This window comes from Cuculus canorus, chromosome 2 (assembly GCF_017976375.1).
Source record: "Cuculus canorus isolate bCucCan1 chromosome 2, bCucCan1.pri, whole genome shotgun sequence".
NCBI classification, from domain to species: Eukaryota; Metazoa; Chordata; class Aves; order Cuculiformes; family Cuculidae; genus Cuculus; species Cuculus canorus.
In genome coordinates, this window is record NC_071402.1 from 50763964 (window position 1) to 50907240 (window position 143277).

Here is a 143277-nt window from a genome sequence, read left to right on the forward strand (position 1 = left end):
GCAGAGCTGAATTTCCCTTTGTGATTCTCTTCCCTCATTAATGTTCTCCGGCACCTCTGAGACTGCTACTGTTACATATTTTTATCCTGGGCTGCATCAAAAGAAGCGTGGCCAGCAGGGAGAGAGGGGTAATTCTGCCCCTCTGCTCTGCTCTCATGAGACCTCACCTGCAGTGCTGAGTCCAGCTCTGGGGCCCTCAGCACAGGAAGGACATGGGTCTGTTGGAGCAGATCCAGAGGAGGCCACAAAAATGATCTGAGAGCTGGAGCACCTCACTGACGAGGACAGGCTGAGAGAGTTGGGATTGTTCAGCCTGGAGAAGAGAAGGCCTTATAGCAACCTTCCACCTACAGGAGAGCTGGAGAGGGACTTTCTAGCAAGGCTTGTTGTGACAGGACAAGAGGTAATGGTTTTAAACTAAGAGGGTGGATTTAGACTGAATATCAGCCAGAAAATTTTTACAGTGAGGGTGGTGAAACACTGCAACAGGTTGTCCAGGGAGAGAGTGAAGGCCTTATCCCTGGAAACATTTCTGCTTCTGCAGGGAGATTGGACTAGAATACCTGTAAAGGTCCATTCCAACCTGCAGTATTCTATGATTCTATGATACTATGAAAAGTTTACCTTTTCATTTATAACCCAACTCTTTTCAACAATAATAACAAGAGGAAAGCTTTTACTGGAAAAGAACAAAGAGTTAATTTTTTTCTGGCTGGCCCCAAGTGACCCCTTGTTCCCACTGCTTTTGAAATTACTGGAGTTTGCTTAGCCTGAAAAATTACAGCTATAGGAAAAGTTATGCTTCACTGTTCTATTTTAAAAAGGAACAGCAGAATTTTAAAAATAGCATCCCCATTTTTTTTTTCTGACTGTGGCATCTCCAACCCAAGTATGTTGATGCAATTTCCAAAGCACTAAGAAATGTCTTAGGTCACATTTAAATCAGGTCAGCCAAATCCAGGATCAGTGAAAAAATGGATTGTTCATCTGGTCTGGAATGAGATCTTTCTTCCCATCATTCTTAGTTATAAAGATATCTTTTGTGTGGTTGAAGCTAAATTTAAGCCCTGGCTGAGTGTATTTGTGTACTATCTATGCATGTTTTATACATCAGCAGCACACTGCGTTACCAGTGGGCTGCATACACAATTAGGGCTTTATGATCTTTGAAGTCGGTTAATACAAAGATTTATATATTTGCAGCAATAAAAGTCTGGGAAGTTATGGGAATAGACGTTTCTTAGAGCTACAGCTTGATTCTCCATTGGCTTGTGCTGGTTTGGCTCCATTGCTTTCAGTGGAGTTAATCCTCACCCTGTTTTGAGCATCAGAAGAACAGAAGAAGAAACTCCATCTCTTACTGTATGCCTAGGGAGGTTTGCTTCCACAGACTTTATTTTTCTTTCAGACTGCTCAGGGGAAAGCACTGAAAGAGATTGTGCAGTGGGAGTTAAGCTATGTAGCATGTTTCTTCTACAGAAGACTTCACAGCAGCGTCTTCAAAACTAGGACTGAGCCTGGCTCCAGTGACCGATGCTGAAGGGGCGAACCTGGCCGTGATGTGCACCTCCCGGAGGGGCCGGTTTGCTCAGTGTCCGCTCACTGGTGATGCTTCACCTGGCAGGCAGCAGAGAGGTCATGACCGGGTGCAGAAGTGAATGCCACGGTCAGAGGAGTGTGGAATGAATGAATGAATGAAACGGTAAGGTGAAAACACGCTCATTTAATATGTGCATTACTATTTTGTAAAGAACCGTCTTACAGGCAGTTTCTTTCTTTGCCAAAGCATTCAGCTACTGCAACAGGATTTAAAAGTAAAATGAGTTGAACTTTAACAGATCATAGTAGCAGTTAACTAGCAAAGGAAAGTCCATGTCCAGCTATTTCCTGGTGCTATAATGTTTTGATAACAATGGTACACAAAGACTTGTTTTGTTTAGCATGCTCCATATTATTGCATTTCAGACAAAGTCTTGATTCTTTAAGTCCAAGACAAAGTCTCCATTCTCTCCATTTAAGACAAAGCTGCAAGGATGAAAAATATGGATTTAAAATGTTCCAAACTACAGAGGAGTAAGGAATCAGCTTTGCATCAATTTCTGCTTCTAGCTACAATGAAAAAAAAGAGAAGGCAAATATGTGTTTTCTAATTGGAGAGACAAATATAGGAAAGATTTTGTTCCTCATCATGCCCTGTCTAATTATGAAATCAGAAAAATGAAAATATTCTTCCCATTCTCTGCCCACACACCCTACCCCAAGCAGACCTGTCCTTTCTGTGCTGAGTTTTGCTTTCACACAGCAGCAGTCTCCCTTCAAGAGCTCACAGGCATGGAGAGCAGCTTTGTTTACCACCCCCAGGTGCAAATCTCATTAAGTAATGTTTACTTCTTTTGTGTTTTCAGCTTTCAGTAATGAGCTGGGTTAATGGATAGTGAAGATGGTGGTGAGAATGGCAGGGAAAATTCAGGAGCTGGTTTTACATCTTTCAGTTTTACAGGCTCATAGGCAAAATGTCTATCAGCCATTTAGCCATACCTCCCAACAAAAACCCAGCCCTTGGAGATGATGAACCTTCGACATAGGTTTTAGGTTGTTTGTTTTTTTCAGGATGGTAGGAAACAAAGCACAGCCAAACTCCTGACTTTTTTGCAAGTCATAAATACTGTACAAAATTCTACTTCAGACACAGGAAAATGCTTTCTCCTGTTGTTCAAAGTGACTCCAGATGCTGATGTTCTTAGTACACCACACAAATAACCCGACTGTAATGAAAAGACAAGGTAATTGAGTTTACATTCATCTGTCAGTATTCCTAAGGGAAAGGCTGTTCAGCCTGCCAAGTTTGCTCCTCTTATGCACGCACAAACAGAGTGTGAACTTAAACCAACTGGAGATTCCCATAGTAAATTCTCCCTGGTGAACAGGGGATCTCTGCTGCTGTAATCTGGTGGAGGCCATGCGATTGCTCCTATCCTAGTCATTCCCCCATGTCCCACAATATCAGGAGCTGGGCTGAAAATTTGGCAGGAAAAGAAAGAAAAGCTATTCTATGATTCTATTCTATTCATAGCTATTCTATGATTCTGTGATGACATACACATATTTTTTTCTTTCTAATATACTGAAGGATTGTCATCCCTATATGTAAAATAGAACAGGGGGATCAAAGTAAGACATTTCTCTTAACTTTGGGTGAGCAGTCTTGGACAGTTAGGAGCAGACTTCTTCAAAGAACTTGGATATTTTATACCTTAAACAGTTATACATTTGGCTAACTGCCTTCCCTCATCTAAGATAGTTCCATGAAAAGGGATCTCCGTGTAGATAGACTATACAAACAGTAGCAATGTCCATAACAAACACAGGAGCAAGTCAATGCCTATAGCAGAAGACATACATGGCAAGTATAAGAGAAGAAGCAACTGTGGCCTATGTTCAAGTGTATGTTGAAAATAAAGGAAAACAAAAAAGATGGGAGAATCTGTGAGATGAAGCAACAAGGGAATTTTTGATCCTGTGCTCTGGTAGAAAACCAGAGAATGTGCTCTGAGAAAAACTGAAAGAAAGGGCCTCTTCAGGTGAGTTCTGTGTGAGAGAAGCTGGTGGGGACGAGCAAAGGAACTGCCTGCTGCTGTTTGGCTTCTCCTGTGTCTGAGGAAAGAGTCTCATAACAAACTCAGGGGAAAAGTGGCTCCACCACAAATTTCTTCTTGCAGTAGAAACAACCCTCAGCACACGGACTCCGGTGCCACAAGTCCTTAGACATAGGCATCCAGCTCCTAGCTGGAAAGGCAAGCCCCAACAGCAGCTGCCAGTGCACAGCAGGTCTGATTGCTAGGTGGGTTGTGTATGGGCTGTGAAGCTGGCATAGACAGGTCCAGCAAAACTTATACATCAGATTTAAACCTGGGACATGTCAGAAACATGAGTATGGGGGATTGAAATCTTTTGTGCACGCAGGTCAGAGTCACCTTCATTCATGCGCACCCTGCCCAGGGGTGCTTAGCTGGGCTTTCCTTCCTGAGCATTTGTGCTCTTGCTGGTATCAAGCTTCTCACTGAGGAATCTGGCCTGGCTGGTGGCAAGCTGTAGTTTCCCTTATGGTCCACTGTGAAGAGCTGGGGTTTCACCATCGGGGGTGGTGTCTGTGATGAGTAAGGAACCTTGCAGATATGCAGAAACTAGTCCTGATGAACCAAGCCCAAGCCACTTCACCCAGTGTAAGCAGGACTAGTTGGCCCATGCCTCCTGGTCTCCCCTGCAAAGACAGGCAAGACTGAAAAAGACCTGTGGGCAAGCAAGAGGCGTCCAGAGAAAAGCAGGTCTGAGTGCCAGCAGTTGAGGCCCTGAGACTTTCGGGGTACAGGCAGCTACAGGTCTAACTGCTGAACTTCTTTCTTCTCCACTTCCCATGAATGAAGGACATTCCAGCACAGCTAGAACCAGAAACCTCACTTAGACACCTCCATCTGCAGGTGTCCATCAATCTTCTGCTCCTATCTCAAAGCAATGACGTGGTGGCAAGAAGGGGATCAGCTCTGGCTATGCAGAAGTGTGCTATGCAGCAGCACCTAGAAGTAAATGGCAGAGTACCATAGTCAGGGTGGGATATGTGTATGAAGAAGGTCAGACCATGTAGTGGCACCTCCCTGTGTGTAAGGGGCTTTGGGTAGGAGTATTTTGGGCAAAGTAACAGGACCATGTAGCAAAAGGAGCAGATTTCCAAGGGTCCTGGGGTGTGTGGTGGCTGCTCTGTAGGGCTCAGTGTGCCCTTCCCAGTCCAACAGCCATAGCAGCTGCAGGATCTGCTGATACTCCCATGCCTCAGGCAGCCATTGCCTCCAGTGAGAAACAGGGAAATGGGAGAGGTGAACGAGTGAGAAAGGGGTAAACAGTATTTTGCTCAAACTTAAGTGGTGATTGTTCTTGCTCAGCATTTGTTTTCATCTGGCCCTGTGTTCCAGATAAGCTCCATCCAGGAAAAGCTTATATACACAGAAACTGGCCCAAGCCAACATCTTCTGTGAGAGAGAGCAAAGAGGCAGCCAGGATAGAAGAGCAGGCAAATTCACCCCTTTTCAGGCTGTGTTCCCCAGATTTTGTTGCTCATCCTTAGTTCAGTCCAAGGGAGTAATAACCAATGGCCTTTTCCTCACTCTCTACAGCGCAGGAGGACAGTATTTGGGTCTCAAGCCTTTGGTGATACCTCTGAGTGGGGATATATACTTTCCCAAAACAAGGATTTTTCCTCCCTAGGAAAACAAAGCCAGCAGTCCAAATGGGAGTTAGAGAATCAAATATATTCACATAAACTACATAACACTTTATAATAATAAAATAAATAATGAATGCCACTTATGATTGGGTAAATTATAATGATAAAATACGAACTATGTATGCAAACCAAAATTCTTCACCTCTCAGAGGCAAGTATTCAGAGCACGGAGAAACTCTTTCGAGGTGCACAGTGTGGCTGCCAGCAAGCAGCAGCTCCACACCTTTACCCAGGAGGGTGTAAGAGGGGGACAGGCCAGCAAACCTGGAAGCACATCAAGTAGTTTTTCCAGCTGCTAGTGCAGGTTACCATGCCCTAGCTATTATCCCTGGCTCCCGGCAGAGTTGCTGGTCGCCATGCCCCACTATGCAGGTTATTGTTTCCAGTTTCTGTTGAGCATTGCCATGCTTTGGTGCTGCAGTCGCTTCTTCCCCTTCCCACATGAATTGCTGCAGAGTAAGGAGAAAGGCAGCAGCCCAGAAGTGGGCAAAATAAAAGGTAGCAAGGAGCCTTGTGGCCTACCTGCTTTCTTTTTCTCTCTCCAATCCAGAATGTTCCTCAGCATGAACAAGCCAAAATGTATCTTGGCACCAGTACCAAAGATAAATGTCAGTATTTTCCCTGGCAGTTAGTTATAAAATGCTTTTGAGTGTCCAAGATGATTCTTCTTTTAGAGGATGGCCTCCTCACTGTGTAGGTTCTTCACCAATCATCCTTTCTGCCAGCGCCTGGCGTGTGGGTGAGTGGGGGTTTCCTCCCCTGCTCTTGCAGCAGGGGAGCCCCAAGAGCTGTCCTGGTGCCGGGGGTAAAGTTGCTTCCTGGTCTGTGCTCCCCAAGGGGTGTCACAAACGGGACTGTGAGTGCATGTGGGGAAGGGCAGATGCAGCAACGTCACCTGCCCGATAAAGCCACCCCACGCTCCTTGGTCACTATGGGGTACTCCTGCACAAAATACAGCAGGCGAGTGCGATTCAGAGAAGACAATTTATGGTTCTTCCTCTTTGGAATGCCACAGAAAGAAAGAAAAGCCTTATGGCAAGTTGGAGCTGCCTGGGAAGTGTAGCAGGATAAATACCTCCTTGCAAGCAGCAGCTGAAACAAAACCAGGATCAGACACTGCTCTCTCCACCTTGCAACTAATCCAGCCAACTCCCGATTGAGCTCCAGGCTGCTGCCAGGTTCTCTTGCTTTGAAGTAAATTGCTTAATAGTTTGATCAACTGAGAGCACTAGACATCATCCTTTGGAGATACACAAGGATTTCAGGGACGGGTAGCAGTTAAGGAAGGGCCATGCCATGACTGTTACTGCTCATCATCTATACAGATGAACAGAGCTATGAAGAACACTCTATTTTTAGGCATCTGAATGTATTCCTGATGAAGTTTCAGCTTTCAACTCCTTCAGTTCAGTAATTCTTCTGTTTTGATATCTTTATTTTTTCTGATCATTATTTATTGTTATTTGATTTTTATATTTGTTTCCAAGAAGTCTGTCTAGGAATATCACAGCAAAGGAAACAATGTCATCAGCAAAGAAAGTAATTCATGTATCATCCTGGATAATTTTTTTCTTAGTTTTATACAGAGAGGAAACTGAAACAAACACAGATATAGACTGTGGATGGACATTAGCTACCAGTTTTTCTTTCAGAAGAATATTGGTAGGAAATTAGGATTATCACAGGAAAAGGACTTGACGTTTTACTGATGCTTGTAGGAAATGCTGATCACTTCCATGCTTTGGTAATCGTAATCCTGCATGTTCCCTCTGCTGTCTAACCTTCTTCACCCAAACGCAGAATCCTAGCCCACGTGTACAATTTCCACAATAAAATATACAACAAATCAGATATTTTAGCATATGGTTTTTTGTCTGGTGGAAAGGAGACATATTGGAGAGAAAGGCTGTATCATTAACCAACTGGAAAATATTTATTTGGCTACTATGAGGCTATTGCTCCCTCCGTGAGCAGCAGATAGCAGTTAGTGTGGTCAGTTTTCTTAATATCTGGGATGAATTCCTAGCTAAGAAAGTAAGGAATTTTTCTGTCCTATGTGGACAAATACTTCTTCTCTTCATGTATGCTGCGTAACACCACGGTGATGAATAGCAGCCTCGCTTAGCACAAGTCAGATTAGAAGAGTCTTCTGTGCTTAGGAATATTTCATTCACCATAGGTCTTTTCAATGGAGTGTTTACTGACCTCTTTGCTTCAGAAAACAGTAAACAAAGTAGCCTCTCTATTTGTTGGCTCTTATGTCTGGAGATGAGAGGGGATAAATGGCATCTTGCAGCTTGCAAGATGCAAAGTTTGCAACTTGCAAACTTCCATGCAAAGGCTATGAAATGCAGCTTTGAGCAGTTTAACACAGCAAGAACGTCACTGTGCTGTGTGAGGCTGTCTCTAAGATACAACCTGACATTTTCAAAAGTGGAAAAAGCTATGGAAATTTACATGCTCCTCTAGAGTCTGAGTTAATTTGAAGCCACAGAGCTAACCTCCGAGACTTGTATTGACTCCACATACTGAAGCTATGAAGTTACACTTCCTGCCTCTGCAGCAACCCTGCAGAAACCCACCAGTAGCTACTATTTGCAAGCATAGATTTTCATTTAAGATCAAATTTTCTCTCAACTCTACTCACTATTGCACATTCAACCAAGGCAAGCAGTCTTTGCAGCTGTCATAACTTTCATTCCGCAACGAAACTGAGGAGATGTTTGTTAAGCATTGAACTTGAGTCCTTGGGACAATTAACATCTTGGCCAGTCTCCTACAGCGGTATCTGGTGGACAGTCATTAGTACATCAAATTATGCATGCTTGCAATTTGATCTCGACCAACGCAATTTCCTTCCCTTCTTTAGGAATTCTTTTACTGCCTTTATCCCCAAGGGACAGATGGAGAAGATAGCTGTACACGAACCGCTTCAGCTGTGAAGCTGATACTGAAAAGATATTCTACTTCTGTTTATAGCAATATCCTGCTCTACAAAGCCTATCGTAACAATCTGTGAAATTCAGCATAAAAAAAAGCTCAAAGGAAAATATATTTCCATTTATCCAAAGTGTTTATAATTTATTAAGGTCACAGGTTTGGCCCATATGAGAGACAATGGATTATCTGTGGCAGAGAGGCAAAATGACACACAGAGAGCTGTCTTTTGGTAGGATTTGCGACAAATTAGTACTATTTCAGCATTTAAGAAAGCAGATTTGAATTAGCTGGCTGTGGAAATAATCTTAACTGTAGATGCAATGTCCAAGGGCATGAGAACACATGGACAGGTTTGCCCTTGTCCCAAGTTACAGAGCACTTCACAGTTCAGATCATACAGGACAGGGTGATTTTATTAAATCAAAAAAGGAAACTTGTAAGGAAGCAAATAGAGCTTTATGTTCAATAAAAACCATTCTGGTTTAGATTATTATTCATTCTTGTATGATATCTAAAGTCTTCTTTTAAAATATTTGGGAAGTTTAATATCTTCTGGGAAGCATAACATTTTTATTGCTTTCAGCAGGCCTTTGGAAGTCAAACTCATTCATCTCAGAGACAAAAAATTTTCCTGTGTTCTGTGAATTTCTGTGTGAGATTCATTGAAATGGCAACTGTTGGGAACTATCACCACTTTTCTCTTGTTGATTCCCCCAGGAAAGGTCAAGGCAGTCTGCCCGTAGAGTAACTGGACAACGTCACCACCGTTTCAAAGACCTGAGTCCTCACTGACACTAAAACAGCAATAGGAGGTGAAGCATTAGGAGGAACTGTATTTCAAGATGAAATTTCTGGACTGGATTTAAAAGAGAAGAGAGTTAGGAAGGTTTATTTAGGTGGAGGAAACAAAACTCGACGTCTACTAACTGGTCTTTCAGCGCCAGGATCTGGACCAAATGACTCCTACTTCAACTTTCAAAGCTGACAAAATAAATGCCTGAAATAACAGCTTGTGTTACTGAATAAGTGGCAAGAATCCGTGTTTCTCCATCTGTGTTGCAAGGGGCTGCCCTCCTCTAGTATTTTTCTCCCTAAAAACCAAGCTAGGACATCCGATTCGCCATGCTCCAGTCATTAAATAGTGTTATTTAAGCTACAGCATCAGTTCCTGATACATTAGAAAATGGCAGATTTAAGACTCCCTGTAATCTTTTCTGTCCCTCCCCATGTCCATATGTTTTCTTACAAACCATTCCATGACACAGTCATATTTTAGACTTTCCCACAGGATGCATGCCTCATTCTGTACAACACAGGATAATCACACCCAGTGGCAGAAATAAATTAGCATAGCAATCTTAATCTGGTATTTCCTAATTTTCCTAATTTCCTTAGCCATCAATGTTCAGCTGCACTAATCTAAACAATATTCTTTTAACATAATTTGTTAATGTTATCATTTAAATGTATGTATGCGCGTTTGTGTATCTCTCCATCTATCTGGATCTGTTAATGTATTGGTAAACACAAAAGAAAAAGATAAAAGTTGTTTGTTTTTAATTCTTTCTGAACCGTTTGATCTCTCCTCGCTTGTTTTAGCAGCTGCCTGACTGTTTTTCCTCGTATGTAAACTTCAAAGTCAATTGGAGGTCAAAACTCTGGACGAAGACAGAATAATTAAAACAATGGTGACTGGCGTATGTGATGGGGAGAAGCAGAGGAGCTGGGTTGTAGAATATTGCTTGTTTCTCAGCACAGCAGGGGGGGGAATTATCTACCTCTTGGACATAAGCTTTCTTGCTCTGCACATCTGATATGGTTGTTGAGGCCTGTATACTTGCCTGGAAATGTATCTCACAGAGAAATGAAGGGTGCAGCCACGTACTAGAGGACTTGACATTCTCTGGCTATTCTTGGTTCAAGCAATCCAGAAATAGCTTAACAGATGAGCGCAAAAATGCTGGAGGAAAACAGCCTTTTACCGGTATCTGTTCAATGCAGAGGGCTTCAGGGGTGGGTACAGGTTTTGATTCCCAATTTGCTATTTGCTTTTTCTGGTTTTAGGAAAATCAAAGGAAAAAGCAAGCCCTGGAGAGGCAGCTTCTATAGCAGAGTAACATGGAACATTTTCTGTAGGCATGTGTAGTCATGGTACAGGATGTGTCTCGAGTTCACACTTCAGTTTTTTTTTTCCTTTGGGAGAACATCTGCCTTTCTCTCCTCCATCCCTCTGAGGAATCAGGCCCCTGCTCGTGCAGAGCCCAGCAGAGGGCCACAAGCAAGAGCAAGTCCCCGAGGCAGGGGGAAGCAGCAGTGCAACTTGCCTGGCAGCCTACGGAACATGGGAACACCTTAGTGATTCACATGTCCTTGCAGCAGCTCCTGCCAGTGGAGCAGCTGGAGAGGCCCCATCAGAGCCTGGGGTGGATTCCACCCTACATATATATAAAATAACATCTATAAAATATAATAAAATGTAACTATTTTATCTATTTTTTGCATATATGTAGGGCCACATCAACTCTTCAGATTCTGCGCAGAGATTGTGGGAATTTGTGTAACTTACATACAAGCATAATCTGTTCTGAAAAATATAGTCTTTTCCCATTTAAGCAGCAGGGAGGATGGAAATAGGACCAGTGCCAACCTATCTGTGTAGCGCATCTGCCCCCGTCTTCCTCGCTTTCCTAAATTGCAGACACCTTCTGCTTTCCCTATAGAAGATTTCAAAATATGTGATTTTTGCTGTATGGGCCAGACCAGGCATCCCAGAAGTCACAAACGTAGGAGGCCCTTTGGCAGCGTAAAATTGTGAGCAATATTACAGGGGTTCTGAAAATGCCACAGCAAGCGCGATGATCCTCTGCAGGATATTGGTGGAAAAAACATCGGTTACAATAAAATTTAAATTATTTCAAGTATTTCCCTCATGTACATGAGCTTGTTTTGTTGCTTCTTCCACTCCCACAAGAAATTAAAAAGAGAAAAAAATGCCCAGGTTCTAGTTAAGCTAAAAGCCAGGCTGTGAATGCCTGGGCTGAAACCAGTACCGAGAAACATTTCTCTAGAAGACACAAGAAACACTCTTTTTTTTTTTATTCAGGGAAGCAGACAAACCTTCCCCAGCTGCAGGAATAGCAGGGAGAGGCGTAGCCTGCTGCTGTGTGGGAAAGAAGCTGTGATGGGGCTTCCTTGCAGCTTATGGGAAGGTAAATTACGAAGAGAATAAGAGGAGGAAATGTCACGGGCCTGGCCAGCCAGTGCAATAGGAAGAACACACCTTTCTCCTACTGTGGGCCTCCCTGCTAGGGTTAAGAGGAATTTCAGACTTGAAACTGCTCCTAATTTCAGGAAAGTATTTAATGTGTAGCTTGCTGTCCATTGTTCACATGACCAGAACCAACATTATTCACTGTAGCTTCCTATTCAGTGACCCTTTTCCGCACAGGTCAAGGCCAATGAACATCATATAATCATAGTATAGTAAGGGTTGGAAGGGACCTTAAATATCATCTAGTTCCAATGCCCCTGCCATGGGCAGGGATATCCCACTAAATCAGGCTGCCCAACGCCCCATCCAACCTGGCCTTGAACACCTTAAGGGATGGGGAATCCACAACCTCCCTGGGCAACCTGTGCCAGTGCTTCCCTCTTAATTGGCTTTCCACCAGTTGTTGTTTTAGCTGAAATCACATTTTCAAATGTGATTAAATGAGTTTTGCAAGAATTAGAATTTCACTCACTTTTTCTTTAGTGCCTAGTCATCATAAATCTACCTCATCTCTGCCCTTAACACCAGAATGAAGAAGTAAAAAACCCAGCAATAAGTCGGTCTGAGAAAAGAAAGAAAAAGCATCAAGTGTCTCTGCAAACAGCCATGCAGGAAAGGGATATAAGTGGTGTAAAGAGGGCTAACGGGATGCAGGAGAGAGCAGCTGGGAAACAACAGCAGAGAGGTTGCTGGAGGAGAAGAGGCTGTGGGTGGTCCTGCTGGGAGGAAGGGGAAGCAGGAGCAGAAAAAGGAGTGGGAAGATTATGTTTGGTCTTTAAGCAGAGGGTGAGGAGCCTAAAGTGAGGAGTTCAGAGACAGGAAGGAAGCCAGTGAAGGCAAATAAAGAGTGGACGGTGACATAGTTTATGTATAGAGAAGAAAATTACTTGAGCAGTAGTGTTGGGCATCATGTGCTGGTGGACTGCATAGTGTTTAACCTGCTTGAAGCTGGGGCTGTGATTCTTCAGGAGGTGACCAAGAAGCGAATACTGTGGCTTAATTTGAATTCTTTTTTAACCCCGGGTCTCTTCATATAAAGGATGAGCATTGTGCTGTTCAGGGCGAAGTGGAGTGTGTTGTGTTTTATGCATTGTCATTGATTCTAAATGCCTTTTGTGTTTCAGGGCTCTGAAAACAAAGGTCAAGTACTAGCGAATTCTGTTTTCTGTGAGAGGTTTAATTAAATCCTAAGGACAAAGGCAGAGTACTAGAAACAGCTACTGAATGGCAAAGATGTGTAAATTTGCATTACCTTTTCTCCATATCAGTTTGTACATAGCTTTGTACAAAGCTATTTTGAGAAATGACAGGAGAATAAACATTTTAAAACATCAAGATAAGTCTTATAGATGTTATTTCCTGTGTGCAAGGTAGTTGTCCAATAAAGGCTTGGAAAGAGATGCTAGGAAACAGAATGAGGAAGCATATGGAGTAGAATGGAGCAATTTCTGAATGTAGATTTGCTCCTAGAAATTTCGTGAGTGTAAATTGTAGGGCTTGAAATGGGCTGGGATGCCCAGGATTTTTTTATCCTTTATGGAGAACATCAACAAAAGGTTTTAGCAATTAACAGCATACTGCTAATCATAACTTCATGAATCACCTGTGTAAATTGCCCAGTTAACTGTGCTGTGGAAGGCTCAGGAGTCATTAAGTGGAAAACATTTTTCATTTGTTTGATATTGAGACATTACTGTGTTACCTACAATGCTTTAGTGGGCTTGAATTTTGATATACTATCCTCCCTTCTTTCCCTCCTTTGTTTCAAAAACAAGAAGTCAAATAACATATTAAAGAAAAACCAAGTTATTGAAACTGAATGCAGTTACTTTACTGACAGGTAAAAACCAAGAGATACCACACAGCCGCTCCACTTCAACACACACTGATCCTTCCACTTAACAGGTGATAAGGAAAGAACTCTAGTTCAGCTGGTGATAAGGCAGCATGGGTCTGCCTCTAAAGCAAAGAGGATCATCTTATAAATCTAGCTGTGCTAGCTCATGAAGTTGGGAAGATAGAAAGGATGAAGTCATGCGTCTGTGGGGGCAAGAAACCATCCAGTTTTGAAAACCCACAGTTTTGAAACTATGTATGAGTAATGCAGCTCCTTCTCCCACTGTAGGATTCAATGTACAAGAAAAGACTTACAGACAGCAGTTCTAAACCCAGACAAATCAGAATATGAAAGTTAGGGATGTGGAAGTGCGGAGCAGATCATGTTCCAGCACCCCAAGTCCCGCTGGCGGATTACCGTTCCAGAGCACAGCTTCAAACTCTCTGCAGATGCAAGGGTGGATGCATTTCACATGGCGAGGGCACTCCTTATGGCTGCCAGGCTGGCATGTAAGGCTTTGGGGTCCCAATGAGCCCCCAAACGTTTTATCTGGAAGCTAACTGACAGCTGGTGCAGACCTCCTAGCTCCTCTCTGTTCCACTAAGGCGCTCTCTCTAACAAATAAGCTGTCGTCATCTGCCAGAGTGGTCTTATCCCACGCTTCCCACACAGCTCTGCATCTCTGTGCAGAGAGAGGCGGCTTGTAGACATCCACCCTGTCAGACATGACTCATTTTGGGAAGCCTGCATACAGGCTTTTGCAATAGTCTGATCAGGACATGACAAAGACAGAAGCAAAGCGTGTGCTCAGGAGTACAAAGCACCCCACCACGTTCACACAGATGCTATAAAGGTATCTGCCGTGAAGTGATCTGCCAGCTGCCAGGTATGGAGGAATTAAAACCTCCACCCAGCTGAGAAGACCAGTGGGTCATAGCTGATCATCTCCCCCACTGCACAAGGCTGATGTTTCTTTCCTTGTTTTCCTGTGGTGTGGCGTTACCTCCAGTGCAGATGGCTCTCCTCAGAATGGGTCCAGTTCCTGAATGAAAGGCTGGACTGCATGGCTCATGTCAAAAGAAGGGAGGCAACTGCAAGTTCACAAGATGCAGAGCGCAGACCCTTCTGGTAGGAGATGCTCTGGATGTGGGTTTGCAAAACTGATATAAAAATGGTTGCAGTAACTGCTGTCTGAGTGATAAAACTATGATGTTTCAGTGCCTTTACGAATGAGTCAAAAAGGAAACAGTAACAGCTAACCAAAAATAATCATGTGGTCATCAAATAGTAGAAATATTGGCCACAAGACATTCTTGTCATATTTACCCATACTGCAGATAAAATCAATGACCACTGACTGTTATAACTGCATGATCTCTTTATAATTGGGTGGATTTCTATTTGCAGTTCCTAGTACTGAAACTACAAGTACCATGTCCAAACTCATAGAGTCCGGGTGTGTTTCAGTGAAAGAAATCTTGTGTTTATCCAATCTGAAGTAGTTCCCAGCACTCCTTTGCAGTGGCCATGCCATCATTTGATACAAATAGAAAGGCAGCAGCATTACGCTGCCTGCACTGTAAAACGCCCACAGCAATTCAGACAACTTCCACACTGCGCTCAGCAGATGTCATGGTGTAATCCAGCTGGCTAAAGAACAGCTGCATGAAACTGTGGCAACACGGGCTTCGGGGCCTGGGCAAGTAACACACAAACACAATGGCTTGTGCAGGTCAGTTTGGCCACTGTGGGTACCTCAGCTGGTTGGCTAGAAACAAGTTCAGGTTAAGCCTGGAGGTGCGGAGTTGTAAGTCCCTTTTCTGCAAACGCATTTGCAGGCAAAAGGACAAACTTCTGGTCTTAGAGCCTGGAGTTAGCAAGCAACTCAGGCTTGGAGTGAGAGGACTTCAACAGCAACATAAAATTAGGTAAACAAAAGACATTTTAATTAATACAAAGCCCAAATCCATAATGATGGAGATAGTATTTATAGTTCCAGTAACTTGTTTAAAAGCACTTAAATTCTGAACTATTCTTACTCCACCATTTCACCAAAGTCTGGCAAACAAAGAGGGGTAAGTGACTGCAGAGGCATGATAATGTAACTTTTTACAAGCACCCTTTTGCATATCTATTTTCACAGCTATATTTTCATTTTATTAAACTCTTGAGGGACAACTTTACTTGCCATTTTACTTTTGTTTCTATGATAAAGGTGCTGAAACATCAACTAGAAGCAATTTTGCAAACATTCGTACTGCCACAGGCCATGAATGAGTCAATCACCTTGTATTTTTTCTCATCCAGTGCTTTACAGAGCAGCCTCATCTATTCTTATGGCACACTATGGTATGTTAGGAGTGTCATTATAAATCCACTGTGAAGAAAAAGGCAAAAAGGAATTTTTAGGAAATTGCAGTGCAGGGTTTGCATTTTAAATGTAATCTGCTCTTTAAAAAAAAGAAATCTCTCAGAAAGGAGAAGTAACAGATTACATTTACAGATTAAATGTAAGACACACAAGAACAAGCTTGTATAGATATTTTAGAGGGTTTCTATGCAATTTTTTTTCTTTCTACTTGTTTCCTTCATATTTCCAAGCTCATAATAATGCCTTTTATCCACACACTCATCCACCTCACATGCTCGACTCACAGTGGGGAAATACCACAATTCATCATCAGGTCTAGTAACAACCCTAGCAGAGTTTGTAGTGGATTTTGCATTATTTGCAGACTGCGCTGGCTTTGCAGGGCCAGATTCTCGGCTGGGCTGAAATCCTGCTTGATCCTGTAGAAAGAGTTTCTGACATCGTCAGCTAGGCTGGAAGCTCCCCTAACCTGTGCCAGGCACCAGGGCTTGCTCTGAGCCAGTTTAGAATGATCCTGCCTTTCTCCAGTCCTGGTGGATGGGGTATATTTGACTGTGGGTCAGTAGGCTGAGTTGGCTCTTTATTCTCCTCCGTCTAAAAGCTCACATTCGAGAAGGTATACTTTTGGGTCTAGCACACTTTTGAAATGGATTTCAGCAAAAGGCCTGCTCCTGGCCTTTAATTTGTCCCTTTTATGGGTTATTTTTGCTCCCATCAAATTAAGAGTCTATGGGCTTTCTTCTCCATTTCAAACCAGTACCACTGACTTGAAGTAATCAGCAGAATAGCAAGGCAATACAGATATAAAATTGCCACCTTCGGAGTACTAAGAGTTTAATTACCCAACAGACCCGCATGACATTTTGCAAGAAGAACTAGGAAGTTTGGTGGCTTTTATCTTTGAAGAGGGGAGAGAAGAAGAAAGAGATTAACCCTTTGATTCTAGAGCTGAGAAAGAGCTTGCTCACACTTTCTTTCTATGATCACACCTGTAAAACCTCCATTTGTGCATTTTGGGTTGTTGTGGCTCAATGAAAACAGAAATATAATAGAAATCAAATTTAAATCCTCTCTCTCCTCTAAAAACAGATTCTCTCAAAGCATACAGGTATGCTCTAAGCATGGTAGAGTTCTACAAACATAACAACAGTGATAGCATTGGTGCAAAATAACTGTTGGTCGGTTGTCTACTGGCATGAGATTAATAGAAGAATTTGAAAATATCCTGAATGTGAACAAAATCAGTAATTCAGCTTCTGTGACTTAGTTATTAAAAGCCACCAAAAATTACTGAGTTGAGTCACTTATAACTCCTGCCATTGCAATGAACTTGAATTTTTTGTTGGTGATGAAACTTTTTAAAATATTTTTTTAAAATATCTGGAAGATAGTCATATGAAACACACAGGTTTTTAAAAACTGTATATTTAGTGCCATTTGAGTGCTGTAAATTTAAGACACAAGCCATGTAGTTTCATGAAGCTTCATGAAGCTGTCTATTAACTTGCATTGCAAAACTTTACACTGTGTCAAGAACTGCAACTTCCGCTGTTCTGTCCCAAGAAGGATCATATGAAGCCGGCTCTGTTTATTCTAGGAAAGTTATGAAATGTGTCATTTAAATTTAATTATCCATTAAAGTCTGAAAGTCTTAAATATTTCCCAAGCTCAAGATAAAACCATGGCTTTTTATGGATTTGACATAGTCTTCAGCAAAGCAAAGCATTTACAATGAGAGTAGACATTTAGGACAACGTACATAAAACCAAATCCAGGAGAATCAAAACCAGTTTACTTTTAAACTCAGCCCTGTTTACTTTTAACTTTTGTCTTCAGAAGAGCAACTATTTGAGTAAGGATTGCGAAACTAATCCAACCATAGGAAAAGTGATAGGTGTATGTGGGGAAGTAGGAGCAAGGTGGAGTGGGAGAAATTTGTTCTGGGAGAGAGTGCTTAGGGTTAAGAACTGGTGAAATAAGAAAAAATAAACTGGCTCTTGTAGATGAGTCACAGCTAACAAATTAGTAGCATAGCAGAAAGTCAGATGCAAAGAGGTCTATAATAATGATAATCACTCTACTTATAAAAGAAGTAAAAAGACACAAATAATATATTGTAAATGTTTTATATCCTGATGGATGATACCACCAGGAGATTAATTTTTAGCCCGTTTTAATATGCTCCTAATTTTCTGAAACCTTCATTTTTTCAGGCTAATTTTTTTCCATGGGTTTTCTTTGACTTAGGACTTGAGTTTGTTTGGGTTTTTGAGGATTTTAAGCAAGAAGTACTTCACTCATTTTTAATTGCTGGGATAGTGAAAATAAAAAGCTTTTTCCCAGGGTAAAGGAAGAATTTCTGGCATCTTAACGTTTTCTGTACCCACCAAGTGGCTTCAGTGGGAAAATACTATTTGCCACGGAAATTGTCCTTACTGAGGTATGAAGCTTTCAGCATTCCAGGGGAATTTTCATTTCATTTGATTTAAAGTGACTTCGTGAGCTTTTGCCATACTTTAGTCACAGGCTTTTTTTTCTGCACTTTTAAAGCATTAAAGCAAAGGGAGCCTGCACTGTGTATGCAGTCGTGGTTGCTACTGGCCTGAGCCATATGGTGACTGTGTACTGCTATCTACCTCTGGGCTCACAGCTCCCCTCCTTTGCAGATACAGCGAAAATTTCATTGGGAGTGCCTATACTGCCCTGTTTATATAACTATGCCCTTGTCTGCTGGCAGCAAATGCACCTGTGTTTGCACTGAAGCAGACAATCCCATCCCATTTACTTACTTGCAACAGTTTGTTTCCAGACCTGACCCTCTCCAACAAATTGGGCCATTACAGAAGTTAAAAAAAGTGATTATTTTGCCTGTTTCTAGCTCTTCCAAGAAAATGAAACAAAGATCCGAGTGTCTCATTTATTATTCATCACTCACCACAAATGCAGGCAGTGGGAAGAGTTTCTCCCGAGGCTTCCGTCACTACATGCAAAAAAAGTACCACAGTGCCTGAAAACGTGCTGCTCTGTAAGAGGAAACAGCAACTGCCCTTTGTCAAGAAGCTACGATACACTGCAATATGCAAGTTCAAGTGCCAGGAGCCTCACATCTTCATTAAAGCTAGTGACAAGCAGGAGAACCAGATATATTTGTACATATATATGTATATGTTGTGCTGTTTCAGCATCTACAGATGTTTGAAAGATACTTTCGTTGAGTGTATCCATGCCAAACAATCAAAATTTTCTTTTGATTGATTATATCCAAATTTATCTTCTCATGCTAGCAATTATTTATTGCCTAGATAATTCCTGTTCTATCCTAGTTCCTACATTTTGCCTCATCCTGGAAGAACCAACATGCCTTTTCTTGGTGTACTAAACGATATGACCAATATCTGTTACATTTCTCTGCTTCCTCTCTCCTGTTGGTAGAGCAATTTAATGTGTTCACTACTCAAGCACCTTGCACCTCGAGCTTACAGTCTGTAAGACCTCGGGGAGTTTTGTCAGTGAGCAGCTGAGTCCTCAAGGGAGGTGAGGGGGCTGCACTGCAGTCAACACTGTTGCTGCAGCTTTAAATCAGCGACTAGCAACCACCACCTAATGCAGCCTTTCTTTTTCAGATTTCAAAAGCACATCGAGATTGGTGTTGGTGTGACTTTATCACTATCTAAAGTCAGGTCGGAAATGTCTGCGTGAGCAGACATCATTCCTTGCTTAAAGAAGGGAGCTCCTGCAAAAGGCCCTTCTGCGGCACAGATGAGCTTTAGCAATGGTAAAATGTTCTGCCCAAGCACTGGATTTGTTGACCACAGCTCTTCATCTGGGCGCTTCGAGTATTACTCGCCTGGGCTATTAAGTGTTTGGAGGACTAGAACTGAGGCATACTGAGCCAGTTCTGTACAGCAAACAAGAGGGTGGTAGACCAAAGGCAAGCTTAGCGTAATGTGATTTAACTGCTGTAGGTTTCATGTTGACTAAATAGGAAGTTGAATGTGAAGGCAGATCATGCATTACTAACTTGGCCAAATATGGTGAGCAGGATATAGTTTCATTTCTGTCTTGTGTAACTCTTCTGAAGTCAGTAGTTACATCAGAAACTCCTGTATCATAGGCTTTTCATTCTGAGGATACACGCCTTTGAAAGACACACGTGCAGTGACCAAAAAAATCTAGATGGTTCCTGACTTTATTACAAGCTCTTTCACTTAATCATTCTTAGCTTTTCCATGTGAAGATGGGGGCAACAGCACACAGAGGGCCCAGCTCCGACTTACCAAGTATTCCACTGCTCCTGTGTTCTTGCTGTTTCCTCATTTCCTGAGATGGGAACTACTGAAACCCCTTGAAGTGCATGGTCTTATTACTCTAATTTACAAGGACATTATTTACATGATAAACATACTACATGTAGTTTTTATAGGTATGGTATAATATTTAAGAGGAAATCAGTATAGTGATTCACTGATTTCTGTATTTAATAGGGAATTGCAATCTCTGCCAAGAGTCAGCTTTTAAGTCAGTGTCAACTTGATGTACTTGTATCACACTAAAAAGCAAGAGCATTTAAATATTTTATACAACAGGCAAGACAAGATGGAGATGAGGATTAACAGTTTGCTTGTTTGCTAAGAATGGACAGGAGCTTACATAGAGACACTGTCAAGAATTACAGACCATAGGCTTTTGAAGAGAGAAAAAAACAACTTTCAGGCTTGCATGCTTCATCAGCTCAGTGTTAGCCAGGTCACACATATGCTGAGTAATTCCCATTTCACTCAACAAAAGCTAGCTCGATTCCAAAATATGTCACAGAACAAATGCAGGAAGAAGTTACCTATTTTTAGTTTACTTGCTATCAGAAAAACAAAACAAACTAAAACAGAGTGTTCAATGCACTATGACTGGTTAGGTAGGATGGAACTTCATACAATTTCTAAGTGGCCAATGCAAGAAACATGCAGGTTGCTATTAATACACATAGAAATAGTTTGACTAAAGCTCATGAAAATGTTCTTTAAGATCCAAGCACGTGAATGAGCATTCACTGGGTTGGAAACTATTACATTACACTCTCAAGTTACAACATGAGCACTCTTTCACATCAGACATTTAACCCATACCTGCTTTTAAAATTAGAATTTATTTTCCTTTTTGCTCTTCATAGCCAAAGTCTCTCTTTCACATTTTTAAAGCAGCGCTCAGAGTTTCCTAGAGAGCTGCTGGGTGAAATACCTCCCACACAAATTCTACTCAATTTGAGACAGACAGACAAACACTTTTACTCCACTGTAATTGTGAGAAAAGCTTGGTCTGACAAAAGTGTTTGAAACACACTGGGTTTGCACGAAGCTGAACACAAACACAGAAGCTTCCCTCATCACACACACTGGAAGCAGTACTTGGGTGTACGGTTTCAGTGGTAAAATCCTTCACTAGCAAATAAATGTGTGAATCTGGGCCTGTCTGATGCCCAGCTCTCATCTCTCTATGACTTCTCCAAGCTTAAAGGATGCTGTTTCTCTCCACTTAGTTGTGTTGAAGCTGGGCCATTGTCAAAAACGAGTAATGCAAAGATGCAAAAGGCAAGTGAGAGTAAAACTTTGTTGCAGGGAGGCACAGAGAAGATGGAAGAAGTTTTGCATTTCCAAGGCTACCTATATATTTTCCCATAGACGTTGGATAAAAAACGTAAGTAGCATCTGGAGCATGGACGGCTCAGGATGGTGTCACTTCAGGCTTACTCTTCCTTCCTCTATTACAGGCCTCATGAATTTTACATTCTTTACTGCTAGGTGCTTCCTATTACCCTGCTGAGGCCTGGCATCATCCCTGTATGTGTTTTAATGCCTAAGAGCGCTGCAAATTAGGCTCTGCATCTCTAACAATGATTTTCATCTTGTTTAATACAAGGACTGTAAGAAGTATTTTCTTTGTATTCTAAGAATTACTTGCCGCGTCACATATGAAATGATCTCAGGCCTACACCCTGTAGGTTGCAGAGTACACAAGATGTTCTCTTTGGACTGTGGTTGTTGAAATGGAACATCTGCATTTCCAAGAGCGATCAAACCCTTCAAATCAAAGGACTGTGGTAATAGCCAGCACAAAACGAGTGAAAGTAAACATGAGCATAACGTTGTTGTAGCACGTATTTTTGCTTTAACTGTGCATAGTTCTCATTAAAAAAAAAAACAAACCCAAACCAAAGATGCAGGCAGCTGTGGACAAGAAAAACCAAAATGTAGAATCATATTTATTTTTTTCCCTGAATAAAGCAAGATAGAAAGTAGTGAACATCCAAGGCTGAGAAGCTCAAATTGCCCTAGTACTTGGCTACAGATTGTTTTTAATCATGACTTTGAAAATAACTCATAGCGCCAGTGATTCAGGTTTGCTACTGGCAACTGTTCCATGACCATGGATTAATAATAAATTGGCATTCCCTACATAATTTTTAGTGATCACTGTAAAAATGCCATTGATATTTCTGGAATTGTGGTGGAAGTCAAAGAACTGAACCAATACAGCGACATCTGTCTGATATTATTCAAAATCCTTAACTTTACTGGAGTTTTGTCATTTGAAGAAACAGTCCCTGCTGGAGTCCAAGATTAAGCTTTAAACTGGAAACACCAAGACATGCTGCTGTTACATATTTAATCCTCTGTCTCTCTATTCTTTCCAACGTAGGTGTGCCACCTTCCACACAACTCTTCAGGACATAAACTTGAATGCTCTGGACTTCTGGTGTTGGAGAAGGTGGCCTCTCCTACTCCAGGCACACAGGACACCAACATTGCTGTGGCTGGAAGGGACCTCAGGTCAACTTCTCCAGCCCCTCCTACTCAAGCAGAGCCACCTATAGCTGGCTGCTCAGGGCTGTGTCCAGCCGGCTTCTGAAGATCATAAAATCATAGAATGGTTTGGGTTGGAAGGGACCTTAAAGATGATCCAGTTCCCAGCTCCCTGCCATCGGCAGGGACACCTCCCACCAGACCAGGCTGCCCGGCCCCATCCAACCTGGCCTTGAACACTTTCAGGGATGCAGCAGCCACAAATTCTCTGAGTAACCTGTGCCAGTGACTCCCTGCCCTCATTGTGAAGAATTTCTTCCTAATGTCTGATCTAAATCTTTCCCCTTCCAATTTAAAGCTATTTCCCCTTGCCTTATCCCTCCATATCCTTGTAAAGAGTCCCTTCCCAGCTTTTCTGTAGACCCCTCAAGTACTGGAAGGCTGCTCTAAGGTCTCCCCGGAGCCTTCGCTTCTCCAAGCTGAACAATCCCTACTCTCCCAGGCTGTCCTCACATGAGAGGCGCGCCTGGCCCTGGGCTGTCAAACCCGTCTCGATGCACTTGCGAGCGCCCCCCCTCCCCCCCCCCCCCGCTCCCCCTTTTCCTCCCGGGGTCTCTCGCTCGCGCGCGCCCTGGAACAACTGAGCGGCGGGGCGGGAGGGGGCGGCGACCGCGCGCCCTTTAGGAGCATCGAGTCACAGAATGACCAGCTTGGGAAAGACCTCTTGGATCATCGAGTCCAGCCATTTCTATCTGCCACTAAACCATGTCCCTGAGCTCGTCTACCCGTCTTTTAAACACCTCCAGGGAAGGTGACTCAGCCCCCTCCCTGGGCAGCCTCTGCCAATGCCCGATGACCCTTCCTGTGAAAATTCTTTCCTGATGTCCAGCCTGAACCTCCCCTGGCAGAGCTTGAGGCCATTCCACCTTGTCCTGTCCCCTGTCACTTGGGAGAAGAGGCCAGCTCCCTCCTCTCCACAACCTCCTTTCAGGTAGTTGTAGAGAGCAATAAGGTCTCCCCTCAGCCTCCTCTTCTCCAGGCTAAACAACCCCAGCTCTCTCAGCCGCTCCTCATAAGACTTGTTCTCCAGCCCCTTCACCAGCTTCGTTGCTCTTCTCTGGACACGCTCCAGAGCCTCAAAATCCTTCTTGCGGCGAAGGGCCCTCGCGCCGCTCCCACGCGCCCCGCCTCGCCGCTCGCCGGGGGAAGCAGAGCGATGGCGGCAGCGCGCGCTCTCCCCTTGTGACCACCGAGGGGGGGGCGGGAGGGAGCGGCCCCTGGAGCGGAGCGGCCCGGCGGGGCGGGGCGCCTGAGAGGGCAGCGAGGCAGCAGCGCGCGCCCCCTGCGAGCGCCGAATGGGAGGGGAGCGCGCGCTCCCTGCGACCGTTGAATGGGAGGGCAGCAGCGGCGCGCGCCCCCTGCCACCGATGGAGTGGTAGGGGAGCGAGCGCGCGCGGCCCCCGCGAGCGTTGAGTGGGAAGGGAGCGCGCGCTCCCTGTGACCGTTGAGTGGGCGGGGAGAGGAGCAGCAGCGCGCGCCCCCTGCGACCGTTGAGTCGGCGGGGAGCGCGCGCCCCGTACGAGCATGGCGCGGCGGGCGCGCGTCATGACCCCCCGCCCCCTCGCCGTTTCACGCCGCGCATGCGTCCTTCGCGCCTCCGTCCCGGCCGCCTTCTCTCCCCCCCCACCGAGGTGTTCAAACAGGAAGGCGGACATGTTGGTGCCTCTCGCAGGTTCCCTCGCAGCCGGACCTTGCGCTCTGCCCTCCCCTTGAGCCGCCCCCTCCCGCCGCTGCGGCCTCGGGCCGGTCCCGAAGCGCGTTCCGGGCTGCCGGGTCCCGAGCGGGGGACAGGGAAGGGAGAGCGGCACCGGCAGCGGCGGGAGGCAGCAAGGAGGAGAGAGGAAGAAAGGAAGAAAGGAAGATGCTGCGGCCGTCGCTCGGCCGGTGAAGCCGCTTTCAGCCCGTATCCTTCTCCCAGAGGAGCCGCAGCCGCTCCCCCCGGAGCCCTTTTGCAGAGCCTCAGCCTCTACCCCAGGATCCTTCGCCCGGCAGAAGCGCAGCCACTCCCCCGGGGATCCCTCTTCCAGAGCAGCCGCTCCCCTGGATCCCTCTTGCAGCCGGAGTTCAGCCTCTCCTCCTGGGATCCCTTTTCCAGAGCTGCAGCCGCTCCCCCAGGATCCCTCACCCTCTGCCCATGGAAGCACCAACCCCACTTCATTGAGACACGAGTTTCCTACCGTTTATTTTTTTTCCCTCTTTCATTTTTTGGTGTGCCTGCAGACCAGGTGGTTGTTTTTTATTTTTTTTATTTTCTGTTGGGTTCTTGCTTTTTTCTCTCCCGATTTCCCCTTCGGAACCTGTCGCCGACCCGCTCCGTGCGGGGCGAGGAGGAGGAACCGCTACTCTGGCTCCCAGGGCGGCTTCCCTGGCCGGGAAAATGAGGTTGCTGAGACGCTGTGGCCCGAGCCGAGGAGGGAGGGAGAGCAAACCTGCAGCTGCGGCGCTGTGAGAGCCCGGGAGGTGCCTGCGAGGAGCAGGGGGAGAAGCAGCAGCCTCTGTCCCCGCGGGGGCAGCGCGGGGGGAGCCTCGGCCGCCTGGGATCGCAGGGATTTTGCAGGAAGCGCTCCCCAACCCAGTGCGGGCTCTGCGGTTGCCCTTTTGTGCTCGCTCGTTCCCGTCTGTTTGGGCTTCCCCCCCGCCCCAGCCCATTATTTTTAACCTTGCTTTGCTCTGGAATAAGGGAAACTCTCTTGAATCTCCTGGAAACATGTCGACGGGAGAAAGTTTTGAGTCTCGGTTTGAAAAAATTGACGTGACTTTAAAGGACCCCAAATCCGAAGTGAACGTGGACTGTTTGCTGGTGAGTAGGGAGCCCGGTCCCATCTCCCGAATTCCTTACCCTGTGGGACCGAATCTTGCACTCCCGGCTGAGTCACCCGGCGCTCGGCTCCGCGCTGGCGTTTGTTTACTCAGTGCTGTGAGCGAGGAGAGCCCGCCCGGTCCTGCCCGGGCTCGGCAGCATCGCTCCCTGCCTGCGCCGGCTGTCAGAGGGGCCAATTCCTCAGTGCTAGCCCCGGCTCTGAATAGCTCTGATGAGCCGATGCCCTCTTCAGCAGCTTGGGGGCTTTTAAGAGTGGGGTTCTCTATGCTGTGGTTAGGCGCTGCAGCACTCACTTCAGCCTATTTAGTGAAGAGGTTTGCAGATCATAAAATCAAAGGATGGTTTGGGTTGGAAGAGACCTTAAAGATCATCCAGTTCCAACCCCCCTGCCATGGGCAGGGCCACCTCCCACCAGACCAGGATGCTCAAAGCCCCATCCAGCCTGGCCTTGGACACCTCCAGGGATGAGGCATCCACAGCTTCCCTGGGCAACCTGTGCCAGTGGCTCCCCGCCCTCATTGTGAAGAATTTCTTCCTAATGTCTGATCTAAATCTTCCCCCTTCCAGTTTAAAGTCATTCCCCCTCATCGTATCACTCTGTGCCCTTGTAAAAAGTCCCTCCTCTGCTTTCCTGAAGCCCCTTCAGGTACTGGAAGGCTGCTCTGAGGTCTCCCCAGCCTTCTCCTCTCTCCCAGCCTGTCCTCATAGCAGAGGTACTCCAGCTCTCTGATCATCTTCGTGGTCTTTCTCTGGGACCGTTCCAAGAATTCCATGTCCTTCTTACGTTGGGGATTGACATGTAAAACACAAGTCTAAGATTAATATGCCTGTACTGGTGGGGAAGGGGCCGTGGCAGGGGCTTAAATGCATTTTCAAGTAATTGGTGTGCCAGTAATCAGCCTGGGATAGAGGGCTGCTTGCTTGTTTCCCTACTTGATCGTACCTGGCGGTTCAATGGATCTCTCCAGTGCTGTCAGTGTTACAATCGCGTCGTAAGAAAGCAAACCATAACACTTCCTGACGCCAACCCAACGTCATTTGGTAGTTGCTTGATAAAACGGTTGATATTTTAGTTCTGATTATAAAAGGTACCCCAACAAAGCATATGCCAAACGCAGCCAATTTGTTTGGGGTGTAGCAGGGTGCTTAGATATGCCTAGAAATGCTCTTAAAATAGCAGCAAATTGTAATCTGTGCTTTCATGCTGAAGTAGAGAATTTCTTTTCTTTGTGGCAGGAGATAAAAGTTCTTTAGTGTAATTGTTTTCTGTTGTCAGAGAAGAACACAAGTAAATTGAATTTGTTCGTAGTATGAACTCTGACATTTGGGTTTGGGGGGAAAGGGAGGTGTGGGGGTGGAGATAGCTCTTAATAGTCATTCTTCATCTTCTGCATGGCTCTTAAGAAGAAGGTTCACTTGAGCATAAGGTGGTGGAGAGGTGAAAAGAATCTAATGAAAGAATCTGTAAGAGTTCATGATATTGTGTACCTGTTTAGCTTATTACTGATTTGTGAGCTTCTGAAACATTGACAGGTCGCAGCTACATCCCTGGGTAAAAGCTGAGCCCTGTAGATGTTGCTGCCACAAGGGAAAATAACACTGTGTCTTCCAGCTAACTTGCTTCTTTTGATTTAGTTTATGCATTTTGTCATCTTGGAACCACTCCTAATAAGAAGAGCTCTGATGCTTAGGATATACTGTGTCAGTTTTGATAACTCAAGACTGCTGTCAAATCTGACGCTTTTACACTTAGCTTCTGTTGCTAGATGTCAAGAGTATAGATCCAAGTGGGAGCTCAGACTTTCCATTAACCATGACTCAGTTTGCCGGTACATGCTTTAATGCTGGCCATACTGTAGGAACCTTCTTACAGTGATACTTGAGGAGGTTATATGTTTTCCTTCACCTTTTAATCAGTTTAAAGATTTGTCTCTTGTCAGTTATTTTGACTGCGATTTGGAGCTAAGCTGTAGTCAGTTTGGGAATGAACTTGTTGGGATGCTTCCCGTTATATGCAGTTTTAGAACGTGTTTGCATTTTGGATCTTAAAAGTGCCCTTTAAAGTGACAGGTTGTTAGAAGTCTTATGGTTTTTTTGGGCAGACCTGGGTGTATTCTTTTAAAGGCAGTTTCTTCTGCTATGTGCATATATTATGTTGGAGGGTTTTTTGTTAGTTTTGGTTTTTGTTTTTGGGTTTTTAGTTACAACTAGTTTCAGATGCTGTTCTTCTAAGCTACCGTTAATTAAAAAAGAAAGTGTTGTTTCTGAAGTAATCAACTGGCAGTTTAACTTTTTATGTTTGGTCACTGTTATCAATCTATCTGCTGGCTGGACTTGACTTTGTTTCACATATCTCACTCTGAGTTGGTTCCTGGGCTCTTTTCTGTATCATTTAAATATCCTAACTCTTTTATCTAAAGAGTTTAAATATTTTATACCAGTTCTTAGTGTGATGGTTCACACTGCAAGCATGATTCTTTCCTCGAGGTACTCTTACGTATCAAATCCTTTGTAATTTATATGGATGTGTTTTTAAGGAAGAGATGCTTAGGAGTATGTCTAATTGATCTGTACTTAAAATATCTTCTAAGATGAATGACCCATTCCTCTCCCTTCAGGCCCTGGTTAAAGAGGGAGACTAGTCAGGCTCTAGGCCAGAAACACTTAAATAATGTTTTCATGATCAGACTACATTTTAAAAAGTCATTTTTTTTATAAAACCTTCACATCTAAAAACCTTTTTTGCTTTGATTGATGTTGTGAATTGATGTTATTTATAGCTAGTTTTGCTGTTCTTTAATGAAGATGTGAACTAACTCTGTATCGGAGTGGTAATATATAAATAACTGATGCACAGATGCTTTAAATTCGGGATCTGATATTCTATGCACGTTTAAAGTACTGGAGTTCCTTTAGATTTGGGAAACACGTTTTATTTGGTTGTGTGAAGAGAAGTCTCAGCCATGCCCCTGGCTTCTCTTGGGATTAATTAATCCTCTCTAGCTTTACATTACTTTGCTTTTATTCTTGCTTTTCTTTCTCATCAGTTTGTAGGCCTTGTAGTCTAAAAGGCATGGAATAACCTTTGTAAACGTCGTAAGGTTCTGTATGATTCTAAATTTATGAGAAGTAGTACAATCAACGGTAAGGAAAGAAGTTAGGGGGAAGGGCTGATACAAAGGAAGGCGTGTTACCATTTCAGGAAGGTGTGGGAGAAGAGTGCTGACAACAGAGCAGGCGGAAAAGTTACACTGAGGACTATATAATTTTGGTTTACATGCTGCAGGAAGGAAATTCTTGGAGCTGAGGTGCAGGAGAGAGATGTTTATTTTTCCTGTTTTCTCTAATGCAAGTATAATAAAATTAGACTAAGAAAATGGACTAAGTTGCAAATGTCTATAAAGTTGTTTGTTTCTTTGGTGCTTCCATGCATTTGATTTAGTACTAGCCTGGGAAATCATAAATGGGCTGTCTTTATTGGTGAACTATGAGAATGACAAAGCCTAAGTTCTGCATTTAGAATGTGCCATGGCATCATGTACTGCTTTTTATTCCTTCATAATATTGGGTACTGGGAATCCTACATTTCTAAAAAGATCTAATAACGCTATGAAGGCTGTGGTAGTTAGATCGTCACACTCTAGGGTGTGCAGTGGTCAGATACTGGTGAATACCATAGGTGTGCTAAGTAGAGCCAAAGGCAATGTAAGTAACTGGCTATTAACTTGAGCTTAGTGTCTCATTAGTGATATTAAGCACTGGAAAGTAGTATTCAATGAGGAACAGTTTTGGAATAAAAACAGATTTGTCATTCCTCTGTGTTTCTTACTAAATCCTTGAGGTTTATGAGGTTCCAATTTTTGGAGAGTGTGGAAAGAGGAGTGTAACAGGTGAATGGATGGGGGACATCTTGACCTGAAGCTGCCTATGCTTTTGATTCAAAAATAATTAGTAATTTTTTGTGAAAATACTCTTCAGTGTTCTCTCCGCTCTGATAACAACTTACAAAGAGTCTTTTTGTATTTTATGTGGATGCTTGAGTAACTCAATTGTTCAAGAACTTAGTAAATTACTTGAGTAGTTGATTTTTGAAACTTCAGACTTTTGATGGCCTTTGTTTTCAAAGATGTGAAATGTTTTACTTGTTCAGCAGCTTGGCTTCAAATTAACTGACAACAGTAAACACCACATATGACAAACCTGTTTTATCTAGTCTCAAGACTAGGTTTTTTTTGGTTTGTTGCACTAAAAATACACAGGTACAGTGCGTGATTCACCTGTTTTCCCCAGGTCTGTTTCATGTTCATCTGTCATGCATTGGAAAAGCACGAGATGATCTCATCATCTTTGGGATTGAGTTCTAAATCTGTATTGTCACCAGGCCCTTTTTTACCCCCTTTGTGCTTAACTTGTTGTAAAGCACTTCTGAAGATGTTATAGTTAGGGATTTGATAAATAAATAAAATAAATAAAGAGTAAAGAATATAATTTTAAGTAGCTTTACCTCAGGAGTTCCTGTCTATAAAAATAACGGTCAAAAATTGTCGTCACTGAAACCACAATAACTGTGCTGTTGGAATCTGAATGATAATATGCTAGAGAAACTTGGTATCTGAGAAGATTACTTATTTGCTAATGAAGCTCGTGCATAGAAAAGGTAGAGCCTGAACATTTGCAGATTGTCGTCTTCAGAATGCTGTAAGTTGTCTAGAGTTAGTTCAAAGTAAGGAGAAATGTTGTGATTGACCTGAATCTCCTTGGACTCAGTTCTATCATTCTTTTGAACCAAGTACAAGGTCATGTGCTTTGGGTTGGGGCAATCGCCAGTGTCATTACAGACCAAGTATTGAATGGATTGAGAGCGGGCCTACAGAGAAGGACTTGAGTATCTTCGGAGACAATATCTGAATATCTCTCTCTTCTGACAGAGAAGGACTTTTTACTAGGGCCTGTAGTGACAGGCCAAGGGACAATGGTTTTAAATTGAAAGAGGGTAGATGTAGGTTGGACATGAGGAGTTTTTTTTGCTATGAAGGTGATGAGACACTGTAACAGGTTGCCCAGAGAAGTTTGAATGCTCCACCCCTGTAGGTGTTCAAGGTCAGGTTGGATGGGGCTTTGAGCAACCTGGTCAATGAAAGATGCCCTTGCCTGTGGCCACAGGGATTGGAACTATATTATCTTTGGAGGTCCCTTCCAACCCAAATGATTCTGTGGTTAGATCTAAAATGAGACTTCTCAGTGACCTGAAAATACAATTCTGTGTCTTCCAGGTGACCGTATCCAAGCTTTATATGCAAAAATATAATTGCAGATTAGTATTACCTGTTCATCACTAAGAATTATGAAGTATATAGGTTGATGAAACATTTAATGTGCTATGTTAATCAAAGGTAAAATGCAACTGTAAGGTGGCATTGGCAATGCGGTGACTTGGTGGACTCTCAGGTTGCATCTCTTGGAAGACTTTTAATATTATGTAAGCCTTTAGAAAGTTAAAAGTAGAGATGGTGGTACTGTCAAAATATTAGTATTTGATTCACAGTGTGTGGTAGGTTTTATACAGGAATAACAGTTCACTTAGCCAATTCTACTGCTCATAAAACTAGAGGCTGTAGGAACATAGTTATTTTTCCTATAAAAAGTTTTAATCAAGAGCAGTGATAGAAAGTTGATGTTAAGACGTGTTTCAGCAAGAGGAATTAAAAAAACCCCAACCAAAACCCTGTAGTAGATAATAAATGCTCTTATCAAGTAAAAATATTTGTAAACAATGGCCTTGTCCGTGGCAACCGTGGAATGTTTTAGTTTTCTGATGGTGGTGGGAAGGAAGTGGGAAACACCTGGAATTTGTTTGTTGGGCAAATTGAAAATCAACCTGTTTGTCTGTAGATATTTGACTTTGAGGACAACGATGGTTTCAGGAGCCACTTATGGAGAACTTAATAAATATTTAGAAGCTCTGTGAGCGGATGATATTGGTAGCCTCACAATTACTGTTAGCAAAATTCCCTAGGATGTACTTTAATACATCCTAGGGATGTATTATTTAATACATAAAAATAAAAAGCTTTTGTAGCTCTCTTACCAAGGAATATTGAAAAGTTTGTCTCCTTACAGGATGTTTATCTTGAATTTGAGAGGTCCCAAAACATTTAGTTAAAAACTTTATTTTTTTTTTGGTGGATGCTGCTTGATGTTATTTATTGAAACTCATTTGTCATAAAGAAATGGCAGTTAGGAGATACTGAAAAACTGAACTTCCTTCTTTGAGAACAAAGTTAGAGAATGGTTGAAAACTATTCTGTCTTTGCCTTAATTTGTCCAGTCATTCAAGAAGCAATAAAGCCAGGATGATGAGACAGTATTGGTAAAACTGTTATGCAGACAACACCCATTCATAGCTCATTTAAAAGAAATGCAAATAATGCCATCTTTTAGCTTTCTCAGTAGTCTGCCAAAATAAACACCCTGATTAACAGTCGTTGAGGAAGGGCTGAAACTTGATGTTTGTGAAGAAGAAAATGTTTTGGAGCACTTTTTGTGTCCATAGTGGTTTTCTCTGCTGAGATGATTGGATCTCCTGTAGTGTAATCTCTAGTCAGGTTTCTTCTTGGGCTTTTCAGTATTGATGGATATCCAAACGACATCAGCAGGGTATAATGTGCTGTGGTGCATCTTTAGTTACAGCAGTCTAGAGACTGTCTAGACAAGCAGCGGTTGCTTGGTGTGGTCAGCTACCCGTGTTGCTAGGGAGAACCGGCACAGGGTCAGTACCAGCTTCTGACTGGAGCACAGGTCAAAGTCTATTCTGATCCTCAAAATCTTGTGAAGGTTTGGCTTTAACTAACTGAAAGATTGCCACTCCCTGTCAATATTTATACAATACAGACTGTCAGGGGGACAGTACTAATTTAAATCCAACTGCTGATTTCTTTTTTGCAGCTTTCCATGTTAAATTTCTTATGTGCATTCCTGTTTCTGTTTCTTTTATAGAGTTGAGAATTCTGTGGAAGTTTTCTTGGTTATTTTTTTTCAGTTGCATGGTCTGAGATCGTGCAAAGACCTGATGCTTGGAAAGCTCTGTAGAAAATACTACACAGACTTAGGCTTTCTTTAGACTGTAGGTTGGAACTACCTAAATGTATTTCTAGCTTGTGTGTATGTGAGCTACAGAACTTATAATTGGTCTGAATATGTACTTGTTTTTTTTCATACACGAGTCACAATATTCACTTTAAAAAATACCGCTCAGAGATCTTTGAATTCTAATAGTTATGAAAATACTGAGTAATTATACCTTTATCTTTTTTCTCTTAAAACCTACATAATATTCAGATAGTGCGGTGTTATATTCAGGTGTATTAAATCCTAAGGAGTATATTCAGAGGAAAACTGACACTTCTTGATAAAGTCTATTGATGTTAGATATCCACATGTAAATGCATTAATAGAAGATGACTGTTTTCCTGTGTAGTCTCTGAGTGCTATGAAAATATTGTTTCTATGGAGGCTGGATTTCTTTTTTAGCAAATAAAAGATGGCCAAAAAAAATGCCCTGACTACACAAAACTAGCTATGTCATCTGGAATGCACTTTCCAAAGAAGAGGCCAGAAGTGTCTTCTGACATCTGGAGATTTCAATTAGGAAATTTGCCCTTTTTGTGGTTGGGCAAGTTATATTTTTCAGAAGGCAGTTAGTAGGACTCGTATTATAGTTATAATGGTTATTTCAAATGGGAAAATGTGAATAAAGGATGGTCAGAGCATTCATCTCATCCTGACCACTGACAGATGGTACTGTGCTTACTGTTACAAGAAAATGGAGATCTTGAGATAAAACCAGCTTATTTATGTTATGTTCATATTTTAGGTAGAAGCTTCTAAAGAAAAGTCAAGTTTTTTCTTCTCTTTAAATAAGGTAGTTTGGAAGATGATTTGGGAGTCTGCTGCCTTAATATATAATACCATGTGCACAGTGAAAATAGTATTTCGTTGAGTACAAGTGTTCATCATATCACAGAATGATTGAGGCTGGAAGGGACCTCTGGATGTCATCTTGTCTACCCCCCATGCTCTGGCAAGGCCCTTAGAGCAGTTTGCCCAGGATGGCTTTTGGATATTTCAGAGAAGGTAGACTCCCCAGCCTTTTTGGGCTACCCATAGTTTTCACTTCTCAGCAGTACATTTGCTTGGTTGATGCTTCATAGTGGAGAATAACATTCAACGAAACTAAGCAGAAGTTGCCTGTACTCATTTTGCATTTATTTGCAGAGTTTGCTAAGTGTTTTAGCCTTCTTAACTTGATCAGGAAACCTTTTTGTAGCTCAAATAATTTTCTTCTGAAAGGCATCTGCCACAGAAGACCATAAGTAACTTTCTGCATGGAGGCAGTTGAAGATCTGTAGATCTGAAGTGTAAGGGTTTGTCTCTGAGTGAAAAGTTGCTGTGAATTGGTAAACTCATTAAATGTAATTTGTGACTGCAGTTGAAACGTATTAGACATAGAATTTTTCTGTTGGAGGGAAAGAGTTAAATATGCCTTCCTTTGTCCAGTTTAAACTCTCCTGGTGCCACTTCAGTTTTTCATGATTCTGAACCTTAGTAGCATTGTGTTTTCTATAACTGTGTGTACTTCACTCTCCTTCTGACAAGCAGTGAGGGAGGCTGGGTAGGACTTGGGAATATGGAAGACTTCAATACTGACAGGACAGGAAGCTGTTCCTGGGGAACAGCAGGAGAGGAAAAGAGAGGAAAGACTGACTGTGGTAGAAGCTGGAGTGCAAGCCGTCAGTACAACAGGCACCATCTTCCTAGAGTGTGGATGACAGTCCAGCATGTTACTTCCACCACTGAGCTCTGTGAGCCCCTTTGACCACAAGTATGGAGTGACTTTATGTTAGGTACTTAGGAGAGGAGAAAGCCTTTCCAGCCAGGAGCTGGATAGAGTAGGAGCATGTGCGGAAGAACCTTTAGGAAGGAGTGAGACTGAAGGTAGGACAATGAGTTTGTGCTGGTTATACTTGCACCGTGCCTTTTTGCAGATGCCAGGTTAAGCAGAACGATACCAGACACAACATGACACTGTAGTTGAAAAAACTAGGTAATACCGGTGCTTTACAACTTTGCATTGATATTATACACTGCTGTCTTACGGAGGTGGAATTACAGAATTTCCTCATGAGCCCTTTTATGTTATAAAGTCTTTTATGCCAATATATTATTATAATAATCTCCTCCTATAAAGTAGCTCAATTGTAGGTGTGCAAAGAATCCTGTATTAAGCTGAGAGAATTTATTCTCCCCTTGTGAAGAGGAAAGGTTCTTCTGCAACTTCCATCTACCAAACAGTTTGTTTATTGCTCTAATACATCTTCTGTGAGCTGCTGTCCTCCTCCTTAAACTGTATTTACTACTAAATTCACTGGCAAACGAACTATTGCCAACATACCAATGATATGGTTTATGGTGGTCTTGGAACCATTCAAACCTGCTGTTAGATGCTATATATCCTCTTTTGTAGGAATATAAGGCCAAAAATGATGCCAGCCAAATGTTGGGCTTATTAGAACTTCGAAGTTTTTGCTTTACTCACGTTAGCAATGATTGTCACGACTTTTGAAACGGGCTATTGTCACCAGCACTAGCAGAGCAAAGATGGTGACAGAAATAACAAAATGCCTTGTAAGGGCTGTGGAGTAAAACCTGAACTGTTGATGTGTTGTGTTTTTTGGGGGTTGGTTTTCTGGTTGATTTGGGTTTTTTATAAAGTACACAGAATTAGGGATATGATTTAGTAGTGGACAGGTACGGTAGGACTTGATGGTCTCAAAGGTCTTTTCCAAACTAGTGGTTCTGTGATTCTATGAATTTGGAATTGGAGATGTCATTAAGAAGCTAGGCACTCTCTGTGGAGAATAGATGAGCATACTTCCTGGAAGAGCTTTTTTGCGTCCATTTCCAACCTTTCTTGTACCCCACAAACTACTTTGTGCATATGGTTTTTGGATGTAGCGTGACCTTGAAAAGTTTAGCTCGTAAAATCAGGCGGTTGGAGAAATCTTCAGAACTAGTCACACTGCAGTTCGGAAACAAGCTGTGTAGGCTCTTGCTAGGAAGACCATATTCAGGAGAATTCTGAGTTCTTTTTCTAAAGAATAGAGTTGTAACATAAAGGTCTGGAATCAGGTAACTTGCACACTGGGAGCTGTTCACTGTCTCCACTTGGCAGATTGGATTGGAGTAAGGAAAGGACTAAAAGTCTCTCTTACTTCTAATTCTGATGAGTGTTAGCTCAGGGAAGTCTTTGAAGCTTTCTCCTGTTATTTATTTTCTGTCCTGAAATGCCTCCAAGCTCTCATAAAAAACCTTTTTATAGTTTTTGATGAAATTTATACATAATACTATTTTCATCAGTAGTTTGGACTTGAGAGGTAATCAAAGATGCTGTTTAAAGGAAAAAATGGAGTGTTTCTGTGCCCTGTTATGCTTTCTTCTTCTACTACTTAATAAATGAAATATCAACAAATAGGAAGCATCAGTGTGGTATCAAACTGTTGTGTTGTCCTTTGGTACTTCTGAATATTCATTACTGCAGAGCACGGAACATTTTTTGCGTATGAGGTGGTGGTAAAGTGCAAGAATGAAAACAAAAAAAAAAAAAGCTCTTTGTGTAGAAGGGAGTCTTGTCTGTCCGTAAGATATAAATATGAATATGAGGTTTGGAAAGCAGGCACAGAAATTAGGAAGGTGATAATTAAAGATGATTTTGGGATTGGAATTGTTTGTTTGGCTTGTGGTGGCTTAAGTCAGGGCTTCCTGATTTCTTCAGGCGTTTTCGTGAGAGTGTTGTGAATTTCTGTTTCCTGCATCTAGAATAAGGAAGTGCTGTCCTCCTGCCCCCCCTTCTTTGCGGGTTTGATGGTGTGGAGGCAAGCTACTGTTGCTACTCTTTTTTAAGAGTCAGGGAAATTTCACTGGTAGTAACGTGATGTATTTGAAAAACAGACATCAGGCTTCAAGCATACATGTGGCAAATTCAGTGACCAAAAAAATCTCTGTAAGAAGACTTTTTAAACTAAGGTTTTTTTCCATTGCTTTCAGATTCTCAAGTATTTTGAGCTACAGTTTTATTTTCTTTATTTACAGATGTTCCCACAGAGAAATAGGGGAACCTAATTTATCTGAACATAAATTTAGGACTGCAAAATACTGTGTTTAAGTATAGAAAATTAGTTTGCGTATTAGTGCATACTAGTATGTGATCTTAAAAATTCCTTTGCTTTCAATATAGTAAGTAAATTTTTACAGTGCCGTGACTTTTAGCATGAAAACTTTAACGTTCATGATGTTCATTGGTCTCTATCTTTGCATAGGCTATGTGGTAGAGGTTTTATTTTCTACGGAGAAAATTAGAGACAAGAAGAGCTTAATGAATTTTGATGCTTTTTAAGGAGAATTTCAGTACTGCTTGACTGTTTGAACTCTGATGTACATATATATGAAGCTCTTAAAATGAAGATGTAAGTATTTTAATCTGCAGTTAAACTTATAAGCTACAGCATTCAGTGCTCTGCAGATAATGTGCAGTAGTGTAACATGAGGCTGTTCCTGTTTGCAGTAGTTTCCAGTAGCGCAGTCACTTGAGTAAAGGGGGAAAGATCACCAAAATGTTTCATTGACCTAAATAATTTGAAATCTTTTACAGATAAAGTTCGTTAGTTCTCTGAAATAATTCTCTTTGTTAGCCCACATAATGAGTAGGTAGTTTTTTTCTGTTCCATGTGGAATAGAAATACGTGTGCAACTGATGCTTGCCTTTTACTTCTGGAGTGCTTCATAGATGTCTCAGAAAGCCTGTCTGTGAAAAGCTTCATTAATCACTTGAGATCATCGTGAAATGAATTGGTTAGAAATAAGATTTCTGTTCGGTCCGTTCATGATAATTTTACACACAGACACAGGCGTGCGCGCGCATGTGTATATATATCTATATGAGATGAAAAACATGAAGTCCTGACATGCATTTTCCTTTAAAATAAAAACCCATTGAATACAAACTATAAGCTTCAGAATTATTGATAGGAGTTTTTGTTTTCCATACTGTGAAATTACAGTTTCCCACTTAAGATTTTGTTAGAAGCAACTACAACGAGAATATTTCTGTATCATGTGTGATGACATCAAAATGGCACAAGGAATTATCTGTATAAAGTTTGCTAATAAGTAGTTGAATTAAAGTTAACTTTGAGACATTAGAAATTTTTAAAATAGTATATTTAAAGATGACTTGGTGGTCAATGGTTTTTATTCAGATAATCTGAATAGGCTTCCTCTCCCACTAGTTGTTGGACCAGATGATCTTTCAAGATCCCTTCCAATCTGGGCTGTTCTATTGTTAATTGATTCTCAAGCTTTTGAAAAAAATACCTGTAAAGTGTTTCACTGTATTTTTTTCCTTTTTGTAGCTTTGGTTTCAAAACATCACTGAAGTTCTTAAATCAGTGCAACAGATCTGTTTGCAGTAGAGCTTGTTAAGCACGTAATAATTACCTATACAATGTGTACAAATTGCTTTCTTAGCCATAGCTGCCAAGGCCCCATTTTCTGAGGTGACACTGTACAGAATATGAGGTCTTTGCTGAGGAGCACAATGTTTGTTGTTTGTCTTGTAACATCAGATCTGATCAGAATAAAAACAAAAAGACCTCAGGAGAAAAATCTTTAGTGGCTTGAAGAGGTGGAAGAAACTCCATCACAGAATGCATACTCAATAAATCTAGTTTCTAAATGGATAAAAAAGAGAAACTACTGTTAGATATTTTGTTAAATATGTTTCATCTTAAATGCCAACTATAAATTGCAATTGTATGTGAATTTAAAGTTTGGAGAATGGATTGAGAGTAGCCCTGATGAGAAGGACTTGGGGTTCTGATGGATGAGAAGTTTAACATGAGCCATCAGTGCAGGTTTGCACCCCAGAAAGCCAACTGTATCCTGTACTGCATGAGAAGTGTGGCCTACAGGTTGAGGGAGGTAATTCTCCCTCTCTACTTCATTCTCATGAGACCCCACGTGGATTCCTGTATTCAGTTCTGGAGTTCTCAGCACAGGAAGGACATGGAACAGTTAGAGTGAGTCCAGAGGAGGCCTATGAAGATGATCCGAGAGTTGGAGCACCTCCCATATGAGGACAGGCTGAGAGAGTTGGGGTTGTTCAGCCTGGAGAAGAGAAGGCTCCAGGGAGACGTTATAGTAGCCTTCCAGTACTTAGAGGGGACCTACAGGAAAGCTGGGGAGGGGCTCTTGATTGGAAGGGTGCAGGGCAGGACAAGAGGTAATGGTTTTTAGATGAAAGGGGGGAGATATACATTAGGCTTTTTATTGTGAGGGTAGTGAGGCATTGGATGCGGTTGCCCAGGGAAGTCATGGATGTCCTCTCCCTGGAGATGTACAAGGCCAGGTTGGATGAGGCTTTGAACAACTTGATCTAGTGGGAGGTGTTCCTGCCCATGGAAGGGGGTTGGAACTGGGCGATCTTTAAGGTCCCTTCCCACCCAAACCATTCTAGAATTCTGTGATTGTCCCTTAAATCCAGGTTGGAAGGAGCAAGAAAGCAAGCTCTAAACATTTGCATGTGATATGATTCTAAACTTGATCTACAGTGATTCTAAACCGAGACAAAATTCAGTTCTTTTTTTATTCATTCTGAGTCATACAATGCAGTATCTTGACTGAAGCAAGTAAAGGGTTGTTTTGAGTGTGTGTTATTTGACACTATGAGATGAAATGCTGCATTGCTTGTCTTCGCTGAAAACTTAAAGTACAGAGCTTTGCATCACGAACTACCTGTAACTTTTCAAGAGCAAAGAGTATCTGTGTGTTGCTGGTTTTGGTCCTTCTTATTTCTCCTGCCAAGCAAACAATTTTTAAATTGTGAATCAAAATGGAAGTAATAGGTCAAGGTTTTTTGATTATTTTTAAGGGTTGGTTGTTTAGGATGTGTACATGTATATATGCAGAATGTGTACACACACACACGCTCTTCTGCTCTTAGACCTTTCCTAATGCCAGATGGTTGGGTTTTAACTTTTCGAAATCAAATTGCCTCTGAGTAATTCAGAGTCTAGTTACAGAGTTTACTTCAATGGCAGTGTGTTTTTCTTGGATACCATGAAAGATGTAACTGTTTTCTTAATTTCCTCTTTATTTCTGAGGCTAGGTATATATGTTCAGTTATAAAATGACCATGGTTGGTAACAAGCATCTGTTTCCAAAATGACTGTTTACATGTGTGCATTTGTGTAGTTTTTCAGAAATTGGCTCTGCGGTCCGGTAGGGACTTCTGGTAGGTGAAATGCAGAACGTCTGACAAAAGTCTAACTCTGAACTCGAGGTGTTTCTACTACTCTTTAATTATGTTCTGGAATATCCCTTGTTGATTTTTTTGTAGTAATTAGAAATTGGGAGCCTGCTTTACCAAGTGCTTACAAAGAAAGAGTTTGTATGAACGGGAAGCAGCAGATGCTACCTGACCTGACTGACTATGGCTTTTGAGCTACTGGTTACAAATATATATATATGTACATACATTCTAGATATCACTAGTCCCTTAGTTCATGCAGATTTCCAAGAACACAGTGCTTTGCTTTTTTTTTTGTTTTTTTTTTGTTTTAAATTGGATGCTCAAAAAATGCTTTCGTAAAAGCTGGGAAAAAAAATGTAGAAGTTGGATGCAAGTCAAACAGCCTTTCATTAGCTTCTATGTATTTTTAAGAAAACATGTTTTCATAAGTTTTGCTCTCTAAACTAAATGACAGCTACTCAAAATGGTCTGCAGGACAGAGGAACAGAAAATGTAATGTCCGTGTGCTCTGATTTGTTTCATGGCAGGCTTTCATGGCGTAACAAAAGTCTTGCTCACCCTCATCTCCTGTAGAGATTAAGTTAATCAGCCCAAGCTGAGCCTTGCTCCCTTGTAAGGACAGGCAGGAGAGACTTTGACAAGTTTCCATGGTAGTGGCAATCGTCCAGACATCCCTGGCTCTCTTTCCTCTTGGGCTAAGATTTGTTTTCTCCCCTCTTCTAAATCTAAAAGGAAATCATCTCTTTGGAGGACATGCCAATCTACTGCATCCTCTTTGGGTAGAGGGTGGTGTTGGGAATGTTTTTCCCAAGTTCTGAAGTGTCTTGTAGGAAGAATAGTATTAGGAAAGAATTGGCTTACTCTTTCATATCAATGTAACTATAAAAGTTACCGCAAGAGTTGTTTTTCAGCTGTTTCTTAGCATTTTAGTATTTTTCATGCCTACAATAGCAGTACGTACACTTGGTAAAAACGCCCAGTGTTCTGAAAGTTGAAACCATTGTTTCACGAAGTTCTGCTGTCTGTGTCTCATGCTTGAGCAACTGTATTGGAAATGTTGGAAAATATTTGTTTCTTGGTATATGAGGTTAATGGCTTTAGTTTTCCTCAAGCTTGAGTCTCAAAGCTTGAAAGGAACATAGAAGAACTTTATTTGCATGTCCCTAAACAAACTTGCAAACCTAATAAAACACATCATCTCTGGGCCTTGTCGAAATTCAAAATGTTGGATCCTACTAATGAATTCATCATACTCCCTCTCTTCCTCTGGTCTTGAAATGCTGTACTTGAAAATTCCAGGTAAACTGGCTTGTATTGTTGCAGTGTTACATATGATTAAAGCCTTAATGGTTATCATGTGAGAAACTTGAAAAAACCTGGAAAAAAGCCACCCTGAGTTTCCATGGACAGCTATGCAGCTATGGTTCTGTTCTGTCATTGCAATACTTGAACATGGAAACGTGTTTTCATGTAGGTTTTTGATTCTGTAGTTAGGTGTTTCATTTTTCGCATACAGTCTAGCGTATTCAAGATTTTAGTCATGACTGTACTGTAATGTCAGGAAGGGTAAAAGAAGAACTTGGAAGATATTTGTTATAAATACTGTCAAAGTATTTCTTGACCTGAAAATAGTCACTATTTAGTGCCTTGAAAATATGCCTAAATATTCAGTGTTAATTAAAAAATATGTTGCTAATGGCATTGTTTGTACATGTTATCATTTTGACTCCAGGTGGATTTTGAAAAAGAGAGCATGTCTGTCTATCACACCTTTTTAAAATTGCTTAAATGTAGTGGGTAAATGTATGTTGCTGTAAGTCGGTTTATAAATTTAGTGCAAGGGATTCTGGAATCTGGAAACAATTTGTTAGCAGAAGTGCTTTGTTCCATATTAGCAGTGCAAATCTCTGAAAAATGTGAAAAATTTGCTTGTTTTTTCCTGTTAGTAAGAAAATTTTGTCAATTCTGAAGAATCTTTGTACTTGGCGGTAGAAGTAACTTGTCTCTATCTAAAATAATTCTCATGGAATTTTTATTGCCTTTAAAAAATATCCATTACTTCAAAATCGTTCTTGTGGCTGTATTCATCATGGAAAAAAATAAATATAGAATAACTTAGGTTTTATGTATACATAAATCTTCTGTTGTATTGAAAGCAACATTTTTCATTTAGTCAATGTGGGAAAAAGTCCATGGGCTTTGCTAGAGTTTGCGTTTTGAGACTGCATAAGTTCTTAGTAGTTTTAAGTTCTTGTTTAGTGAAATATTTCAAATATCTGTTTGACGTGTGATTGCTTGTGATGGAATGTTTATTGCAGAAACGTAGCTAGAGCTCTGACAGGAGATTGCACAATCCCAGACGCTTCTCAGAGTTGATAATCTGCTTGGGTTGTGCTCAACTTCCCATATTTTTTTTTTCAGGGTGGGTTGCATGTGACACTAAAGGAAGGCATATAGCTTTACAATTTACTCTTTCAGTTTCTACAAAGTTGTTTTGTTTTGTTTTAGTATGATTCTTTCATAAGCTTCATTTTTGGGCTTCTGTCATGGCTATTCACCTCTAATTGAGAAAGTGTTTTGACTTGTTCTAGAGTTTTAGGGAAGAATTTCCCTTTTGGGGTGGGGGGTGGTAGGGGAGACTTTCTGCAGTGTTTCCATACTTCTGAAGAAATTATGGTGTTCTCACTTTTTCTTGGAAAGTTATTCAAATAATTGTCTGTCCTCTGTTTAAAAAGTTAAGTACTTTTTTGTCTTTTTCTCAGTTTGTCTAGCCTCTGTTTCCAGTCTCTGTGGCATTACTAAAAATTGAGGATTTTTTCATTCGATATAACTTTTTGAGTGGTGTTTTCTAAAGCGTAGTTATTGAACTAATATAATCTACAGAAACTGAGTTGTCAAGGTTAAAGATAGAACCTGCTTTTTTATTGTTTTATAGCTTATTGTTTATATCTGTAGTTACTGCACATTTTTGTTTGCTGCAAACGTAATCCAGGTGACAGCTGGTACTGTATGGCTAATAAGATATTTCTGTTTTATAGAGAAATTAGTTACCTCTCCACTGACTTCTTATATTGAAAGCTTTGCTGATATTTTTTTTTTGGGGGGGTTGTTTTTTTTGGTTTTTTTTGGTTTTTTCCGTAGCAGAGGTAACAGGTTTTAGACAGAAGTGTAGTGGGGCAGCTAGAAGTAGCAATTTAAGCTACTGATGGGAGAATTTACTCTACTTTTACCATAATGTGTTAAGCTAAGAGATCTAAATTTACTTTGCATATTAAATGCTTTTATAAGAACTGTTACACTTTTATGTTTTTGCAGTAATGTGTTGTTTCTTCTTATAAACATGTTAGTATCTTGCTAATTCCCATCTTGTCCAGCTGACTGAAGATGACTTCCTGAAGTCTGGTTTTGTGGATACCTGCCTGGAAAAAAAAGTCTGAGAGGCAGACAGCAATTTTCCGCGCAACAGATGTGGAGGGGGTTCTTTTTCCTTTGCCTAAATAGCAGTATTTCTTAATGGAAATGTGCAGTTTCTTTCCTTTCCTTGAAGGCTTTACCTGATTCCTCGCAGTCTGCTGCCCAAAAAAGCCTAAGACTTTTGAATGGGACTGGAACAGTTTCCCTTCATTTTTTCATATCTCTGGTCTGTCTGTCTTCTATACCATTTTATTGAAGGGAAGGTATTTGCATCCATAATGTTAATTGGTATCCACCTTACTTTTGCTTTATAGGGAGAGTTCCTTGGAGTGTTGACTCCCATTGGTCTAAATTGGTAGTTATAAATGAGTCTTTAAGACGTTAGGTCTTCTAAACCAAAAGCGGTAGATCTATATGTGCTGCCTGTGGAAGATCCCAGGGGTAACCAAGAAAGCTGCGGGGACCTCAAAGGACTTTTACAGATTTAATTTACAAGTGAGATTTGGCTTTTTTTTTTTTTTTTTTTTTTAAATTTTCTCAAGTAGCTACTTGACATTTTGGGGGAACAGGGCTTGCCTTGTATTTTTGGTGAATATGAGAAGTTTGAGAAGTTGAAAGGATGTGAGGTCACTTTTCCCCCACAAGGTATTTCTGGGGGTAGGGTTACCCTGCTGCTCATCTCCAGTTGCAGTTGTTACAGTAGCTGGGAACTCTAGACCTGTGAGGCACTTCCTGATGCTGCAGTCATTGTGGAGTGCTGCTTCCATGGTGATAAACATCAGTCAGTTCTGTAACCATATGCTTTACGTGTACTTGCATTCTACATATGTAATGCAGTTTTATTGAAAAGGGCAATTTTAGGAAGCTGTACTTAAGCTTTATTTAAATCTTAGTGTGAGACAAAATTGCTTGGTATATCTTTTAAACCTAAAGTATGCCATCTGGTTTCTTATTTTCTACATATGAAAATACCAAGAATCTGTGCAACTCTCCAGATAGTTATGCAACTCTTTTAGTCTTTTTATGTAAGGTATTCTGTTGATGGCAGAATATGCCGTGTGATATAGAAGCTTTGTAGTTCATAAAACTTGCCCACAGAGCATATTTTGTCCATTCATGCAGATGAACCTTTTTTTATGGAAAATAAGCTGCAAATATCTAGAGAGCTCACTTGCTGTGAAATCAAATAATTTAATTTGACTTAATAGCAGTCAACTTTTGCTGTTGTTACACATCTCTCTGGACTATTGTCAAATATCTGTTGAACCTTTTTCTGTGTAAATTTTATGGAAATACGTTGTTGGTGATATTTTGGCCTATATTCTTCATCTTCCTTGAAGACACTTCTCTCTAATCTTATAGCAGTTCTTAAGATCTAATATTAAATGGATACTAAATTGAAATAACAAACTCCTAATGTAGTAAATTGAATACTGGATGTAAAGACTATTAACTGCAATAAATATCCTAGTGTAGTGAAATTAGTGTTGTAATACAGTGCTAGAAGTTTGGATGAGAAGAAAAACCTGACTGGAACACATGGTCTTCAGACCATGTGAACTAAACATAATTTTAGGCATAAAATAGTGCCTTGAACAGGTGTCATTCGGAACAGATCTGTGGATCCAAGGCTCCTGCATCTAGTCATTGGACAGAGAGGAGCTCTGCTGTGAAGGAGCTGTGACTTGCCCTCAGTTTTAGGGAAGCCTGAGGCTTGTAGATTCTCTGAATTATATGTGTACTGGATACTGACACTGCTTCTGCATGCTTACTGTATACGAGTTGATTCCACAGATTTGCACTGCATTTTATTTTAGTTCACTTTAGGAGATGTTTCAGGTGGTAAGATTCATTGCTGCAGTGGAAAAAACAACACCTGGAAAAACTGCTTGCCTGTGAGAACCCATTACTACTTGTATATATACCTATCTGTAGACTTGCACCTGGGGCTTCAGTGTTTATATGGATGTTAACAATATTCAGAGGCCTTGTGGGCTCTGGTATTGGTGATAGTGTGTTTTGAGAGAGAGAGAAAGATATGTGTGTGTATCAATATATATTGAGATACCAATATTAAGTAAATTTAATGAGCTAAGTGCATACTCTAGGAATTTGTCAGTAAAAATGTTGAACAGCTGATGTTTGGAAAGAATGGAAGTCCATGTACTTAACATGTGTAACCACAAAGAATGTGATATGGGTGAAGTTTTCGTCTATACATGGAATAACTCTTAAAAAGGCTGAAATGAAAGCAGTAATCTGTAATGTCTTCAATAATCTGCCCTGAGGTTTCAAGATCTCCTTATTGAGATTTTAAATCTTTACTGAGATTTTAAACTCGGTAAAGAGCTAAGCATTTAAAACCATTTTCTTTGTGAAAGGCTATGTATTTAACCTAAATTTGCATAAGCTCTTTGAGTATTGCAAGATACTACGAAGTAATGAGCTCTGTAGAATTGTATCATAGTGGCAACACAAGTGGGTGATGAATCAAGTGCCTTGTACTCAGGCTCATATGTCAGTTTGTATACTTTTCCTAGTCTAACAATGTAATGAAAGTTATTAAGTGAAGTGTCTTAATTCTGTCTACATTGACTTCTCTGCTTTAAACATGAAATACTGAACTGCAGTTTTCTGTTCTCTGGACAGCAAAATAAATGAATGTGATTAACTTAAAACTAGGTAGAGTGATCTTTTGTATACTTCATTAAGAGCTAGATAAATGTAGCACTATTGGCATTGGCCTGAAAGTTGTCTGTCAGACAGTGTTCTTGCCTGAAACTAGTGAGTTGTATAGATCTGTTTGGTACTTCTTTCTCAGGTAGGCTTACTCTTGTCCATCTACTTATTAAAAAAAAAATGTTGGGCAGCAGGGGAAAGTCCTGTGTGTTTTTCCTTGCTAATTAAGAAATCTGTTCTTATCACAAAAGAGTAAAGGCTGCTGTGGACCTACTTGGAGGGCTGAAAAATGTGAATCATGCAAAGCTAAGCCTTGTAACGAGGTTTTTTTGTTTATCACTTGCTGCACTGGTAGGGAGTTAAAGGATATTTTTGATATGATAATTAATTCCAGGAACTAGCTTTATGCAAACCAAAAGCATAGGTTGGTGGTTTGTACAAAAGTCATAGAATCACTAGGTTGGAAAGACCTCTTGGATCATCAAGTCCAACCATTCCTATCAACCACTAAACCATGTCCCTGAGCACCTCATCTACCTGGCTTTTAAATACCTCCAGGGACGGTGACTCGACCACCTCCCTGGGCAGCCTGGCCCAGTGCCCAATGACCCTTTCTGTGAAAAATTTTTTTCTGATACCCAGTCTGAACCTGCCCTGGCGGAGCTTGAGGCCATTCCACCTTGTCCTGTCTCCTGTCACTTGGGAGAAGAGACCAGCGCCCTCCTGTCTACAACCTCCTTTCAGGTAGTTGTAGAGAGCAATAAGGTCTCCCCTCAGCCTCCTCTTCTTCAGGCTAAACAACCCCAGTTCCCTCAGCAGCTCCTCATAAGACTCGTTCTCCAGCCCCTTCACCAGCTTCGTTGCTCTTCTCTGGACATGCTCCAGGGCCTCAACATCCTTCTTGTAGTGAGAGGGCCAGAACTGAATACAGTATTTGAGGTGTGGTCTCACCAGTGCCGAGTACAGGGGCAGAGTAACCTCCCTGGACTTGCTGGCCATGCCGTTTCTGATACAAGCCAAGATGCCATTGGCCTTCTTGGCCACCTGGGCACACTGCTGGCTCATGTTCAGTTGGCTGTCAACCAACACCTCCAGGTCCTTCTCCTCCAGGCAGCTTTCTGGCCACTCTTCCCCTAGTCTGTAGCACTGCATAGGGCTGTTGTGCCCCAAGCGTAGGACCGAGTATTTGGCCTTGTTAAACCAATTGGTCTCAGCCCAGTAGTCCAGCCTGTTTAGATCCCTTTGAAGAGGCTCCCTACCCTCCAGCAGATCGACACTTCCTCCCAGCTTAGTATCAACTGCAGTCTTACTTAAGGTGCATTTGATCTTCTCATCCAGGTCATTGATAAAGATATTGAACAGGACTAGACCCAGCAGTGAGCCCTCGGGGACACCATTTGTGACCGGCCTCCAGCTGAAGTTGACTCCATTTACCACAACTCTCTGGGCCCGGCCATCCAACCAGTTTTCCACCCAGGAGAGTGTGTGCCTGTCCAGGCCAGAGGCAGACCGTTTCCTAAGCAGAATGCAGTGAGAAACTGCATGGTCTTCACTTCCTTCATGGTCTCACTTCCTTCACTTCTTCATGGTCTCACTTCCTCCCTGTAGTCTACCCAAGACGCCTGTCCCTTCTTCGAAAGCTCATAGACATTCCTCTTCTTTTTGATGTCCACCCATATCTCCCTGCTCAACCAAGCTGGTTTTTTTCCCTGCCGGCCCATTTTCTGGCACATGGGGACAGCTTGATCCTGTGCTGCCAGGATTTCCTTCTTGAAGAGCACCCAGCCCTCCTGGGCTCCCTTGCCCTTTTTTAGACTGGAAGGGAGCTGTTAAGATCGTGTAGTCTAGCACCTTTACTTGAACAGAGTCACCTAGAGCAGGTTGCCCAGGACCATGTCTAGTCAGATTTTTAATATCTCCACAGACGGAGACCCTGCAACCTCTCTGACAAAACCTGTATTTGACCACTTTCACAGTAAAAAAAGTGTTTTCTTGTGTTCAGATGGAATCTCATGGTTTTAATTTGTGCCCATTGCTTCTTGTCCTGTCAGTAGACACCTTTTATACACATGGCTAACATTCTCCCCTCCAGCCTTCTCTTCCCCAGCCCGAACAATTCCAGCTTCCTCAGCCTCATAGTATGAGAGATGCTCCAGTCTCTTAATCATTTTTATGGCCCTTTTCTGAATGCATTCCAGTATGCCCATGTTCATCTTGTCCTGGAGAGTCCAGAACTGGACACAGCACTGCAGGTGTGGACTCAGCAATAGGAATAGAAGAGAACGATCACCTGCCTCGACCTGTTGGCAATCCTCTGCCCAACACAGCCTGAGATACTGTTTGCTGCTTTTGCTGTGAGGGCACATTGCTGCTGATGGTCAGTTGTTGTCTACCAGGACCCAAGGTTTTTCTTGGTGGAGCTGCTTTCCAGCTGGTGATGCTCCCCTGCCCCAAATATATTGGTGCCTGGGTTGTTCCTCCCCAGATGCAAGAGTTGGTATTTCCTCTTGCTGAATGAGATTCTTCCCTGCCAGTTTTTCCAGTCACTTCAGGTCCCTTTGACAGTTCAAAGGTCTGATAATCCAAAAAGGAATTTCTAATATTTTTTTTTGATGATTGAGTTACTATTACTTTTCATGCATGTTTGAAAACAGAAGATAAAAGCTAGCTTCTCCCTTGTAGCACTTAAATAGGCTCTCTCAGTATCGATAGTTCAACACAGAGATCACTTATGTATGACAGAGCATTATGATGAAAAGCAAGAGTGATCAGGTTTGTTGATTTAAAGTGTGGAGGGAAGCTTTAGCACTGTAGAAACAATTAGGGAAATGGCTACAATACAAGGAACTGAAATACGGATAGGTAGAATTATAAATCTTAAGACTTACTTTGGTCTCTCCAAAAAAGGAAAAGTAGCAAAGACTTTAAACTTGGATAACTGCCAGTTGGTCCAAGGAATGCAAATTTTGTGTTCTGGTAATACCCATTAAGTTCTATTTTAGTTCTTTGAGAGCTAGTTAAATGGCAAAATAAACAAATGTCTCAATAACAAAGTTTCAGGTTCATTTAATACATTTTATTTATCATATACTTTCAGTAGGTGATACTATGTCATACTGTAATAACTTGAAGTAAAAAATTCAAAATATAAAGATGCTATAACTGTATCCTGACAACGTAGATCATATACTGTATTTTTTTTACTTCATATCACTTACGAATCCTGAAAAAATGTTTTACTGAATTTAATTTGCTTGATGGGATTGTATTTTGAAATATCCTACCAGTCAACCTCACTATAAAGTTGCATTAATATTAAGTTATACATGGAATAGTTAGGGTTGGAAGGGACCTTGTTCCAACCCTCCTGCCATGGGCAGGGACATCCCACTAAATCAGGCTGCCCAAGGCCACGTCCAGCCTGGCCTTGAATAAAACCTGGCCTCTGAATAAAACCTGCATTCTGTAATTATAGTGAGGTTTGAGATTAAGGAATGTAGTTACAGAGTGAGGCAGTCCAGTACAGTCATAGGAGGACTGACAGTTTTATGCATCAAAACTTCAGAAATTGGTATAGACAAAAATATGGGAAAAAATCCAATTGATATGGGACTGCTTAAGTCAAACTGAAGAAAACCAGTGCATTTTAGAGGAATGTAATGAAAAGAAATTAGCATAACAGCCTGAGAAATTGAGTGCGAATGGATTTTGTAGTTAATGTCTATGTTGTTGATAAATTTTATGTTACTGCAGTCTGTGTTTTTTGAAAAACTGAAGGGAAAGTAAAGGAAAAGGGTGTTGCAGAAATCTTTCTGTACATTGTTCATAAAGAAACTCAGGGGAGTTTCCGTGCTGGAGTCCTTATTTGCAGCACTCATGTTAAGGTTTTCTCTCAAGCTAAAGTGGTATTAGGAAAGTTTTTTGGACAAAATTACACCAACAGTGAGATTCCTGAGACTGCTTGATAATTTATCCATCTTTTCTGTACCTAACTCTGTCTTATTAAGGCATGTAAGACTGTCTGGAACCTTAGTTAACTACATTAGTACTTAAAACTGTTTTGATAGCAGTAGTAAGAAAGATGGCAAATACATAACTTTTAAAATTATTTTTCTATTGAAGAAGAAAGTCTTTTGGATAATGCAGGAGCCCTCAGCCCAGCAGCAGAACAAATGACGCCACAGATGTTGCAACGGTGAAGGGCTAGCTCCTGTATTTAGGAAGAAAGGCATGCTTTGTAAATCTAGTGGAGTTCTTTGAAGTAATTTTTGAGTATGATGATAAGAAAAAGCTTTTAGTGAAGCTCTTCATTTAAGCTTTTTTCTGAACTAAGCTGCTTTGGGCCAGGCTAGTTTTGTGAATGGATGAAGTGAGAGCTGGTGATTGGGCATAAGTGATCCAAAATGGTGAATGATGATTAATTAATGGTGGTAGAGTAGTGAAATTTAAACCTATAGTGAATAACAGAAGAAATTAATGCCTGTGTGGTTAAAAGTAGCAGGTGAAATTCAGCATTGATGAACATTCATTGAGTGGATAGGAAAGAAATCTCTCATCTTCATGTACTTGTGCTGTTGAATGTTAAACTAGCTTTGTTTTATAGTACCTGGTTTTGTGAAAGAAGAAATTTAGTACACGGTGACTGTGAAAATTAACCAGATATTTCAGTTAATAACTTGAGATTTAATGAGGAACAGAACATGAAACATTGATTGTATTGCACGTGTGCTTATGGTGTGCTCACAACTTAAACACTGTTTGTAGTTTTCCCACCAATTCAAAAAGCTTGTAGTAGAAATAAAAGAAAACACTGAGGGGTGGGGTAGTACTTTTCCAACCTTAATGATTCTGTGATCTGTGATTCTGTGAATTGGAACAGCTTTCATACAAGGATAACTGGAAGAGAGGTGACCAAGGGAGGAATGATGGAAGTGTGTAAAGCTGTGTCTTGGGGCACATGGTTAAAGAGTCATTGTTCCTTTTGTGACTGAAGAATGGCAAGTATACTTTCACATGGCCGGTAGGCAATGGTATTCGTACCTATACGATGCTGTAAATGCAAGAGTTTAAAAAGGGTAGAGAAAACATTTAGACACTGAAGAAAATTACTGAAGAAAATCCCATCTGAGGCTGTTACGTGTGACAGTGCTATTTCTGCCTCATAAATACAGTAGAGAAGTACTACCATATGCTGGACTTGCTCATATCCTCTTTCCTAAACACCCTTATTGTCATCTATGGAGGCAGTATATGAGTCCAGACTGACCTCTGATTTCACTCCATGTATCTATTCTTTTGAAACTTTTAAGTGTGGTGTAGGAATGAATGAAACCAAACCAATGGATTGTGTGGAAATGTCGGTTTGATATGGAAGAAATCCCTGCACATTGCAATAGCTCCCTAGTATGTCTCTTCTTAATTTCAGGATAAAATGAGGCTTTCTAAATAGATTATGAAACTATTTATGATTTCATTAAAAGAATGTGATATAGAAAAAACTATATCAGACCATCAAACTGAGTGAAGGATGTTATAAAGGAAGTTTTTTTCCCTGTTCTTTTTAATCACCTCTGAAATACTACTACCATATAAGATGCAAGTGGAAGTCTTATGTTTGCATTTATAACCAAATTTATTTTAGAGATCTAATTTAACTAATAATATAAAAGGAAAATCTCTATGTAGACCTCAAAGCTAAGGAGGAAAATTGCTTTGTGGTGACAGAATAGGGTAGAACTTAGCATTAGCTGAAAATACCTCTAAGCTAAAATACGTGTTCCTAAGTAGTACAGGATGTGCTGTATTTAAAGAAGATACAGACTAAAAATGTATGGAACCTATCCAAGTGGGGGGAAAAAAAAATCAATCACAGATTCATAGAATTGTTTAGGTTGGAAAAAGTCCTTTAAGATCATCAAGTCCAACCCTTAACATGACACTGTCAAGTCAGTCACTAAATCGTGTCCCTAAGCCACCCGATCCACATGTCTTTTTATATCTCCAGGGATGGTGACTCAACCACTTCCCTGGGCAGCCTGTTCCAATGCTTGACAACCCTTTTGGTGGAGTAGTATTTCCTGATGTCCAGCCTAAACCTCCTCTGGTGCAGCTTGAGGCTGTGTCCTCTCATCCTATCACTTGTTACTTGGGAAAAGAGACTGATACCCACCTTGCTACAACTTCCTTTCAGGTGGTTGCAGGGGGTGATAAGGTCTCCTCTCAGTCTCCTTTTCTCCAGAGTAAGCAGCCCTAGTTCTCTCAGCTGCTTGTCATGAGTCTCTGGACTTGTGCTCCAGACCACTCACCAGCTTTGTTTCCCTTCTCCAGACACACTCCAACACCTCAGTGTCTCTCTTGTAGGGAGTGGCTCAAAACTGACCATAGTATTCAAGGTGCAGCCTCACTAGTGCTGTGTACAGGGCGATATTCACTTCCCTACTCCTGCTGGCCACGCTACTTCTGATACAAACCAAGATGATATTGGCCTCCTTGGCCACCTGGGCATGCCGCTGGCTCATATTCAGCCAGCTATTGACCACCACCCTGAAGTCCTTTTCTGCCAGGAAGCTTTCCAGCTACACTTCCCTAAGCCTGTAGAGTTGTATGAGCTGGTTGTGGCCGAAGTGCAGGATCCGACAGTTGCCTTTCCTGAACCCCGTACAGTTGACCTCAGCCCATCCAACCAGCCTGTACAGATCCCTCTGTAGAGCCTCCCTACCCTCAAGCAGATCAACACTTTCACGCAAATTGGCGTTATTTGCAGACTTACTGTGAGGGTGCTCTTGATCCCCTCATCTGGATCATTGATAAAGGTATTAGACAGAACTGTCCACAAAACCAAGCCCTGGGGAACACCACTTGTGACTGGCTGCCAACTGGATTTAACTCCATTCACCAGAAATCTCTGGGCTCGACCATCCAGCCAGTTTTTACCCAGCAGAGAGTACGCATGTCCAAGCTATAAGCAGGCAGTTTCTCCTGGAGAATGCTGTAAGAAACGGTGTCAATGACTTTACTGAAATCTAGGCTGACAATGTCTATGGCCTTTCCCTCATCCACTAAGCGGGTCACCTGGTCATAGGAGGATATCAGGTTGGTTAAGCAGGACCTGCCTTTCCTAAACCCATGCTGACTGGACCTGATCACCTAGTTGTCCTGTATATACCGCATGATGGCACTCAAGATGTCACACTGGGAGGCTTATAGTTCCCCAGATCCATCTTCTGGCCTTTCTTGTAGGTAAGTGTCACATTTGCTAACTTCTAGTTGATGGACACCTCCCCGATTAGCCAGGACTGCTGATAAATGGTGAAAAGTGTCTTGATGAGCACTTCCACCAGCTCCCTCAATACCCTTGAGTGAATCTGTTTCAGCCCTGTAGACTTGTGTGTGTCTTGGTGGTATAGCAGGCTGCTAACCATTTCCCCTTAAATTATGGAGGCTTCATTGCACTCCCCATCCCTGTCCAGGGGCTGGATACCCAGAGAATAATTGGTCTTACTATTAAAGACTGAGGCAAAGAAGACACTGGGTACTTCACCCTTTTACTCATCCTTTGTCACCATGTTTCCCCCTGCACCCAATATAGGATGGAAATTCTCCTTAGCCCTCCTTTTGCTGCTAATATATTTGTAGAAACATTTTTTGTTGTCTTTTATGGCAGTAGCCAGATTAAGTTCTGGTTGGCCTTCTAATTTTCTCCCTGCATGACCTCACAAGATCTTTGTAGTCCTCCTGAGTTACCTATCCCTTCTTCCAAAGGTCATAAACTCTGTGTTTTTTTCCTGAGATCCAGCCAAAGCTCTCTGTTCAGCCAAGTCAGACTTCTTGCCAGCTGCTTTGTCTTCCAGCACATGGGGACAGCCTGCTCTTGTGCCTTTAAGACTTCCTCCTTGAGAGATGTCCAGCCTTCCTGGACTCCTTTGCCCTTCAGGGCTGGTCCCCTGGGACTCTGTCAATGAGTCTCCTAAACGGGCCAAACTCTGCCCTCTGGAAGTCCAAGGTGGCAGTTCTCACCCCTCTCCTCATTTCTCCAAGAATCAAAACCTGTCATTTCATGATTGCTGTGCCCAGGATGACCTCCAACCATCATATCATCCACAAGTCCTCTGTGAACAAAAGGTTCAGTGGTTCTCTGTCCTTCATTGGCTCACTTACTAGCTGTGTCAGAAGATTGTAATATCTGCCACACCCTCCAGGAATCTCCTTGATATGAAAATGAGGGCTTATTTTAACAAAGCATATTAAACTATCAGATGTATGGTTGCCTGTTATGATGACGTCTTTTACTTTAACAGGAGGAGGGTGTGGCTACTATAGGTCTTGAAGGGAATGTGTTCTTTCCTTCTGTGTAAGGAAAAATGATGGCACATTGAAGGATTGAGCAAGATGGAAACAAGAAAGCTGAGACAGGCATTATCTCTGCAGCTGTCAACAATAACAGTCATGCCTCCTTTCATTCAGCCTTCACCCTTTTTCTCCTAGCCATGATTACTAAAACTCTGTAGTGTATTTCCATCTCTGTGACTCACTTTCCACTGGCATTGCCTCTCACTCTCGAGGTTGTGTGCTCCTCCTCTGTGTTTGTTCACCAGTGCTACCACTTAAAATAGCCGTGCTTCTGTGTTTCCTGTTGTACTGGGACATCTTGTAGTGTTCCCAAGTTCCTCTGGTTTAGCTAATGTAAATGAAATAAAAAGATTATTTTGTGGTTTATGTTGTACAGTAGATATACCAAATATTTTACTTCCATTATTCACAGTTTTCTAAATTTACATTAAGCTTAGTCTTGTATTTGTAGTCCATCATAAAGTAATACCATGCTATTTTTTCTCCAGAAACATACTTCAGATGAAGTAATTAATGGTTTTGAGAGTCAAGTATTTAGAAGTCTAAGTATTTAGAAGTCTCCTACTTATTCTTGGATCGACACTCAGCCCCTACTTTTTTTTCAAATGAAAGTTTTGAACCAGAGTAGTTTCTTCACTGCATACTGTAGCAAAGGAGAACTGATTTTTGAAGAGCCATTTAAATAAGCAACTCTTGGCATGCAGCTTCCTTAGATGTTATTTGCGTGATTTTGCAGTGTGATTAGAATTGAAAGTGAGACCAATAGCTTGAATCTATATTTCAAAGAGTTTTTCTGTTAAGTGTTTTGCTTGAACGAGTTCATATCTAAGATCTGAAAGGCAATATTTTCATGGTTAATTCTGAATGAAACTACTGAAATTTGCTTTTGCCTGTTAAAAGTGAATTTGTGTAGTATTTTTCATCTTTATTTTAGGGCTTTTAAAAAGAAACACAACAAAATACCCACCGTGCCTGATAGACCAGTGAAACTGATGCTTTCTGTTTTTCTTGTTTTTCTTGGTGTAGGCTTACATTTTAATATTTTGAAAGAAAAGATATGGTACAAAAGCGAGATCCATGTTAAAATTTTGTAAATATTCTTATTTGTCCTAAGTTGTTGTATTCAGTGTTTAGAATCTCCCATTCTCTAAAGCGAAAGACTGCATTTTAGCCCTGAAACAGAGCAGGTAATTGCGCTGCCCCAGAGCAAACCAGAGCTTTGAGAATTTTGTTATGCTTCTGCTTAATGTATTGAAAAGTTTTCTGTGTTAGCTGTGACCCTGGACAAACTGATCGACTCAACAGATCTGAAGGCTTCAGGGCAGAGTGGAGCCCAAACTTTGGGTGTGACCTAGCAGCCTGGTAGATGTCCTTTGCCTGATGCTTCTCACAGCATGGGGCTCAAGGCAGAGAGCTGCCAGCGCACCTTGTACTGCTGTATGAGCAGTTATCGCTGTTTCTCCATTGAGTTTACCAAAGAATTGAAATTCTTTAGTGCATATCCTGGATATTCACTATGGATCTTTGGAAAAGGTGTCTTTTAGTAGGTTGCCAATTATTTCCAAGTTACACTTACCTGCATAGCTTTAGTTCTACATCTGTCTTGAGTCTGAGTTTTTAGCCTCTTACTCTCTCATTTATTTTACTGACTTGTTAAATGGTTTTTCACTGCCACACCTTTTCCTTTTTCATCATCAATTTAAATACAAAAATATGATCCTTCTTCACTTAAGATGCAAAACCTTACTTTATTTAGTGTTACGAAATTACTGTGAAGCATTTCTTCATTCTTCTAATTTTCATTGTAACATTTCTTAGTGCAAACTAAGCTACTGTATGGAGAGGTAACTTAAAACAGGAATGTTTTTGTGAAATTAACAAATTTAATTTCCATCCTTTAACGTAATTCTGATTATCCTTGTAGTTTTACTTCTTTACGCCTTTTTTCAAATACTAGCGTGATTTTACTGGTTATTGTCATTATAGCTGAAGTAAATATTTTCTGTCCTGCATATTTCAAAAGTGAGGACTGCAAGCCTATAAATAATTTTGATTTTGATAGCATTTGAATTTTTCATAGCTTAAAATCTGCTTTTGACTGAAATAATAGGTTTGAATTTGAAGTGAGGAATCAAAGACAAATTTTTTTCATCTAGATCAGGTGTATTCTCTAATACATATTTCTGGAAAATCAGCTTTTAAACAGCTTAAACTCTAGTTATTCTTCAGGCATAGTTACTTGATGGATGTAGCAGTCAAAGACTGATGGATCGGCTTTCAATCGTGTATTGCATATTTTTGTAAAAGCTGAAAACAGTCAAATTGGGTCTAATCAGATCTGAACTGATTAGATCAAAGATCTGTCTTGCCTAATATGTCACTCCCAGCAGGTCAATGACAGATAGGGCAGACATCTAGGTAGGAATTGGACAAGTAGATAGCACTACTTCCCTGGCATTGTTTGGTAACACCCATCAATTTGTATTTTATGACCTTCCTCTCTATGGTTGTAGTTGTCACTTAAACATTCCCTGTTTGATAAAGAGACTACCTAATGCTATTTGAGTCTTTGTGATATAATTCCCTAGAATACTTGATCATTTTTCATTTGATACCATATCTGTGGTTTTCAACTGAAGTATCTTGTTTAGTTTTTCTCTGAGCAGATGCAATCCACTGAAGAATCACATCTATATGTTGTAAAATTTAGACTTAAACTTTAAGTCAGGAAATGGCACTTAGCAAGACCTTAAAACTCTTTTCTCTGTCGTCCTTGTATTTTGCTAGGGATTTTTTTGGTGGATTTTGTTTTGTTTCCTTCATAGGGATGTAGTCCATGGTAGTAATGCCAAATGGGCTTGTATCTATTTGTTCCTAGAATCAAGTTAGAATGCATAAAGCCAATATCTTGTTCATGAAAATTCCCTCTGGATTCAATGAATCAAAAGCAGAGATGACTCTTACAATTAAATTACCAATTAAATTAAATTAAATTAAATTGTCCTCTTTTCCAGTTGCATCTTTATGTTCAAATGCCTCCTATGTGATATGTTGTGACGAGTAACAGGTGTTCCGTGTAACTGCTAACTGAATCATTAAATAAATGTGAATTATTTCATTAGTGTGGAAAATTGGTAGGGATGGCTGTTTTTTTCTTGTCTCTTGTATCAGTTAGCAGCATGTGTAATTATTTTCCAAACACTTAATTTTTCTTTTTTTTTTCCCCTAGGATGGATTAGATGCTTTGGTATATGACTTGGATTTTCCTGCCTTGAGAAAAAACAAAAACATTGATAACTTCTTAAACAGGTGTAAGTATTTAATGTTTCAGTTACTAAATAACAGAAGACTACGAAATCAGCAAAAATGAAAAATAAAAGTGGTTCTAGGTTTTTGAAAGGCAGCTAGGCATTGGGGGACATTAAGTTTTTGGCTGTGAGTTGTTTTAAGAGTCTGATTATTTATTTATTTTTCAATGAGAACTGATTGCTGCCTACACAAACTAATCCCCAGCAACTGAATGTCCAAGTTTGTTGCCCCTGTAAATGGCATTTTTTTCAGTGGCACAAAGCCTTTTAAGAGAAAGGCCTATTATCTTTGCTCTTGGCAACCTTCTGGATTCTCATAACTTGCTTTGTAATTTGATTTACTAATATAGTGTAAGGAATTACAATAAAGTGTCATAATGTGTAAACAGTGTCCAGAAACCTTATTAAAAATTTGTTCAGTGATGGACTGGAACATGTGATTTGTAGAATTTTTTTTAGTACAAAAGGTCTCTCTTCATTATCCCATGAAAATCTTATACTGTGGAGCTGCGGTGTTTACTTGTGCATCCAGCTGATGTGTCTGCAGGATTCTTCTCTGTATTTACTCAATTTTTCTACTACCTTATTTCATACATATTCTACTCTGTAATAACATTTTAAATTAATGAAGTTCATCTTTTTGATAGAAGTCGTAGTTCCGTAATCTTCATAATTAAAAACAAACAAACCGACATCAAACCAAAAAGACATGTTAAGTCTTTTCTACAGGCTGCCAAATTGACAACTTCTGGAAATCATGGCGGAAGTGTTTGCTGATTCAGTATTTGCTTCTGCCTGTGAATTGAATGGGCAAGCCTTGAAATTAAGCTTATGTTACTAGATTTTTACAGGCTTAGGCATCTCAATTAAATGTTTTAATTAATTGCTTTTGTGGCATACTTAAAGTAATTTGACTAAAATAATTTTTGTCTTTTCTTCATTGAAATGCATGTTTTTGCTTCTATTTCCAAGATGTTTTCAAATTGTTTACTTGTACAACTGTAAGCAATGCTAGTGAATTTTATATTGTTCCCTGTTTGTGGGACTGTGTGAGTCCACTAGATCTTGTTGATAGCTCACTTGCATATAAGCTGGGTACTGAAAGGACTAAGTTCAAATATTCTGTTTAACTTTTCACAGTTCAAACTATATTTGATATTGTACACTGTGTTACATGCACATTTTGTATACTCAGTTATTTACAGAGAAGGTGTGGTGAAACTCATGGAGAACAGAGAAGTTCTATTAGGCAAAGGAAATACTCATTGCAACAGATAGCTTGACTGTAATTTTTATGAATAGTGAAATCGTTGGTGAGTCTTGAAGAGCTTCACTTTTGTATTTGGGGCTGAGTGAAGGAAAAGAAAACTTATGTTTACTGTCTGATAATGAATATCTTGTAGGTATAAATTATGTGCTCTTTAAGATGTGATCTGAAGTAATACGAAGGTGGAGAAAATACCATATTATTTCACTTCAGATTGCCTTTAGAAGACAAATATTGCTGTGTTTGCTGAGATATGGAAGCAAGCTGTAGATGTAAGAGTTGTGGCCTTAGAGTGAGCTGTGAAGTCTAGTTTGTCTTGAATGTCTGATTTTAAAAAATAATAATGAATAGACATATAGGAACATTTTCATGTCTATTTTAGTTCTAATAGAAAACTGTTTAAAATACCTTTTCGTAGTATTAGCTGTCCAAACAGTTGGCACCATTGTTCTATAATTTTGAAATGAGTTTCTGTATTGCAAATAAAATGGGAGTTTGCTTCTTTTATTTTATAGATCGATTGCCCTGTGAGACAGTCCTTATTCCCTCTTACTTTTCTTTGGTTCACATTGTATATTTGTGGAGCCTCCAAAATCTTCTTCGACTGCCTAAGCTTGCAGGGGTTATTTTTGCAGATATAGAACCTTGTTAATTTTCTACCATACAGAATTAAAAGAATAAAGAAATAATATTTGAGATGGTTGAGAGCCCTGCTTTGCAGCAGGGACTCGGTTTACTTCAAGAGAGCATCTAAGCTTAAAATCAAACTTCAGGGCAAGGTGGAGAATGCGGTCATTTTCCATGGGAGCTGCCCCACCTTTTCATGCAGTGTAAGCTGGCTGGCTCCTGCCCTGTCAATGGGAGATAAGGAACTGCCTATTTAAATATGTTGCAGCCTGATAAACCTTGTTTAACAGATCTTAGCATATGGAGGTCAAATTTCCAACACCGTTCTTAATGTAATGTATTGTTACATAAGATAATTCAGTGTTAATATGTCTCCCAAGCAACCAATTGCAATTTATATCTCCTGAAAAGCCTGATTTACGTCGTTTAAAAATCTTTAGCTTAGATTGCTCTGCAGATATATTTTCCCTAATTCTATTTTGGCCATAGTTTTCAATCGTAAGCCTTACCTATTTAAAGCATTCACGTTGTGCCTAGCTGTCTTTTGCACCAATGTCAATATTTTTCATTCAGAAGCAGAGGACCTCCTGTTATGGGATTACTAGGCAGTAAGTTAACAACAACTAGAAAATTGCTGTCATGAGAATTGTTGCATGTTAGTTTCATGCTCTGCTATCCACTTTCTCATGCTCCCTTATCAGTCAGTTTTCACCAGGGCCATAAGGCAATGCATTCTTTTATAAAGTTACTGAATGTTTTGATCCTTGTGTGAAATAGGTTGTCAGCTTTTCCAATTTTAGTGTAATTTACTGAAATCAGCTAGTGGGATGCTGCATTGTAAAAGGATGGCTTTGCATTAGATAGTAATGCCAGGGAGTATTAATTCAAACAAGACTATGTTTGTTCCTGTTGCGGTAATAAAATCTTAGTGAATTTTAATTGTACATATGCTGCTTTTGTCCTAGATGATGGCCAATGTAGACAGAAATGTAACGGTAATTTTCTGTTGACTGAATAATCATTTTATTGAAATATAATTTAAAAGATTACATTTCTTCTCCTTTCTCTTCCCCCACCCTTACTTCTTTCCAAAGTTGGCTTTTAGGCCTAAAATATTATTTTTGAAAATAAACTATCATAGCACAATTTAGTTTACTTGAAGCGTATCTGTTTTAGTAGATGTTCCTTACTTTTGGAAATACTGAAGCATGAAGCTTTTCCATGTAATCTCAGGCCAGTGTTGACCCACAGGGATTAAAATAGACTGTTTTAATCTTTGACCAAATTTGGAATTAGAATATCTGCCCACTGGGAGTTTGTAAATTGCTGTAGTTTATAGATTGACAGGTTTATATAAATAATGGCAGTGATTCCCACTGCATGTTTTAAATAAAAATCTACTTTTTTGAGTATTAGCAATAGTAAAAGTCAGAAAAGTGAAAGCTTATTTTTTTAAATAGTTTCTTTAAGTGTCTTGTATGTATACTTCATGATATTTTCTCAGATGTATTGCATATTTATCCAGAAATTATCGTTTTATACTGATAAGCTTAAAAGGAAGATGATGCTCCCTCTAAAATGTTTGCATAGCTTTTTTTTTGCAGGTAATAATTTTAGAAGAAATTCCTAAATTAAGATCTCTGGTATTTAGATTGTACAGTAGAGTCATTGCATTATGTTTATGTCAGGTTTTGGTTACTGTGGTAGTGAGAATAAGGTCATGCATTCTGCAGAGAGTTTTCCATTAGGAAGGTGCGTTCAAAAGGAAGTCCCCTCTTTAAGCAGTATATCTTCTAATAACTATGAGAAAATGAAATGAGATTAATAGGTTTGATTAAATTGATTATATATGAAATGTGAATTTTCTTTTATGTAGATAAAGACACAGTAAATAAGATAAGAGATTTGCGCATGAAAGCTGAAGATTATGAAGTGGTGAAGGTGATCGGTAGAGGGGCATTTGGAGAGGTTCAGTTGGTAAGTTACGTTTCTATTTGTACATTTGAATGTATTCTGTAGTGTTTGCGCGTGTCTTTCTGAAGACAGTGTTCAGAAGGTACAATCTTATAACTCAGTGAAATTTTGTTTCTTTTTATCCTATGGAAATGTTCTTGAAAATCTCATATTTTCGTACTCTTGAAGTGCACAAGTACTTGTTTTGCATTTTAGTCTTGCTTCTTTATTAAAATAAAATGGAATTTGTATTCCTTCTTGTCAAGAAAGTTAGCTTTTGCCACTTTATACGTGGACACTTGAACAAATCTTTAGGACTACATTTTCTGCCCATTTGTGGCCTACATCAGATTTTTGTGGACATAGTTCTCACAGATGAGAGATGTTGTCTGTTGTTTGTGATAGATTACCGACAAGGTTTGTTCATGCTGCTTTGTTGAATTAAGAATTGGTGGGAAAAACTTGAAATGTGGCAGGAGGTCTACATTTCTGCTAATGAACTCTGGAAAATGCTTATAGTTTTATCTTTCTAGTATTTAATAAATGCCAGTATTTATCCTTCTAAAGACATATACCTGCAAATCACAAAGCAACTGTTATGCCTATCGACTTCTATGTTGAGTAGTTCTGCCAAATATTTTAAGAACAATGCATATATTGTCAGATAATGGAATGTAATTATACTGTAGACCCACAGTACATAACTCTTTATAAAAATGTGAAGTTTTATAAAACTTGTTAAATAGCGAAGCAGGAGAAGTAATATATTCAGTAGTTTTCTTAATATGTGGCATATTATTTCTTTATTAATTATTTTCTTAATGTGGCAAACTAATGTGTATCTTATGTCATATTTGTCCTCATAGGTAAGGCATAAATCCTCAAGGAGAGTGTATGCTATGAAACTTTTAAGCAAATTTGAGATGATAAAAAGATCAGATTCTGCATTCTTCTGGGAAGAAAGGGATATTATGGCTTTTGCTAACAGTCACTGGGTTGTTCAGGTATAGTGATATTATTTTTTAAATATTGTCATTATAGAATAGTTTTGTTACAACACCGCATGACTTGGAATTACGTGTTTTCATGTTTAGCTTTTCAAACCCCCTTTTTTGGTTGTATAGGTCTGTTAGGAAAATATGTTCGTAATGAATTAGGATAGCGGATACTGCACTTGCTTCAAAACTGTATTGTTTTGTAATGTTTATAAGATAAGATATTCTATTTATTATTAAAACTCCTTGCCAGATACATACTGGTGAGTCTGCTCTGTAGTAATTTTTTGAGGCATCCAGCATACCAGAAAGATATGCTTAAGACACAGCTTCTGTAAATTCTAATTTCTGTGTGTATATTTGACTGCAAATTTTGCCCTCTCTGGTTATTTGTTCCTCATTTCAGTGTTATTACTGACAATTTTTTTGAGGCAAATTATTACCTTCGAAGTTTATACGGAGAGTGTGTTGTGTGTGCACATGTTAACTTATTCATTTAAACTCTTCCTAACTTTAAGCATGTAAATTCTTCTTTTAGGTTAGAATTAAGAAATATCATTCAAGATTTACCTAGATTGAATAGTTAACTATATTACTATCTGTTTGGGAGTGTTTGTCCAGAATAGTACTTTTATGATTTTCAAGAAGTTTTAAGTTAGAAAACTTAAATCTACTTGAACTACTCATGTTGAACAGAGCACTGACAATTACAAGGGATATATTTTTAGTTAGTTGCTTAAAATTTAAGCTCGCTTTCTAAACAATACATACATTGACAATAGAATAATAAATATTTAGTTGTAGCACAAAGAGAATTGGGCAGATGTTTGCAATGGAGTGGTTTCATGTTTATGTATTTGTCAACCAGCATCCTGGTGAATAAGGAAGCATTTTGTCCTCTTATGCAATGAGTATTCTTTGAAATTATCTCAAAATTTATTACACCACTTCCACTAATCTTAATTTATAACCAGGACTCTACTCCTTCCATTGTAATATAAAGAGGCGGAAGATCTGGCTGAAGTTTACTCTAGAGATTAATTCCTTTTTAGGAGGTCTACTGGATGATGCGAAGTTGTAGCAATTCTGTTAGTCTATTAATCAGTTTGTACATAAATTCCTTTGATTTGCAGTGTGCAAAAGATTAAAGATAACTAGAACATTCAGTTACTTGTTTTTTGTTTATTTCTTTTTACAGTTATTCTATGCATTCCAAGATGACCGTTACCTTTACATGGTGATGGAATACATGCCTGGTGGGGACCTTGTGAATTTAATGAGCAACTATGATGTTCCAGAGAAATGGGCAAGATTTTATACTGCTGAAGTTGTACTTGCATTAGATGCAATTCACTCAATGGGTTTTATACACAGGTGAAAAAGAAAAGAAGTGTTGTTATATAGTGTTGTTTTGTTCCTGATGCTGCTAGAGTGACTTCAGTTTTCTTTTTGATACTTGAAGTTTTATCTGTTGTTTCCTTTCAGTTGTGTTAACTAGGAACAGAATAATAATTTTTTCAACAGCAAATGTAGGAAGAGTTTGCAGAAGGCATAGTATATGAATTCTTAATTTGCCATTTAGCCAGAAAATCAGTGTTAACATATAGGCTTTTGCAAAAAAGCGAAAGCGAATTAAAACAACTATAAATCCATTGCTTGAGTAGGACCTAGAGCATCATAAATTACATAACTATGCTGCATCTAATGGATAAATTGTCTGGCTGAATCATCCGTTTGTACATGTGTATTGCAAGATTCAGGAAGCAGGCATTAGAGTTGCCAGCATCAAGGTTTTCTCCCCTGAAAATGTAGATTATTTTGACACCAGCAGGTTTTCTTTTTGATTTGTTTTCCACTGGAGTTAGTCTGTTCAAATCTGAGGAATGAAAGGAAACTGATGAAAATGCAGGCCCACTCCTTAATGGATCAGGCACCCAGTGAAAAAGGATGTGAAAAAGGACATGAAAATGACTGAAGCTGCTGCCTTTCCCTCAGCCTTTGTTGATAAGATCTGCTTTCAGGCCTCTCAGGGCCCTGTGCGGAGTGGTGGAGCTTGGGAAAGTGAAGCATTACTGTGGCAGACGAAGATCAAGCTGAGCCCCAGTTATGCAAACTGGAAATACACGTGTCTAAGGTGCTAGGTGGGTCATGAAGGAGCTGGCCAGTATCCTTATGGTGCTGCTGTCTGTCACCTTTGAAAGGCCGTGGCAGTTGGGAGATTCCCTATGATTGAAAAGAAGCAAAGGAAGCGCAAGGAGGGGAGGATCAGAGAAACTGCAGGCTGCAGCCTAAGGGCATTCTTTGGGAATTTTATGAGTAAATTCTCGGAAAACTATTTTCCAAACGGGAGAGTGATTTGGAGCAGTCTGCATGGATTTACCAAGGGCAGAGAATGCCTTAGCAAACACTGTTAAAATGACTTTGATGTGATGACGGTCTCCACTGATGAGAGGAGGGAAGCATGTGTTGTTTGTCTGTAATTTAGCAAGGCTTTTCATGTAGCCATATTAGAAAGATACGGTTTGAATAGATAGAACAAGGGGTTGTGCTCAGTAGTGCAACATCCAGCCAACAGTCAGCCACCAGTGATCCTGAGAGCATTGATACTGAAGTCAGTACTGTGTTTTCATTCACAACCAAAGCAGTGATCAGATGAGACAGAAAGCTTCAGTCATCAGCTGCCCAGTCGGACTTTATATAAAAGGTGGAGGCAGACTTGACGTTGCACACCAAAAAGATGAAAGACAGTGGATGACACAAGTTGCAGCAAAGGAGTATCTAGCTCTTCATTAGGAAATATTTTTCCACTGTGAGGATGGTCAAATAGCAGAAGAGAATCCTAGAGTGGTTGTGGAATCTCCGTCTTTGAAAAAAATTATAAATTTGACTGGATTTGACCCTGAAAAACCTAATAAAACTTTGAAGTTGAATCTAACTTTGTTAACTGTACATTGATCAAGCAGTTGAACCAGGAGTGTTAAGAAAAAAACCCTCCCAACCAAAATTATTCCATTTCTACTGCATTTCGTTTCACAAAGTTTTCCTTAGAGGTCCCAGAAATATACTTTCTTCAGAAATCCGTGTTCCACTTTTGTAATAGTTGTTTCCAGCTGTAATATTAATTTGTGTCAGTATATTTAATAACATTAGATGTGATGAACTTTATCAGTTACTTCATGAAAAATTCTTATCTATAACAGAAGTACTTTGTGGAAAAGGACATAAGGCAGTACTCCTTTTGAGTCACTGAAAACTATTTGTTTACGTTGATAAAATTCTGAAAGTGACGTCCATTCGTTCCCTTAAAATAGAAGTGGTACAGAGAAGAAGTTATGTTTTCAAGGCTAACTCAGATAGCTAACTCAGAAACAGAATGGATTTTTTTTTTCTGTTGCTGGATCCTAGCAGAGAGGTACTTCGGCCTGCGAGTGTGTTTTCGGAAGTTGAGTTTCAAGATTAATCTCCACAAGTTTGTTAAATTTTGTGACTTAAGACTGTTTTCCCACATCCATTATATTTTTTTTAAATGTTGTATTTCAGCTGTCTGTGTGTTGGATGTGATACATGGAGAAAGCAGAAAAAAATTGAGTAAATAGTGGTGCTTTCATGTTGGTGCTTTTCCTTGCAATGCTGCATCTGAAAAATAGTTTACTTTTGTTTATTGTTTTCATAAGCTGGATTGATTTATTTGCATTTAAGCAAATATTTTTTTCTCCTTTCAGAGATGTGAAGCCTGATAATATGCTGCTAGATAAAGCTGGTCATTTAAAACTAGCAGATTTTGGTACTTGTATGAAGATGAACAAGGTAAACATGTTTTCAGTTTTGCTTTTCTGTTTGTGAAAGGAAAACAAGCTTAAAAGTGAAAAGAAAATAGATACTGGGAGCTTTTTAGCTAGATGAGAAGGGTCAAAAGTTCCACTCTGTTCCCATTATTATGCAAACTATTCAACGCCAATGCAGAAATGGTTCTTGAAGTGGGGACTGCACTGACTTCTTTTACATAGTGTGTCAGTAATGAAAGAATCAAAACTGATGTGCATACTGAATCCCAATTGTATTTATTAGCGATGTGCTGATGTAGGAAAAGGGTGAGTCTGGACGAAACAGGTTAAAGAATGTAATAAAATTATTTATTTTTAAAAATATATCCTAAGGTCACTAAAAAAATATGTTTACAACTGTTAAGCACTCTTGTTCCCTACACGAAACTCTGATTGGTTTGTGTCAGCCTAGACATTACAGGAGGAAAACAATATGAAAATATGTGATGCTTAACAGAGTCTGTGCAATGTGTATGTTATGTTCTCAACATATTCCAGTAGCTTTCAATAAATTACTGTATTTAGCTGCTTTGCCAAAAATAAAAGGCACCAATGAAAACCAAATACTGTTATGAGTACAAATGCAAGGAGTTGCCTCAAGTCACTAAAAGTACACTTCAGTGGAATAGCTGACACAGAATTTGCCCTTATTTTGACTTGATACAGGTTTATCCTTGACTGGCTTGTGTTTTTAACAGGAAGGAATTTTGAAACATAAATCACAGAATCACAGAATCACAAGGTTGGAAAGGACCCATTGGATCATCGAGTCCAACCGTTCCTAACACTCCCTAAACCATGTCCCTAAGTACTTCATCCACCCGTTCCTTAAACACCTCCAGGGAAGGCGACTCGACCACCTCCCTGGGCAGCCTGTGCCAGTACCCAATGACTCTTACTGTGAAGAATTTTTTTCTGATATCCAACCTGAACCTCCCCTGACGGAGCTTCAGGCCATTCCCTCTAGTCCTGTCCCCTGTCACTTGGGAGAAGAGGCCAGCTCCCTCCTCTCCACAACCTCCTTTCAGGTAGTTGTAGAGAGTAATAAGGTCTCCCCTCAGCCTCCTCTTCTCAAGGCTAAACAACCCCAGCTCTCTCAGCCGCTCCTAATAAGACTTGTTCTCCAGCCCCCTCACCAGCTTTGTTGCTCTTCTCTGGACACGCTCCAGAGCCTCAACATGCTTCTTGTGGTGAGGGGTCCAGAACTGAACACAGTACTCGAGGTGCGGTCTCACCAGTGCTGAGTACAGAGGGAGAATAACCTCCCTGGACCTGCTGGTGACCCCATTTCTGATACAAGCCAAGATGCCATTGGCCTTCTTGGCCACCTGGGCACACTGCTGGCTCATGTTCAGTCGGCTGTCAACCAGCACCCCCAGGTCCTTCTCTTCTGTGCAGCTCTCCAGCCATTCTTCCCCCAGTCTGTAGCGCTGCATAGGGTTGTTGTGCCCCAAGTGCAGGACCCGGCATTTGGTCTTGTTAAACCTCATCCCATTGGTCTCGGCCCAGCAGTCCAGCCTGTTCAGATCCCTTTGCAGAGCCTCCCTACCCTCCAGCAGGTCGACACTTCCTCCCAGCTTAGTGTCATCTGCAAACTTGCTGAGGGTGCACTCAATGCCTTCATCCAGGTCATTGATAAAGACATTGAACAGAGCTGGACCCAGTACTGAGCCCTGAGGAACTCCACTTGTGACTGGCCTCCAGCTGGAGTTAACTCCATTGACCACCACTCTCTGGGCCCGGCCATCCAACCAGTTTTCAACCCAGGAGAGTGTGCGCCTGTCCAGGCCAGAGGCTGACAGTTTCTGAAGCAGAATGCTGTGAGAAACTGTGTCAAAGGCTTTACTGAAGTCCAAGAAGACTACATCCACAGCCTTTCCCCCATCCAGTAGTTGAGTGATTTTGTCATAGAAGGTGATCAGGTTAGTTTGGCAAGATCTGCCTTTTGTAAACCCATGTTGACTGGGCCTGATCACCCGGTTCTCTTGCGTGTGCTTCATGATAGCACTCAAGATTACCTGTTCCATGACTTTCCCTGGCACTGAGGTGAGACTGACAGGCCTGTAGTTCCCCGGATCCTCTCTGCAACCCTTCTTGTATATGGGCACAACATCAGCCAGCCTCCAGTCTAGTGGAACTTCCCCAGTCAGCCAGGACCTCTGGAAGATGATGGATAGGGGTTTGGAAAGGACATCCGCCAGTTCCTTCAATACTCTTGGGTGGATCCCATCCGGCCCCATAGACTTGTGGACGTCTAGCTGGGCAAGCAAGTCTCTAACCGCCTCCTCTTGGATCACGGGAGCCTCAATCTGCCCCTCTAACTCTTGGATTTGTAAACAGAAGGAACAACTTTCTTTGCTATTAAAGACTGAGGCGAAGAAGGCATTAAGTACCTCAGCCTTGTCCTTATCCCCTGTCACTGTTATTCCTTCTGCATCCACTAGAGACTGGATATTCTCCCTCGTCCTCCTTTTCCTGTTAATGTACTTGTAGAAAGACTTTTTGTTGTCTTTCACAGACTTAGCGAGTTTTAATTCTAGTTGGGCCTTGGCCCTCCTGATTTTTTCCCTGCATGATCTCACTTCGTCCCTGTAGTCCACCCAAGATGCCTGTCCTTTCCTCCAGAGCACATAGAGCTTCTTTTTCTTATTGACGCATCTTGAGATCACCCTGCTCCACCAAGCTGGCTTTTCCCCCCGCCGGCTCCTTTTCCGGAACACAGGGATGGCCTGCTCTTGAGCTGATAGGATTTCATTTTTCAAGAGCGCCCAACCCTCATGGGCTCCCTTGCCCTGAAGGACTGTTTCCCACGGGACTTTGCTAATCAACCTTCTGAACAGGCCAAAGTCTGCCCTCTGGAAGTTTAATGTGACTGCTTTGCTAACCCCCTTCTTAATCCCACCTAGAACTGAAAACTCTATCATCTCATGATCACTTAATCCCAGGCGTCCTCCAACCGTCAAATCCCCAACAAGACCTTCCCTATTCACAAACAGCAGGTCTAGGAAGGCACCCTCCCTTGTTGGTTCGCTAACCAGTTGTGCAAGGAAGTTGTCTTCGATGCACTCCAGGAACCTCCTAGACTGTTTCCTTTCTGCTGTATTGTACTCCCAGCAGACATCCGGAAAGTTAAAGTCTCCCACAAGGACAAGAGGCAGAGATTTAGAGACTGTCCCCAGCTGTTTATAGAAGAGTTCATCAGCAGCTTCTTCTTGGCTGGGTGGTCTGTAACAGACTCCTATCACAAAGTCCCCTTTCTTGTGGGCTCCTCTGATTTTAACCCATAGGCACTCGATCCCGTCCTCACCGTAATCCAGTTCGAGAGTTTCAAAGCACTCTTTGACATAGAGGGCTACCCCGCCTCCTTTCCTACCCTTCCTGTCCCGCCTGAAGAGTTTATATCCCAACATAGCTGTAGTCCAGTTATGTGAGTCATCCCACCACGTTTCTGTGATGGCAATGACATCATAGTCACCTTGCCCTACAACAGCTTCCAGCTCATCCTTCTTATTGCCCATGCTGCGTGCATTGGTGTAAATGCACTTCAGCTGGGCTGATGAACCTTCAGCCCTCATAAAGGGAAGAGAGTTTATTCTCGATTGACTGGTCCTTGGAATAACTAATTCCACAGACCCAGTTTTATCCTTACTGTCCCCACTTATACTCGCCCTCACTTGCCCTGTTGTGGTGTACTGGTGGTCCTCTCCAGCACACCATTTCTCAGCCGCTGGTTTCCCACTTCCAGGCTCATTCCCAACTAGCCTGGTCTCCTCCCCTTCCCCCTTCACATCTAGTTTAAAGCTCTATTTAAGAGCCTAACCAGATTTTTAGAGATAACTTTAGTTCCCCTTCGAGACAAGTATGACCCATCCCTAGTAAGAAAACCTGGGGGTGGGTGGGTCACCCCATGATCAAAGAAGCCAAAGCCTCTCTCCTCACACCAGGCTCGGAGCCAGGCATTAATCATCTGTACGTTCCTGACTTCCTGCTCCATATTCCTTAGTATTGGGATGGAGCTAAACACCACTTGCGCTCCAGAGCCCTCAATCATCTTCCCTAAATCCCTGAAGTCTCTTTTGATGGCTTTCAGCTTTCTGCGCTGTAAGTCATCATTACCTATTTGAAATACTAAGAGGGGATAGTAATCCGTTTCCTTCACCAAGGACGGGAGTTTTCTATTGATATCCCTCACCGAAGCCCCCGGCAAGCAGCAGACCTCCCTGTGGAGCGGGTCCGGTCTGCAGATGGGACCCTCCATTCCTTTAAGAAGGGAATCCCCTAAGACGATCACTCTCCTCTTTTTCTTGACAGAGGATAAAGAAACATTATCCTAGCATTTCAGCTGCTATAGCCAGAAATGAAAAGAAAAAAGAAAATATTATGAAACTTTGCTGTTTATTAGCATTACAGAAGTAAACTTGCATCAAAAACGCTTTATATTTTATGCTGTTCTGAACAAAGCTGACTGAGTAGCCTTGAGCCTAGTCCTGAGTTCCTCTAATTTTTTGAAAGAGAAAGGTTATTCTTTGGGAGAGAAGCTGTTCAGCATAGGACCTTAATTAAGGTGCATTCTGGATGTGCTCCATATGCAACCGAGAATTATATTTGTTATATTTACTTAGTTGTGTATTTTTATGCAGGGTTTTCTACTGATCCATTTCTAGGAATGGCTTAGGATTATTTCAGAAATGCCTGAATGGCACTGGCAAGTGGCACGTGGTTGCAGCTTCAGCATTCTAGATGCCAGCTCCAGTGTGACTGATCTGTTCTGCAAGCCCTTTCTCAGGGACATGAGAAACATCAAACGTTTTCCTCACCTGTTACCTGTTTTGAAGTCTGTATACTTAGAGTTTCAAGGCGCCGTCTACATTTAGACTTGCTGGCATTAAGTATATTGGGTCAGAGGTGAAAAAAAATGCCCTTTAGCTGATCCTGTCATCAAATTCCTGATGGCGACCCATTAATGCTAACAGAGGAACTTCCCTTATTTATGGTACATCCTGTCAGAATATGACATATACTGGCAGAATCAGGAGAGGCTGTGCAGTGTTTACAGGAACAAGATGCAATTCTGATTACTTCTTGGACCTTAAGCTGAGGTTTTTAAACTAACTTTTGCTGTGTTAGACAAATCTAGTGCTTTGTTCTGGACTTGGTACCTTATAATTAAAAATGTTAAAATTTCCATTCGAAAAAGAACATCTGTTCAACAATGGAAGTTGATGTTGATCTATTGATGTTGCTTAGGCTGCATAAACTCTTGGAAATGGCTTGCAATTTTGGGTCTTATATTTGGGCCTGGGTGTTTTCCTCCTGTTTATAGGAAGGTATGGTACGATGTGATACGGCTGTGGGAACACCAGACTATATCTCTCCTGAAGTATTGAAGTCCCAGGGTGGCGATGGTTATTATGGACGAGAATGCGACTGGTGGTCAGTTGGAGTCTTTTTGTATGAGATGCTTGTAGGTGAGTTGTAGGATGATCAGAATTGACTGCACTGCTTAACTGGACTCTTATTTTAAAAACACTGTTGTTTTTAACTGTTCAGCTTATTACTCTTCTGCCATAAGCTGTGGTTTACTGATCATGGGTTTTACAGAATATGTTTTAGAAATATGCTGACAGAGTTGTCAAGCATTTGTCCTTGCCACTTGTTCACTTAGTTGCTCGTATTGTTGTGTACGTAGTTCGAATATTGTAAATCAGTTCTACTGTACTTTTGATCTGCTTTTTAATTTTTGCATTGCTGCTTTTTCAGGTGATACACCATTTTATGCAGATTCTTTGGTTGGGACATACAGTAAGATCATGAACCATAAGAATTCCCTAACATTCCCTGATGACAATGACATTTCTAAAGAGGCAAAAAACCTTATTTGTGCCTTTTTAACTGATAGGTAAGATTTAAACTTTACTCAAAATGAAAGTAAGCCTTCATTAAGAGTATTTCTTCTCATGTTGAAGAACATGTGTGTAGATAGATATATAGTGTAGACTTCTGAATTGTTCAACAGAAGTGAGTATTTGGGAGAGGACTCACCAGTGGTCACTGCTGCTCTTTATGGTGATAGCATGTATACCGGGGGAAGGGAAGTACTGCTACTGTAGGTGTGTCTGCCTTATAAATTTAGTTTGAATAGGCAGTGTTGCTCCATAGTAACAGCTACTGTTAACTTGGTCTGTGTTGCACAGTGTTGAGGGGCATGCAAAACAGATTCCTTTTCAGTGAAGGTAAAGCAAAAGGTGCATTTCAGGAGAGCCCCAAACTCATTCCCAGCTCTAAGTGGGCATTCCAAATAAGAATAGAGTCAGCTCAAGGGTAACTCATCTGAAATGTGGATGTTAGGTCTGTTTTACTTTGTGACTACACTCGTGTCATACCACACTACTTATTAGTGTAAGCGTAACCTTTGCTTGAGAACTAGTGCTAATGAAGGAGGAGGGGTCTGCTGCACTTGGTGAGCTGCATGGGATTCAAACACCAGCAGGAACTCCTATTAAAAGTAGAACTTAGCTGCTGCTTGGCAGCTGCCTAGCCAATCTGTGATGGTACAAACAGTAGCAGCAGGATTTCTTATGGACCAGACTTAAAGCCAGACTGTGTTCTGAAATGTAGATATCTTCATATGAAAACTTTGAGATATGTCTGTTTCTTACCTTAGTTTGAGAGTAATTTATTATCTTGGTTGTATGATTATGCCTTAGAAAAGAGTCTTTGCTTCAGAACAATTCATGTAGTCTTCCATGCTTAACCTGAACACTCTTTAACAGGGAAGTGAGGCTAGGACGAAACGGCGTAGAAGAAATTAAACGACACCTTTTCTTCAAAAATGATCAGTGGGCATGGGAAACTCTGAGAGACAGTAAGTATAATGATTTTCTCAGACACCATGATCTGTCTTAATTATGTATTATGTTAGCAAAAGGACCGACATATTTTATTTTAATTGAATTTGAATTTTTATTTAATTTCTACTAAGGAAGGTGATTTCTAAGACACCAAAGAGAAATTCCTCCCCCAAACAAATTCTTGATTGTGTCATTTGAGTAATACAGTGGTCATTATTGTACCATCCTGCTTTTTTTCTAGCTGTAGCACCAGTTGTGCCTGACTTAAGCAGTGACATTGACACTAGTAATTTTGATGATCTGGAAGAAGACAAAGGAGAGGAAGAAACATTTCCTATACCAAAAGCATTTGTGGGAAACCAGCTTCCTTTTGTAGGATTTACGTACTACAGCAACCGTCGGTATGTATGCAGAAAGCAAGCTAATGGTGTATTCTTTGGTTGACACTGCTTCTGACTCTTACTAAACAGTATTTTGATAAAAGTCTTTTCAGAGTCTTATTAATGATTCCGAATCCTAATAAATTGTACTTTTATGATGCTTCAGTAATGATAACCAGTACTGCTAGCCATTAATACCTTAAAATATCACACTAAATTTATGGATGTCTTATTCTCCACTAAGAACATCATATAGTGATGCTGCAGAAGCTAAACAAGAAAAATCCACTGTCGCCACTACTGAGCAGAGCTGCCTGCAGGGCACTGGATTATGTGTTTAGAGTCATGAATTGGGGATACAAACATCACTTTGTTTGACTACAAATACTGTTCCTAAGCTTTATATGAACATTCCATACTTTACATCAGTGGTTTAGTGTGTGATAAATTAAACTTTAGGTTACCAGTATTTTCTAATTGCCTGTTACCTGCTTCATAATTTTTCATTTTTTTTCTGAAGTACTCATCTGCTGCAGAGTGAAACTGTGATGCTTTACAGTTTTCGCTGTTGCTTAGAAGTCTTTAAATGATATCGATTGAAATTATATTAATTCATGCTTTTAACAGTCATTATTCATAGAATCATAGAATCATAGAATCATAGAATCACCAGGTTGGAAAGGACCCACTGGATCATCGAGTCCAACCATTCCTAACACTCCCTTAAACCATGTCTCTAAGCACTTCATCAACCTGTTCCTTAAACACCTCCAGGGAAGGTGACTTGACCACCTCCCTGGGCAGCCTGTTCCAGTGCCCGATGACTCTTTCTGTGGAGAATTTTTTTCTGATATCCAGCCTGAACCTCCCCTGGTGGAGCTTCAGGCCATTCCCCCTTGTCCTGTCCTCAGCCACTTGGGAGAAGAGGCCAGCTCCCTCCTCTCCACAGTAGAGAGCAACTACTACAGTAGTTGTAGAGAGCAATAAGGTCTCCCCTCAGCCTCCTCTTCTTCAGGCTAAACAACCCCAGCTCTCTCAGCCGCTCCTCATAAGTCTTGTTCTCCAGCCCCCTCCCCAGCTTCGTTGCTCTTCTCTGGACACGCTCATTATTATTGTAGGCACTGTGGATTGTGATATCTACATTCAAAAATCTCAGTAACTTTTTCTTACTTTGAAAGCTGCTTTTGATTATTTTGAAAGCTGCTTTTGATTATATTTTGATTAAGCTGCTGGGTCACCAGCAGGTCCAGGGAGGTTATTCTCCCTCTGTACTCGGCACTGGTGAGACCGCACCTCGAATACTGTGTTCAGTTCTGGGCCCCTCACCACAAGAAGGATGTTGAGGCTCTGGAGCGTGTCCAGAGAAGAGCAACAAAGCTGGTGAGGGGGCTGGAGAACAAGTCTTATGAGGAGCGGCTGAGAGAGCTGGGGTTGTTTAGCCTTGAGAAGAGGAGGCTGAGGGGAGACCTTATTACTCTCTACAACTACCTGAAAGGAGGTTGTGGAGAGGAGGGAGCTGGCCTCTTCTCCCAAGTGACAGGGGACAGGACTAGAGGGAATGGCCTGAAGCTCCGTCAGGGGAGGTTCAGGTTGGATATCAGAAAAAAATTCTTCACAGTAAGAGTCATTGGGTACTGGAACAGGCTGCCCAGGGAGGTGGTCGAGTCGCCTTCCCTGGAGGTGTTTAAGGAACGGGTGGATGAAGTACTTAGGGACATGGTTTAGGGAGTGTTAGGAACGGTTGGACTCGATGATCCAATGGGTCCTTTCCAACCTTGTGATTCTGTGATTCTGTGATTCTGTGATTCTAGTAGACCATGTCAGATAGAGACTATTAGTTTTAGTAGCATTTCTGAATGAGAAGGCCTTATAGGAAACAAATCTGTTTTTCATCCTTGGATAGAAGACGAACCACTTTTCCAAGCCTGTGGTGAAATTCTTTCCATCTCTGCAAAGAGATGGATTTTTTGTTGCTTTCTGGATAGCGAGGCGTGGAAGGACTTGCAAGCTTTGCATACAATTTGTGTGAATTCAGCAGTTCAGGAATTTCATCTACTGTTGTGATTTTAGTCTGATTTTAGAAAGTCTAAATTCTTGCATTGCAGGAAGATTTTGGAATATATTATCGAAAGTAGGATATAGAAGCTTGTTTATAACTGAATTTCTTCTATCTGCCTCTTCCTTCTTGGGGAACAGTGTGAGGAGTTTGGAGAACTAAGTGGCTGTGTTTTGCTGTCATTGAACAATTCTGCTACTAAATGCTATGATAACTTTGTAGGCTTACTATAACTAAAAAGCTGTCCTAGAATTGAATTCTGTCCCATAATACTCTGCTGGTTTGATAGTCTTGAAAGTCTGAAGTGACCATTCATACTTGCTAAACCTGTATTCCTAACTTTTACTCCCTTTTTGTATTGAAAATAGTTCAAGCATTTAAAAAATCGCGTATTTAGAAAAAAATTGCACGTTTCTTTCACCCTGTCCTTCAGTTTCATCTTATTCATGTGTGCTGCATAGTTTAAGGAAACGGAAATCTAGGAAAATGATGTGACTTCTGCCTTTAAAGGAAGTAGTACAATCTTTCAGTATACAATGCTGTGATCTCATTGTTTACAAACTAGGAAATATGGTTGTTTATTGTTGAATTTCACCTACAACACAGATTTCAGAAAGCAGCTGAGAACTTTGCAGCCCTGTCTGTCTTGTGTGTTCTCTTCTGGATTCTGATGGAGCTAGTACTGTGCCTGTTTAAATGCCATGTTTTCACTGCTCAACAGCCCTGATGTGGTGGCAGGCCCCTTTCTGTAGGAAACTTCCATTTCCTCTTTGTAATTTCATTGTCTGAAAGCAGTTTTGATATTTAATTTGACGATAGCTTTGGAGATGTCTTTGATTTACCCTCCTTGATCTTTTGGAGAGGTTTTTGTATATGTGAAAATATGCATATGAATCAAAAAAGAGGATGCGTCCATCTTCCTCAGTTCACATGTTGAAAAGTTTTTCCTCACGTGATCTGATGCAGTTAGAGACTCTTTACGTCTGTCTAGATCAGTTATCACGCCAAGAATATCACATTGAATACCAAAGGAATTTAAAGACAGTAATTTGTATTTATTTGCTTGACTTTTCAGAATCAAGACAAATCAAAATTTTAGGTATATTTAGAAAACACTTACGTAAAACAAGAACACTGGCTTCAGGGCAAACTTTTTGTGTGTGGAACTCTTAGTAACTCGGTTGGAAGTTACACAATCTCTACAGAGTTCACTTCATTGCTGTTACTTGCTGCATAAGTGCCTGAGTAAATATTTACAGGATGGAAGCCAATAGCACTGTTGTAACCATGGAAAGCAAAGATTTTTTTAATGGCTATTGAAAAAAAGAAAAGTGGTTCTATTAGTATTTGGCAGAAATCCTTTTCTCTAAAGGTCTACTGCAGCTTTCTACTTCCCCCTTACAATAAATTCTGTGAGTTTGTCAATTAAATGTTAAGATATAATAAATAAAGAAATTTAAAAATCTGATTTTGTTACTATTTGATTATTTACATTTTGGAGAAAAAGAATTTGGGGATTATTCTAGGATGATTCTGTTTGTTTGGGGTTTTTTTTAATAAACTTGCTTTTAAACATCTGTTAAAATCAAACTTTTTAAATGTCATTACAGGTATTTAGCTGTCTCTGCAGAAAATTCCAATGATAACAGAACAGGTTCCAGTGTGGATAAAAGTGTGGTAAGTTTCACCCATTTTCAGCTTTGTTGGATCCTAGTAAAGAACCTGTTGCATATATGGGAATAAACTGGCTGAGTTCTAAATATCTAAATATCTCAAATTATTTTAGCACTTGGAATATGGGAAATCAATGAATAATTTTAACTGTTTAGTTGAAAGTTACTGAAGTTATTGGAAAAGCAGAATTTCATACAACATTGGTTTTCCTGAAGCGGGATAAAATAGCTGAAATTACATACTCTTTTTCAGAATGTGTTTGTGCAGTGTTTTTAAAGTGTCTTATCAGTCCCAGGTGTCTGCTGGCTTTGTGGCAATCGTGGAGTCTGGATGTGAGTGTAACGGGAAGCTTGGGCTTCCCTTTGCCAGCTTAACACTGGGGCTGGGCTTCCTTTACACTAAGTGAGAGGTGGCAGATTATGTATCAAGCTCGGGTATTGTGCTGCTTCCTAAGGGTGTCCCATAAGCTGATGGGATTTGGGGCACGGAGCATCTGCATTTATAGAGCAGTTCACCTAGCAAGAGATGTCCTGGAATTCTTTCAGTTACTGCTTCCCTAACTTCTTGGCTGTCAGGTTTCAAGGAAGCTGCACTGAGGTATTGGAACAAGACCTGTTTGGATTCTGTCTTAAGTTCTAGTGTAAATCAAGATGTTCTTTTAAAGTGGTTGGGTATTTTACAAATTACATTCTTTTGACAAGAAAAACGCTTGTCAAAAAAATTGGTAATTAACTCTAAAATAAATCATCTTAGCTTTGACTGTGGTTTACTCTGTTAGTATTTTGTTCTGTTATGTCTTTCATCTGAAGCAGAAGAGAAGCAGGTATCAATGCATGTTCCCTTTTCTCATAAACTTGCAATATAAAAGTGTTGATGGTACATGGTATTACCTGGAGAAAATTTGTAAAGGACGGGGAACTGACTGTGTAGTTTATTGGCCTAACTGAAGTTATTAAGCACTGAAGTGTCTTCGTTTCTTTATGTGTGTTAGTATGTTCCCATAAATCTTCTTTTCCTCATAAGTGTTTGGCTGTTGATATGGTAAAATTAAAACTGAAGCCAGACTTTCAAATATTTGCAGATACTTAAAGCTCTATGCTAGCATTTGGTTGACTTGGAAGAATTACTGAATGGAATTGGCATAATTAGTGGGACACAGGCACCTGCATGTAGTTAGGGATGCCTCAGGAGTCCTGTCTGTATTATCAGCTGTTTTTGAATGGCTCCTGATTTTAACAATTTTGGGAGGTGACGCTCTTGATGGATATGAGTGATATAGAAAGATTTAAATAAATGTTAAGTCTTTACTACAAGATATTTTCACCCCACAGTTCTTTCTCAGCTGTTTTTCTTTCATTACATGCTGCAATGAAAACGGTAATGTTGATACATCGTTAGCAAATAAGTTCTGGAAATGTAGCACAAGATGTTGCCTGGTCTGCCTGCATTTTGTCTTGGTGCTGTCTTTGGGAGGGACTGGGTGCCAGAAATTTCCAAGAAATTTGTTGGAGAACAGAAGAATTAAAAGTCCTTTAACTGACTTTCACACCTCTTTGAAGATATTTTTTACTTTGGTTTAGTGCTACCATAACCATCTGTTAACAGTTCAGCTATTAAGAAAGAGTGGATTAATGGAATATTTTGCACTGGGTCTTCAGTGTTCTTCATTTTTCAGGGTGCAGAACCAGACACACTGTGCAGTGATGATAAAAATAAACAAGTATGGCAGTTCCAGAGAGATTTTTCTTGGCTTTTCTGTTGTAGGCGGGCTTTTCCATGTTCCTTTTTTTCCCCACCTCCTACTCAAAATGGAAACCAAGAAGAAACTAAAACATAAAGGAGTGCTTTTATGCTGAGTTAGTTGTAACAGAATTTTCTTAAGGTATTATTTAGTCTATTGATATCTGATTGTGCAGAACTTCTCTGGAAGTCTAATATAATAATACTGCTCAGCAAGCTTAGGCCCATTGGGGTACAGCACTACAAAAGCATCGAGAGACAGAAAAAAGCAAGAAGAGTCAATTGAGATCCAAACTATTAGGAGTCAGCGCAGAAATACCTCAGTTGCCAGATGTCTTTTTGGACCTGTTCCTCATCTATCCCATTTAGTTCCCCTATGCAGTCTGGAAGGACTGTAAAAGGAGTAACCACAAAGTGAGAGAGCAATTATGTTGAACTTCTTTATAGAATCATAGAATTGCTCGCTTGGAAAAGTGATTTGAGATCATCAAGTTTATCCTTTATTTTTGTGCATTAGCTGTGGTCCCTTTTTTCTAAAGTGAGAGCTAGCCTCGAAATAGTCTGTCTTCTTGCTTTGTTTCTCAGCAGTTCATACCAAGCAGATAAATGTGTTGTGTACTGGGCCTCCTTCCTTTTTCCTCAAAGTTTAGATTTAGAGGTCATCTCTGTGTTTTTTTTATTCCATGTCTCACCTGCGTGGTGTTATGTTGTATGTCACACCAGTAATTGGTTTTCCAGAGCTATTCTATAAGTGCTGAGAAATCTATTTCTTCTGGTATTTCCTTGCTCTCTCAAAGCTTTGTGATAGGTAGTGGTAAATATATAAATAGAGCAGTGAATATATAAAATACGTAGTTTCCGGTTAGTTCCTAGTCACCCTGTCTGTGTTCTTCCTCTGGAAACCTCAGAGCAGCTTAAGAACATGAAAAAAAGAAAGAAAAAGGAGGAAATGAGAAGGGATGCCCAGTTCTTGAGAGCACCCGAGTTGCTTTATTCCTACTACAGTGGAAAGGAGAACAGATTGAAAGTAGGAAGTGAATAAGTAGATCTTAAGAGCATTTTCCCCCCATTGCTAATAACTGACAGGCCTGGTTCTGCTTCCTGAACTCGAGAGCCTGAAGGCGTGTTGCAAAATACACCTGGTGGTTCATGCGAGAAGAAGAAATTTTGAGAGTAGTTAAAATAGGTTCTTATATCTTTGCAGTAATATCTTTAATCTGATTCTGAAGATACCTAAAATAAGGAAGATTTGACTTGACGTAATTTGATGAATTTTGATGGAACTATTCAGAACCTTGAAATTTTATGTGATTTCAAGTGATAAAACTGAGTAAAATGAAAGTTGTTTCTTGTTATTAAGTTTTTTAGATTTTTTGGGGTGGGGAAGTCACATTTTAATAAGGTAAAAATGTACTGTTTAGATAGAAGTGAGCAGGCTGTGATATAACACAAGCAACGCAATATTCTGAAGTACATTTTTTAAGTTTTAAAATTTAATGCACGTTCTTTCTTGTACAAATATATATTTAAAGATGGAAAATATGCAGAAGATGATCTATGAGTTGGAAGAACAACTGCATAATGAAATGCAGTTGAAAGATGAAATGGAGCAAAAGTGCAGGTGAGACTTTGAACTTTAATTGTTTACATAATTTAAATACATCTTACACTTCAGTTTTGTATTAGTACTTCAGGGATTACCAGAATAACAGTAAGAATGGTACTGTAGTTCTCCAAGGGAGTCCCAGGCATGGGCTTAAGTAATTCTGAGGCAGTATTTGAATGGTTTTCCTGAATCTAGTATGTATAAAATGTTTTTTTTTCACTGGCACCTGCATAAGACATAACCTTTCTGAAAACTTGAATGTTTGAGATTGAATTCAGTACTTTGCATTCAGATGTTGTATTGTCAGAGGTACTCAATGATCATGCTGATTTTTTTAAAAACATAAAATAGTGTATATATGGCACATATTGGATTATTAAATTAACCGTCTGGTTTCTAAATACATGGTACTTGTTGGAAAATCACATTCCTTTTTTTTCTTGTGGCTGTTAGGTAAGAACAACTATTTGCTTTCTAAAGTCATGTTTCTACCATGTTGAAGAAGTACCTATGTAAGAATTTGCCCGTTTCTTGCAGCTACGCATACAGGCGAACATTTGGGCTTCTTTTCTGATAGGCAGAATCTTTTACTCAGATTCATGCAAGCTAAATTCCTCATCAATTATTTTCTCCTGAATTCTTTTCCTGAACGCCTAAATAAAGTCATAAGGCAGCAGTAGGTATAGGATTTAGGAAGAATTTAGGCTTGTGAATGAGAACTGAAGTCAGTAGCTGTACAAGTCACTTATGTGGGAGCTGGTAGCCAGAATAGTCCAGTGGGAATATAGTGTGTGTGACACTGCACTGTTGCTTAAACACAGCTTCACTGTTTCCGTGTTCCGATTGCTTTCCACGAGCAGAACATACTTTGCTGAAAAGATAATTTGGTAACTGTCTTCTTGCAGTACTATTGAAGTTGTCAGAGCACAACAGTGTGTCTTCTGATATGTCATACCATTTAATTAGTAGATGGGATATATTGCTGTAACTGCTGCTTATTGTACCTGCCAGGTAAAATTGTCTAGGTCCTTTCTGTTATCTCTTTGAAGAGGGATAGCTGGCTACAAAAATGCAATGGATGTGTCAGTGTTATTGCCAGTTAACTGTGGTATTGTGCACTTAACCTCACTCTCTCTGTACTACTGTGTTCTAATACATTGCTTCAACAGAGAGATTTTTAAATAATATTATTCCAATATTGTTATCCATAGTAGGAAACTGCCTGCTGTTGAAATAATGAACCATTTTTAGGTGTTTGGAAAGTTAAATAGAGGAGAATTTAGCAGTTCACCAGCGTGTTCTAATTCATCAATAGCTTATTGCGTACGGACACTGTTTTAACATTTGCAGATGAAGGGAGAAAATGTGGCACCTAAAATTTTGTGTATATACTCTCCACCAAATTTGATTATTAAGTACTTGTGCATATTACAATTATTTTCAATCATTGATTGTTTTCTTCTATTTCAGAACATTTATTACAAAATAGCATTGGACAAGATATAAATATTCCCTTTAGTAAGATCCCAAATTACTTCACTGAAAAACACTATGTGTAATGTATCCTTCTCAAATACTACTTAAGAGATTTTGTTTTCTTTTTAGATCTTCAAACATAAAGCTAGACAAGATTATGAAAGAACTGGATGAAGAGGTAATTTTGTTCCTCACTGAAGTCTTCTTAGTTGAAAGAATGTGGAAAGTACTTTCTTGATTTGGAATGCTTATTCTGTAACAAAAGATTGTTCTGAACTTGAATTTGAGACCAAATCACCACATTTCAATACATAGCTTTGGGAGATACATTTTTATTTGTACACATTTTCAAAAACTTTTTCTTTCTGCAAGTCATGCTGAATTCTGTTTCCTCTGTTAAATATTTTGCTTAGTCTTCCTCATCACAATTTCTCTGGAGTTTATCAAAATCAGTTACTCTAAAAATTAAGGTAGAGATTATTTTTCCATTGAGTCCTTATAATAATAATAATTTTAATATTTACTTACATACAAGTATGCTAATGATAACTATTTGAGTAATTTCATAAATGTGTGTGTAGAAGTTAAAAAAGCCACCTTCTCTGAAAACCTTTTCATTGAAGCCAGAGACTTACTCGTTGGAAGTAATGCATAAGTTTCATTGATTGTTTAGTTGCAGAGGTACTGGTTTAAGAATCATTCCTTAAAATGTAAGTATCAATTACTAGTGTTTTGAATTTTAGGGAAATCAAAGAAAAAGCTTGGAATCAACGGTGTCTCAGATTGAGAAGGAAAAGATGGTATTGCAACATAAGATAAATGACTACCAAAGAAAAATTGAACAAGAGAATGAAAAACGACGAAATGCAGAAAATGAAGGTATGCCATGTTGTCCAGGCATTGACACCAATGAGGTGTATTATGTGTTTTGGGGGATAATTTACTACCTTAGCATCTTAAGTGCTACACAGCTTTAAAGGGAGCTTTTCAAATAACAAGCGGAGATTTTGAGTTTATTTTTATGCAAGCTTTAACGAGAAAACAATATTTTGGTCTTGTTTTCAAATTATGTTCTCTACAGTGTGTGTTGCTGTTCTGCAAGGGCAGAATTTGACCTAAATATGTAGATAAGAAGCAAGAAGTTAACAAAAGACCTATTGGATGCCAAGAATTTATTTGAGCGTGTTTGTGTAAAATAAAAAACCTAAAAGCTAAGGAATTTTTTAATCTGATGTATTAATGATATAATTTCTCTTTAGTGTCCACACTAAAAGATCAGATGGAAGACTTGAAAAAAATCAGCCAGCATTCACAAATTACAAATGAAAAGATAACACAGTTACAAAAACAAGTAGGTTGCTTCTGTTCATTGTCTTCATTATTTCTTAGATTAGAGAAGCAATACTGAGCATTCAGATATAACGAAGCAGTGATTTTTATATTTGAGACTCTTGTATGTTTTATTTTAATAGCTAGAAGAAGCAAATGATTTGCTGAGGACAGAATCGGATACAGCAGCAAGACTGAGAAAGGGTAACACAGAAATGAGCAAGTCATTAAGTCAGGTAGAATCGCTGAATAGAGAACTGCAGGAAAGATGCAGAGTTCTAGAGAGCACGAAACTGCAGGTGGAGAAAGATTGTTACCAACTGCAAGCCGCTTTGGAGTCGGAACGAAGGGACAGAAGTCATGGATCTGAAATGATTGGAGAACTACAGGGTAATTCTGTATTTATACTTTACCAAAAAAGTTGTGATAACCCTACTTTATTAAATAAAGTGCAACTACGCAACAGGAGGAAAGCCTGTCTGTAAACTGAATGTAACTTAATAGAACAATTGTTAAAGATTGGATCTTGTTTCTTAATCATGTTGGAGCGGCTCTTGGGAGGAAGGCTATGAAAATCAAAGGGTGGGAAAGACTGTGGGGCTGCCCTGACTAAAAGTCTGAGTCCAAGTAGTACAAAAATCTGAAAAGCTGGTATGGTGCTAGGGAAGACACAACACTGTCTTAATGCTTTGGTGCGGTAGCCAAGTTGACATAGCCAACACTTTCTCTTCTTTCATTTGTGGAGAAAGGTATTTTGTTGTTAAATTGTACTTATTTTCTTTTATGATGCTTCTACATTACTATGAAGAGCATAGTAAAGGATGCAGATCCGTTTTTTCAGGATGCTTGGAACTTTTTACCATTGATATTTCTGAATCTTCAAACTGGAAACTGTACAGATTCGTTAGTTCATGACTGTGCCTATGATAATAGATCCTGCCTCTTGCCATTTTAAGCCATCTGCAGTACTGATAATAACTTCCATGAGGCAACATCTTTTGTTGAGGACTTTTGGATGGTTTGGGGTTTGTTTTTTTAAGGTAAACTTTGCTAGCACAAAGAAAGAACTGTCAAGAATCAAGTTGCCTGTTGCCTGTGCTTCAAATACAGTAAATCAGTTTCACTTGAATGATTGTTAAGTTCCTCCAAAATGACTCAGTTGTTAATTGCAAGCAGGAGGTAAAAAATGGCATGAGAAGATTATCTGTGCACTTCAGAATGTGTTTTTGACCACATCCAACTTGGCAGCCCACAAGAAAAGTATGTAGGGTTAAGGTGCTTTGCTAGTGTAAACCCAAATAGCTTTATGTAATTCAAAAACTCATACAGCTGTTTTTAAAAATGCATTTAAAATGAATGAGAATAGCATAAGATTTAGGAAGACTTTCCTTCTTCAGTCTCATAGTTTCTTGCATATTGCCAGGATATCTCTTTATACTTAAAAATTAAATGAAGGGGACTGTACTGGAGAGAGATATATTTTAATTGATAGGTATATTTTTGTGTACTGTATTTAAGGTATTAAGTGTAACATAAGGTAATCAAAATTTTTTTTATTTATTTTAAAGGAACTAATGCAAATTCTTCAGTCTAGAAATGTATACTATTACTTTGGCTTATATATAAACACTACTGCTTTGGTGTGTGCATATATACACACGCTGTATATATGTGTGTGCAGACACACGCTGCTGCTACTGCTGCTATAATTACTACTACTACTACTTCAGCTTTGGAGGAGACATTGTTGTGGCTTTTGAGTACTCTGTGGAGGCCTGTAAGAAAGACAGACTTTTTACCAGGGTTTATAGTGACAGGACAAGGAGCAACAGTTTTAAACTGAAAGAGGGTACGTTTAGATTAGATATTAGGAAGAAATGTTTTACAGTGAGGGTGTTGAGGCACTGGAACAGGTTTCCCAAATAAGTTGTGGTTGCCCTGTCCCTGGAAGTGTTCAAGATCAGGTTGGATGTGACTTTGAGCAACCTGATCTAGTGGAGGGTGTCCCTGTCCCGTGGCAGAGAGGTTGGAACCGTGTGATCTTTAAAGGTCCCTTCCAAGCCAGACCATTCTGTGACTCTGTATAGTATTTAGTATAAACTTCAGATGCCAGACAGGGTCTTCTAGTAGATGCTGAGGAGGATGGGGAGTAGTTCCTCTGTCCATGGCAGAGCACTTCAGTCACAGTCAGGTGAATACATATTGTGTTATTGTGAGTAGATTGACTTAAGACTGGCTTTCTGCCTAATATGCCTTATCCATATATTAGTGGAGGTAACATCAGCAAAGGTGCTTGTTGTGTGGCACAGCAGAACTTGAATTAATGGAAGAAATTTTGCATATTAAATAGTTGGAGTGATGAAGGCAGGTACTGAGTTCTGTATGTGATTGTTTTTTGTGAATTGTTGCTAATGGACTGCATGAGGAGTGACTGAAAAGATTTATTATCTTTACAATGCACGGCCTTTGCATATCTGAAAAATTTGAAGATGTAAATATTTTAGAAGCCTAGAAATGAGTAAAGGTTGAAAAGCCTATTGACCTAAGTTGAGTAACTGATGTTGAATGATATTTCTTACGGCAGTTCGGATTACAACTCTACAAGAAGAAGTAAAAAACATTAAAAACAACCTTGAAAGAGTGGAAGCGGAAAGAAAACAAGCACAAGATATGCTTAATCATTCAGAAAAGGTATGGTAAAATTATGTTGAGGCTGATATTCTTTGTCAGCTTTTGACTGTATTTTCCAAGAATACTTATTGATGCTGTGAAGTCCTGTGTTCTTGCTCTAAATCAGTCTTGTGTTAAAATGATTAACTAAATTGTGCTAATTTATAGTCTCATCGGGGTGGTAAGCCTCAGAAGTCCTCAGGTAGTTCTTACTTATAGCAATGGGCTTAAAATTCATGCTTGTCATTTGCTATCCGTGTTTCAATGATCCGGCCGTTCTGCGAGTAGCAAGTAATTTTTGTTCTGCCCGCTTGCATATTGCTGCAGAGACTTGCCTCCTGAAAATCTATGATTTGAACTTTACAAAAACCTGAAAGTTAAATTCCCTGCTTTTACTAGTTTTTAATTTGGCTGGATCAGTACCAGACCTTTTGATGAACTTTGGAGCTGGACCATTTCAATTTTTTCCCTTCCTTCTTTTCTTCCTTCCTAAAGAATGGTAGAGGCATGTTCCCCTTACATCTCTGATCCCCACCCCCAGATAGAGAAACAAGTAAGGAAGAGTAAAAGGAAATCCTGCACCCATTTCCCAGGTAGGCTACATAGCTAGCTCTGTGTGTTGTGGTCAAGTAAAGACTTGCTGTGCTGTGTGGCCTATCCAAATAAACCAGAGAGATATGACCACCTACAAGGGAAGGTGCAGTTACCATTCTCATTCAGTATTATGTGAAGCAGTGATCCAAAGGCAAGTCCGTGTGTCTCAGAGCTCATCTCCAGAGCTTATTTCAGAGGTTACTGTTTAACGGCTTTCAATCTCAATGACAAAATAATAGAATTGCATCCAAGTAAAAATAACTCAGATTCCTCTGTGCTCTAGTGCTGTCGGTGAATTAGTTGTATGTTTCCAATTTAGGTGACTACTCATTCTTCAAACTGAGGATTTCCATTATCTTATGAATTTATAGATGCCAGAAAAGAGTTACTGTAGTTTCCCCCAGAATACTCAGTACAGATTTTGTTTGTTTGTTAACATTCTTTATTAAGCATGGAAAATAACATGTATAATTTCTTCATAACAAAAAAATAACCCTAAAAGAGGGAAGAAAGAAAATGTGGTCCCCTCAGATCTTATAGAAATCTGGTAACTTTTTCTTCTTATCTTTAGGAGAAAAATAATTTAGAGATAGATTTGAACTACAAACTTAAATCATTACAAGACCGGTTAGAACAGGAAGTAAATGAACACAAAGTGACTAAAGCTCGGTTAACTGACAAACATCAGTCAATAGAGGAGGCAAGATCAGTTGCAATGTGTGGTAAGTGTTTCTTGCAAGTTTCAGGTAAATACATAATAAAAGATATTTTGATTATGTTACCTTAAAGCACATGGACTTATAATGTAGTACTGTTACAGAAGTGTTTACTTCTTTGTATAAAGAAAGTGCATATCAAAATTTTAAAACGTGTGTAATGAAAAATGCACTTTAAAAAATATTCTGTGTAACACAATACTTCTATATAAATTGCATTGTTTCTTAACATTTTGACTATCTTACTGCGTTTGTAATTCAAAGCCTTTCTTGGCTTCTAAAATGCCATTGAATCTTAAAATTCTGGCTAACGCTACCTCTACGGAATTGAAAGAATGCATTATCAGGACACGTCTTGAACATTCATTCCAGTAGAACTGTGTTACAAATATCGGTGGTGCATTAGGCTTGCCCGAAGTGTTGAAGTTTCTTTATAGATACACATCAATGAATCAAAGATGTGTCTTGATATCCTAATTGAATACATCAGGGGTTTTTTTGTGAAGGTCGTCAGTACCCGCATGTGTAGTTAGTAACTTTCAGAAAGCTGATACAAATGGTGGCATTTCATTTCTTTCCCTCTGTTGTCTGTTTGCAGAAATGAAACCTTACCTTTATTTGATAATGATTACTTTAAGAATCTGCTTTTTTTTATTTCTTTCACTATTTATCATCCAGCTATCACAATAACATTCCACTGATTTGAATTCAACTTGGAATTATATTTCTTTTTTAGTGTTTCCTGTAATAATGCCAGGAGATTTTTACTCAGCCATCAGTCCATCTAACAGCAGAAGAGCTTAGATAGCTGAACAAATGGTCTGAAAAATATTAAGATATTTAAGAACGTCTTTAAAAAAGCATTTTTGTGATGCTACATATTAATTTTTGTTGCTTTTCTTAATGTTGTTTAGAAATGGAAAAAAAAGTAAAGGAAGAAAGGGCAGCAAGAGAAAAGGCGGAAAATCGAATAGTTCAAGCTGAAAAACAGTGTTCCATGCTGGACTTTGACCTGAAGCAATCTCAGCAGAAACTGGAACACCTTCTCCAGCAAAAGGAAAGACTGGAAGATGAAGTAAGTAAAATGCTCATCACTCAAAATGTTCTGTATAAATAAGAACTTATATTTGGGTTGAGAAATAAAAAATTAAATTCACTTGCACTGAGCTCCTTGTGTAATACACTTCCCAGTAGAACTGAAGACAGTTCTTGGCCTTAAAATTGTTAGGTAATTTTCCGCTTGTTTCTTAGCTCTTGGTTGCCTTACATATTTGAGTCCTTAATTTAATATAATGCAATTTTTATGTATTTCTTTCTTTTTAAGGAAAAACTTGCTTGTGACTTTGAGAGTTATCTGATTGGTTTGCAGTTCTGAGTTTGCGTTCTCCAGAAGCGCATTTGTTTAGGGGAATGCAATTGGAATATTGAGTATGAAAACTAGGTACCAAGGATAATAGTTCCATCCTTACTTTTCCTTTACAGGACGTAACACCTTTCCTAGGGGTCACAACTTGTGTGAATTACTTTTTAGCTGGTAGGCTGCATGTTTTTTCTGGAATAATAAGTTTTGAAGATGTGAAATCCGTAGAGAGGACCTTTTAGCAGACAATTTAGGTTTCCTCCACTGTTGCCTTTAAGAGAAGATAAAACACATTGGGGACTTTGAAATAAGCTAAGTACAAGGAAGCTTTATCATCGTATAGCGTCATATCAGTACATCTGTAAGGGCAGCAGCTTTCTGTAAGATTATTGCACTGAAGTATTTGGAGATTAAGGGATATTTTTATACATTGTACAATATGTAATACCTAGGCAATGGTATTTGGTTTAGAATAATCCATATACAACACACTTTCAACCACATGTAATTGGTTATTCAGCAAACACTCCTAAATGGAAATATTTCTCTTTTAGGTAAAGAATCTAACACTGCAGCTAGAACAAGAGACAAATAAGCGAATAACGGCACAGAATGAATTAAAGGCACAAGCTTTTGAAGCAGATAACTTGAAAGGTTCTGAGAAGCAGCTGAAACAGGAAATCAATACGTTGTTGGAAGCAAAGAGGTTACTGGAATTCGATTTGGCTCAACTTGCAAAGTAAGTAAAAACCTGAAGTAAAATGGAAAAAGTTGCTTTGTTATACATGTACTGTTCTGCCTGTTCCTGTTAGTGAGAAAAGTTCTCTGGTGCAAAGGCATTTTTCCTAAACTAAAAGAATATTTTTAGCTGTGTGTTATGATTTCTGTATGTAGCCTTCAGTGTTGGAATATTTTTGTTATGAGCTTATGATGCAGAACAACTCTTGGCTCATTGTTCTGTGTCAAGGCATAAGTGCCACTTTTATTTGAGTGACTTCTTTATGGATCGACTGTACTACTTACTAAATCATATGGGACTTCTCATTTTACTACATGAGAGGTGATAGCTTTTTTCTCCCCTTTAGCTACCTAATGCTTTTTCTTAATGCTTCTTCAGTTGACTGAAGACGTTTTTCATTAATTAGGCTTTTATCAGAACTTCCTTAAGGTTATTTAACGTTTTTCCATTTAGGGAGCTTCTAAATCACCTACTGAAATGATCATCAGGGTAGAATAAAGAATTTTAGGATACAGCAAACTGTTTGTTTTCATGAAATAATGCGTGCAACTGTAAGAGCTTCATAGGATGCTGTTCTGACTAGAAATAGTCTTTGTTAGTAGCTGAGTTTTTACATGTTTTCCTTTTTTATTCCTTCAAAGAAAGTACAGAGGAAATGAAGGTCAAATGCGTGAGCTTCAGGATCAGCTTGAAGCTGAGCAGTATTTTTCGGTAAGATTTGCAAAGAATTGAGTGCTACATTTTGACATGAAATCATTGAACAGTGAATATTTGATGTATTAAATTTTTTAAAACGTAAATAACGTGGCATAAATCAGCAATTGACAAATATCCTGCTTGAAATACAAACTGAACAAAAAATTAGAGGGCATTAGGTAGTCTGTCTAGTATGCTGCCTGGTAGTTGTTTGTCAGACCTTATATATTACATTGAGAAACTATTATCTGAATTATGCATCAGAGTAGTTCCTGTCTTGAGGTTGGAAAAGAAATATTTTTCTGACATAATTGCAGATCTTGTAGAGTTCAAAATCTCCATACTTACTGGAATGTATTCCAAGCTATCACTGTACCATAAATATATTGAAGAACTATAGATCCAGTAGCATTCTGCATATATTCCTTATCATTCTAAAAAGATACCTTCTCTGTGGCTGAGTCCCTGAAGAGCCTTATTCCATACTCCAGGTAGCCAAAATTTGTATTTCTTAGATTTAGTTTGATCTATTTCATTTCTGTGAAAAGAAAATGATAGCATGAGATGCTCTGTAACAGCTGAACTTCAAATACATTTGTGGTTACGGACAGTTTGAGAAGTGCTTTTTAAATTTGGTTCTTTCTTGGTGCAGCAATAAAAAAATTTGTGTTTATTAAGCTGCATGTAACTGTAATTTCATTATGTGTTACAGAGTTGTGTGCATTTCTCCGTAACATACTGCTAATAAGAAGATCTAGAGTACTGTGCTTCACTCTGTTTTATCTTTTTTTTTTCCACTAGCATTTAGTTTAAATGAGACATTCATAATTCAGTCTGAATATTTAGCAAAAGTACTTTGCTGTAGAAGATCAAATTTTAGCTTTCAGAATTATTGGTGGTAATATAAATAAAGTAAATTAAGAATAGAAATCATTCACATAAATTAGACTTCTGTTGAATCAGTTAAGACAAATTCAATCTGTATTCAAAAAACTTAAGTCTGGGAGAAATTATACGTGGATAGAAAGAGAATGCAACAGGTGGAAGTATAGGACAGAATTAGGCTTGTTTGACTAATGTTTTGAAACAGTGGTGCTGCAAGAGGATGCAGTTTTGTCCTGTTGTCTCTGAGAGACCAGCTCTGCTGTTGTCCCAGTGCCTTCCTTCCTTTTTGTCAGCAGGTGTGTTTGCACAATTATGTAGGAAACCAGATTAGAAAATTGAAAACTAAGCTGGTCACATCAGGTCACTACACAGAGAAACTGGGAAGGAGCATCTTGGGCAGGCAGGAAGAAGGAAATTCCCTTGAGGGACTGTTGGCATGTCTTGGGGTTTGACAGATTCAAACCAACCAGTACCAAAACAATGAAGGATTTCACTATGGAATTTGAATAATGATTGGGTTTTTTGTGCTTTCTTTTACAGACGCTTTACAAAACTCAGGTTAAGGAACTGAAAGAGGAAATCGATGAAAAGAATAAAGAAACTCAAAGAAAAATGCAGGAATTGCAAAACGAAAAGTATGCCCATTGTGTTTCTCAAATAGACATGTTTTTCTGTATAGGGTGGTCTCACTCCTGAAGATTTGGAATCAGATTTAAAATGTTTAATTCATTCAGAAAAAAGCACATCTCAAAAGTGTTCCATAAGAAGTTTTTAACCTTTTTTTCCAATTATTCATTTATTTACTATATATTTATTCTGAAGGAGACTGTAGTCTTATGCATGAAGGAAAGTTTCTCCCTTCTGAAGTCTGGATCTCTTTTTCTACTTGTGCATCAGCATTGCAAAACAGTCTGAAGGAGGAGGCTATGTACAGTGTTGGTGATGCATTTCAGTCGGTTAAGCAAGGGTATAATTTGGGTTTGTTAATCTTCCTGAAAATTGGTATGTTTTGCATAGGAGAAGAAACTCTTAATATCCTTTTCACAGAGAAACGCTCACGACCCAGTTGGATTTAGCTGAAACCAAAGCTGAGTCAGAACGGTTGGCACGAGCACTCCTTGAAGAACAGTATTTTGAACTGAGTCAGGAAAGCAAAAAAGCAGCATCAAGACATAGGCAAGAAATGACTGATAAGGACAGCATCATAAGAAGGGTAAGTTATTCCACTGTAATTAATACAGAAATTTAGAATCATAGAATGGTTTGTCTTGGAAGGGGCCTTAAAGACCATTCAATTCCAACCCCCACGCGATGGGCAGGGACACCTCCCACTAGACCAGGCTGCTCAAGGGCCCATCCAGCCTGGCCTTGGACATTTCCAGGGAGGGGACATGCACAACTTCCCTGAGCAACCTGTTCCCATGCCTCACCACCCTCATAGTGAAGAATTTCTTCCTTCTATATAATCTAAATCCACCTTCTTTCAATATAAAGCCATTCCCCCTCGTCCTATCACTACATGCCCTTGTAAACAGTCCCTCTCCAGCTTTCTTGTAGGCTTGTCCTTCCAACAGATATCGGAGTGTTTGAAATCCCCCAGAAGGACCAGGGCTTGTGACTGAGGCTGCTCTTATCTGTCTATAGAGGCCCTCATCCACTCAGTCTTCCTTGTCAGATGGCCTGTAGCAGACCCCTGCCATAATGTCACCTAACCTTGCCCTCCCTTAAGTCCTGACCCATAAGCTCTCAGTCAGCTCTTCATCCATCCCCGGGTGGAGCTCCATACGCTCCTGCTGGTCCTTGATGTAGAAGGCAACACCCCTTCCTCATCTTCTCTGCCTGTCCTTCCTGAAGAGCCTATGTCCTTCCATTCTGACACTCCAGTCACAGGAGCCAAGCCACCATGTCTCCGTGATGCCAATATGATCATAGCCCTACAGGCATGTGCGTGTCTCTAACTCCTCTTGTTTATTCCCCATGCTGGGTGCCTTTCCATAGAGGCATTTAAGTTGGGGCCCTGATGAAGCTGACTGCAGTGGCTGGAAGTCCTTCATGCTGCTCTTCACGTGGTCTCCTGCTGACCCACAATCCTCTTATCTTTTTATTCTAATTTCTAAGGTGTTGTTATGGTCATAACTGATAATTATTTATCTGAGTTTTGGACTCAGTTGGAATCTTAAACATTTAAATTTCATTGTGAGCTCTCAAAGAAACAGACTCAATGAATCTGAGGTGAAGTCAGACTGAAAATCTAGCAAATATCTACAATTCAGTTATTAAGCCTTTTGTAATTACTTCTTGTCCTTGCCCAATGTATTTTTTAAACCTTGTAAATTTGTGGAACCGTGTATTAGAGACTTTTATTGCAAAATTACTTAGTCTTTTAAAAACAAATGTTGGAAGTCTTGAGTTCTTGCCACTAGTAAACTATTTAAAAATCCCAACCTCAGACCCAAACTGTAATTTTTGAGGAAAGTTTACAGCATAGCTCTTGAGTATTAGTATCAGGCTGATAAATGTTTTTTAACTGAGGAGTTTCAAATAGCAAGCCATACATAGCATAGTTATTTTATCATTATTTTTTTTTCCCACTTAGCGTCAGCTATGTGGATTTTCTTAAAAATCCTGGGGCTATAAAGCATCACTTAAAGTCTAGGCATTACTGAACGTGGATCAATTGCTCAAGACTTTCTGTTAGAGCTGACATGGATATTACATCTCTGTGCAACCGTAGCGGAAATAGCGTTTGTTACACGTGTTTTCATATATAAGCTTGAAATATCCAGAGTGCCACAGTTTCTTAAGAACTGTTTAGAAGATTGTCACTCTGTGACAGGGGAGGAGTATCTCCTTGCCAGTATGTTTGTCGGTTTCAAATATACTGATAATTTTGCCAGGCAGCTTAATACACAATCATTTCTATAGGCTTCAAGCAAAACTTCGACATTTTCAGGAATGCAGTTATGTCTGGTTTTTAGTAGGTATTTGTTAAGTGGTTAGCAAAGTGATCCTGACTGTGTCTTGTGGCAGCTAACGTGTTCAAAGTGCAATGGTTTTTCTTACTGTGGTTTTTTTTTTGCAGACTTGTATGCATATTTACCTATGTATGCTTTGACTTGGACCCAATTTAGTTTTACTTTTGTAGTGATTTATACTTGATTTTCATTTATATATGGCAATTATTTAGCAGCAGATGCCATGAATCTACTCGAGCCATGAGTGCTAGAGTTGTATCATCTGTAAGCTGCTTTTGTCTCTGGATTCAGGGAATCAGTCCTCTAGGCTCCCATTCTTCCAAAGTACCATAAATTAATTGAAAATTGCCCTATTAAATAACTGATAATCAAATTTTAGTTAAGTTGAGTTTTTAATTGTGCACTACAGTGTATAACACAAAGATCATTTAAAGAAATAAAAAGAAAAAGAATTCTATCTGGACAGGTAAATCAAGGCAGATTAGAAAAAAGTGCCATTTTTTAAAAAATTCAAATTTGAAAGGTAAGCAGGTGGGTTTTTTAATAGAGTCTGAGGAATGCAGTCCTAGTAAATGGCTGTTACAGATTTAGGTGTATTTGAAATCACAGTATTATAAATATTTTTAGAATTTATGGCAAATTCCTTATTTTAAAATGTGTTTGTTTTTATTTAGCTGGAAGAAACTAATAACACATTAACCAAAGATGTTGATTTAATAACAAAGGAGAATTCGGAGATCAGTGAAAAAATAAAGAAGCAGGAGGAAGGTATGTCATGTTTGGATTTTAATTCATCTGTTATGAAACAATTAAATTTGAAGCATATGTTGAAATGGAAAATGGGAGAAAACATTGCTTTTAATCTTCTGTGTTATTTTGAGCTTGATGAAAATCCTTATTTTAACCTTGAACCTGTATCTTCCATGTAAACTGCTGCTCTTTCTACTGTATTGCTTCCCTTTCCATTCACTGCCTTTATTGTTCAAAATTAGTAAAACCTCAGCCTGTATCAGGGAAGAAAAAGTGGATTTCTGCTCACAGTCCATCCTCATGTTTTAAAACAAATTAGCACTGAGTTCTTGCAGGCATAACCAGGGATGCCTGTCTGGTACAGCTCATCCATATATTGTCTGTCTGACCCCTTCTGCCAGCCACGTCATTGTGTGCATGAAAGTTATTAAGGAAAAGTATTTTATTCATTTCATATTGCACACAATGTATTTATTAACATTTTTGGTTTTATCTCCAGTGTCTATAATAAAGTGGGATCAACATTCCAACTTCATTAAGATGTCACTTAGCTTCAGAATCTAAGTTGTGATCCAGTCAGTGGATTGGCATTCTATTTACATGTATTCTGACTATATGAGAAGTGACTTTATTATTCCATTTACTTCCATGGTTTTGCATTTGAGTAAGCATTATAAAATCAGAATGCATGCTTTAATATCTGTTGACTATAAGAGTAAAGGTCTTACCAATTGTGTTGCCACTGTTATCGCAAACACTATGTAGGCAGGAAGACATAAAAAAATATTTTCCCTTAGTTCTGCATTTCTGTAATAGCAGGGATTGGGTGAGCAAGTGTTTTTCAGCATTTTCTGTTTTATGGAGTTTATTACTTTTAAGTGCTTGTACATTATTCTTTAACTGTTTGTACTTTTGGTGGAGAAATTCTTATCAATGAAATGCATATTTCTAGCAACTTTGGAAACAAATCGGCAGACTGGAAGTGTGATAGAGAGATTGGTAGAGTTGAGTAACTGTTTTGGGAGGGGGACAGGAAGGCGGGAACGTAACAGAGTCATTCTTTATTTAAAGGAAGCCTTTTTCTTCATATTCTCTTTATGCCTGAAGAATCTGTACTGCATGTGAATCCAGTCATATCAGTCTTACTCTATGTAGGTACTGACTTAATTATTTTTGGTACTACAGTAATGGTTTTGGTAGTGTAGACACAAAGGAAGTGGGGCCACAGACTTAGTCATCACCAGGGAACAAAAATACATATGTTGACATTAGTATTTCGCCTTAGTTCCTTTCTGATATATCCTTCTGGTAATTTTCTGTCATTACAGTAGCATTAAACTGGTAACCTTTACTGTTGCAAAGTGTATTTTGGGCCTAAGGTGACACAACAGGAAAATGGAGAGGACAAAAAAAAAAAGATGGAATTGTAGACATGATTAACCTTAGAAATATTTACCTTGTCCTAAAATATTTAAAGTTGGATGTTATTTTAACAGAATACAAAATGAAAAAAGAGGAGGAGATCAATAATATTAGAATGCACTATGAGAAGAGCATTAACAATGAAAGAACTCTGAAGACACAGGTATAAATAACTCTTTATGCAATTTAATAACAATAATTATTTTGCAAATCAAATATATTTTTAGTTTATTGGGTTTTGTGCAACTAATTCTTAGTTCCTTTGAGATTAAGTTTATAATAACCATCATGTATAATATGCATTGTTGATATTTACAGTTGAAAAAATGTTTTGATGCTGTGTACTTTCCAGTATTACTTCTGTCATAAGGGCCATTTATGTTGGTGAAGATTATTTTTGATCAGATTCTGTAGCTGGAGGAACTTAGAAGTTCTGTATGAAACCTGCTTGTGTACGTGATTTTTCTTACTGTTTTTCTTTTTTCTTAACAGGCTGTCAACAAACTGGCTGAGATAATGAATCGGAAAGATTTTAAAATAGACAGAAAGAAAGCTAACATGCAAGATTTGAGGAAGAAAGAGAAGGAAAACCGAAAGCTTCAATTGGAGCTTAATCAAGAAAAAGAGAAATTCAATCAGATGGTAGTGAAATACCAAAAGGAGCTCAATGAAATGCAAGCGGTAAAATATTTTTAATTTTTTGTCACATGGTGGAATTCTCTCCAAGGCAAATATGTGTAGCTCCTAGTCTGCTTGTAAAAACAAGTTCTGTTTCAGATGGTCTAGACCACAGAATTTTAGTGAAGCAGTGAACCTGATAAGTGTGTAGCTGTGCTTGTTCTCATTCATTTCCCCTTTCTAAATTCTTAACTGTGAAACTGATATATTTTGAAGACTGAAAAAACTGTGTAAGATATTATTTATGCATTTTATTTCACTGGCAGGTGGTCTCCTTTTCAAAGCAAATGATAATTTAATAGATTAATCAGACTTTTGTACTTCAAAGCATTGCTGGATCTTTGATATTTAACTCTTTTTGGAGCCTGAATCAACACTCCTACTATAATAGTTTATGCTAATGCTATGAAAAATATCTAGAAATATTAAAAAAAAAACAAACCCAAAACAACAGTAATGAGTTTTGTTTCCAGAATACTTTGGTGCCATATTTTTGGTATCACAGTAACTATGCATGTGTGTATAAATGCAGCAACTAGCAGAAGAATCTACGTACAGGAATGAGCTCCAGATGCAGCTAGATAGTAAAGAGAGTGACATAGAACAACTACGAAGGAAAATTTTGGACCTCCAGCAAGGAATGGATTCTACCAGTGTTGCTAGTCTCCAGCCCGATGAAACAGATGGGAATCTTTCAGGTAAGAGAAAGACATATTTAAACTACTTGATTTTGGGCATACACCTAGTTTTGGAAGTATTGTTTCAAACAAGTTACTACCTTTTAAAATCTTATGGCTGTGTCTTTCTGTATCACATCTCCACTTCCTTTTTTATGGTTTTATTTTATCATAGCTTAGCTGCTTATATTTAAGTCTTCTCACATCAGTTTTCCCACTGTATGGCTTGGCATTAGCATAATTTTTATCCACTCAAGTGGGAAAAGTATCTTTACATCTGCTGCTGTGTGAATGTAAAGAATACAATATACAGTGTCGGGTGAATAGAATACAGGGCCTTCACTTCCACATCATTATGATTGTATTTTTGTCTTGAGTGCAAAATCGCCTTGATCTTGTTGTGTAGCACCTTTGTGACAAGTGGCAGTAATTGCTGAAGTGAAAAATAATTGTAGAAGTATCGGTAATGCGTTTATGGTTATATGGCAGTCTGATTTAGCAGATTAGAATAAGAACAAATAGTACAGCGTAGTTAGCCATTTCCACATCGTGTCAGTTCCAGGCACTATACTTTGAGACCCACTGCTGCACTGCTTAGTGATTCCCCCCCTGGCTAATATTTGTGAAGTGTAATCAATTAGTACTTTTGTGCGATCCACTTCTGTATCTCTAGATCCAGAAAAAACATGTAGTGGTAATAAGCTGTGCTTAACCATTTCCACATGCTGATGATAGGGGTTTTTTTTTATAGTTAAGTAATTTTTATAATTCATCATGAAATTCTCAATGAACTCTTACCTTACATGCTTGTCTTCCAGATTTACAGTCTGATTTTTATTGTGGAAAAATAGATTCAAACATATGAAATAGAGTACTGTTTTGGGAATTTTAAGACCTCAGTGGATGAGTAATCAGATAAAAGTAAATAGAATAATTTTAGGTGTCTCTTTTCCTGTTAATGCACCTCATGCTCCTCAAATTGCCATATTCTAGAGTTTTTCCAGGGGTCTTAGAGTGACTGAAATTTCAGGTAGGTTACGAGACTTAGTGTATGTTTTTGTGTAGTTATTCCTTTCTGTGTCTGTTTTTGTGTCCTGTCTTCCCCTAGTATGTTTTTATATTTTTATTTTTAGTTACTAATTAAATTAATTCTGTTCTAGAATAGATTTTCATTCTGGTAACAATACGGTCTTTTCTTCACAACTTACATTCTGTCCAAAAAGCCTTTTGTACTGTGAAGTTTGATCTGTAAAACCTTCAGGCAATTGCCATCTTGAAAATTAAATGTTTTGCTTCTTTTGAAAACATCTTCTGGGCCAAACTTCTATTGAAACTCAGGATTAGAAATTCTTAGAGCCGTGAGGCTGGTGAAGAAACACTTTTTTTCTTTGCTGTCACCTGCTAGGAACTCAGACTCGTATTTCTGAGCTGTCAGTACTCCTCAGGAATTTTTCTCTTAAATACAAGTTGTCTGTGTATTCCATTTAACTGGGGTAAAAAGAAATCAGGGGTTTAGAACAACTTTCTGTGGGACTCCTTTACACAGCCCACTCTCCACAGGGACAGCTCTGCATGGTGGCGAGGACTGCTGTGTCCCTGTGTTCCTGACTCCCTGGGGCTGAGGAGGATGCTAGGGTGGTGGGATACCATACTTCTAAGTCCCTCAATTTAAAAGACAACAACAACACTCCCCCCTGAGAAAAACCCAGGCAAACAAATGAAAAAACCCAACCTGGTGCTCAGGGCTCCCCGCGGAGAGTTGTCCCCATGAAGAGTTGGCTGATTTATTCTACATAAAAAGGTAGTTTTGAACTTTCCTTCTCAGCCATTTTCATGGTAATGACTGTTGTGTATTACATGGAAAACATCCAATGCTTTCACCTGGGCGTAGCATTTTTCCTGTTTTTTTCTTCAGGGCAATAGTATGTCAATATGACCTTGCTGTCTTTTAGATCTTGGAAAGACTGTAGGAGTAAGCTCTTTTCTGCCTCATTGAGGTGTGTTATTTTCAGTTTTACCTCTGGAGACACGTGTAGTCAGGCTTCTGGCTGTATGATCGGCCTCTTCAGTTTTGGGTCAGAAATTTCATTGTGTGCAAGACCTTTTCAAGTCAGCTGCAGCTTTTCCATTGTTAATTAGAACATCACAATTCCTGGAAGTTCTTGTGATCTTTCACTTTGTCTTCTATACTCATGACTCCTCTATTTCTTTTTTACTGGTCTTTCATTTCTCCTGTCTGCTTCTTTGCCCTCTGTACATGCCTCAGAGGTCTAAGTGGAGACCAGTAATGAGTGGTGTTCCGCAGGGGTCAGTATTGGGACCGGTGTTGTTTAACATCTTTGTTGCAAATGTGGACAGTGGGATTGAGTGCACCCTCAGCAAATTTGCCAATGACACCAAACTGTGTGGCACAGTCAACACACTGCAGGGAAAAGATGCCTCCAGAGGGACCTTGACAGGCTTGAGATGTGAGCCTGTGCGAGCCTCATGAAGTTCTACAAGGCCAAGTGCAAGGTCCTGCACCTTGGTTGGGGCAATCCCAAGCACAAGGCTGGGTGGAGAAGGGATTGAAAGCAGCCCTGAAGAGAAGGACATGGGAGTGCTGTGGACGAGGAGCTCAACATGAGCTGGCAATGTGCACTTGCAGCCCAAAAAGCCACCCTGTAAACTGGCCTGTGTCAGAAGTGTAACCAGTAGGGCAAGGGAGGGGATTCTGCCCCTCTGCTCTGCTCTCATTAGACCCCACCTGGAGTGCTGCATTCAGTTCTGGAGTCCTCAGCACAGTAAGGCTGTGAATCTGTTAGAGACAGTCCAAAGGAGGGCCACTAAGGTGATCAGAGGGATGGAACACCTTCCATATGAGGACAGACTGAGAGAGTTGGACTTCTTTAGCCTAGAGAGAGAGGGCTCCAGAGACACCTTATAGCAGCCTTCCAGTACTTAAAGGGAAATCTGGGGACGAGCTCTTTATCAGGGAGTGCAGGGATAGGACAAGGGGTAATTGTTTAAAGCTTAAAGAGGAGAGATGTTGATTAGGTATTAGAAAGAATTTTTTTCCTGTGAGGGTGATGAGGCACTGGCGCAGGTTGCCCAGAAAAGTTGTGGCTGCCCCATCCCTGAGGTATTCAAGGCCAGGTTGGATGAGGCTTTGAGCAACCTGATTCCGTGGGAGGTGTCCCTGCCCATGGCAGGGGCGTTGGAACTAAACGATAAGGTCCCTTACAGCCCAAAGCACTCTATGATTTTTACTGCAGTTGTTCTGCTGGTGTTACTGTGTCTTACAGGTAGGACCTGTACTACGTATTATTAGGGCTTCTCTAGATTTAGATCATGTCCCTGAATACTGGTTTTATTTTTTTTGAGTGAGGCGCTGAGTTGATCAGCATCTGAATGAGAAGCAATTTAGGAAATTAAATGATATTAAGTGACATTATTGTAGTAAGATTTCATGCATTTGTTGGAGAGCTGAGCAGAGGCAGAGTACACTAACATTTTAAAGAGGAAAAAAGAAGCTAGTCTTCAAAGTAGAAATACACCGTACCAAGGAAAGAGGAAATTATCTTGAGCATAGTTATTTTTCTGCAAGCCAAGTAATTAGTCTTCAAAGAGAAGGTGGTATAGTACAGCAGTGCATTTGCTACCATTTAGTTGCATGAAGTTGCCTTCAGCTCTGCATAAGTTCCCGTCACTTCTATAGCCTAAACATAGACGTTGCTTCAAAACATCTTGAATAGCATCGTAAAAGATTGATCTGATGAGTAGTCAATAGAATTCTCTAACAGATGCGTCTGTTCTTAAGGCAAAGATATTCCTTAAAAATATTTAGGGCAAATAAATGGTAGAATTACTAAAGAAGTAATTATAGTATGATTTCAGTTTCCTTTCACAGTAAAAACATCACCAGGGAAAAAATGCAAACACAGAATAATGTAAGCATGTATAAAAGAGTCATTCCATGATCTCAGTTCTGGTGATGGACAGACAGTGACAGTCTGTGGCTTAACTGAGAAAAAACTTGGTGGGGAACGGTATGATAGCAGCGCTGGCAGACCCAGAGAGACACCTGGGTCTCAGGCCTTTTCTGCTGTCCTCCTGTATGGCAGGGATTTTCAGGGCTGTGGGTAGTGTCTTGTCTAATCAGGGAGCTTAGGTTACCAGCCACCAGAGAGGCTACAAGAGCAGAGTTCATAATTTACAGGAAGAACATCTTGTAAAATTTTGGTGTCAGAAGGCTTTGCCCGCTTTGAGTAAGCTCAAGGTAACACTAAACTAAATTGCTAATGCTCAAAAAAAAAAAAAAAGAAGGAAAAAATTTCTGTGTTTGGAGGTAGATACAGAGAAATCGCACGGTAACACCTCTTACAGCTGCATCTGACTTGAAGGTGGTTTCTCTCTGTTGTTGAGCTAAATATCCTCTCAAACTCTGGTCACTCCTAGGGCAACTTATGCTGCTCCCAAGGTGAGGATTGGCTCATTTAGACAATTCAGGCTGCTCTCAGGCTTTTGCTTTGCTGAATGGGAAAGATTGTGACTTGGAGGATGAGTTTCCTTTATTCAGTTCTAGGCATTTTTTGTAACTCTTACTCCTGATGATTGATTCAGATAGCAGCTCATGTCTCAGTTGGTGTTTCTGATGTTAATAGAGTCCTTGCTGAAATGACTGAAATATTTGCTTTTTATTGATGCCTTTCAAATGCCTTTTTCTCTTGGCTGGATGTAGAAAGTCTTAATACCTACATGACTGTAAACAGAATTCATTGTCAATCAGCGTAATCGGGAAGTCAAGTTTTTCTTCCCCATTGTTATAGGGAGCAGTAACACATAAACTGTTGCAAATTAATTATTTTCAGCTGATTGGCAAGATAATTTAAGTGATTGAGTTGTCCTACAGCTTTAACTGCAGTACATAATATTGTACAGCTTATGTTATAAGTCATGTTTTACACAAAGGTAGGATGGAATAATAAATGCGGACCATTTTTTTTTAATATGGGACACAAATACGACTTTCTGAAATACTTGTAAGTAGCCGTCACCTGAATAAACCTCAGAGCAAGATCCAGCCAACAATCCTTGGTGAGATCCACATGAAATTCTAGTGAGAAAGTCTGAGGAGGGAAAGAATCAAATGGGAAGGGTGAGCTGGAAAGAATTAGCAAGGTGATACCTCCAGGTTTTTGGCTACTATAGAAGAGTCTGAGAAGTAGGAATTCTTGAACATTGGAAAGAGGTGTTTTACTGCTCATAAAGGCACATGTATTACATAGCTCCAAAACAGCGAAAAGTCTCATCGATTAGTACAGTCATGGTTGTTCTGTGATTTTATCGAAGAGTTACTGTTAGAACTCATGTTTATCGTAGTGAATCACAATTAATCACAGTGAATGCTAATCATGAAGATGTTTAAAATGCAAATCCACATTTTAATATATATTCTCGGTTAACTATAAGATCTGTAGCCTCCATGGAATTCTTTCTTCATATTCAGTTCAGGTCCAGCTAGCCATCAGATATTTCTGAGGCCTATCATGGATTTTCTGGGTTGGAAATATGAAGTATGAATTCTGGGATTCTCTCCAAAATACAGGGCAGTTGTCAGGCAATAGTTTTGAGCCTGTTTTTACAGACAGGAATGGAAGATTCTTTTTCATAGCCTAGATAGCCCATATTTTCTTAATTACTTAATCAGAACACTCATAAATATTCTTGTGGACCAAATATTTGTGAAGTGGCCAGATGAGCATTTGCAGTTGTGCTGGCTAACACTGTCACGGGAAATTAAAATACACTATAAATATTACTTGAGACAAACCTTTGTGGCAAGGTTGGAATGAAAGGGCTCATCTACCCTTTCAAGAGAACATTTGGTTCCAGGCAAATGTTAGGTTTTTTGAAAAGGAGTACATTCAGAAACTGTTATTTTCAACTGCAAGATGTTATTTACAGCTCAGAAATCATCTGTCATGCAAATAGAATTTGCCCACTAAAATAGACTTGTAGTAGACAGAAAAGAATGAATGTCAGCTGATTAATTTGTAATAGCTCATCCACTTTCCACTTCCTTTGAAATTTCTTTCAGAACATACTGAAATAGAAGTGAACTTAGAAAAACTCCTACTCAAACTGTGCCTATAAGCAGCGTAGTACATCTCTTAAAATTTAGCATTAATGGATCTTCCCACATTTGCCACAATTCCCACAGATATGTAGTCCTTTCTAATTACATGCATCCATACTATATTCTTTTTGAATCACAGTCATCCATACTGTGTTCTTTATTAGCAATTAATCATTTTATTTTTTCATGGAGGACTTGAGATTTAGAATATTTCTAAAATTCCTAAAAAGGGAAGAGTCTTCTGTTGATGTAAAAATTAACCCAAGCATTCAAAATAGGATAAGCATTATCTGTGATGCCTGCGGACATGAAGGAAATAGGTTTCCCTTTCCAAAGTTACTGAATATCAAGAATTGGGAAGTAGTCTTAGGAGGCAACCCCTACACCCTGCAGTTCTCATGCAGATATGAGAGGCAGGGAAATGCAAGTTTTTGTCATTTTTCCAAGGAGGTTTCTTACTGGAAAGAGTTCTGCAAACATGCTATGGTCCCCCAGTATTTTGAAGTTATTCTGTGCTAAGAAATTATCCTATATTTTCAAGTGTAGTTCACTTCTAAATATTGTACTCGGCAAGGCTAATGTGGGAGTGGAGGTTATGCAGAATTTTAATGCCTTATAGGAGGCCAGGCCGACAGTCAGGTTGTAATTTTACATAACAAGGTGGATGGACATTATGTTTCATATACTTGGATGTATTTTCAGAGCTTGCTGGGCTACACCTCACAGAGAGTTATCCCTGAAGGATAAAAAGGACCAGTAGCTCCTTCCTAACATAAATATTTGCAGTGAACTTTTCAGCAAATTTAATCTTAATGTTTTCGAAGTTTTCAGTGCTGCCAGTTAAGTTTATTTTAAAGAATGCACACATCAGCTATCGGCTCTATTTTTGTACTCTGACACTTGTTTTACACATCACATTTTTACAATAATTTTTTAAAAATATACAACATTTTCCGCCATTGTGAAATGAATTTGTAATTATGGAGTGAAATTTTGATTACTTCATTCTCACATTTACAAAATGGTGAGACTTTACCATGTAATTTCTGATTAATGGAGTCATGATGGCTTCTCACTGCTATTACCTGGCTTCAGCGTCAGTCAGCTGGAGGCATTGTTCGAATCTCTGATTCAAATTGGGCACGCTACTGATTTTCTTGTGATGCTTCTTTGTATCATTGTTAAACTATGCAGTAGTTTTGTGCTAGGAAAATATGCTATTACACTACTCTTTGAAAACTGTCCGCTGAAAACGTGAATAAAACACTTGTTTCTTATTCTTTATATCTAGTTGATTCTTCCTGCATTCCTTATTTATTTATCTCCTATTCTTATCTTCTGTGAGTAATGGGACACCCGTGTAGCTTTGCTTGCTCTTTTGTGCACTCCTTTTTTTTGGTTTCCCTTGGAAAATGTGGATCTAGTTTGTTTTACTTGCTGCATCTTCCTGCTGAGTATTTTTGTTTATCTCAAAAACCTCTTAATCATTCTCCTTTTAAGCTGTAACACATTTTCAAAGCGAAGTTTTTTCTGCTTGGCTCTTTGCAAACTACATACAGTGTTAGATGTTGGCATCAAGGAACACAGCTTCACTTTATTTTGCAGTAACTGTATCATCAAGTGGTAGCTTGTGATGAAGCATGAATTAAATGCTTATATCTTCATTTTATTTAGCTGTGCTTTTTATTCTGCTTTGCTGAATAAGCAGTTGCCTATTACTGCATGTAGTACATCTTCCTTTCTAGTAACAGTTTGCTTTCGTGCTCTTCTGGTTTAGTATTATAAATATCTGAAATTATTTAATATGCATTTTTTTTTAAACCAGAGTCAAGACTTGAAGGTTGGCTTTCTGTACCAAACAAAGGAAATATAAAGCGGCATGGCTGGAAGAAACAGGTACAAATGGTTTTTTTTTCTTCCTCAGCTCCTTTGGGAAGGTTTTTAGGCGTATTGTAAATTGATTTTGTAGCTCATATTTAAGACACAAATGAAATAATTAGAGTAATTTAGTACAGATACATTACTTTATTGAAGAGAAGAAAACCCATAAGAAAATTCAGTATGAAATCTGTAGTAATAACATCATACAAATTTACAACAGATGGATTAGGAAATGCTTTACAATTGGCATTTTAGATCCATTAGAAATCCCCTTTCACCTTTGACTAGGTGCCTTTATAATCTTGTTACAGAAAAGAAAGCTCTTTCTGCAACTTGACAGCAGAGAACAGGGAGTACGATGCATGTTCTGAAGGCCAGGGCTTAATATACATGATTCTCAAGGACATTTCGGTCTCCCTTGCTTTTAAAATGGTCGGTTGCTCTTCAAAAAAAATGGTTTATTCTCAGAAACTGGACCTCTGTGCTGGAATTCCCACCCTAAACAAAGCAGAATTGTTTTGCCTCTGCAGAGGTTGTGATCTGGTTCCTTGAAACTCCAAATGTTCAAATTGAGATGCCTAGAAGCTTAGAACCAGTCTCTGATTATGCTTGCTGGCTTTCCAGTTCTCCTCTTTGAAGACCTTTCAGTGTAACAGATTGCAAAACTGAGCATGGTCACTAGAATTCTGTAAGGTTTGCAAGGGAGTTGTACAAAATAGTTTTATTTCCTTACATCTTCCTTACCTATATTGCAAGACAAGAATTGGAAATTACTCAGTTTGTTCATGACACTTTCAACATAACTTTCTGATTCCTGCTGAAGGATCCTTCTCAGATGCTCCTGTTTATGTTCACAGTCTGTAACTGTTAAAAGTGGTTCCTACAAAAAAGGAAAAGGATATAATTCCTTTCAAAGAAGCACTGAAGTGTTTGTCTTGGGCCTTTAGGTGCTGAACTCCTTCTCTGAAGTATTCTGATTTCCATTTGGCTAATACGACCTCTTTATACAATCAAAGTGTTTTGAGTTCCAAACTTGCTTATTTTTAGATCAATATCAGACTTTCTTGGTGATGTGTCTGTAAATTAAGACCAACAGCTATTGTAGCTTGCAGAGAGCGAATGTTAAGCTCTGCCCTATCCCAGCTAGTGGCTGCTTAGAGACCTTCAGGTGAGAGACAGTACAAACAAGTGCCATATTGGAAATGCTTGCTTACCACAGTTCAGAAACTGGGTTTGCCACAGATACCTCAAATGTTTTTCAGCTGGTTTCTGGTCTCTTCACATTTCACTTTGTCTCCGTATATTGTGATTTTGAGCACCGCAGCTGGCAACAAGAGAGCCACGCGACCGCTAGCCCAAGTGGGCAACAGTGTTCACTCACACCTCCATTTTCTGAGTCCTATGGGAAGGAGAATTGAAGGAAACAAAGGCAGAACTCTTGGATCGAGATAAAGACAGGGAGGGTTTATTCACCAGTTACCATCACAGGCAAACCAAACTCAACTTGAGGAGTCAAAATCAATCTAATGTATTAGCAATCAAATCAGAACAAGACACTAAGGAACACCACCCAGTCCCCAAAAGAACACCTTTCCCCAACCCCTCCCTTCTTCATGGGCTTGACTTTTACTCCCAATATCCTCCAATTCCACCCCTCCAGCAGCACAGGGAGGATGGGGATTGAGGGTTTTGGTCAATTCATATCACATTGTCTCTGGCACTCCTTCCACGTGAAGGATAGACTCCTCACTCTCTTGCCCTGCTCCAGTGTGGGGTCACTCCCATGGGAGACAGTGCTCCACAAACTTCTCAGATGTGAGTTCTTCCTGCAGGCTGCAGTTCTCCATAGCCTCCTCCAGCATGGATTTCCATGGGGTCCCAGCCTCCTTTGGATGCCTCTGCCTGCTCCAGTGTGGGGTCCTCCATGGGCTGCAGGTGGACATGCACCAGGACTCCTCATGCACTGCCAGGGGACAGCCTCCTCAGCCATAATTTCCTCCATGGGCTGCAGGGGAATCACTTCTTGGGCATCTTGAGCACCTCCCCTGCCTCCTTCTCCACTGACCCTAGTGTTCTCTGCTGTGTCATCTTCCCTGTATCTGCTATCTGCATAGTTGTTTCTCACATCTGGTGTCTGCAGGGCTGTTTCTCGCACATATCTCTCTCTCTCTCTCTCTCTCTCTCTGCTAGAGCGACCTGAGCGATCCAATGAGCCCTGGCAGCCCAACCACAGGCAAGTGCGGAAGGGCAGTCCCTCTCTCCACTGTTGCTACCGCCCTCACCACTTTTTCCCCGCTTCTGAAATATGCTATCATCGCTCATTGGCTTGGCTTTGGCCAGAGAGGGATCTGCCCCAGAGCCAGATTCCAGCAGCCTCCAGCAGCCTCCAACCGAAGCTGCCCCAGTAGCCATCCTGCTACCAAAATCCTTGCCAAGCAAACCAAACAGATCAAATTAGCAGAACTGCAGGAAATCTACAGGGCATATTTGGTGCCATATGTGCTCTTCAGGTGTCTCATGAAACATCTATTTGTAAATCTATCCCACTGTTTGATAGCTAAGGCTGCTTGACTCTTGTTCTAGAATTGATTCTCCATGTTGCTCTCAGACTTTTGGCAGTATCGATGAATTGAAGTGACTGTGCCTAGGCCCAAGTCATGTAGCTTATTCTGCTCTGGATGATCTAAAATACTGCATCATTTTCCTGTAAGAATACCTCCAGCAGCCTTTTGTGGTTGTCCTCCAGAAATGCAGATTATTCATGCATCTTTTGATGGTAAAAATTTTAAACTTCTGATAAAGTTTGTAGTAGTGAAAGACTCTACTTGATCTTCTTTAGGCTTGCCCAGTACAGGCATACTTAGTTTCCTTAAGATATTTTAGGCAGTTACTCCATTCTTACTCTCCTGGTTTGAATAATAGTTCTTGTACTTTGAAGGAATTTAAGCTACAGATAGATGTCTCTGTCATAAAATGAGTCACGCTGATAAGATTCCTAAAACGAGCTGAGGTTTAAACCAGTGAGACAGAGAAGTGAGGTAGACCACGATGACTTACGTTAGTATTATGTTGGCTGAACTCTGCTGCAGTTGAAACACGCTGTTTTGCACTCAGTCTCCTCAGGTGTTCCAAATTTGCCTCCGCTTTCAGTTTTTGGGGTAGGGGGAGGTATACAGCCTCAACTAGACACGTGCCAGGATTAATTTGAATTAAAGGGAAAGCAAAATTGCATTAGCAGTGCAGTTGTGTTGGTCCTTGAGTTGTTATAACTTGAGCTGCTGAGTTTCTGACTGGGATGTCAGTAGCACTGATGTTTTTTGCCCCATGCCCTCCCCGGTCTTTTAGCTGAAGTTAAAAAAGGAGTAAGTGTGGAAAACTTACTTGAGAAGAAACAGTTGACTTATACCTCAACCTAACACTAATGTGGGTTAGCCATATTCTTGTCTGGAACTTCATTTCATACCAAGTAGAGATGATAAAAATATCCTTTAGAAACCAGTGTAGAACAGAACTGTTGTCAAAAGTGGGGGGGTTTTGTATCTTCACAACAGGATATTGAGGCTCTTGTCCACAACTTTTCGTTTGTGAGATTAAATTGTTCTTTCACCAAGATTTGTGGACATTGTGATAACTGAATTCCATTGCAGACAGAATTTGCATTTTTGATAGTAGTCATCTTGAGGCCCTTGTCTATGAAAGGCAGGGTTGAGGACTTCAAAGACAAAGAAGACATTAGCCTTCTGTTAAAGTAGACCAAAGGAATTTTCTTTGGTGGGGAAAAATCACAAGAGGTTCACACGATTACAGCTTGGTACCTATTTAAGTCGATCAGGCTTTCTATTAAAGAATCCTGACTGAGGGGCTGAAAGCTCTTTTAGTCAGGGGGAAAAACTCCCTTTGTGACTTTTTTAGGTGCATTTCAGTAATTGAGAGGTACATCTGTTGCATGCAGCTTGCGTAACACATTTTTAAAACACTATTCTATAAATTTATTAAGGTAACTTTCCTGTTTGGGTTTCAACATCAGACTTGATCCTGTGTAATGAGGAAGGTTGACCTCCTCTTTTACAGAGCAAACACCATTTACTTGAATTGTCCATATCTGCGTTGTGCAGAAACCCCTTCAGTTACGCACCAGCTGTTGGAATTGAAGTGTATTCACTCTCTTGCTTTATTCTCTTTTCCCCTGCTTCTGGGTCATATTATACCTGAATCTGTAGTTCAATATAGACAGAGCAGTCAGTCTGCCTCTTTTTAAACCTCTTTAATATCTCATGCCTTTTAATACATTTTTTCTAAAACATTTGAAGCTGCAGGAGGGAGGGACTGCCACACCTGTCTCTCAGTTTATCCTGACAGACAGTTTTAGCAAACACGTCGGGTCTCCCAGTGAAGAGCAACTGGTGGTGAATTCTAGTCTTGAACTCACTGGGAAGTGCTTCCGTTTGAGGTGTCTGATCTTAACTGGCCTGTGGGTTACACAACTTTTTTTTTTTCTGAGCAGCTTGCTTTCTTTTTCCTCTCATACAAACAAACATTCATGATTCTGTGTGACTGTGAGCAGCACTGGAAGGGTGTCCAGGTTGAGGACAACATCCTTGGGCTTTTTGGGGCGGGCCCAGGGGTGGACACAGCAGGCATCCTCAGCATTTGGGAACTGTCTTGGAAATGGGGCCTGCAGCCCAGTCGTGCCCTAAAACTCAGAGTGTCATCCCAGTAGGTCTTGCTTATTCCCCAGAATCTCATTCATTCTGGAGTATTCCACTTTTTTTCAGTGGCATGAGATAGGTATAATGTATTAATATACATATTTTGAGCGAGAACTTTTAAAACACGGAGGAACAAGCCTAATCAATACACGACCAAATGTTTCTGTTCTTTAACATCTTTACCACTCTGGCAAAAAATGTGTGGTTTGAGCTTTAAAGTGACACGTAGCAGAAGAATGTCCGTTTCTTTTCTCCTCTTCTGCAAACATTTCCTTGACTGTCTCACTGTAGTCCTATATGTGGAATGTATACGAGACTTCTGTTTCTGCTGATTCATTTTGGCTGTTTATTTACCAGTCCCTTAAATTGAAAGTGTAGGAAGTAGCTGGAGCTGTGAGGCTCTCCTTAGCCTACCAGCAGTTTGGTGTGCCAGTGAGTCCTGCGGGTCCCTAGAGCTGGAGAAGTTGCTTACAACTTTCTGACTCACTCCAGATGTTTCTCAAAGATACAATATTTTCATAGTAACACCCCAGTAGCAAGTGAAATTTGTGACTTTGTGTACAGATAGACTTCCACAATAATCGCAAGCATTTTAGGGTGCTTCAGTGACAATGCAGAGCCACTGCAGCTGCTGGTAGTATAGCTGCCTGCTTGACCATTTAAATATCCCCAAATATTAGCTTAAAAAACTTAATTTATTCAGGCTTTTTATGTGCATATGGGAGTACAGGAGCATAAATGTTGCTTTTTTAAATGCAGTTTTAACATGGCTTTACCCTTTCTTTCCCCAGTATGTTGTGGTGAGCAGTAAAAAGATACTGTTCTACAATGATGAAAAGGACAAGGACCAGTCTAATCCATCCATGGTACTAGATATAGAGTAAGTAAAGTTACTGTTAGTTTTGGGTACAAATTGGCAAAGGACCATTGTGTGTGAGATAACTGATATCAAATCTAGAAGCTCAGAATCAAAATTCCATAAATAGTATTTAATTCTTGATACTAGTTGGAAAACATCTGTTTGTATTTCAGGGCGCTATTAACAGAAGATTCTACTTTTTCTTTGTCTTAAAGTTGCTAAAAATTGGAGAAAAAGTTAAATACGCAATAGTGTGGCACTGTCTGCCATCACTGGTCTGACTTTACAGAAGCAAAGAGCCTCATCTCATTATGACAAAGAAGGGTCAGAGACAGTGGAACCTACTTAATATGCTGTCTCTTTTCATGATTCAGTGTAGTGACTGGTTTTTCCAGTTGCTTCAAAGCTGCTTTCTAAAGCCAGGCAAGATAGTTGTGAGATACATGGGGAACTGTCTGTCTGATTTTAGGTCTCATCCCCTTGCTTCACACCTTTTTCTTGCTGTCTGAAAAAGGATGGGTGTTGATCAAGCCCACAGCATTTCTAACTTTTCCAGATGGTTTCTGTTTAGAGTGACAAAATAAATTGATTGTGATCCCTTTACATTGGTTATACACAAGGAAAACTGTGTCAGATATCACTGCAGCCCATCACTGATACATGACTGTGATGTTTGAACAGCTGATTGACATTACTGGACCTTATAGAGTAGTAATTGAAAAAAAAAGGTTTTAAAATTCCTGACTAGGTCTATCAGCGATTGACAAATACAGTGGTCTGGAAGGAATCTCATACTCAGGAAGTGCTTAAGCTGCCGATTGCTCGTAACCAGGAAAAGAGTTATTTTCTCTTTGAGCAGTTTCTTATTCTCTTTTCATAAACATCTTTTACAGCAACTGTTGAAAACAGGATGTCAGCGGAATAGATGGCCTTATAGTCTTGACCCACTATAAGATGATGTTTGTTTCAATTTTAATAGCATTCTTAACAGCTGCTGTCCCACATTGTCTTTTGTGATGTTCTGGCATTGATAATTTATCAACTTGTAGCATGATTTAATGAAAAAATTAGTGAGTAGTACTATACTTCATTTGCCTACTTCCATCCAGGGTTTTTAGTCAGCTTTTTTACTGATAGTCAGTGTTCTGAGGAAGAATTTTAAAGCCTTTTCCCCAGGTAAATTTGCCATGATGGATTTGAACGCGTTGAAATATCACCCTCTTTCCATGGAATGAAATGTTTCAGTTTTATGGTGTTAGAAAAGATCTATATGGGTTATGAGTTAATTTGTGTCATATTGCAGCCTTGAAGTATATCAATATTGCAGCCTTGAAGTATATCATGTTGCTTGTGTAAACAAGGTTTATAAGAACTTCCAAGCACTTTGATAACTGTTTTAAAAACATTTAAAAACATACATAGCCTTTTAGCATTTTCTCATTCATGTTTCTTCTAATCTAGTAAGCTGTTCCATGTCCGGCCTGTAACTCAAGGAGATGTATATAGAGCTGAAACTGAAGAAATTCCTAAAATATTCCAGGTAAAAAGAAGTGTATTCTCATTTCTATTGAACTCTCTTGAAAAAGTGTGGCGACTTCTTTGGAAAGTATATCAAATATGTAGTGCTTCAACAGTAACACCACAGTATTCTTTTCCAGATTCTCTATGCTAATGAGGGGGAATGCAGGAAGGATTTGGAGGTAGAACCAGTACAGCCAACAGAGAAGACAAATTTTCTAAATCATAAAGGCCACGAATTTATTCCAACGTTATACCACTTCCCAGCCAACTGTGAGGCCTGTGCCAAACCTCTTTGGCATGTCTTTAAACCCCCTGCTGCCCTAGAATGTCGAAGATGCCACGTGAAGTGCCATAGAGACCACTTGGATAAAAAGGAGGAATTAATTGCACCGTGCAAAGGTACTCGTGGCATTTTGTTTTCTGTGCTCTCTACATGTTTAGCCAGACCTGCTAAACTATTGAAGGCAGATAAAAGCACTCTAGTTTAAAAGTTTTCTACTCTTCTGTAAAAGTTGGTATTAAAATAACAGGCTGTTAGCACTGCTTGTGAGCAGGCAGCTGCCGCCAGCCTCTGCAGGGGAGGCCTTTGGTGCTATACTGCAGTGGCTCTGCTGAGGGCCCTGACAGCACAAGGGGCCCTAGAGTTTTGTACCCAAGTACTGGGCAGCCTCATGGTTCCCAGATATCAGGGACCCAAAACTGAATACTGTGTTCAGTTTCAGGCCCCTCGCTATAAGAAAGACATTGAGGTCTCGGGGTGTGTCCAGAGAAGAGCAACGAAGCTGGTGAAAGGGCTGGAGAACAAATCTTATGAGGAGCGGCTGAAGGAACTGGCGTTGTTTAGCCTGAAGAAGAGGAGGCTGAGGGGAGACCTTATTGCTCTCTACAACCACCTAAAAGGAGGTTGTAGAGAGGTGGGTGTTGGTCTCTTCTCCCAGTGATAGGTAGTAGGGCAAGAGGGAATGGCCTTAAGAAGTGTCAGGGGAAATTTAGATTGGACACTAGAAAAAATTTCTTCACAGAACGGGTTGTCAGGCACTGTCAGAGGCTGCCCAGGGAGGTGATTGAGTCACTGTCCCTGGAGGTGTTTAAAAGGCAGGTAGATGAGGTGCCTGGAGATATGATTTAGTAGTGGACAGGCACGGTTGGAGTTGATGATCTCAAAGATCTTTTCCAACCTAATGATTGCATGATTTCTCTTATACATGGCCCACATTATGGGGACAATGCTAACGTCCCCAAGCTGTGCTAAGACCTTGAAGAGTTTTTTCAGCCACCTTATGGATTGGAGTAAAAGTTTTCTCTCTGTGGTCCCATGGAGTAGCTGCAGGATAGCACCGCCACAGCTTTCCAGCATATTAAGACTCTAATCAGTGTAAATTTTGTCATTTCTTAAATGTTAGAGTCAAGAATCTCAATGCAGAGCAACAATATCGAAAAAAACTATATCGTAATTTCCTCTGCTGTTTGTTGTCTTCCAAAAATATATGAACAATTCCAATACAAGTATGTCTGGAGATGCCGTTGTTCTTTCCAGTGGCACATCTGGTACTTTTTACCTCTTATTTTGATAACAAGTCATAGTTTTCACTGAATCATCTTCCTCCTTTTACTCCTCACAGTGAGTTACGATGTAACTTCAGCAAGAGATATGTTGTTATTGGCATCCTGTCAAGATGAACAGAAGAAGTGGGTGACTCATTTAGTAAAGAAGATCCCTAAGACACCACCATCTACTTTTGTTCGTGCTTCTCCTAGAACTATGTCAACAAGATCCTCAGCAAATCAGTCGTTCCGAAAAGCTGTTAAAAATACTTCTGGAAAAACGAGGTGAGAAACTACAGAAGCTGTGGATCTTTTTACTGAAAAAAAATCTCTGTTTACAACTGTTATTTTACATGAAATTGTGAAATAATTTATGACTGTTGAACTGCTGATGTAAATCTTTGCTCAGATCCTGAGGGAAGGAATAGACGGAATTCTCCTGCTGTTGTGGTAAATCTGTCGGTTCTTTGGATTTGGGAAGGTACTGTAGAGGTGGCAGTGCCTGGCCTGCCAGTGGGTGTGAGGGAGCTGGCTGCATTTTTTCCTGTTGTAAGGCAAAGCTGAGTACAGTTTCTCAGTCTGCTGTTTATGCCATTTCTTTTGGTGTGAGGCAGCTTCAGTATTAAATCCATTCTTTCTCCCTACTTGCTTATTTCCTGTCTCCTCCTGTCCCAGCAGTTATTTTTGTAAGCTGTTTATGACCTTGTGCATTAGCCAGGGCAAGATTTAAAATACACTTTATTAATGCTAGGTTACTGTAAGCTGATTTTTAACCTGTATTAGCTTCCTCGTAGAGTACGTGCATTCCTTTCCCCCAAAATAACCAACGGGGTCGACAGTATGAAGTGGAAACTGGTGTCTCAGTAGGGAAAAAGTCCTCCCAGCTTGACAGTGCTACCAAAATGAATGTCCTGCAAACGTTTTTTGCATGAAGTGCAATAAAATCTAACTTCTGCATGTAAAGAGACACTGGGCATGTCATGAAATAACCTCCTGCAAGGGGACAGTAGGGAAAAAATCTGAAAGATACAAAGGGTGCTGATTTAGATGTGCCTATAGTTAACACTAAAACGTGAGTGATCAAAGTTTGGAGATACAAAAATCCAGTGAAGACCCTCAAGTTAAATTTCATCTGAGAAAATCACTGCAGGCCTCAAATGCAAAGTTGTCAGTATAAAGCACAGTGATGTTGCACACAGTATGGCAATACAACAGCATGAGGAGAAGGACATAAAAAGAGATCTGTGACCAGCAGTTAAGAGTGCAGTGTGTAGCTGTGTGGAGTATTTGCGGGAGGAGCCATACTCACAAACACCAAATGACGTCTTGGTTTGTCACTTACTGTTCAAATGGCAGGAACATAACCAAGTCATGATGAGATTTAACATTTTTAAACACTGGCATCTAAGCAAGCTGAAGTTGTGAAACACAGCAACGCTTCTGATTTGTGGGGAGATTTCCTGGGAAGCAGTAGGTTTTCCTTACGATTTTCCCTGTAAAAATACATTGAAAACACAGGTGAGTGCAGTGGAAAAGCACGCAGAGATAAACATGAGTTAAGAAGAACGACTGCCCACTAAATAGTAGCATCCTCAATATTGTACTAAATAAAGGCAAATGGATAATTGCTATTTTCAGGGTGTTCAGTCATGTTTGTTACGTACTTGGGCAGTGCGGACTTGTACAGAATCTTGAACTGTTTGTCTTGTCTACAAAATGTCCCTTTCTCCCACCTTCCAAAAGCTTTATAGCTTAGTGGTGTTTCCAAACTTACTTTTTCCTTCAGTCCTCAATTTTCCAAGATTTACTGAAAAATGTTAGACCACTCCATAGGCTTTAGCCAGATCTTGTAAGACTTTTAGATATAAATTACACCTGCTGAATTTAAAACATGCATCACTAATAGCTATTGTTTAACATCACCTTTATTTATAATAGGACCATTGAAGATGTACTCCTGTTCTGTTGAGAAAAAAACAAAGTGCTTTTATGATGATACTTTTTTATATGATACATTTATTCAAATAACGATCAGGATTCTAAAAACGAGTTACTAAAGGCAGACCTTTAAAACACGCAGATAAAAGAGAGCAGAAGTTCTTAGAACTGGTTAAAGAGCTCTGTTACAGATTAGTAAGATTTTTCAGTGAGTCTTGGACCACCTAGGACTGAAAAAAAACAGATCATGTTGATACTTGAAAGGATTAGATGGAATGGTTTTGATACTGAATGGCCACCCCACCATACATTCTGGGGTAAGAACAACCCAGTACTGATAAGGTAAAATTAATATGGTTTTAAAAGAGTTTCTAAAATGTGGCACTGAAATAATGCCAGGCAACGTTGCTCACCGAAAAAGAGGTCAAATTAACTGAGAATCTTTTGAGGAGATAGAATTCTTGGGCAATAAGAAAACCCCAAACCAACCAACCAGCCAGTGGGGTTGGAAATAATTATTTTTATGCCCCATTTACACGTATATTTAAGCTCTATTCATTGGAATAATCTAAAACAACACTTGGAAGATCATAGTCCTGATTGTACCTTTTAGAAATCATCCTCTGCTATTGAGTTATTGACAGATTCTTCTCTTTCCCCCCCGCCAAACCTTATCTGTGGTAGAGTTCAGTTTGTAAAGACAGTGCCTCCTTCTTCATTCCATGTCTTTTCCAAAAGACTGTTTGAGCTGCATTCCAAGAATGCTCTCCTGTCCAGTGTCCTTGCAAAGTCCTCTGGTAGCTGGGATAACCAGATTTTTTTAAGTTCTGTCACAGTGTTTGTTTCCAGTTTTGGGGAGGGAATTTGCATGTGCACGCACACCAGGAACTAAAAAAAGGAGAGGAAGGTTAAAAACCTACTGTGGGCAAACCAACTCTGGTGTTCAGATGTCTCAGAGCTGTTGGCTGTTCTAAAGTTTGGGGTTTTAGGGTTTATTTTAGCACAACCATGTGATTTCTTAGATTTTTCATGTCAAAATCTTATCTTTTTTTCCCAGGCGTTCTTGAGCTAATTGGAAAAGCAGAGAGGCTTTCATCCATACTCTTACGGGAGCAAATCCATTTTCTTAAATCAATTCAATGATTCTTTTTCACTCTGTCTTGATAGAAATGCTGTTTTGATGATAGACTTGATGATCTTAGAGGGCTTTTGCAACCTTTATGATTCTGTGATTCTACAAAGAACAAGTTTGCAGCTGATCTCCTGTAGATGAATAGATTTACAAATCTGAACATTTACAGCAGCTCTTTAAGGAATGGGTCTGTTTGGGGAGATCAGAGACTGACAATTCCTGTTACTAATCCTGTTGGCATTTGTCATGTGAGTGTTAGAGGATCAGAGAAATATGCAAGTAGTGAATGGGAACTTCTTTTAAAAAATAAGAAACACCATCTTTAAGCTCTTGTTTTAAGATCACAGAGATACGAGCCCAGTAACTCACCAGCACCAGAAGGAGGAGAGTTGCATGTTCCTGCACTTTATCTTGTGTCAGCTCATGCTTCACAGATTACCACAGAAAACTGATCTATTTTCTAGCAGAGAATTAATCCAGGAATGTTTTCACTAACGAAAATCCAAAAAGCCCAAAGCATAACAGTAAAAAAACCCTCCACCCTAATCCACAGAAGAAAAGCATGTGGTTTTCTCTTGAGTTAGGAAGTTGCAGTGCTTCATGGAAGAGTCCCGAAAGCACCAGATCTGTTTCAAGGATGGCAGGAGGATGGGGGAAGATGGTTTTCTTGTGCTAGTGAAGTGTCAGGTCAAATTGGCTGTTTAGAATACTGCAGCTTCACCTTCTCTCCTAGCATACGGCCTCTGTTCACACCTTTCTCCATCTTCTTGGGAAGAAATAAAGCTCTTAAGTTTTCTGGCAATTGAGAAGTTAATACGTGTGTGGTATCTTATCTCTTTAACTTCTGAATTTTTGTAACAGACTGTGGTGGGAATCAAACAGTTAACGTTTATATTACTCTTCTAGACTGAGCCCAAACCCACCAGTGAGTTTGATGACATAATTGATATTTGATCTTAGAAATCTTGCTTCTTAATGATGTTTAATACTCACATAGCTTCTTAAAATGTGCAATTAATTTACAGCAAACTCTGTTTTAATGCTGTGCACTGTAGGCAGTGGCTATGGAGAAAGCATATTGGGCATAAGCAGTTTAGAAATGCAAAGGAGTTGCCCAGCAAGAGCACTAGGTATGTGTTTGATGCTTGCCTTTCACGCTGCCGGAAAACATGTGCAGGAGGCAGGTGGGGAGCCCCTGCACCTCGCTGATGCTTGACGAGCTGCTCGGGCTGCTTCATGGCACGCTGTTCCCCAACAGACAACTGCCACTGGGTTGACTGGAACGTAGAGCGGTTGTGTGGCACCTGCAGAGCAATTGCAAGCAAACAGTGAAGACACTGAGTTGCACTGAGTGAATAAGCGTTATAAAAGAAGGTCAGATAGGAACCTTCTCTTTTAAGCTGTTCTACTGTGAGTGTTCTTGCAACTTTCCCAGACAAATGTGATGTTGGCCGTGTCTATGAACTGGACAATCCCTGCTGTGATGCAGTATAGCCAATCTGCTCTGATATCACTGCATATTCCATCTTGTATGTTTAGAAGAAGAAACATTTGGATTTATTTTAGGAAAATTCACTTCTGATGTACCAGATGTTTAAATTCAGATTATGAAATAAATTTACAATGGATCTTTTATACTGAACACTTAACTGTGATGGCACAGTAGCTGAGCTAACCTAACAGCCTGCTGCTGCTTAAAGGGGAGGATTTTCCCCTCTGTCTTCTTTCCCTGCTTTTCTGCCATTGGATCCTGGGTAAGTGTTTGAAATGATCCATTTTGGAGCCTTCCGTGGAGATCCACAGTTCAGTTTCCTGACTATCAAAAAAATGTAGACTTCTTTTGCCTCGCTAGTGAGTAGAATCAGCCTGCTGAGAAGTGTGGTGCCAGAGGTGAGGACAGGTAGGAGTGAACATGCTCCCCTGGGGTCAGGAAGGTGAAAAGTGGAGGAGCAGCGGGCCCTTTTCCTGTCAGGAGGCAGCGAGTTGTTAGATCAGCTTAACTCAAGCACCTTGAGTGCTCATCCCAACCTCTTTACCTTGATATGGCAGTAAGAGAAGCAGTGAGGAGTTTTACGGGATGTACGTGTTCAGCTTTTACGGAGTATCTGAAAATTGTTTTGTCAGGCAGTTTGGCAGAATGTGATCTCGGTGGTGGAGTCCTACCACGTAAGCAGCTGTTAACTGTTTTGTCAAATGGGTCGACACTTTATGCCTGAAGATGTTTCATAACGTTTTGTATATGGTCTGATCCACCTTTCTTTGCAGTTGGCAGGCAGCACTGCGTTGGTTTCATGGGGAGAAGAATCAGCCCCATTAAAAGGAGCTTCACTTACAAGTTCATCTTAAGTTCTATTCATTTGAATAACTTATCCCTAGTAAATACGAGTCAGACCTTCATTATGAACTTTCTAGCATTTGCAGCACTGCTTCTGGACATGAAATGTCATTGTGTATAGCATGCTGATTTATACGCTTTGGGCTTGGGCACATGATCTAGTTAATACATTTTTACAAACCCAAACAACCAAAACTCCTATGCATCAGATGAGCTCTGGCAATCGCATGTGCCTACTCTTAGCCCTGTAGAGCTGCTTCTTGTCCTGTGAGTGAGAGGGCCTCACCTTGCATTTGCCATGAATGCACCCAAGATTGTTTACTTTTAATGGCTTACTGTAAAGCTGCAGTAATGTTATTGTCTGTCTGATGTCTGTGTTCCTTTAGTGTTTGAAATCAAGAACAGTTTGGAAGATCATGTAGGTAAGATTGTACTGTTGTACCATGGCAATTGAAAAAATACTGTGTTAACATAAAGCATTTTCTTCACCGAGGCGCTCGGCAAACACGCACCAGTGTTACGAAGCTAATTTTTATATTTGTTATTAATTGTCTGTTTTCTTTTGTTCCAGCTAACCACACGTGCAGTGCTTAATGGAATCTCATGGGATGCGGTCTGAGAAACAGGGCTTTTTTTAACCACACAAAGCAGTGCAGACGGGCTGTTGTTCCTTTCAACATAACTATCACAGGCTTCAGGGTTAAGATTGCTATTACTGTCTCCTCCTTGCTTTGGCACAAAAGCACGCTGAGGGTGTTTAATTGCGGGTTTGCCTAAAGGTAGATTAGATTAATTATTACTATGTAATGCAAGTTAAAGCAAATAAAGCTTAGCTAGGTGTATAAAAAAAAGGTGCTGCCTTTTGGATTTTAAAAAAAAAAAGCCTGTCAATCATAATGAAATGCAGCCAACTTTCTTTGTACCAGTGAAAGAAAAGGACTGTTTACCCTGTGAAAGGGATATTTATGTCAAGATGAGCATGCGAAACGGCATAGAGGAGGAAGGTTTCTCAATGAGAAGGACTGCAATTGCTTTCAAGACTCAAAGTTGTGCTCTTGAAGACTGCAGAACTCGCTTAAAAATGAAGCCTTATCACTTGAACTTCAGTGCCTTCACTGCAGAGTTCCTAACAGCCTTAATGCTAACCACCCACCACGGAATGGATCAAAGTGTTAAACATTTTGCATTATGCTTTACAAAATACTGATTCAGCAGGTTTGTAAAGGAGGGAAAACAAGTAATTGCCTTTAATCTATGCATTTTTGCCAAGCCATACTGAATTATTTTACTATTAGAGGCATTAGAAACTAACAGTAAACAGAGCCACCATGTTCGGAAGCATATTGGGGTACATCGTTTATGTAACTGTATAATGTATTGCCTTACAATTTTAAGTGATAACATACATTAAGTTAACAAACATTTAAGAAATATATGCACTGTTTGAAATGTAAATTATTCTTAGAACACTTTTAATGGGTTTTACAGTGTCCTTTTAGTGCCTTAATTTGAGATAATTGTATTATTGCCATGTCAATAAATGTAGAAATCTAAAACTAAACAAAGGAAACCTCTAAAAAACTATTCCATATCAGTGGTTGTTGCTGAATATTAATTGGTTGAAGTATTGTAGATTTTAGATGCATTTTCTAAATTAAGTACAATCTTTGAATGAGAATTCCTCTTACAAAGAAAGACTGAGTTGGCCTTATCAGTCTAGGGATGTGTAGGCAATGCAACCAACCAGACAAAGCAAGCACATAACACAAAAGCTCTGGGTAATTCAGGAATTTCAGTAAATGCCATCAGGCTCTTGCTTTGTAGCAGGAATGCATTCATGGTATGGGCAGTATGGTTTTATTTTATTTTATTTCTTAACCAAATACCTCCTCAGTAATTTATAATGGCTTTGCAGTTGTGTATTAAATAAGAAGCACTGGAAAACGGATTCGTCCTTAGGACGATTTGCATGTTTCAAGTGGTATTGAAAGCCGCACTGATGGATATGTAATAATAAACATATCTGTTATTAATATGGTAATGACTCTGTGCTCATTTAATGAGAAATAAAGTAATTTATGGAAAGACCCTTTTGAAAACGACTGGCATGGTGTTTTCTCCCGCCGGCAGTTTGTACATCTTTGTAACCATTTAGAGGTTGCAGTGGCTTCCAGTACAAGGCGCGTTTGCACCAAAACACCTTGGGGCCTCCAAAATGTCATTTTACTGTTCTACATGAATAAGTACAGATTCTATTGAATACCTTTTTCATTCCCTTATTGAATGTACTGGCCTAATTTCTATGTATTGTTCAGCCATCATCCTGAGCTTGCCTTCTGACAGCTTCATCCTTCCTGGTGCAGCTTTGGAGACGCAGAAATCCCCTGTATTTAAGGGGAGGAAACCCTGAACTGCAGGGTAAGGTTTGTTGTAGGGATTGTTGAGTTTGGGTTGGTTTTTCTGAACAGCCTGTGCATCTCACGAAGCTGTCCATAAATCTGCCTGGCTGATCCGCCAAGGCCTGTACGACAATGGGGTAAGTAAGGACAAACTGCATGCGAATGACTGTCTGTCCTTTGGAGGTCACAGAGCTGGGAAAAGTAGATAAATACAAGGAGGTGATGTAATTTCAGAAAGTTCCTCCGTGTTGAGCTCGTTCTATCGGAAATGTCAGCAATGTCCAGATGGCCAAGTCACAGTGGCTGTAAGCTCGCAAATCAATACAAGGAATAGCTACAACCTCCTTTAATCTCCTATTACATACCCAGAGGGGAAATAGTACAGTGAGATGATTAAATGTATCTTACTTCAATACAGACATTGTACTAGTAAATTCAGAGCAATAGAAAAGACTCATGGTCAGGACATTCTCCAGACCCAGATTAGGTTTGGGATTGCTTTTCTGCTTTCCTTTATGTGTAATTGGCTACTCTGCAGGTTCAGAAACCTGTTCACTTGAATTAAAATTCCCCCTTCATTAAAATAAGTCCTATCTTGTAGTTTTGTGTTTTATGAATCCTAAAATGAGCGTAAAAACTGCTGTGAATAGATAATGACTAGTGGGGAGAGGGAAGGATGGTGGAAAAATGGGTTTGCTCTATGGATTGGCATACGCTATCATTTCCAGAGCTTTTCAGCGATGCTGAAATTCTGCCATTCTTTAAATGCTGACTTTGCTTGGGAAGGAAGCAGCAGACATAAAGAAGTGTAAAATTGCACCAGCTTGTGTGTCTGGGATAAATTGTAACTAAAATGCTGTAATAATAAAGTCTAGACATGCAAATTACAGTTTGTGTGTCCTGATACACTGATGTTGGCACTTGTTTACAGTAAGCAAGGTGCCTGCCCCCAGGAATAGCTACAATTTGCATAAGAAATTCAGGCAAGAGTTTCTGCTGTTAAGTAATGCCTGCGACTTCAACTGCAAACAGACATTTCAGGGACAAAAATAATTGTTACTGAATTTATAGCAAGCATCAGCTTCACCATCGGGAAAAAAACATCAGTATGCTCCCGTGTTCACTACAGATCTGCTTTTTCCAGCTCTGCTTTTTCCAGCTCTTTCTGCCTTATTTTGCCCAGATTTTACCTCTGCCACTAATGATTTTTGGTTTTGCCTATGCTCATCTAACAAAGTGCCAGGAAGTCATCAGGAGATGCCAGTTCTTCACAGCTCACCCATTCCCATAAATCAAGGTGCCTTCGTTTGTGTGGGTGAAGCTGTACTTTTATGCACTGCTGGAGAAATCGAGGTCTAGATTCTTACATGATCCTTTTTTTGTTGATGTGCCTGTACCTTTTTTCCACTTTCCATTGCTGTATAAGGTTGAAACTTCACCAGTGTCGGTGGAATGCCAAAATTTGCTCTTTGTCATTCACTCTTCAAGCCTCCCCTGCTGAAGGAAACAGGAAAAAAAAAATATAAGAGTATCTACCTGTAGCCAGCAGCCTGGGTAATAAGGAAAGGATGCGGCTTCTCCCACAACCAGGATTTACCAGCAGCCACAGAGGCTACTGTAGCTGGAAGCAAGTTAGGAATCATGAAGTGAGAAGAGAGACAGCAGGTGCTGGGCTGCCGTCTGAGCTGGTGAACTCTACTGGAATGGTTTTCTGTATTAGCAACAACATAAAAAATGCAAATAGAGTTCTGTTCTTTTTCCTTCCCCCAGACGTACAACCGTAGCGACACAGAACACAAAAAGTTTGAAAACTGCTGAAATGGAACTGATAGCACTGAAATGGGGGATACTATGTATGTCACTTAAACATGGAATCCCAGAATCATTAAGTTTGGAAAAGACTTCTAAGATCATCCAGTCCAACCACGAGCCCAACACCACTGTGCCTACTACACCTTGTCCCAAAAAGCCACGTCTACACACTTTTTGAATGCCTCCAGGGATGGAGACTCCACCACTTCCCTGGGCCACGTCTTCCAGTGCTTCACCACTCTTTAAATAAGGAAATTTTTCCTAATATCCAATCTAAACCTCTCTGGTCAACTTGAGGCCATTTCCTCTTGTCCTATGCCTTGTTACTTGGGAGAAGAGACCAACGCCCACCTCGCTACCACCTCCTTTCAGGCAGTGGTAGAGGGCGATTAGGTCTCCTGGACTGCTACGTTTTTCTTCACCCTGACACTGCATGTTCTATATTGTCTATTAGCAGTCATCATACCTCATTGACACTTGCATATCTCAGTTTGTAGCTGCTGTGATATAGAGATCAAACATAGCAGTGGCTTTCAATTTCACGCTGCAAGTGTCCGGGCCACAACCCTGGCCCCTGTCAGCTCCAGGAGCTGCTACTGCACAGGGCAGCCATGGTGATCTCCAGGGATCACTCGTCCCTGGAGATAGCGCACACCGGTTTTGTTCAAGCACTTTGTTTCTGTTCCTCATTTCCTGGGTGCTCATTTGGAAGCAGTCAAGGTTTGCTGTGTGGGGAAGTGGGATGCCTACCTTTAACAGAAAAAACAACTTTTCTTTAAATGTATAAAGCACTGTTAACATATCAGGACACTGGAAAACCAGACCTAAAGCACATAAAACCAGGATCATAGAATAATTTGGATTGGAAGGGACCTTAAAGATCATCTGGTTCCAACCCCCCTGCCACAGCAGTTATCTCTAAGACTGGAGTTAATAATGTGGTTTGACCCACCTGTGCTGTGAACACAAGCTCATTAGAATGTTTAAAGCCTAAAGATAGAAAGGTTCCAAAGACCATTATGTTCTCCACAGAAAATAAAATGTGCGTTAATAAAGATCAATTTACCGGATCACTCCTCTTCCTCTTTAAAGAAACACGAGATCTAAATGCACTATTTTAATTCCTGAGACTGATTATTAAAAACCAAGACTACATTCTCTATTCTGTTGCAGACATCACAAACGTGCCTTAAACACCCCTTGCAGATGGGCTTGTCTTGCTTCCCCACACCTTCTGCTCTATTGCAGACCCTGCTTGTACCGTATGCAGGTGCAGCGACCCCACGTGCTCCTCACAGCTGAGCCACGGGGGGAGTCAGAGAGTAAATGCCTTTTGTAAACGGATTTGGACATGCTCTGACCCACCTTCCAGCACTAATGAATCCTGCCAGCCCGCAGGCAGCACTGTGCTAACGATCCCAGCTTTGGGTTCCAAGCCGGCTTACAGCCAGCACGCTCAGCATGGAAAGCTGCTGTGCTCAGGTGGCGCAGCGAAAGGCCAGAGACACACAGTTGGGGCAGGTAGCTCTGTCCCTGTGTCCCCACAACCTAGTCCAAGGTTCCCTCAGGGCTTGTCCTCACTAAGAAAAAAGATTAATTTACTATTATTCAACCAATCTTCTACAGTTTTCATGTCTCCAAGGTAATCTGTACTTCATGTTTATACACCGATTAGCACTCTGCCTCTCTGCTCACACAGCCTGCGTGAGATTCAAGGAAAACAGGATCTACTGATCTCCTCCTTAAGGAAGGAGGCACAAAGCTACTATAGCAGGAAGAAGCCTCCACGATCTGGGAGGAAAGAAGAGGGAAGCAGCAGTTCTTCACCTTGCAGAGGTCCGGAAGAGTTTTCCTGCAGACACAAACCCTGATTCTTCCCTTTCAGCGCAGCACCCTCTAGTGCCTTTGCCAGAACCCGGACGCAAACAGTCTGCAATTGCCCAAGCCCCGGTCAGGAAGGATGAGGAAATTTATGCCGTGTAGCTTCAGCCTGCACAGCATGCTCATGGAGGAGGGACGGACCAACGGCCTCTGTACAGGTCACTGCTGGTACCGAGAAGAGAGGACGAGACTGGAGATATCTTGCACTCGGACTCAAGGGCAGTGAGCTGGGATCTCCCCTCCCTTGAAGAAATGGTCTGCAGGATCTTACCCACATTAAAGCTTTTCTAGAAAGCTCCTTTAAGCGTGTCAAAGAAACAAAAGATTCACCACGCTTGCTGGTAAACCTTAACAATGCTTAAATTACCTTACTAATTGGAAACTCCATCTTCCTATACTTATTCAAGATCCAGCTTTACTTTGCCATAGCACCCCTTGGAGCTTCCCTGTGAAAAGTAATCCTTGTTCCCCAAAATTTCCTTTTCACATCTAGGAGCCTACACTGGACAATAAAATCAATTTTCGTTCTTCTCTGTGACAAGCTGAAAAGACTGACATTTCTAAGCCTTCCATCTTTTTCATGTTTAAGGCCTGCCTTAGTTTCTCTCAATTTTAGTATCTTTAAAACCATTTTTTGTTGTCCTGAGGGCTTCTGGCCATTGCTGCCACCACAACCATCCCTCAGTGTTCCTTATCTGTTACCATCTCTGAGTCTTAAAATGATTGCTGGTAGATTAGCCATCCCCTTTGCCCTTTAATCATAGAATGGTTTGGAAGGGATCTTAAAAGATCACCTGGTTCCAACCCCGCTGCAATGGGCAGGGGCACATTTCACTGGATTAGGTTGCAAAGTCCCATCCTACCTGGCCTTGAACACCTCCAGGGATGGGGCAACCACAACTTCTTTGGGCAACCTGTGCCAGTGCCTCACCACCCTCACGAGAAAAAACTTATTCCTAATACCTAATATAAATGTCCCCTCTTTCTGCTTAAAACCATTCACCCTTGTCCTATCCCTGCACTCCCTGACAGAGTCCCTCCCCAGCTTTCCTGTACCCCCCTTTAGGTACTGGAAGGTCGCCATAAGGTCTCCCTGGAGCCTTCTCTTCTCCAGGCTGAACGACCCCAACTCTCTCAGCCTGTCCTCATATGGGAGATGCTCCAATCCTTGGATTATCTCTGTGGCCTCCTCCAGACCCATTCCAACAGCTCCATGTCCTTCCTGTGCTGATTTAAGTTCCTCTGTTAACAATTTTCTCTCTTACTCCACGTTTTTCCTATAACCCACACATCTTTCACCCTCAACCTCCTTTTCCTTTTGCTTCCTCCCATCACGGCTTCTGGATAAACCACCGGATCACCTGCGAGGCCAGCCCGGCTCCTCAGTACCTCATAGAAATTGTTCGGTTGGAAAAGACCTTTGGATTATCAATTCCAACCACACGCATCCACTACTCAATCTTAACTGCCTACCTTTTAACCACCCCCAGGGATGGGGACCCCACCGCCCCCCTGGGCAGCTGTGCCAGCGCCCCACAGCCCTTTGCGCGAAGCAATTCCCTCTGATCCCATTCCGACCCCCTCACCCCGTCCCCGGGGAGGAGAGCCCCGCCCTTCCCCGGCCCCGCGCGCCACCAACCGTCACCGCCCCCCACCCCTGACCCCATCACTCCCCGCCTCCTCGCCCCGCCCTTTTCCTGGGCGCGCGCGCGCCCTCCCTCGCCACCGCCCCGTCTTTCCCTGTGTGCGCGCGCTCTCCTCCCCCCTCCCTCCTCGCCCCGCCTTTCTGTGGGCGCGCGTACGTCCTCCCTCAGAGCCCCGCCCGCCGCGTGTGCGCGTGCGCCCCCCCCCGCGCCCCGCCCTTTCCCTGGGGCCGCGCGCGTCGTCCCTCACTACCGCCCCCTCCCCCCCTCCCACGCTGGTCCCGACTCCCTTCATTCCCCTCACGGCCCGCCCTTCTTTCCCTGGGTGCGCGTGCCCCCCACCCCGCCCTTCTGCGCGGACGCGAGCGCCCCGCCCCTCGCCCCGCCTCCCCACCCCGCCTTTCCCTGGGTGCGCGAGCGCCCCGCCCCCCTGAGCGCGCGCGCGCACCCCGCCCCGCTTCCGGCGCGAGGGCCCCGCTTGCAGCGTCATCCCGCGGGGCCGGGTTTGAATGAGAGACCCCGCGGCAGGCACGCTCTGACCCGCCGACACCGACCGCTCCCTCGCTGCCGCCTCCTTCTCCTCCACCGCCCCGCCGCCGCCATGCCGCTCTTCTCAGGTGAGACCCTCGTGGCTCCCACCGCCGCCGCCGGGCCCTGCGCGCCGCCCTACCGGCGGAGCCGGCGGCCACGGGGCCCCGCAGGGCGAGGCTCAGCCCCAGAGCGGCGCCGACACGAGCGTCAGGATCGCTTCTCTGCGGGCAAGGGTTCGGGGCTCGGCACGGGCGGATTGTGCCCCGCCGCTCCGGGATGGAGCTGTTGGAGCGGGTCCAGAGGAGGCCACGGGGATGATCCGAGGGCTGGAGCACCTCTGCTGGGAGACAGGCTGGAGAGGAGAAGGCTCCGGGGAGACCTTAGAGCAGCCTCTCGGTCCCTGAAGGGGCTGCAGGAAAGCTGGGGAGGAACTGATGACAAGGGCATGGAGTGATGGGACGAGGGAGAATGGCTTTAAATTGGAAGGGGGAAGATTTAGATCAGACACTAGGAAGAAATTCTTCACGCTGAGAGTGGTGAGGCACTGGCACAGGTTGCCCAGGGAAGCTGTGGATGCCCCATCCGTGGAGGTGTTCAAGGCCGGGTTGGATGGGGCCTTGAGCAGCCTGATCTGATGAGAGGTGCCCCTGCCCATGGCAGGGGGTTGGAACTAAATGATCTTTAAGGTCCCTTCCAACCCAAACTGCTCTGTGATTCCACAATTTTCGTTTAAGCTAAAGTACAGTTAATTCATCCAAGTACCTCTTATTTGAATGTTAAACAGAATGTCCCTCTGATAGAGTGGGGATTTTTTATCGCACGGTTTTTTTTTTTTTTTCAAATGCTGTTTTTCTAGACACTGTTACATCTTGTGTTAAGTGTATCTGTGTAGAACAGATGTGTCTTTTTCTGTAATCACCTGTCTTTGTAGCCTTTCCCCATCTCAAATGCAAGGTCAGATGGAGACCTGGAGCCAGCTCCAAACTAGCAAGAGATTTGACTGTTGTGAAATTTATAATAACATTAAAATTAGTCCTTGGAAAGTAATAGAATATGTATAAGATTTCTGGGAAAATTTATACATACGCATGTAAGTGAGAAATACATTCTGTAACCAGCTCTTGTCTCGCTGCATGTCATTGATGGAGATCAATCCCTCATGTTGCCCAGCCCTGATTAAAAGGTGCTTACTTTCAAAAACTCCAAAACAAGTCTTGAAGAGTTTATTTGCCAGCATTTTCGGTACCAGTGTGGTATGTGCAATTGTGCCTCAGCAAAGCCCTTCTCTGGCTTGTTTTTGTGCCAGGATGGGCTCTGGCTGACAAACTGAGATCCTGTTGTCACTATAACAGGTCTTCTCCTGAACTCCAGCACATTTGTGTAAGCTGGAGCTTTCATATACATGAACCTTTTCTTTTTGCTTCCTCTCATCTCTCTTCCTTCACTGCTTCAGGAGAAACCACCAGAATGCCTATAAGCCCAGCCCAGCTCTTCAGCACCTCTGGCCCCTGTTCAGTGGGGCAAATACGCCCTTTTTTTCTTAGTTGCCGTTGCTTTCAAGTGAAAAATTTTCCTCCTTTAGTTTGGAAACTTTTGGTGGAAATTCCAATGTCTGTTTCTAAAGAAAAGACACTTATACTCTTCAGTTTCCTCCTCCTGAGCGCTGAGTTGTCAAAACCAGACACTGCAGATTAGTAATTGCTAACTCTTCTGCATATTAAGCGGTGGACGCGTGACTGTTCAAAAATGCAAAACTTAAAAGACTATGTGCAGGTCACTTCTTCTGAGTGAGTCTGTTGTCTTCCAGGAAATGGGAGACTTGTGCTGAAATATGCAAAATTCTAGTTGTGTTTTTAAAAGGATCATAAGGTTGGACAAATCCAGCTTCAGTACTTTCTGATAGAAATACTGCAAAGGCAGTCATTTGAGTTACTTTGTAGACTAATTTAGACTATATTCTGATTGCACTGCTTCTTATGAGTTACAAGGATGAACATACATTTGAAATCTTAGCCTTCTTGAAAGGTTTTTTTTTAAATCACAACTTTTAAGAGTTTTTTCTCGAAAAACAATATAATTGCTGTAGTGTATTTATTTAGAACTGAAGCATGGGTAGAAGGAAAGATATGGCTTTCTTAAAGAATGGTATTTCAACCACTTACTGTGCGTGTAGGTCGTTGCTTTTTGCTATGTTTTCTGGATTTTCAGCAAAACTGCAGCTTGCCACAGTAGCCTCATGTACCTATGATAGGGATTGGAAATGGTCAAAGATGGGTAACCAGTCTTTAAAAACACACTGTTTATTCCAAGCATTTCTGTCCTTTCTTGGTTAGTTCTAGCTTCACCAAAGTGAATTTAATGTGCTTTTTTGTTGTCTGTCTGGTGTTTCTGCTGGTGATCCCATTTCCAGCACTGAGACCTACACTTCGTGTGACCAAATTTCACATGGCTTAATTCCAGTCTTACACAGTTACTGGGGTCAGGGCTTCTGGAGCTGCAACCTATGCATGGACTGCTGTCTGTATTTGTGCATAGGTGCCTTGTTTACGTCCCCACTGTCAGAACTGAGGAAGGTAGCAGTGATGGTGATGTCCATGGCACCGTGAGATTAACCTTCCATTGAAAGGAAGCAGAAGGTGTGCTATTTCATGGGCATTATCTTTGTGCACGCTTATGCTCTCACGTAGCTCCATGAGAACGGTATTAGTAGGCAAAACTGTGGCTGTCAAACAGGAGCTTTGTGGCTTTCATGCCACTACTCCATGATTACTTTACTGTGCTTCACACGTGTAGAGAAAGAAGAATGTTGTATTGTTTGCCGTTAAAGGAGAATAGAAATGCTGTGGAAAACTAAACTGGAATCGCACCTCTGAACTTCTGTCAGAAATTTGTTTGCAATGAACGGCTGAGACGTTGGATGAATTACTTGAAAATTGCTTTTGTGAAGACTTGCCCAAAGATGCTGTTCTACACATTATTGCTTGCAGAATTTCTCAGTATATACGTTGCTTACAGTTGTTTCTTAGGATGTCTTTAGGAGTGTTGGAAATAGTATGTTCTCGTGGCTGAGACACCTTGTAGGAAGTGTCCCCTCACTTGATTATTGGCAAGATTTAGAGGTCAAAACTTAACATTTTGAGATGGTATAAGGTCTGGCATTTGAAATACTGGGTTTATCTTGATAATTACATTCTTATATATTTTGAAATAATCTAGTTTTAAACCTTTTTGCTTACAGTTAATGTGAAATGGGGAAAAGAGAAATTCTATGGCGTGGAGCTTAACACTGACGAACCTCCAATGGTCTTCAAAGCCCAGTTGTTTGCACTGACTGGAGTTCAACCGGCTAGACAGAAGGTTATGGTTAAAGGAGGAACTCTGAAGGTAGAAATCTGTGTGTTTTTTTATTATTTCTAACATTGTTATGTTATAATAAAATAACAAACATATTTCTGAGTGTTCCTCCAGAAGATTTTTCACTGTATGTATTAAACTGACTGCACCTCTCAGAAATAATTCTGTATGATTCTTTCCCTACTATTAGAAAATACAGACAAAATTTTGTTGCTAAATGGCTGGGAGACACAGTGCAGGTTTAAAACACTTAATATATATTACTTTATATATTACTCATTCTTTCACACTAAACACTGCTCTGCTTTGTGGGTTTCTTTCTGTTCCTTTCTGATGTTCAGAATCCAAATGCACCATTTGGCTTTTTAGCTTGTTGAAGAGAAGTTTCTGTGGCACTTCTTTGCTGAAGACTTATCATCATAATGCAATGCAGACAGCTTTCCTACAAAAAGTTACATACATCTAAGCTGTGTTAAAGAACAGATGAAGAACCATATTGAAAAGTCTACTCAGATGTTTTTTTCTTTTAGTCAAACAAGACTTGGTGATGTGTAAACAGTTCATATTTCACAATCTTGGATGAAACACCATTGTGTATTTAGAAATGGGTGATTAATATTAATGAAAATACTTGATGTCTTTTGCTGCAAGACAATTAACTCATCTTTATTTCATTTCAAATACAGGATGATGACTGGGGGAACCTGAAAATAAAGAATGTAAGTTATGAGGAACAACTGAATTTTACTAATTGGATTTTTATTTTGGCATTTCAAGAAAAATTTCAAGTTCTTGCTCTTTCTGTTTGAATGTGTAGTTCGGTCTTATCTTTCTTCAAAGCTTAATTTTAAGTTTTACAGGTGTTATACTAAGCATTCTTAGAGTCCTAACCATTGATTTGTAAAAAAACCCTTTTTCTAGCATAAGTAGAGAATTTACACCATTTTCCTGAATTACCCGGGAGCATTTCTTTCTTTCTAACAAGAAATGTTTAGATTAGTAGTCCTTCTGTATTGTCTCTGACTGCAGTAATAAACTATGTTATTTAGAGAGATCTTGTGAACCTGGGCACTCTGTTGCACTTCTGCTTCCCCAGCGTGGAAAATCATTGCTTTATGAATACTGAAGTTACAGCTCTGTTAATTTCTTTTTTATCAGCCTGCTGAAGTTTGTTCTCCCATGCTAAATAGCTGCTATTTAAAACCAAAGCCATTAATAACGGTTATTTATACTTTTGACTAGTTGAAAAAGAAAACAAAAGGTGAATTTATTTGTGTTTCTCGATGATGTAATGGGAAATCCCAAAGATTTTTGTTTGGGTTTTTTTCTGTCATTGTAATTTTTGTAGGTATTTTGTAATGATTGTTTGGTAGACTTTACTCCAGTTCTTTGCTGAGCAGATTGAATGAAGTAGTGTTATTCTTACCCTTGTAATTGGTTTGCAAGCATCTGTTAGCAGCCTGTAGCTGCAGCTGTTGTTGCAAAGTCATTCAGCAACCCCCCTAGCAGGTAATATTCTTGTCCTTTTCTGCATACTGTTACTCTCCCAGCTGCCTTTATTAATTTGATATGAAAGTTACAAGGATTTATTTACATTGTCAAGGCAGTTTCTTCGCATGCTGTGGTCCATCCTTTTCCTTAATTCTGTATTTCCAAGGCTTCAGACGCTCATCTTCTCCCTCTTTGATAGATCTTACTGTTTAGATGTACTGCTGTTGAGTGCTGAAAAACTCCTTACTTACACTAGTCCAGCAAGCACGGTAACTTGATTGCCTCCCCTCAGCCTTGGATGTTAGTCCTCATGCTTAAATTGATGAGGCCACTGTGGTTCCTTTCTACTTTTCAATTAATTTAGTGTCTTAATTTAAAGGATGGCACTTCCCTTTCCTACTTGCTTTTCAGGTGAAAAAAAATCCATTTCAAACCTCAGAGCTGTGGTCCTCATTGTTACCAGCCTAAAATTTAGCTGCTCAGTTATCTCTGGTTCCAAGGTATTTCCCAAGACTTAAGGGAAGGAGAGGTACTTGCACTGAAGTCTTGAAGATGCTTGATCTCTAGTGGTCCATCTGGAAGGCAGGTTTTCTGAATGCTTCACAGTGGGATATTCCATGAAAGTTAAATTTCATCCTGATTGGAATCTTGTGTTGTCAGCTGCTGGCAAGCTCACCAGGCTCAGTGGAAGAGTCTAGCATGGATAAAGCTGTGGAATTGTTCTCAAAAGTACTTTCTAGATAATGAAAAAGTTAAGGTACACCCTTCAGAAAGAACAGTGCGGTATCAGTTATGTAAACTAGGAGAAAGGTTGTGTTTATCTTTGGGGAAACAGCTGATATATGTCAAGAGCTTAATGATTTATTTATTTCTTTTTAAGTGGAAATAACTACTCTTAAATATTTATTAATATTTTTTCTGTCTTTCAAGGGGATGACCTTGTTAATGATGGGTTCTGCAGATGCGCTTCCAGAAGAGCCAATTGCTCGTCCCGTCTTTGTAGAAGACATGACAGAGGAGCAGTTAGCTTCAGCTGTAAGCATGTTTCAAACTTTGGTTTCTTGTGAACCTTTGAATAATGGCAAGGTTTTAAATACTTCAGGTTGATTAAAAGTGGATTTTCAAACTGTAATGTCTGCTTAACCTACATAACTTCTCAAAAAACAGACATTTATGTTGGTGATCCAACTGGTAGCAGTTATGGGAAGTCTGGAATGTAATTTAAAAGTCATATAAATAGTGCTGGTTTTCCTGTAAGCAGACAGCTTAGTTAATTTTCTAAAATTAGTTGTTCCTGATGGTTTTAAAGATGAAGTTGTATTGCCCTTGCTGTGTTAGTGTCCTGAACTTTACCTGAACAAGGGCTCTTAAATGTGCAAAATTGTTCCCTACCCCCTTCCGATCTGCAAAGGGAAACTGGAGTTTGTTTGGGGGTCAGTGTCTCTGTGGTTGTTTGTCCTTGTTAGTAGCCTTAGGTAAACTTTTCTTTCTGAAAAATTAAAATAGTTTGACATTAATGGAATAGATGATACATTTTCGTTTTCAGGAGCGAAGTCTGGAAGAGCATAATTAATCTGTTTTTTAAATGAACTACTTTCTGTTTGATTTGTTTCCTCTATTACAATTTTAAAGGCTTAATTTTCTTACTCGTTATTTGAACTAGGAGCAATGTCGTCGTACTTAAAACAGTTGCATGACTTGTCAACTGCACATGCAGAACATGTTTTATATGTGTCTGTATGAAAATGGGTCTGTAGTTCAGGACAAGTTTTGTGCTTCAGTATTTAATACTTTCCATGGCAGCTGCAGGTGAGGGACACTTATGTATTTTTGAGATTGGCCCTGTACACAGACTTTGAGAAAATTGAGAGGCAAACAAGGAGAGGGTTTCCATGTCAGATAACATTTTGTAAAACCTGGTCACGTTTCATTTCTCTGGTTCAGTCTGTTATATATCAAAATTCAATTGTGTATACTGCATGTATTCATTAAAAATGTAATACAGAGCTAAATGAGTTCTCTCTTCCTAAAATAATTAAGGGATATTGGTAAGCAGTACTGCTTCAGTTTCGTCAAGCTGTGTGCTTTTCCCTGACGACTACTCAAGTATGCAGGATTAAAAAAGAAAAATGCTATCATATTGTGATTTATAGTTGTTTCTGAAACTCGTTTCATTATTAGTTGGCCTTTGCATTTGTCAAAGCTTCAGAAATTCACAAGTTGTCTAAAAGGATCAAATTAATGATCTGTTGCAGACTTCTGGAGAGGAGTTTAAATAATGCTTTTGTTTTTAACTGTGAACTTCATCATGTTCAGAGTTTTACTCAAGACTGATTTTAATTAAAACATCAGGGTTTCGTGCAAAAGTATTTGTGTGGAAATGTCATGGAAATAGAATTTTAAGGTCAAAACTTGAATGAGATTATCATTGAACTTTCTGAGTGACTGCCTGCTTGAAGAATATGCTCATTGCACTAAACATGCATAGCAAAAACCTCAGAGCATTCCCGAATGTCCTCTAAAAGCTCCAAATGGTGAAATGATTAATATAATCAGAAAATGGATCTGGAAAACTTCATGAAGTTTGATGGAGTATTCATGTTTTACTTACCTCTCACCATTCCTTTTCATAGAAGATGATGTCAAATGGTAGCGTTTATGCAAAAACAGTTGCACGTCTCTCTCAGATTTTTAAGTACTCTTGTAAATTTTTTGGTAGATGGAATTACCCTGTGGATTGACCAACCTTGGCAACACTTGCTACATGAACGCTACAGTTCAGTGTATCCGCTCAGTGCCAGAAGTGAAAGAGGCCCTTAAAAGGTAAGATTCAGTGCAAACCCACCATGACTAAAATGTTTTCTTTAGCTTATCAGATAGTTATGATAATCCGTATCAGTACTAAGGTGACTGTTCCACAAAATACCTATCTGTTCTTCTTTAAATCTATTCAAGGTTAACATAATGATCATTTTATCCCATGGCTGTGTTAGTCTGGACTTTTGAAAGCCTTAAGACTATATATTTGTTGGAATTGGCTTTTAGTGGAGAGAGAATGTGTTTTGCCTTGCTAAAAAATAGTTCCTATCAAGACTTGTTTAAAATGCTTAACAAAGCTTCTAACCCTGTTTCCTGGTGTTAATTTGTATAGTCTTGTTCTGTATAAAAGAATCCTGTGGGAGTCCTGGTTTTTGCCATGTGTCTGCGTCATGGAATCGTAGAGCATAGAATGGATTGGGTTAGAAGAGACCTTAAAGATCACCCAGTTCCAACCCCCCTGCATGGGCAGGGACACCTCCCACTAGATCAGGCTGCCTGAAGCCCCGTCCAAGCTGGCCTTGAACACATCCAGGGATGGGGCATCCAGGACTTCCCTGGGCAACCTGCGCCAGTGCCTCACCACTCCCGCAATAAAAGATATCTTCCTAATATTTCTTCTAAATCTCTGCTCCTTCACCTTAAAACCATTACCCCTCATCCTATTACTGTGTTCCCTGATAAAGAGCCCCTCCCCAGCTTTCCTATAGGGCCCCTTTTAGGCACTGGAAGGCTACTATAAGATCTCCCCGCAGCCTTCTCTTCTCCAGGCTGAACAAGGCCAGCTTTCTCAGCCTGCTTTCATATGGGAGATGCTCCAAGTCTCTGATCATCATCTTCTGAAGAAGCTGTGGAAGATTTTTTCAGAAATGGGGTAGCTTCTATTCAGGCTTTTTGGCAGTTTCTTTAAAAATAGATTGAGTCTTTGAGGCAGATAGATTGGAGGAGCAGCAGTGATGTGTCCAGACCTTGCAGTTCGCATTTATTTGTTGTCTCAAGGATGCCGGTTTTCTTTTGCATCCATGCTATGATTGCAAAATAGCTGAGACTTTGAGGTCAGTAGGGGTAAATATTATCTTCAGTTAGTTCTGGTTTAGTAATTGGTTTCTTTTGATATATTTCAATAAATCTAGCTGCTCCCTGCTTTTTTTATTTAAAAACCTTATTGCTGCTCTTGATTCTGTTTAATTGTGTACAAATTATTTTTTCTTCTCTTTTAGGTATGGTGGTGCCTTAAGAGCTTCAGGAGAAATGGCTTCTGCTCAATACATCACTGCAGGTTAGTGTTTAGAGTAGAACACAGCGCTTTAGGCTAGTGTGTGACTTCCTTCTAACTGCAGATGAAAATTGCAGTTGGAGCTCTTTATATTTTTCTTTTGCTCATATGCCTTAGGAATTTCAGATCTGCTAGCACTCGAGGATTCATTTTGCTCTGTCCTTAATATCTTTAAAGGTTATTCTGATCGCGGCTGCAAAGCATACATCTCTCTGCTTATTACCTAGCTGCGTGTTGGGAGAATGTACTCAAGGGTGATCTAGGCTTAGATAGAAATCATTCGTATCTCTTAATGTTTTGCACATAGGCATAAAGTAATTGGAACTTCCTGAAGCAGACTCCATCCGTTTGATCATTTTGTGTAGAGATAATGTAGTGCATGGCTCCTTGTTTCACTTAACCATAGGCTGATGCCATATTCCTAGAATGTGTATTTCATTGATATTTTTTAATATGGTTTATTGGCTGAGCATCATTGTCGAGAGGGTAGCTGATGCTTTATCCAGTGGTCTGAATCTTCACCCTAAAGATCCAGATTTCATAGCTGAAATAGAAAGTAGTGTCTTCAAAAGGAAAGTTACTCTTTGTTGTGGTGGTCTGGGTGCTCACAATGTGGGAGCTCACGATGGCCCCGTATCTCCCAAGTTCTAACTAGAATTCTAGTTAGACCCACCCCTTACACTTGAACAAGGGTACTACTTGTCCGCTTTTTCTTTTTTTTACTCTATTTCATTGCCCCACTAAGATGCTGGGCCAGGACACTGGGATTTCTACCAGTCCATTTAAGGAAAAACAAAACAATATAAGGAAGGAAAGGTCCAGTTTGTGGGTATGCCTGCTGATCGAATTTTGGGGTGGTAAGTTCAATGGTTACTCTATACAACCATGCCTGCCCCTCCCCTTTTCACTGCCTTTACTTCATGTCCCTTGTTTTCTTTTTAAGGTGACAGCTCTGCTTTTTAGGAATCTTAATAGTTTTAAGTAATTTGTAGTTAATTTTTCAGTGCTGAGCTGGTCAAGAACTCCTGCATGACACTTATGGCATTTTTTTGTTTTTAATTGCTGTGTCATATCAGTTGTCCCTCTTACTGAGGTCAGTGAAAATATTTCATAAACAGATGAAGCAACTGTCCTTGGTTCCCTGTAGTCTTGACCATATTCACTTATTCAAGAGTATCAATTCATTAGTCTCTCAATTGGTAAATTAGTGACCATGCATACTGTTGCCTACCTCACAAGGTTGTTGTGAGGATTAAGAGGTATCTCTGAAGTAATTAGTGGATTGAAATTGCTGTAACCCGGGTGGATAAGACATGTATAATAGTGTCTTAAGCTAAAAAGAAAGCCATGTGTATTGTCATGCAATTAGTAGCATTTGTTGAATTGCACATAGTTATGAGCGGTCTGCACGTATGCATACACATACTTGTTTTCCTGGATCTTCAGTAAAGCATGAGTTGTTTTCTAGTTATTCTAGTTGGAAAAAATGAAAGTTTTTTCCCCAGTAGTTCATGAAACATAAGCTGCTCTAGACAATAGATCGCAAATGCCTTCTGGTTTTTCTGGATGTAGTCCTCTTGTGAAAACATTGTTCCTCAGATGTGTTTCAAATGAAATCTTAACTGGTTGAAAATGTGGTTTTTTTCTGCTAGCAGCTGGCAAAGACGGGGCATTGTGCGCCGAACTCTCAGAATTGTCATCTTTGCACTTGCCAAGTCATATTCACAAATGAGATCTTAGGTGCATTTGTTATGCCTAGAAAATTAAATCCTGCTTTGGAAGAATCAAATTGGATACTGTTAAATGATCTGTCTTTATCTGTTGCTGCTGTTTTACTTTTCTTTTTAAACTCCCTGCCATGTTTGAATTGTTTTTTCCACTTCTCAAAGAATTCACTTACTTTTTCTTCAAGCTCTTAGAGACTTGTTTGATTCCATGGATAAAACTTCCTCCAGTATCCCACCTATCATTCTCCTGCAGTTCTTACATATGGCCTTCCCACAGTTTGCGGAGAAAGGCGATCAAGGCCAGTACCTTCAGCAGGTAAAGACCCATTATTAGGTTATTGTTTGGTAGTTCTGTAGCATATTGGAAGTTGAGAACAAGAATATTTTAAAACTTTCCTTCTCCTGTGGTAATAACTTACCCCGGTAAAGGTTTTGCACTTGTATTGGGTAAGGAAGTTGAATGTAATATTAAGTGCTAGCTTGAAAATACGTGGGAGGAATTCTTAGTTAAGGAATCCTTATGTTTGATTTTACAGTGTAAAGATTGATGGGGTTAATACTACTGAATCATAATGCTGCTAGTCAGATTAAATGTTCTATTCCCTTTGTAGGATGCTAATGAGTGCTGGGTGCAGATGATGAGAGTGCTACAGCAGAAGCTGGAAGGCATAGAAGGTGACACAGTTATGGAGGTAATTGTAGTCTTACTGTAACCAGTATTAGGATTTATAATGTTGTGCTTGTGAGTCACAATTTTTTTTTGCTAAGGGTTATCTGTTTTTTGAGTTCTTTAACACGTGTCTATAGTCCAGTAAGTGCAATTGCTTTCTAATGTGTCTGATCAGCATAATGCTACCTTCTGTAATGTCAATGTATGCTGTGCAGTGCACTATTGGAATACTTTGGGCTTTGTAAGGCATATGTTGGACCAGGGTGGTGTGGCTGTGAGCGTGTTACAGCTGACCCTCATAACTTGCAAATTTAGCGCATAAGAACTCTTTTCTGGAAAGTGTGCTATTTTAAATAGACAACTAGTTTAATCAGCCCGATAAGAAGTTGGTTAGAGTTTTTCCCGAGACTTTACCAGGCCAACTCTTCTGTAAACTGTTTTCAGGAGAGCCTGGAAACAGGGGCAAAAAATGTGATGGACTACTTTAAGACAGATATAAGTTGCAGGACAGGGAGGTGATTGAGTCTTGCTTGCTATTATGCTTTGAGGTGACTTCAGCATCATGCTATAAATGCATTTGTTTTGAAACTTATACTCTGTAAGAAGATTGAATGATGAGAAGAAAATGTACCTATAGAAAGGTGGAGGAATAGACTTTAAAGAAGTGAGATAAATGGGGTTGTTTTGTCTGTAAAGGAGACTATCTTTACATACTATTTAAAGAGAATTTGTTTTACAGACAGAATCTGGAGCTACAGCAGGATCTTCTAAAAAGAAGAGTTTAATTGATCAGTTCTTCAGCATTGAATTTGAAACTGCGTATCCTAAAGACTAAGGCAAGACAAAGAATGATAATAACTTCACACTTCAGCAGATGAGTTCTGGGAGGATGAAAAGCAGCATTCAGAATAGTATAGAAAATAAAGGTGTGCATTAAGAAAGAGAGGGGATGATGTATTGCAGGAATACGCAGAAGTTAAGACTGGATATACTTTGAAAGAGGGGATGATGTGGGGAGGAAGAATGGTAGTGAAGACTTGCAGAAAAAAACCACCGAATTTAAATACCACACTTCCTTCCCCGAGAAGGTTCCCAGCTCTCTGCCTCAAGGATGCTGACATGTTTTATCCCAATAAAACTAATTATTGTCTTAAATAGCCTGGTTTTGGCTTATTTAAGGGAGTGTTGCCCATATACTTGGCATACTGAATGTGCACAGAAGCTAGCTTGATTGATCTCTTAAGAAATTAATTACATGCTCGCTGTTAGATGAGTAAGAAATTAATGCAGCTGACAACTTTCTAGTAGCTTTTTTTTATAGCAAGAACAAAAAGTGTGTGACCACATGGGGCATACATGTCATGCCGAGTATTACTCTTTCTACTTCTCCACCCCAAAATCCTGGCCATCATGAAACTGACTGCCACTTTTAGAAAGAATTATACTGTGCATTTTGCACATCCCATTAGATAGAATCATAGAATTATAGAATGTCCTGAGTTGGAAGGGACCCTTAAGAGTCAGAGTCCATCAAGATGCGGTACTATATCTCATAGCTTGGTGGTAATGGAGAGCAAAAGCTTTTTTTAAGGTAAGAATCACGAATCTCTCTCCCTGGATTGTGGCATTTGCTGTTCCTGAAGTAGTCGGGAGGAGTAGAATGAACAACTAAGAGCAATGATGCATTGGCCAATGGCAGGAGGAAGAGACTTGGTAGAAAAGTCATGTTGTGAGCCTTCAAAACGTGATCATGGTAGCATTTGTAGAATGGATGCATTCAGAGTAGTCGAAAATAACTCTAGGTAGAAGAAAGTGGATGACAGGAAAAGACTGGGGTAAAAGGATGAAAAAGAAGAGGTTGGACAGAACAATTAGAAGAATGTGTAGAAAATAATGAAAAAATGAGCTTCATTCCTGTGAAGAGGGGACAGATCAAGGCAGGGAAAGGAGGCCGTGCATGTTGAAAGAAGCGTGAAGTCTGGCCAGCAGGAATAGAACTTTATGCTCCATTGTTGCTGACAATTAGTAATGTTGCAGGAGGGCTTCGTGATTTTGGTATTGGCACCCAGTTAGTATGATCTGTGTCCTGGTGGTTGGGTGGTGAGAGGGAGAAGAAGGAACAAGGCAGGCCTCAGAAGCTTAAAAACTGATTAAAAACTTTTTTGGTGTGCTGTCTGCTTCAGCTGCTGCTTGTCATTACACACAAAGGAACAGACTGGTTAAAAGGAAGGGCTGTTTCAAATCTTTTTTATACTGCAAGAAGAAAAAGTGCTGTTGATGCACAAGCACAGGATCATCTTAAATTACTGTGCTGTTCAGCACATACTTTTCACTAGCACAGTAGTGCAGCTCTTGGTGCGTGGTGGTTTTCCTTAATTTTGTGAAGCATGAAATGTACAGAAGCTGAAGAAGAGGAAGTAACTAAAGGAAAGGAGAATCTGCTTCAACTTAGTTGCTTTATCAATCAAGAAGTGAAATATCTGTTTACAGGACTAAAACTGGTAAGCCATTAAGCTTTTTATTTAATTGAAATTCTAAACAGCCTGTGTTTTTAGTGTGTGGGTTGGAATTGACATCTGCTCTCCAAGCTTTACAGAGTTCCAAGATTTTTGTTGGGGAGGGTGGTGTTCAATGAGAAGATGACAGTAAAGATGAATTGCACGTTAATGAAAAAGAGACTTCACCAGAGCGTTTTCTTAACCCTGGCATGGTCTTGCCCTTGTGGGTGACCAAGCACAAGCCGATTTGCTACTTGTTTGTTCAGCTGGCTTTCACTTCAGACTGAGCAGTATCGTGATTTAAGTGTGCTGTAGACAGTGTCCTAAAGTCAGTTTTAAAACAGTGGCATTTTGTTTGCTAAGAAAAAAACACCCCAGATGATAGAAGAATTAAATTTAATTTTGCAGATGTTGAAGGAAGTGTTATTTTTCAGGACACAATATAATCTTTATCTATTTAAGCAGAATTTCTTAGAATACTCTGTGTTTTTATATATATGTATTTCTAAGTTATCAAGGTCTTTTGGACATCCTGAAGGAGCAAGGAGAGGAGCTACTACAAAACCTTTGTAGTAACTGCTCTTGCAGAGCATTTGTATAAGAGCAGGGATGGAAACAGTGATTTGGTTTGTACAGGACTGGGCCAAGTTGCATGGTTCTCAGATAATCTTTGTATCTGCTTTTTCTTTTTTGACAGATTTAGAAGGAAAAGTAGGATGAAATAGTTAATGCTTACAAAATAAAAAAGATTGTAAAAAAAGAAACCTCACTCTCAGGCCGGAAAAGTTCTAAAATTGTTACGCTGGATTGCCTGTAGCAAAAGAATCCCAGCACTAACAACCAGGCCAGTCTTTTCCTGAATTTGAGAAAGTCCCTGGATGCAGTGTCACCACCTGTCTCCTTATGCAGCTCTGCTTTAGACTGAGAGTTGAGAAATCTGCAGATATTCCTGTCACGAGAAATTTCAGGTTTTCTTTGATTGCGTTCCAAGCATGACATGACACATCTGTAACCAAAACCAAATACAATTTATCACCAAATCCAGTTGCAAGTTGTGCACCTGTAGAATGAAATTTTCTGCAAAGAGAAACATAGTGTTGTCAGGGCTTAGGGACGAGCCCAGAGCTGAAGAAATGTATGGATGTGGTCTTTCTGCCAAGGAATATCAGAACTCTGTGACTCAGTGGCTCATAGCATCAGAAGAGATTAGCAGGTTTCATTTATGGTTTGTTTATCTGTGCTGTGCTTTTCTTTAAGTTGTGTTTTATGATGAATATATGCATTGTTATGTTTTAACAGCGTCTTCAAGAGGAAATCACCAAACTCTCTCCAACACTGCAGAGAAACGCACTCTATATCAAATCTGTGAGTGGTACTTCTGTTGCTCTTTGTGTTTCTTTTAACAGTTGTCAATTTTCTGTCCAAAACCACAAAATTATTGCTGTAACTGCATGTGATTTGTGCTTATAAAGCACCCAAGAGATTTAAGACCAGTTGAAAATTGAGTAGGCTACTGTACAGAGCTTCAAAATAAGGAGGCCTTTTTATATTCTTATGTGTTTGTGTACAAATATGTTCCCAGATAGCCTCTAATATAGGATGAGCAATGTTTAAGGTATAAAACATCTGTGAATATCTGATGGCTTTCTCTGTGTTTTTTTATAGTCTAAAATTAGTCGCTTGCCAGCATACCTGACTATTGAGATGGTT

The 143277-nt window shown here is 40.2% G+C and overlaps 2 protein-coding genes across 4 annotated transcripts in view; both read left to right on the plus strand.

Moving 5' to 3' along the window:
- Positions 1-25220: 25220 nt before the first annotated feature.
- ROCK1 (Rho associated coiled-coil containing protein kinase 1) lies at positions 25221-121563 on the plus strand. 3 transcript variants are annotated; one of them, XM_009565146.2, is made up of 33 exons: positions 25221-25354; positions 57412-57493; positions 61261-61361; positions 62204-62341; positions 63531-63706; positions 66055-66139; positions 71480-71624; positions 71917-72055; positions 72930-73021; positions 73249-73408; positions 77054-77120; positions 80390-80478; positions 82069-82117; positions 82683-82818; positions 83199-83290; positions 83412-83658; positions 85853-85959; positions 87104-87254; positions 88163-88323; positions 89163-89347; positions 89989-90058; positions 91469-91563; positions 91976-92141; positions 94578-94671; positions 96150-96238; positions 96568-96756; positions 97286-97451; positions 105374-105444; positions 110930-111018; positions 112459-112537; positions 112656-112917; positions 114141-114348; positions 120040-121563. In XM_009565146.2, the coding sequence occupies exons 1-33, from the start codon at positions 25262-25264 to the stop codon at positions 120041-120043; spliced, it is 4077 nt and encodes a 1358-aa protein (XP_009563441.2). In that variant the 5' UTR covers positions 25221-25261; the 3' UTR covers positions 120044-121563. The 3 variants fall into 3 exon arrangements, 2 of the variants coding, with proteins under 2 accessions (XP_009563441.2, XP_053913507.1); XM_054057532.1 differs by lacking the exon at positions 120040-121563 and adding an exon at positions 118189-120033; XR_008448399.1 differs by lacking the exons at positions 112459-112537; positions 112656-112917; positions 114141-114348; positions 120040-121563 and adding an exon at positions 104840-104888.
- Positions 121564-127638: 6075 nt separating this feature from the next.
- The window catches only part of USP14 (ubiquitin specific peptidase 14), a 19888-nt gene continuing 4249 nt past the window's right edge, over positions 127639-143277 (plus strand). The window contains exons 1-12 of the mRNA XM_054059882.1: positions 127639-127820; positions 130973-131118; positions 131775-131807; positions 133510-133614; positions 135299-135402; positions 136617-136675; positions 138585-138715; positions 139011-139091; positions 139809-139888; positions 141456-141570; positions 142867-142932; positions 143233-143277. The exon at positions 143233-143277 is cut by the window's right edge and continues 48 nt beyond it. Of these exons, the coding sequence (XP_053915857.1) occupies positions 127805-127820; positions 130973-131118; positions 131775-131807; positions 133510-133614; positions 135299-135402; positions 136617-136675; positions 138585-138715; positions 139011-139091; positions 139809-139888; positions 141456-141570; positions 142867-142932; positions 143233-143277 (981 nt within the window). The 5' untranslated portion in view covers positions 127639-127804. The remainder of the gene's footprint in view (positions 127821-130972; positions 131119-131774; positions 131808-133509; positions 133615-135298; positions 135403-136616; positions 136676-138584; positions 138716-139010; positions 139092-139808; positions 139889-141455; positions 141571-142866; positions 142933-143232) is intronic.

Bases quoted from the DNA above. Each gene is read 5' to 3' on its own strand.
- ROCK1 (XM_054057532.1), top strand. From the start codon at position 25,262: ATGTCGACGGGAGAAAGTTTTGAGTCTCGGTTTGAAAAAATTGACGTG. The intron at 72,056-72,929 runs GTAAGATTTAAA...ACTCTTTAACAG, and splicing joins TGTGCCTTTTTAACTGATAG to GGAAGTGAGGCTAGGACGAA. The intron at 77,121-80,389 runs GTAAGTTTCACC...ATATATTTAAAG, and splicing joins CCAGTGTGGATAAAAGTGTG to ATGGAAAATATGCAGAAGAT.